The 144,179-nt window shown below is 44.8% G+C and overlaps 1 protein-coding gene across 1 annotated transcript; it reads right to left on the reverse strand.

The window, feature by feature from the left end:
• Nucleotides 1–23,634: 23,634 nt before the first annotated feature.
• LOC144754601 (chymotrypsin-like elastase family member 3B) lies at nucleotides 23,635–56,326 on the reverse strand. The gene is made up of 8 exons (XM_078642608.1): nucleotides 56,251–56,326; nucleotides 51,955–52,040; nucleotides 44,531–44,628; nucleotides 43,637–43,765; nucleotides 39,189–39,325; nucleotides 32,894–33,036; nucleotides 30,481–30,633; nucleotides 23,635–23,906 (listed from the first exon to the last, which is right to left on the reverse strand). Exons 1-8 carry the CDS (start codon nucleotides 56,288–56,290, stop codon nucleotides 23,889–23,891), a joined length of 804 nt encoding a protein of 267 aa, XP_078498734.1. The 5' UTR covers nucleotides 56,291–56,326; the 3' UTR covers nucleotides 23,635–23,888.
• Between the last annotated feature and the right edge of the window lie 87,853 nt (nucleotides 56,327–144,179).

The raw sequence follows: 144,179 nt of genomic DNA on the forward strand, positions 1-144,179 counted from the left end.
ACCTCACCACCCTTCTAGGCATCTATTGATCTCACTATATGGGGATGACATTACTACTAACGGCTATATTTATGTGCATGGAGATCTCTGCCACTGGGGCGGAATGTGATAAAGGTGGAGATCTCTGCTCGAAGAACTGTGAATTGCATTTTGGAGTATGTAAAGTGGTAATACTTGTGTAGAGGCTTAGACAAGTTTACAAGCCGGGTGATTGCTATTACAGTCAATAGAAAAAAACAATCTGTGCTAGAAAGCGATGTACAAAAAATGTTTTTGTTAATTAACCGAAGGACTCACTGCATATTGTGTCACAACTAAGAATTGCCTCCCTGAAATCTGTTTCCCAGCTGAACCCATGCCAACCCTTGGAGGCTGATGTGTTCTACTAATAGCGGTTGCTCATCCAACATGTTAATCAACACACTACATAGCAGAGAATGCCTGATTGACACACTGGAATTGCTCATGAAAGTGACGCTCCTCCAGCACTGCACCACAACAGATATGTGAGTCCCATTCACAAAGCCCTGCGTCATTCCTTACGCCAGGTCTTAGCAGGCGCAGGGTTTTTGACGCAGTGAAGGCGTAGAGCCGTGGTACTCATAGTATGGACCGCAGGCCGCCAGCGGTCCGGCAGACCTTCGTTGGCGGCCCACGGACCTTGCAGGTAATGTACCCATTGCCCTCCATAGAGAGTGGAGAGAGAGAGAGAGAGGAGAGAGTAGAGAGGAGAGAGAGTGGAGAGGGAGAGAGTGGAGGGAGAGAGTGAGTGGAGAGAGTGAGTGGAGAGAGTGAGAGAGTGGAGAGAGAGTGGAGAGAGGCAGTGGAGAGAGAGAGAGAGTGGAGAGAGGCAGTGGAGAGAGGCAGTGGAGTGGAGAGAGAGTTGAAAGAGAGTAGGGAGAGAGACTGACTGACTGAGCGACTGAGATACTGACTGACTGAGAGAGAGACTGAGAGAGAGAGAAATTGACTGAGGGAGAGAGAGAGAGAGAGACGGACTGACTGAGAGAGAGAGTGAGAAACCGACTGACAGAGAGAGACTGACTGAGAGAGAGAGAGAGAGAGAGAGAGAGAGAGACTGACTGACTAAGGGAGAGACTGACTGACTGACTAACTAAGAGAGAGAGACTGAGAGAGAAAGACTGACAGAGAGACCGACTGACTGGGGAGAGAGACTGACAGAGAGAGAGACTGGCAGAGAGAGACTGACTGAGAGAGAGAGAGACTGACTGGCTGAGACTGACTGAGAGAGACTGACTGACAGAAAGAGAGTGACTGACTAAGAGACTGAGTGAGAGAGAGATTGACTGACTGAAAGAGATAGAGAGTGACAGTGAGAGAGAGACTGACTGACAGAGAGAGTGACAGAGTGAGACTGACTGGGAGAGAGACTGACTTACTGAGAGAGAGAGAGATAGGCTGGCTCACTTACTGAGAGAGACACTAACTGACTAAGAGAGACACTGACTGACTGACAGAGAGAGAGAGAGAGAGAGAGAGAGAGAGAGAGACTGACTGAGAGAGAGAGACTGTGAAGGAATTGGGGTCAAAGTGTGTATGAAGCTATGCAATGCCTCTTAAGGATGCTACTGTCTGCTAATAAAAATGTATTATCAAAATGTTCTCTTTGTAGTTACATCTGCTTTTAAAATACAACATTGTCGCATTGCCTAATGTTTTGAAACAGGTTTATTTTTTTTACTGTAGCCCCAACCCCGAACTGACCCCACCCCTCAGCCACAAACCACACTGTAATTTTGGCCCCTGACAGAAAGTTTGTGAGTACCCATGGCGTAGAATGACACAGAGAAATGTAAATTTCACTGCATCAGTTCTACATAGCTTTTTGCGTGGGAATGCCCACCCTGCATACATTATAATTAACGCACGTATAATGTGGCCTAGGGCTTTACAACGTGACCTATCTACCTAGATGCGTCACGTTGTAAATGGGCCGCAACTTGGCCCAATGCTTAGACTGACTTTACACCATTTTCTACTTTGTATGTGTACAGTGCAGCCCACATTCAAAGTCGGAAAAGAAAGAAATAATTTAAGCATTTTTCCTTTTAATGCCTGCTTTTAAGGGGTGCTAATTTTTGGCTCAAAACCGTCATACAAAAACATGGGTGGTAGCACAGGGACCCCTTTGTACTACTCATGGAATGCCCCCTTGACACAGAGTAGGGCAAAGTTGCATTCTTTTTTCTTACAAACTAACACAAATATCAATTTGAGTTGGTTTTATACCCAAAAAGATTTTTAGGCATATTTACAAGGTCTTAACGGGACAGGAACATCACATTTTGTGATGCTCCTGTAGTCTTTTGTCACATTTACTAGATGGAGTTAAGCCACTTAACGTGGCTTAACGCCGCCTTGCAAATAAGGTACCCTTTCACGCTACACCCATTGATTTTGGCGCCTCCCTCTATTTACAAGGCTGGTGTAAATAGGAGGCAACGCCAACATTAAGACCAGGGAAAACCTGGAGTTAACGAGTAGAAATTATTAATTTCTTCTCGTTTCTGCTGTTTCTAAGTGTGCTGCATTATGCAGCACACATAGAAACAGCATATCGCTATGAATGATTGTGTATGTGCAGGAAGGTGTCCTTTCATGCACATAAACAATCATTCAAAAAATACAATGTGCAACTTCTGTGTGTGCTGCACAATTCAGCACACATAGGAGTTGCAAATCGCCCTTCTGGAATGTTTATGTGCAGGAAGGGACACCTTCTGCACATACACAATCATTCCACCCAACGCTGACACCCTTGCACTATGGTGCATGGGTGCCTGTGTTGGCGCTACGCAGCTAGATTTAGCACAAGCACTAGGTGAAACGCATGTGTGTGCCACATTCTTGTGAATACGGCACATCCCTGCATTTTAAGAATGGTGGAGCGCGGTGTGAGCAATTTTTGATTAACGACACGCGTCGCCATTCTGTTGTAAATATGCCCCTTTGTATCAACATGGATATGGGACCCCCTCTATATATATTTTTAGGTCAGGGAAAGAGAGGAACAACAAATATAGCATATAGAAATATTCCCTCACGACCTGCACAATTCTAGAATTGACAACTTCTAAGTTTTGACAAGTATTATTTAACACAGGGTGACGACATTTAGTTTTTTTATATTTGTAATTTTTATTATTTTTTTTATGTACAAAATCTCATTCATCTTTTTCTTCTTTTTACTTACAAATTGTCGCAATTCATTTAATAAAACATACAATATTTCATTAGAATAATAAAAAGCATAACCATACCATGCAGAAAAAACCAACAAACCTAAACAAATCTTACAATTTCCTGAAACAAACTATCTCATTCACACTACATTCACTCCTTATTCTGCGTCTGAGGGATCGCAGATTGTGATGCGAAATTATTACGCAAGGTCGACGCGTTTCGGTGGGTTAAGACCACCTTCCTCAGGACCTTTAAGCAGAATAATCAAATATTCATAAACGAATACCACCTCTTCAGTTATAGGTTCATGTCAATAGTATGTGTCACTTTGAAATATTCCATGAACATGATCTACCTTTTCATCAAACGGTCATAAACACGAGGATTATCTGGAGCTGTGAACCCTCAGCCGGGGGATATTGGTTTCCTTTTTAACTCACTGAAAATACCCAAAATTCTTCTTTCATCTGTGTAACATTAGTTTTCACGCCTCAGATTATTCAGGTTGGGTCTTTTGTCTGATGGCAGTTAGTTGTATTATGTGCAAAGCACGTCTTGTCACGTTCCTTCCGGCACCCTCGTATCGTCCCGTAGGCTAGAATATGCCCCTTTGTGTCAGGTCTGCCTTAAAAACTTAACACAAACTCAACGTCAATCATTTGTAAATATGGGCTTCAGAATTATGCATAATCTGCGTTATTTAAAAGTCTTAATGCCAACTGATCTGTAAAGGGGACTTTTTGTATATCAAACATTGCCACTCTTGTTTGTGGGGTTTTAGATTGACAGGTCGAGAATTCACTTTTCCATTGGAGTATGCTCATACGAGTCTTTCTTCTACTGAAGCGTATTTTTCCATGATTAAATGGAGAATACCTTGTTATTCTTTTTCATTAGCAGTATTGGATATATTTAATTTGGGAGCTGTGTTTCAGTTATTTTGAAAAACAAATGTCTTGGAATGAGCTCTGTCGCACATGCATTTGTAGCATCTTCTCCTATCTATTTATTATCTCGGTGGTACGTCTGTACTCCAATGACTTGATGGCTCTTCTTGTTTTTGAACACTGGTAACTTTATGAAGATCTGTTTTAAACACTGTAGAGCCTGATTTATTCATTTTTTACTTCAAGCTTGGAAGCTGGTTAGTTTGTTTATTCAGATTTTCTGACAACTTTAAGTGTGTTTGCCTTCTTGTCCATGAATTACTTTTCGGTCTGTATTGTCTCTGCAGAGTCAAGGGATTGGTGACCTAGGGGCATATGTATGAAGCCCATTTCCCGTTCGCAAATGGGATGATTCTCAGAATCGGCCCGTCTGTGAATGGGAAAAAAGCCTTTTGGGATGTATCTTCCCAAAAGGTCCCCGCAAAATAGGGAATCGCAAAATTTGCGATTCCTTATTTTGCTAAAGCATTTAAGGAACCGCAAATTGCGATATCTTTAATGCAATGTAAAAACCAACCCATGTTGTGCTATTTCTCCTTAAGAAATCGCAAATTACCACCAACTTCAAGTTGGTGGTAATTTGCGATTTCTTTGAAAAATGCACTTTTTTGCATGCCCCCATAGGGCATGTATGTGTGCCACATGTGCACACATGCACATTTCAGGGGTGCAACAGGGTGTCCTTTTGACACCCTGGCAGCCTTAAAAATTGCATTCTCAATTTGCGATTCTCTAATCGAGAATCGCAAATTGAGAATGCCTTCCCATTCATTCCTTTGGGCCTCTAGGCCCATAGGAATGAATGGGGAGGTATTCCTTAATTGGGGAGGTATTCCCTAATTCCGAATCGCAATTTTCGATTTGCAATTAAGGAATATGTTGGATTCGCAAAATTATTTACAAATCCTACATACATAGCGTTTTGCGATTCTCAAATAGCGATTCTCTAAAAATCGCTATTTGAGAATCACAAATGTATCCTATAATACATATGCCCCCTACTCCCTCAAATGTATGAAGTAAGTAACACCTATTTACACTTTCTAGTAAGATGCTATTAAGTGGGGATGCAATTATGGAGCTTTTAAGAAGGCTTTAAGTACTTTTGTCTCATTGTCCATTGACTGCCTTTTTTTCAATATTGTCTCTGTCGAGTCAATTTATTGGCTATCCCATCTTGCACTTATGAAATATATGATGCTTGCATACATTGTTTGGTAAGCCATAATTTATTGGTCATGCAAATATGAGAGATATTTTGTACCATATCTGTGCCATAACAGTGTCCACTCATTCTCTGGTTCTTTTTTATTGATCTAGTCTGAGACAGCGAATGCTTTATCGCTAGCAAGACATTTTCTTCATTGACAGAGAACTTTGAGCCCACCCATTCATTACCATTGGTCAATTCATTGTCACCCTCATTTCCTTGCTTCTTTTTGGTCAGCATATACAGGCTTCACTTCCTCTTTGTATGTTCCCAGGAGCATTGTCCAATTATTGCTTTCCTGCCCAGTGTCCTTCCCCTATTCACACTTTTCGAGCTACTTTTTAAGGTCAAGCCTGCGTGAGTCATGTCTTAGCACATGCGCTCTCTCTTGCGAGACACTATTGTTTTCAATAATAGGATTGCAGTTCTCTCATTGCTAACCATTTGTTGGCTTCAGTTTCATTCCTCTTTGCTGCCTCCTTATTGGCCAGAGCAGGCCAAACAACACTTCCGTTAGTCTCTGTGGAGCATGGACCAAGCACAGATTGATTCAACTTAATTATCGACCATCCACAGCTCCCGACGTGATTGAGATACTGTTTCTTCAACCCCCTCCCACTACCTCATACTCCATCCTCCCCCGCAACTCACTCATTTTGATTACCCTATGCAATAAAAAACAAGCTACATGGCTTTAAAAAAACTGTCTGGCTTGCTGTCCTCGTCATAGCGCTTTTTTTCACTTTTAGCCTTGTTGCGTGTTCTTTCTTGTACCCATGCTTATTTTTCTTTGTTGGTACTCGTTTTATTAATTTTGTTACTCCTTGTTGTTGCCGTCCTTTGTTCCCATGACATAACTTCTGATGGTTACTCATTCGTTGTGCTTGTCAGCTTCAGGACATCATTTCTGTCAACCCAGGGAAAGTTTGGTCTTTTGTTCCACCCAGTTTTTATTAATACAAACTCTGGAGCTCTCAGATTGCATTCTCTCTCGATTTGGGTATTATGTGAGTGTAAGAAATTGTATTGCTGGTTGACTGGGATGTGAGCTCTGGTCAAGCAGCAACCAGAATCCTAGTCAGGGAAAGACACAAGCAGACCCCAAATTAACCTGTGCTCAACACCCTGGCGGCTTTGAACAGAGCACTCAGGCTTAACATTGAGAATATGTGTAATGTATTTGTGCAGCACTTCAAACAGTAAAACACACACAAAAAGACCCCACATCAAGTTAGACAACTAGAGCAAAATGTAATAAATAAAAGCAGAGCAAAACAACAAAAATCAAATCGGTAGAACCAGAGTTACAGTGCGATATAATGCCTAAAAGCATAAAGTGACAACCAGGGAAATTCTGGACCTAGAGTTAAGTACACCCATGACAGGTACTGTAGTTGTGGAAGAGGAGGCGGGCGTTACCAAGTCGATGAGTGAGCTGTGGATGGAAAACTCTCACTGTTGGAAATGGCCCTTTCTGCATGGTCATCCCCAAACATTTGCTTTCCTCCTCCACTTTTTGCTGAATTTGTGTTTGTTAGCTCTAGGACGCTGTGCAATTTACCACTGTTAACCAGTTCTAAAGTGCTTGTGCTCTCTGCTCAAAACATGGTAGTATTGTCTTATATGTAATTGACATATTTTATTTACTTATAAGTCTCTAGTCAAGTGCACTACATGTGCCCAGGGTCTGTAAATTAACTGCTACCAGTGGGCCTGCAGCACTGATTGTGCCACTCACTTAAGTAGACCTTTAACCGTATCTCAGGCCTGCCATTGCAGAGCCTGTGTGTGCAGTTTTAACATACCATTTCGACCTGCCAAAATAAACCTGTTGCCACGCCCAAGCTTTCCATTTTTATACATATAAGTCACCTTTAGGGTCGGCCCTGGACAGCGGAGAGGGCAGGATATAGTGTATTTAAATGGTAGGATATGTACTTTTAAGTTTAACATATCTTGGTAGTGAAAAGATCTTAAAACTCATTTTTCACTACTACAAAGCCTATCTCTCCCATAGGATAACATTGGAGTGCCTTATTGCATTTTATAAGTGTAATTTCCAAATGAGAAGAGACGACTGGTTGATGTTTGGTGTCTCTGAATCCTAATTTAAAATGCTACTTTATGGTGAAGTTGGGTTTTAAATCACAATTCTGAAAATGCCACCTTTAGAAAGTTAAATTATTTAAAAAAGCAGCAGATGGAATGTTTGAATTAATCTCAACTATTGGTAATTACTCGGGCCGCATCCCAATCCATTGTCAACTCAGTTTGGACCCAGCTATATGAAAATCAGTCTTGCTCTGGTCCAATCGGAACAGTACAGCCCGAGCGCCAAGCCAGATCCTGCCTGAACTGAAACACAAGCATACCAGAACAGGTTTCACCCTAGATATGGGCTCATCAGTGGGTGCAGCTTGGTTCCAGTGACACAGTGTGCACAAGACCCATTTCTGGGCATACCTGTCCAACTTAGGGGCACACACTAAAGTATACAAAAAAGTGATGGATGGAATGCTTGAATTAATCTTAACTGCCAGTCATTACTCGGGCCGCATTCCAATCCACCGTTATTTTGCACACCATGTCACCTCAGTTTGGACCTAGCTATATGCAAATCAGTCTTTACCCTGCTCCAAACAGAACAGTCCAGCCCGATCTTCCCAGACAAGTTTCCCCTGAACCTGAACACAAGCAACCCAGAAACAGTTTCAGCCTAGTTATGGGCTCATTAGCCAAGTGCTTAACCATGTGCCAGAAGCACAGAGCTTATCTGCTGATATTGAAGTTGCAATACTCTTTAAGGAAATACAGGCTTTACAGTGAGCTATATTATATATATATAATTGTGAGTATATAGCTCTCACTACTCCTGATGAGGCATTGATGTTCTCAAGTCAAGTATATTCTCTATTTTATCAGATTCATTTGGTACATTTAATTTGTTAATCTGACTACATTTGGGATTCTAAGTGTTGGGTTTCAAGTTTCCTGAAGAATCATGCTACTGTGTTTATAAACCAAATTTTGCCATTTTTTACTGGCATGTAAGGTTCACAGATGACTCCATGCCATCACTGACACCGTTTTCGAATCATGGGTGTCTCTGAAAAACACTATTATTTACAATAAAGGTCATGGAGCCCGCCCATTGCTTACCATTAGTTGGCTTCAGTGTCACTCTTTTGTGTAGTCTCCTAATTGGCCAGCGCAAGCCAAATGTCACTACTGTTCTTTTGTGTGGAGCATTCGACCAAACACAGATTGATTCAACTTGATATGCCACTGCTGCCAAAGTAAGTGATGTACTATTTATTCTTCCCTTTCCCACTTCATGTGTCCCCATCAGGTACTCCCTCCCTCATTACTCATTTGGTTTTCCCCATACCCCTGCTTTTTTTAAACATATTGCACAGCAGTCAGTTCAGGGTGCTGTGCAACATGGTTTTTTTTTTTTTTTTTTTTTTTAATTTTTTTTATTTGGCAGACAAGTCACATTTGAAAAGCAATATAGCAAAGAAAAAAAAAATAGAAACTAACATATCATAATCTAGAGTGATATCAGGGATAACATCAATATACAAATTAAACCAGTATTCTTTAGATATTACAACTTCAGCCTAACAGCGAGACTTTTACACAAACAATGTTCATCTTATAACACTTAGCTTTTATACAAAATTAGCCCAAATCCTTTCCGTTCTATCTACAGATTTACAGCTCCTATTCTTAGCGAGAGCTTTTTCCATAGTGTATATCTCATGTAATAATACTAGCCACTCAGTCTTCTGAGGTGGGTTCGGCGATATCCACGCTCTAGCTATTACCAATCTAGCACATGAAATTGCTATGTAAAGCCAATTTAGATTATTTTTGCTGCTCTCATGTATAGAAAGAAAAACCATAGATAAATTAAGTGGAGAACTGATCAGTTGTTTTTGAGATAAAGTAATTTCTATTTCTTGCCAAAACAATTTCAGTGCTGGACAGGAATAGATCATATGAATGAGATCTGCTGCCACCAAGTCACACTTGGGACATTTGGTGCGTTCAATATCTTGTGACCATTTAGCAATAACCTGGGGCGTATGATACAACTGGCTGACCGTCCTGTATAGCTGAAGCTTTAAGCTTGAGGAATAGACAGTTTTATTGAGAATTGTTAGAGCATTTGAAATATTCTGTGGTGTCACATTGATTCCTAAATCAAGCGTCCACTTTTGGGACAGTCGAGGGCAGTCATCCAAGTTATGCTGGATTAGATGTTTGTAACCAGTGCTAATTAGTGATTTATTTTTAGAACTATACAAGACTTCCCAAATGTCCGAGCTAGTAATCTTTTTCAGGTTCATTTTCCGTAAAAAATAATCCCTTACTTGCAAATATTTAAGTATCATTTCACTTGGTAGCGAGTATATTACTTGTAAAGTCGAGAACTGTAGAAAGCCATCGGTGCCATATAGGTCTCCTAATCTCTTAATCCCATAGTTAGCCCATTCTCTCCCGACTTTATCATTAAAGATACCAGGTAGCCCTGGATTGTCCCACAATGGTAAGGCTGAGTGAAAAAAAGTAGTATCACAAAATTTCATGACTAATTTAAAAATCGCTACCACGTCCCTTGCGGTCTTAAATTTGACACGTTTGAAAAAATTTGGGTCCTGTATTCTTGTTAAAAATTGTAATGCATTAGTGCCTAACATAAATTGGTGGAAGAACAAATTAGTATTCCTATTTAATAAGCTCCTGAAGCGTCCTATAAAAGATGCAAAAAAATAAGACTTAAAGTCCGGAAAATCTAATCCGCCCTTCTCTAGGGGTAGCTTTAGTATCGCCATAGACCTCCTGGGTTTTTTATAGCTCCAAATATAGCTGCTACATATTCCTTCTAATTTCTTAAAAAATATATTATTAACTCGAAGGGGAATAGAGCGAAAAAAATATAAGAATTTGGGCAAAATGTTCATTTTTATCAGATTAATTCTCCCCAAAATATTCAATGGGATTTTGTGCCATTTTTTAAGCGTTAATGTAACCTGCTTAAGTAAAGGTTCATAGTTCAGTTTAATTATTTCATTTATTTTAGAAGATAAAGTCACTCCTAAATAAACAGCCGACTTACATAGCCCAGTGACTGGTTGGTTAGTTTGATAGTTCATAATAGTTTGGGTCTTATTAAAGTTTAATTTATATCCGGAAATGTCACCGAATTTTTCAGCTTCTTCTGTAATTCCTGATAGAGCATCTATCACATTAGTGGTAAATATAGCTAAATCATCTGCATATGCAGTAATTTTAAGAGTTTTATGTTCGTGCTCTACCGGCGTTATCTTCTCTTGGTTCTGTAGGGCATTTATAAACGGCTCCATAGAGAGGGCAAACAACAGGGGTGAGAGTGGACACCCCTGTCGAGTCCCCCTTAAAATTGTAAAGGTTGATGAAAGTACCCCTGCATAGCTGATTTTAGCATTAGGCTCCCTGTATATGGCCTGTATACCTCTAAGGAAGCGTTCTCCAAACCCATACTGCAATAATACCTTCCACAGATAATCCCACCCCACTCGGTCGAACGCTTTTTCTGCGTCAAGTAAAATCATACCGAGTGGGGTGTGATTAGCTGCCGCTACGTCGAATGCCGTAATCGCCATATTAACATGGGCAGTAGTATCCCTACCAGCTATGAAACCGTGCTGTTGTTCATTAACAAGCTGCGGCATAAGAGATGCCAATCGCATTGATATCAGTTTAGAATAGGCCTTAGCATCCGTATTTATTAAAGAGATAGGCCGATATGACCCACATTCCATTGGCGGTTTGTGTTTTTTCAGGAAGAACATAATTTTCGCCGTTTTCCAAGAATCCGGCGCTTTGCCTAATGTGCCTATTGAGTTTACAACTGAACAGAAAAGAGGAAGTAATTCTTCGGCACAGATTTTATATAATTCGATAGGAATCGTATCCTCCCCAGCCGCTTTATTAGAAGGGAGTGAGAACACTGCTATGCGCAACTCTTCTATTGTATAGTTCTGTTCCAGATTATCTAAAAGCTCCTGAGCTACAAAGTGTCTTACAGGAAGGTTTTCATTTAGGTAAGATTGGATCTGCTCTGGGGTAGCCCTAGTCTCTGGAGTGTACAATTTTTCATAATAAGAAACAAATTGCTCCCTTATCTCTACCGGCTGTGTATATATGGTGCCATTAGGGCCCCTTATAGATTTAATTAATGACGATGCCCGTTCTTCCGCTACCTTATATGCCAGAAGTTTTCCTATTCGGTCCCCCGATTCGTATTCTGAAATTTTGTATTTAAGTATCTTACACCTGCTATTTTCCCTGAAGGAGCTTTTCATATCTGTGCGTATACTCATAAGTTTGTTTTCCAGAGATGATATATCTAAGCTATTCCGATTGTCCTCCTTAAGTCTGTCGGCCAATAATTTTTCAATATGTAAGATATTATCTGTCATTACCTTTGTTTCTTTTTTCCTTATTGCATTTTGTTTAAATATATATTGTTGCGCAGTCCCTCTTATAAAGGCCTTACAGGCATCCCAAACCGAAAGTATCCCAGCTGTATCTTGGTTAAATATAATAAACTCCTTTATCTGTGTTTTGAGCAGAGTTACAAAAACCGCATCCGAAAATAAGTATCTTGGGAAAGTAAAAGAGCGCCCTTCTTTTATACCTGAGGCTAGGTCAAATGTGAATATTATGGGGTTATGATCCGATGAGATTTTTGGCATGACCTTCATATCTCCCCTACTCATTAATTTATCTGAAGCCCAGGCAAGATCTATCCTAGAGCAGAGTTTATGGGGAGATGAGTAATATGTATATCCAGGTAAACCTGGATATAGGCTGCGCCAAATATCTTTTATATTATGTATTTTAGCTAGTTCTAGTATAGCAGCCCTAGTTTTACGCATACGCAGTCCTACTACCTTCTTAGTTGTATCCTGCTGATAATTTAATACACAGTTAAAGTCTCCCATTAGAATGAGCTCTCCTGACCAAGATAATAATTCCATATTTAACCAATCAAATAATCGTGGCTCATCTTTGTTAGGACCATACACCGAGCAAAAGACATATAGTGTACCCTTCAGTCGTATTTGCATTATTGCCCACCGCCCAGCCTTGTCTGCCGCCGTTTTAATAACTTCCCCTTGCCAATACTTTTTCTTTAAGATAGCCACCCCTCTTATTGGTGCATTTAAAGTCGTGCAGATTACCATTTCGTACCCCAATTGACTCAGCAATTTTTTGTCCTTAAAACATATATGAGTTTCTGTAAGCATTACTATCTGCGCATCATACATTTTTAATTCTTGGTAAACTAAGTTTCTTTTAGTCTTGTTGTTTAGGCCAGATACATTCCAAGCAAGACAGCTACAGTGCGTCATTTTATATACATTAAATCCCAAACCGATTCCCCCTTCTTATCACTCCTTTGAACTCTCCTTCTTGTAGATATCATTATGTCTTCACAGTGACTTGTCATGCCTGTCTTATTTTCATTTTTCCCCCCCCACCTACTCCTCCTCCTGTGCCCCCCCCCCCGTACCATGAAAAAACACCCCCCCTTTATACCTGCTGCCTTTGATAGGGCAGCCTCTCAAAGGTGCAGCCACTCACCAGATTCCACCACCCTCAATAAGTATAACATATTTGCTTATGTTGCCTTCTATCCTTTGTCGTTAAATTATCATCCCATTAGGTTATCCCATTAATCTGATCTTTTCCACTAGCACTAGCACTAGCACTCCCCCTGGGATTAATATAATATAGCTTATACTTTAGTAAATTTATCTAGCACAATTTCCGCCTCCTTGGCCTGATTGAAATAATACGTATGCCCAGCTTTTATGACTTTTAAACATGCTGGGCATACCTGTCCAACTTAGGGGCACACACTAAAGTATACAAAAAAGTGATGGATGGAATGCTTGAATTAATCTTAACTGCCAGTCATTACTCGGGCCGCATTCCAATCCACCGTTATTTTGCACACCATGTCACCTCAGTTTGGACCTAGCTATATGCAAATCAGTCTTTACCCTGCTCCAAACAGAACAGTCCAGCCCGATCTTCCCAGACAAGTTTCCCCTGAACCTGAACACAAGCAACCCAGAAACAGTTTCAGCCTAGTTATGGGCTCATTAGCCAAGTGCTTAACCATGTGCCAGAAGCACAGAGCTTATCTGCTGATATTGAAGTTGCAATACTCTTTAAGGAAATACAGGCTTTACAGTGAGCTATATTATATATATATAATTGTGAGTATATAGCTCTCACTACTCCTGATGAGGCATTGATGTTCTCAAGTCAAGTATATTCTCTATTTTATCAGATTCATTTGGTACATTTAATTTGTTAATCTGACTACATTTGGGATTCTAAGTGTTGGGTTTCAAGTTTCCTGAAGAATCATGCTACTGTGTTTATAAACCAAATTTTGCCATTTTTTACTGGCATGTAAGGTTCACAGATGACTCCATGCCATCACTGACACCGTTTTCGAATCATGGGTGTCTCTGAAAAACACTATTATTTACAATAAAGGTCATGGAGCCCGCCCATTGCTTACCATTAGTTGGCTTCAGTGTCACTCTTTTGTGTAGTCTCCTAATTGGCCAGCGCAAGCCAAATGTCACTACTGTTCTTTTGTGTGGAGCATTCGACCAAACACAGATTGATTCAACTTGATATGCCACTGCTGCCAAAGTAAGTGATGTACTATTTATTCTTCCCTTTCCCACTTCATGTGTCCCCATCAGGTACTCCCTCCCTCATTACTCATTTGGTTTTCCCCATACCCCTGCTTTTTTTAAACATATTGCACAGCAGTCAGTTCAGGGTGCTGTGCAACATGGTTAAAAAAACAGCAGTAAGACTGGGTCAACGCTGGCCGAGTCATAGTTGTGCTGCTGCGAAACAAGTCTTAAAAATATTTACAATGCTTTGCCATGCTTGTTTCTTTCAGTTGCAGCACTCCAGAAGAGTGCATGTGTTTGCAGACCATTTCCCCACTTGTGTTGTTGCTTGAAACCCCTCCCTACTGAGCTGATGCTGGCCCTGTCATTTTCTTTTTCCCTATGCTTCTCGCTGTTTCTTGCCCTGTCCCTTGCACACCCTCCCTTGTTGTTGCTTGCCGGGTCCTTCTCGCTCCCTCTCGTGCTGTTGATTGTCCCGTCACTCCCACAACCTCCTATGTTGTTTGCCCCGTCGTTAGTTGCTCCATCCCTCCTGCCCCCTCCCATGTTGTTGCTTGCTCCATCCTTCTCCATCATTGTAGCTTGCCCCGCCTCACCCTTATTATTGCTTGGCCTGTCCCTTTCCCATATTGTTGCCTGACCTGTCCCTCCCGCTCTGTTGCTTGGCCAGTCCTCCCACCCCTTCCCACATTGTTGTTTGACCCATCCCCCAACCCCCACCCACATTGTAGCTTGATCTGTCCCCCAATATGCTCCAGTGTTGTTGCTTGCACCGTCTCTCCCGCATTGCTCCCTCGTTGTTCCTTGCCCAGTTGTTGTTGCTTTCCTCCCTTCTCTCCCACCCGTCCCATTTTGTTGCTTGCCTAGTCCTTGTTGCTTGCTCTGATCCCTCTCCACCATTGTTGCCTGCCCCGGCCACCCATATTTTTGCTTGGCCGGAACCTCTCCCATATTGTTGCTTGCCTGTCCCTCCCGCATTTTTGCTAGTCCAATCCTCCCACCCCCTACCACGTTGTTGCTTGACCTATCCCCTAGCCCCCACCCACTTTGTTGCCTTCCGTGCCCCCTCTCACATGCTCCTGTGTTGACGTTTGCCCTGTCCATCCACACCCTTCCACGCCATTGTATGCCCCATGATGAGTTGTTTTTTGCCCCCACACTGTTGCTTGTCCCCTCCCATGCCCCCACTTGTTGCCTGCTCCCTCTCTTGTGTTGTTGCTTGCCCGCTCCCATCAGTAAAAAGTGCTACGATGCTGCCAGCATCATAGCACCTTTTCTTTTCTTTTTTTGTTTACTTTTAGCCACGCGGCACTGCTGTACAAAATGGTTAAAAGACATTGACAAAGACAAATACTCTAGAAAACCTACTGGCTTTGCCAATGGCTGTTTTAATTTAAGTCATGTTGTTTTGAATCCTACTAGGTGAGTAGTATAGATTTTTTACATTTTCATTCATATTTTGATTCGCTGTGCCTATGGGACTAACTGCTACCCAGATACTATTATTCAGGGGGCATAATATTGCATCATATTGTCGAAATATTGTTGCAATTCATACTTTGGAATTGAAGAAATAAAATTGCGAGATGGACACGAATCCTAACAATTAATGGGTCTATGTTTAATATTTATTGCTCCAGCCAAATATTCTAAATAAGCTGTTTTTAAATGGTATTATTACTGCTTTCACAAATCATATCACTTATTTGGGACACCATTTCTTATATATTTATGCTTAACATTCGTATGCTGATGCAGTTTGGATATATTCCTAGAAGTGAGTTTGAGCAGTTGTTTTCAATGTATGATTTATTCCACTAAATATACAATAATGTATATGTGGAAGTTGTTAATTGTGTACTGAATGATGCCAAAGGAATCATATTTGCTTATAACATACTATTTACCCTGGTTTCTAGGACCAGAGGGTGCCCCATGTTGCTTCGTAACCCACACAATGATGTAAAAAGATTGGTGAAGGGAAGGATACTCAAGAGATAGCGGTCAATCTTTCCAGTGAATTACCACAGCAAGGTAGACTGCCCTAGTCAAGATAATGAAACAATGCTTTGCTTGAAAAATACAGTCACAGGGGACTGATAGAGTGGTGCACCTGTAAACAGATGAAGGAGGCATTTTGACCCAAAAGCTCTCTGATTCATTCACATTTAGGCTTTCAAGCACTTTATTTAAAGTGCGGCTACCTTCAGAACAATTGACAAAAGATACTTTTGATTGAGTATGCCATCTTAGCATACTGCTTTATTAAGTGAACTGCATTATGCATTTAACTTGCATTGCAGAGGTCCCTCATCTCTGGTACTTGAAACTGGTCTGAAGCACAGTCCCTGAGTTGTGTGGGAAATTAATGAAATTAATAGAAGGAATATACAAGAGTGTGTACTTGCTAAATTGAGTCTCTCAATGGTCTAACCCAAAGGATGTTAACACACAAAAAGTATGCAGTTCCTAAAATTATTTCAGTGAGGGACACTACCAGTGCATTTCCATGAAAAGGTGGTCGGTGGAATATGAATATTCAGGAGCAAGAGCTCTGACCCACCCAAATGGGTGGCGTGCTTTATCATCAGACAGCTACTCTTTGGGCCGGTGCTGCAATGCCCAGCGGGCCCCGTAATGGCATAGCAAGGCCAGGTGGTACCCGGTGCTGAAAATTTCTTGTCACCCCCCGCCCACATTGAAATTATTAAAATAAGGGGAAAAAAGATAGTTACACATATTTATGCCATTTTGTCACCCCCGTTAGTGCCCTTTTGTGACCCACCCCCCTCAGTGATGACACCTGGGGCGGCCCGCACCCACCGCACCCCCTTCCTACGCCACTGGGGGCCCGCGAGGGGGCTCTTTGGCAGAGATCTTTTGAATTAATTCATCGTAGCAAGCTTTTAGTGAGGGTACTGGTCCTTCTCAAGATTAAAAACCATTTTGAAACTAGACAGGAAATAATATTCCTTCTTGTTTATATCAAAGATGGAGTTAATTATGGGTAAACATGTTTCTTGCCATAAATGGAGTTAAAAATAATCTATGGCAATTCATCAGGACCTTATAATATCCTAATCTACAGAGAATTGGGGCAGAAGACCAATTGGTGACGTGCCCAATCTGTAAAGTGAGGAAAAACAAATATATTTTACTGAAAATATCATGAAGAGACAGGAAAAAGGAGAAATTCCGACCATAACGGAGAGATACTCAGGCCCCTTAGGTATTGCAGGGACCAGATGCAGTGAGCGCTCTGGACTCGTGCGCGGCCACTGCCAGATAACCTATCCCATTGGGCAGTGACCGCACACAAAGGCAATACAGTAAGGCCATCTCCGACATCATTACTGCTATTCTCTCCAGAAATCAGTGCTCCTCATACTAAAAGTTTCTGGTCACACCTAATCTCCAACATGCAGCTTCTGCTTTGTGACCTCTTCATCTGCTAGGCCCCCAACACGAAAGTGCCCTCCCTTCAGACACCCATGCCTGCCAAGGACTTGATGATCTTAAAACCAGTCTAAACATGTTGTGTAACTGTAGATTAAGAATACATACAGGCACACATTACATCCAAGAGACAACGACTCCACCATGGGGATGTACCATGTAACCTTGTCTGTTTGTTGTTTTGTTTTGCTGATAATCTCTCACACATCAGCATTGATGTACAAATGCTTCAATCGACTTCTCCATTTTATGTTCCCTGCCATAAATACAGCTCATGCTGTGGACTGTTTCTGCTCTTATGTATGGCATTTCTGTTCAAAATGACAACATGGCCATTCCAAATAAATACATCATTGGACAGAGTATGATACGTTCCAGCAGGCATACGGGCCTCATTTATGAAAAGTGACGCATCGCTGCATGAAAACAGCGATGCGTCACTTTTCACTGCGCTCTCCCTGCGACATGATTGATGCGCCATATTTATAATATGACGCATCATGTCGCAAGGAGTTACAGATACGTCAGTATTTCTGACGTATCTGTACGCGCAAAAGTGACGCATTGCTGGAGTGTGTCACAAAAGTGACGCAACTCCAGCAATGCTTCCTTTCACATGGGGAAAGCCCCATGTGAAAGGGCTTGCGTCAGTCTTACGCCTGCTGTGAGGCAGGCGCAAGATTTTGACGCAACAGCGTCCGAAAAGTGACGCAGTGAAATCTCATAGATTTCACTGCGTCACTATTACGAGGCTTTTTGCAGGTGAACGTCCCCTCTGCATACATTATACCTGACGCAGGTATAATGTAGAGCAGGGGTTTACAAAGTGACGCATCTGCTTAGATGCGTCACTTTGTAAATAGTGCGCATCAGGAGGCATGTTTTACGCCGCCGATGTGTCACAAAAAGTGACGCATCGGAAGCGCAAAACTTACGCAAGGCCTCATAAATGAGGCCCACGGTCTTTAAAGTGACTGGAAAGGAGTGCTACTGGTAATGTCTAATAAGCAAGATAAATGTTTTTTCAGAGGTAGTCAAACTAACGAAACACTTGGGATCCTTAGTAATTGTACTTTTGGGGTTTTTTCCTCTCTAGTAGGGAATGGATCTTTCCTGACTGCAAAGACTACTTTACATTGCTTGCTTTAGAATAAGAATAGTTACTGAAACACTGTTGCCAAGCAACTCACTTCAGCAGTACTTAGGTAACTGGAAATACCTTCTGTGCGAGAAGTGGCCTACTGGTTGCAAGGGCATAAGGCAGCTGTCCCCATGACAAGATGTGTGAGTAGTCCAGGGCCGGCTGTAGCGCTAGTGGCGCCCTGTGGAACAATCTTTTTAGCGCCCCCCCCATCCATGTCCTCCTCCTCAGATTCCCTCACCACCCCCCGGCAAAAGGGCCCCTCATCGCTCCATAGCCCCTCTATCGCATACATTTCATTTGTTTTAGAGCACTGGTAACAGCTGGCGTTACTAATCCACTCAGCTATCCACTTTAAATACAGATCTGTTGTTTGCACCAGGCATATTAACCCTCTGTGCTACTTTATGGCGAGTCAAAGCTGCCACTAGACAAAATTCCGAGCCAGCTGTCTAGCAGGAACATTAATCGCAAGAGTTATCTTAACATTTTGATTGCTGCCTGAAATCTGGACAAAGGAGGAACTCTGCATCAGCTGCTTTTAAATCATAAGTTATTGCTAAACACAGCGCCCCACCTGCGGTCAGCGCCCATTGTGGCCACACCCTTTGCGCTGCCCTAAAGCCGACCCTCGAGTAGTCTATTGTAGCATGGTGCCCTAGTGGGCTCGCTCATCGACAGGTGTGGAATGGGGGAAGGCAGTGATGGAGAGATCTGGGACATCATCCTGGGGTAGGAGTCTAGATCAAAAGCACCCAAGTTGCTATGGTTTCCTCGCATCATTACTATCTACTACTAGAGATGGTTAGCAGGAGTGTTTGGAGGTGTGTTTTTAAGAGGCTGTGAGCAGTACACACTAGTTTACTTCTTTACTCGTAGAGTAGATCGTTCTATGTAAAGATTCTAACCCAGGCTGGGCAACCAGAATGTGGAACAAGGAAATCATTTTAAGATCTGCCAATATGCATGTATGTGGAGATAATAGTCTTTGTTTAAACTTAAGGTCAGGATGGGAATTCTGAAGTTCTTTTGAAGCAAGCCATGTTGGAATCAAGGGAAAGACGATGTGGTAGCACACCAAGCCTGTTTTAACGAGGGCATGTGCCCAGAAAGAGTAGCTTGGAATAGCTTGGAATAGGCTGGGATATAGATTGTGAGATGTCCACCATGTCACATTTGGGCCCTGACAGCAATGCAGATGTCTTTTGTGCCTTCAAGCTGTAACGTGGTTGCCTCTGCAGCAGGGTAGCACCAAGAAGCATGCAGTGTGCTGACCCCTCTCCTGGGATCCTCCAGAGCAGTGTAGCAGAGGTTTTGCACTCCCTGCATGGATATCCGAGGGCTGTTTACCCTCTCATGTTGGTTCAATGGGATGTCTTGTAGATAAATGATTTGCACCCTATTGCATGAGAGTTGAGGATGCTGAGGTGGGCTTGAGGGAATGTTGGAAGACAGAGATAGAGTACTAAATATGCAAAGAACAGGCACTGGGAGGGAAGTTATTTATTATTAACACACATAACCCACAGCCAGCACCAATGAATGATGAAGGCATGCCTTAACGAGAGGATGGATGTTCCCTGTGAATTCAATCTGTTTCTATTTCTAGCTATGAATATCTGGTTTGCTGAGTCTTACTTTATCACTTCTTCTCACACAAAACTATGCCTCTGATGTACACATTCTCTCTCCATTTCTCAAAATATAATACACCCTCACTGCTTTATTCTGAGTTACATTGACCCTTGGCGAGGACAAAGACAAGAGGACAGATGGGCAGGGGTCAGACAGGCACTGGCTGGAGCCACCAATGGGATCGTCCTGTCATAGGATCCCTGGAGGCGCGAAATTGACCAGAGAAGGAATGGTAATAGATGAGGACAGGCTTATGCTGCTCTCTTGTGCATTGCCGTGCACTGGAGGGCTATTGTGGGTTTTTCGTGAGTGCTGTTTTCTGATGGTATCGGTGATGGAGACGAATGACTGGGGAGTGTGGGGTAATATCACAAGGTAGAGTTCATAGGTAAAGCTGTGCAGAATACCCTCTGCATCGATTGACCGCCTGTGGACTTGTAGTGCCATCCTGGATAGAACTAACCATATATTCAGTGGTGATATACGTCGCTCTTTTCCCTATAGGTGCTGTGTTTCTATATGCATCACATCATAAATCTTGCTTCCTCTAAAAACCTGGTACAGTCTTAAGCCGCTTTAAAGTTATCAAATTTGGTTGAACCTGCCACGGGATTTTTAGCTTTAAACTTATGAAGATGCGTTTTGTCTCAGATATCTCGTGGTGCACCGTGCATCAAGCTTTTTAAAAAGTATATAATGCTCTTCAAATTCCCGGAGTTATCGATCACTCCAGGGCATTTCTTTGAAATTCCTCCTCTCTGTGCTCTTACTACAGATAGCATTGTAACCAGCACTTGAACTTTTACTCAAATTGGGCTTTGGGTCCGTCCGGATAGCTTGCTTGTCTAGTTTAATTACCTGCTCCTGGTTCGATGGCTTTCCCACCAATCTTGTCTGTCTCTCGTCCTTGGAGCATGATGCTGATGTCAGACAACTCTTTTTTTCTTTATTTTTTTAGCACTTGTGATTTAGCACTCCTTGGGAGTCAATGCCCTACTCCTTCTCTCTATATCATTCTAGTGTGAACTTTTTCCTCAGCCACTTTGTCCCCTGACCCTCCCCACTTCTTGAAGATTCCTAACTTTTTAACACTCCATTAATAAGCACTGCTGCAGCTCGGTGTGCCTCTCTCACTTTCCTCGTCTCGCTCTACTCGCCACTATTGGCTTTGCCAATGCTTGTAAAGCTGAACCAGCATTGGCAAAGTCAGTAGCAGTTCGAGGCTATCTTGGAATGGCATTTTCTACATTTTCAAGACAGCCTTGAAGAAAACAATGGGGCATATTAGCAAGAACCTCGTTAAAATTATCGCCGTGTGTATCGTGTGTAGGACATCTAACCTGGGTTTCTATTAGAATTCTAGAACGCATATTAGCAAGCCCATTATCGCCATTTTAGCGGCCTAAAACGGCGATCATTTTAATGAGGCTCTTGCTAATATCCCCCAATGTTTGGACCTCTTCATGTCATTTTGGTATTTCCAAGATGGCCCCACATTGCGCTAACATGCAACACGACAGCCATCTTGGAACTATCAAATGAATGACTGCAGAATGTTATTTTCTATGATTCGAAGATGGCCACCACGTTACAGCTAAACGTGACAGCCATCATGGAGGTATAGAAAATACCATTCCAAGACAGGTAACTGCTGCTACTGTCTTTACCAATGCTGGAAGCAATTGTACATGTATAGGAAGCCAATAATGGCAAACAGCAAGTAGTGGCAAAGCAAGACTGACTAGCTTTGCCAATGCATGGTTTTATAAGCGTGTTTCAGTAACTAGAATGCTGTCACCTATCAGTCTGTAAGTTCTGAGCCCACTTTATCACGCGCTCTGTACATCACCAAACTATCTGGGAAGCATCTTTGGACAGAGGCATCACATATATCGGGGCAAATTTACAAACCCCTTGCAGCTCCTTTGCACCGCCGTTGCGTCACTTTTGTGAAGCAGCAGTGGCGCAAAAGATGCGCCATGGTGTGGGGTATTTACAACGTGACGCATCTAGGGAGATGTGTCACGTTGTAAAGCCCTGCGCCAGAAGGAGGCGTTCCTGCGTAGGGGGGGAGGGGGGGTCGGGGCGTTCCGGCGCAGAAACACCTCCGAAAAGTGGCTGAGTGAAATCTACAAGATTTCGCTCAGTCACTTTTGAGCCCATGCTGCGTCAAAACCCTGCGCCTGCTTGAAGCAGGCGTAAGGATTGACGTAGCATTAGCCAAATAGGGTCCCCCAGAGCATTGCTGGAGCTGCGTTGCAATTGCGACACAACTCCAGCAATGCGCCGCCTTTACGACACAGATGCGTCACGCATCAGTGCCGTTTTTGCCCCATGGTGCGCCGCATTGTAAATGCGGCGCACCAATGGTGGCGGAGCTGCGGCGCACAATAAGTGGCGCATCCCTGCTGATATGCAGAGATGCGTCACTTATTGTAAATCTGCCCCGAAGTTTCTCACTGCTTGGCTGCAAGAAGACGCACGCACATCTAACCTCAATCCGACACAACATCAGTCAGAATAGGAACAGGCAATTAATGGACACTGGAATGCACAGCACATCCCACCCCAACCATAAACATGAAACTAGAGAAGCCCCACTGTAGGACACCAACAAGCATTGACGACTGACCGCAAGACCTCCCCGCTAACGAGAACGCTGACCCATAACTACTGCCAGATGTTAGCCATCAAGGGTACGGGTAACACATGAACTGTGAGATCAAAAAATATGACTACTAATGAACCCTCAGATGAAGGCAGCAAGAAATACACACGAGATAACCCTTCTCAGCACCAGTCAGTGCAGCTTCACAAGGGGTACGAACACAGTGACATGGGTTAATGCTGAGGGTCATGAAAGCCAGTCACCCAGCGGTGCACCATCCATTCTGGAATAACCCATCACCAGACTAGCAATACTCAACAGAACAAAGGGGCCATAGAAAAGGATTGTGCTATTAAAACAAACAAAAAAACAATAAGGTAACATAACATAACATGACACTAGCTCCACATTAAGGCACTTCAAGCCTTCGCTGTGAAATGGCATTGAAGGCTTTTCTCGGTTGGCCGTAAGTTTAATCTATTATTTATTTATACGTTGCTTTTGACTTCTGATCCCCGCATCTGCTGGCCAATGGACTTCGACCTCCACCCCTGATCCAAGTCAAGCCAAAGAGCAAGCATGAGACAGGAAGAGTAGCAGATGCACGAGGACATGGACACAAGCTGCCAGAGAGGCACAGACTAAACAAAACAACAAAAAGAACAGCAATGCCCTCATAACATTCATGTGCTCAATAAATCAATAGCAACGCAGACAAATAAAGTTATAGCTTTATTTTTGTGTCGTCGGGGTATGATGACACAAGTTGCAGTTAGGCTACACATCTGCAAGCAGTAGGTACATTGTTCCATCCTGTTTTTTAAAATCTTTGTTCACCACTGAATGCTGGGAGTTGTAGTCTGCTTTATTCATTGCACATTGCGGTGTAGGATATGCAAACAGCTTTCAGCAGGCAGAAGAGAACAGTTTGGAGACACTTGGAATGCTTCTCCTCTGGTTGCACATCGCCTCTTTAGTAGGTAGCAATGGTCTGAAAGTAAGGAGAGACAGGGATTTATCGGCACCTATATATGTAAACAGTTCGAACTCCAGGTTACATTGTACTCATAAGCATGGAAACTAAAATTATGTGGCAGGGCCTGACCTAAATATTTGCAAGGTTAGCAAATAATATGGCGCATTTTGAGATAGTATTACTTCATAATTTTGTAACTTTTTCACATGTTATCACTGGGTACAGGTCACCTCATTAGTACCACTTTAACATCCAAATACAGTGTAGGTAACTGAAAGATCAGCAGTCAATCTTTGCATAGAACCTACCATAGTATGGCACGATGGGCAGCCGTGATTTTAGTAACTGATTGGTTTGAGCTACAAACATATTTTGTTAAAATCTACAGATTATTGAGCAGATGATGGATTATGTGGCAAATGTGACAAATCCATAATTATGCATTAAATGCTGCAGGATCGCTTAATTCCAGTGGCCCTGCCCATAAATAACACTGGGGCATATTACTAAGGGCCTTATCGCCGCTTTAGCGGGAATTTTTCCCGCTAAAGCGGCGATAATTTTATCGCCCTATTACCTAGCTGTCGCTAACACCAGTTAGCGACAGCTAATAGGCGATAGCGGGCATTTAAGGGCCCTCTTTGCATGTCAGCGATAATTATCGCTAATGACATGCAAAGTGGGCGTGCCAAGATGTTAGCGACTGGAAACAGTCGCTAACATCGCTATCCCCTATTACCAACTTTTGGAAATAATCGCGCTAAGCACGATTATCTCCAAAAGCTAACGCCTGCCCAGAGCAGTTCTTAGCCATGTTATCCAATGGTAGGTGGATAACATGGCTAAGAGCATTTGCTCGGTAATGCATGAATATCGCTGACTTTTCAGCGATATTCATGCATTTCGGCCGATTTTTATCACTTAGGAGATAAACCTTGATAATATCAAGGCTCCTAAGCAATAAAAATAGGCGAAGCTCGGCGATATAGTTTTGGCCGGTAACCAAGCTTAGCGATAATTATCGCTATAGCTTGGTAATATGCCCCACTGTTCTCCTCCAACTCTCTGAAACCCACTGCACTTATTGAAGGCTGTAGTTGGAGCCCCCGTGTGGCCTGGTTACCAGGAGTTAGACATTTAGTTTTAGAATGAATGGTAGGGTAGTGTTCTGTCTTCACACAGGCGTTTTACTTTCCTTGTTGCACACTGGGACAATGAGACCATTGTATCATATAATAAGACAGGAAGAGCCTGATATACACTTAAATATATAGCGGGAAACAACCTTTACAACGCAACTTTTACAACGCACTACCATTACAACGAAACTTTTACAATGCAACATCCATTACAACGCATGTCATTACAACGCAACCATTACAACGCATGACACTACAACGCACACCACTACAACGCATGTCTTTACAACGCAGTCATTACAATGCATACCATTACAACGCATAACATTACTATCCAACACTTACCCTACTGTTGCACCCCCTGGAGTTAGAATAATAATTTTTACCCCTACACTATCCAACACTTACCCTACTGTTGCACCCCCTGGAGTTAGAATAGTAATTTTTACCCCTACACTATCCAACACTTACCCTACTGTTGCACCCACTGGAGTTAGAATAGTAAATGTTACCCCTACACTATCCAATACTTACCAAACATGCAATGTAATGTTATGCGTTGTAATGGTATGTGTTGTAAAGGTATTATGCGTTGTAATGGAATGCGTTGTAAATGTAGTTTTTTAATTTTCGTTGTAATGGCATGCGTTGTAATGGAATGCGTTGTAATGGATGTTGCGTTGTAAAAAATGCGTTGTAAAGGTATGTGTTGTAAAAGTGTGCGTTGTAGTGACATATATCCATATATAGCAGGTCTTGGCAGCTATATAATAGTGGCCCACATTGGTGAATCATGACATTTGATAGAATTTTGCATGGGTATAACTTGAGAGGCTAGTGGTGCTGAAGGGGGATGTGCCGGGTAGTCGAAGAAGGTAAGAGTGACAACGGCCCCTCGCGGCGGGATGCCTGACTTTCACCTTGTGGATACCCTGCTATCTCACAGGGGAATACCAGGAAGGGTTCCCTAAGCAAGCGCCGGGAAACCCACTGCGGGTAGCTGTGCGCTATATAAGCTCAACTACATTTACATTTACAATTGGATACACAGCATGACTGAAGATGTGCAAAGCAGAGTTGAGGGTGTGCATAGGAGGAGTGAACGCGGATGGAGATTTAGGGGAAGACTTACTACTGGCTTGTGTTTCATGGTGACTCAATGACAATGCAAGCCCTCAACTGGGATTTACTAAGCCACACAAAGCCAACTTGCATGGCTCTGCGTGGTTTAGTAAATCTAAAGTAATGCATGGCAGCACATGACGCTGTCTTGTGGAAGGGAGGCGATCCAAGGGGGGAGTATGGGTGTTCCTATGCATCCATCCATGTTTTTTCACGTATTCCCACATTTACAAAGAGTTGGAAACCTGGGGATGCGTCTAAATGGTACGCCTTCCAGATGCAGGTGCACCAGGGAGAAATATCTTTATTTCTCCTCGTTACTTCCTGTGTGATGCATTTAGGTGTCCCTTACTTAACAAAAACTATCCAGCTTGTAATGCAGACACCCTTGTACCATTGTGCACGGATGTACATTGTTACAACGCATGCTTTTACCACGCATGCTGTTACAATGCAGTTTTTACAACGCATGCTGTTACAACGCATAGCGCTTTGGGGTGCTGGATAGTGAATAGTTTAATTTACTATTCCAACTCCAGTCCCCGTGGATAGTAGGGAAGGTGTTGGATAGTACATTAAACTATTACTTATCCTAGAGCGCCCCCCAGTGCAATGCGTTGTAATGGTTTTCGTTGTAAAACCTGCGTTGTAAAAGCACTGCGTGGTAAAAGTTGCGTGGTAAAGGATGTTTCCCTTGTGCACGGGTGCTTGTGCTGGCACTATGCACTACACAGTGCCCCAGCACAAGGAGTCATCAGAAATGCTCCATATCTTTGTAAATATGGCATCTTCTGATGTTTCCATTTGACACAATGCAGCACAGCAAGTTCCCTTGCTGTGGTGCACTGCAGGAAATGTTAGTACATTGGCTCCTCAGTCTGGCTCAGGGAGCTTATCACAATTCGAAACTATAGTTGAAAAAGTGTTATATCTCATGGTTTGATAAATGATTTATGAACTATAAACCTTTATACAGTGAGTGTGCCCAGAATTTCATATTTGTCAGGTACACAGGGACTACATATCTTCTTAGAAGTAAACAACTCAGCTCACAGGGCAACCACCGTCCGAGGTCACTAGGCCAACCAGCCCACTAGCACTTGTTTTTACCCTCTGGATGAGAGTCCTTGGCCAACCTGTCTTCTCAGTAAAGGCCACCGTCAAATGGTCTAGGTACCCATGGCTGCAAGTTTTTATTTATTTATTTATTAGTGTTTTGTAGAGCGCATGGTTACACTAGCAAGTGTGTCCCCACACTGAGAGATTGCTAAAGGTGGTTTTCGGATTCCACGCTCCTTTAAGATCTTAGTCCTTGGGGAAGAGGATTGTTTTTAACTCTTTTCTAAAGTGTGACTCAAATTGTTCTGTGCGCAGTTTGTCTGGCAGTTGGTTCCATGTCCTGGCCGTCTTGATTCTAAAAGATTTACCTCCCATCCTGGCTGTTTTGACCTTCGGGACTTGTACTTGCCCTGTGCCGCAAGATCTCAGTTGGCGGGTGGGTTCATACCATTCAGAAGGCCATGCAGGTATTTAGGGCCTTTACCATGCAGGATGCGGTGTCCTACACACAGGGCTTTAAAGGTCACCCATTCCCTGATCGGGAGCCAGTGAAGGGTTTTGAGAGCTTTCCTTGAGGATGCTCTTCTGGGAAGTTGTAGGATCAGGTGTGCCGCTGCGTTCTGTGTACGTTGTAATCTAGAAAGGCTTTTTTCGCTGGCCCCTAAAAACAGAACGTTTCCATAGTCCAGCCTGGATGTTATCAGGCTATGGACTATGGTCTGTCGTACTGATATGGGCATAAGGTCCAGCGTTTTTCTAAGGACACGCAGTATCCCAAAACAGGTGCCTGCCACTTGTTTGGTTTGATGGTCAAACGTTAAGTTTTTGTCTAGCCAGACCCCTAGATTTTTTACTACGTTGCTTGGTGTGGGCAGCTCACCCAGTTCTTCCGGCCACCAGCCTGAGGTCCATACTGATGGGGATTTACCTATAATCAGTACCTCTGTCTTATTTCCGTTCAGGCGTAGACAATTGTCTGCCATCCACAGGGCCACCTTCTGCATACAGGCCACGAAGTTGTTGGCGCTTTGTTTCTCTGGTTGCGTTAAGGTCACAATCAGTTGCGTATCGTCCGCATACGATACTATCTCAACCCCGTACGTGTCTGTGATTCTTCCAACCGGGGCCACATATAGGTTAAAAAGGGTGGGGCTGAGACTTGAGCCCTGTGGCACTCCCTGATTTAGTTTTCTTTCGTTGGACCTGAACTGTCCCTGGGCAACCAGAAATGTTCGGTCCGTTAGGAATGATTGAAGCCATTCCCAAGCTTTTCCTCTCACTCCTCCCTTTTCAAGACACTGTAGCAGTGTGTGGTGGGCTACAGTGTCAAAAGCGGCACTGAGATCAAGGAGAATCAGTGCCGCCGCCTGTCCCTCATCTACATATCTTCGTAGAGCTTCAGTTGAAGACAATAGGGCCATCTCGGTCGAGTGAAGAGCTCAAAATCCCGACTGTGAGGGGTGGAGCAGTCCATTAGTTTCAGCAAATGCTGAAAGCTGTTTATTCACTGCTTTCTCAGCAATTTTTGCAAAGTAGGGGAGGAGGGAGACAGGTCGGAGGTTAACAAACTAAAGTCCCCTAGGCTGGGGAGAATGGAGGGAGGGGAAAGGTTCAGGGCGAGCACTGAACTGTTCATATGAAATCTGTTATTATGAGTCATCTACTGGGAATCATCACTGTCTGCAATCATTTGACATTCGTGATTAAAATTGATTATCTCAGAAAGTTTATGCCAAGGGTGATTAGCTGTTGCTGTGGTGTTAGGCCCCAAATGTATAATATCAAGCCATCCTGTCAGACCAGGAAACATGTCAGTTTGCCAAAGGCATACACTATACAGAAACCTTGAAGGGACTAGAGAGTGAGCCTTCCCTCGCTCTCCCAACCAGACGCTTGGACTCACTAAACGAGAAGGACTAAAATGGAACCCTGCTTTTAGGGTAGAAAACCAGGAACAAAGAAAGTACAGGAGGAAAACTTTCTTGAAAACTCATAGGGTTATTAAAATTGCCCTCACCCACTAAATAGTGAGGCGCATATCTTTTCAGAAATAATTTCTCTATAAGAGGGATCCTCATTGTAGAATTAAAAGGTTTACAACTTTCTAAGTAGGAGGAGCAATATCTCCATTAACTTGCCTGCATGTACCGATATGTTTCGGCCTATTCCAATCGCCCTCTGGGTCACTGGCATTCCTCAGGATACAGATCCTTTATCATTTTGCAGATCCCTCCTAGTTCAATGACTATGTGGTAGGGATAAGTATATGGCAATATTTGCCTTTAGTAGACACTCAGAAGGCGTACCCGAGAATCATCATTAATTCTCCAAATCCGAGGCCAGAGTGGGAATGTCGGCCTATAGTCACACTTTCATCAAGGAGCGGTTCTCTGTTGTGACTACTGCGCCCCCTCCGACGGTCCAAAGGCATATGCCACATCATTGGGCCGGTCCCAATCTCTGTCTCATTGTCACCCAGTGGATTGGGGTAATTGCCCAAACTGTCCTTCCACTGCAGGCTTTTCCATCAGCACACAGTACTGATTTGTCAGCTTTGTTTCCTTCTGGTGGTATTCATACTACTGCTGCATGCTCTCTGTTGGTGCAGGGACCACCACAGTCTCATCTCTTCCTTACTCTGCAGAGTGGTATCATCCCTTTATGATCATCAACATGCTATGAGGAGAGCACCATCACACATCGACAAGCCTTCGCATTTTGCCTGTTTTGACTGTTTTCTTTAGATGGTCTTATTTAAAATGGTCTATAGTAGATTGGGTCAAATTACACATTAATTACCAGGCAAGATCAAAGTGCAAATATATATGTATGTACCTTAATGAGTGTTTGTTGTTTACATTCCACTTCTAGCAGTGTTTATTCTCAACAGTTGCTATTATATCATTGCTAAATTGGGATTACGTAGTGTGCAATGTATGATGGTCAAGTGTTGTGTTTCTTCTTGCAGATTGCTTGCCAAGAGATGTGTCCAATGGCCCAAAAGCTTCATTCTTACAGTGGAACCTTTAACCACCAAGTGGGACATGCCTCTCTATTTAGGAACAACAGATGGTGGGGCTTCATATTCCCATATCTTCCCTGGGAGCACCTATTTTTCCAATCTCAAGCTTAGCAGGCCATCCACCCTCTACACTATCACAACCATGCGTCACTGCTGCTCATGGGGAAGGCCCCTTCCCTTTCGTGTGGGTGATTTTTCACTTTAAAATGAAAGCTGTGTCCTGTGTGATCATTAAGGCAAGACTTACATCAGTGATCCACTTGTTGTAGTTGGAGACTCGGCTGAAGACGGTGGGCTTCTTCAAGGCATTGCACCCAGCGGAGGACACAAAACTGGTCACACCATGGACGTACCACACTCCATCTGAGCCCTGGCAATTCAGGGGTCCACCAGAGTCACCCTGAAACAGTTCGAGAAGTGTGTTAGTGAAAGACAGGATCTGGGTGGAATTCTTAATGTGAAATTAATTTCGACCCAATTACACACCAAGACCCCATAACCTTTTGGGAGGCAGGCAGAATACATAACAGATTCACATCCACCAGCAGAGAGCAGACACAGCCAATAATTCAAACATTGCACAATGTCACAGGCAACACAAACTCACCATGCTCAGTAGTACACACATACAAATCCACCCTTAGCATACCGTACACATGCACACAAAAAAGTGTTGAGGAGCTCATTCAAGCAACAACGCGCCTTCCATTATAGACACTTATGCACCACAAGAGGGAGAAAACAAGAAAATATGAACAAGCACTGGCAAAACCAACACAACTGGCTTGCATGAATGCATGCGAGGAACTCCACTTTCTAACCTAGAGGTCTTCAAACTGGGGTTTGCCACCCCTGGGGATGCCTGAATTGATCACAGCAAAAAGCGCAAGGCTCTGGCCAAGAAGAACATTTATCAGGCCTCTAGGATACAGAGGCAAACATGATGCTTAAACACTACTGCATTTTTAGTCAAAGAAAGCAGTGTCCCTAAACCCCTCTATAATTGCCCACCAGTATGTTTTTCAATCCCTCCCTACCTGGAAGTAGATGTAAAAATGGGGTGGGAGAGGATTGGAGGGCACCAAATAACCACAGAGTACCTGTCCCTTTTCTTATAAAGGATCATACTGTGGATACTTTTACCGTTTTAGGAAGTCCCTTGCATGTTGGCAATCATGCAATTTTTTGTATTTTCAAAAGGGATAACTGGAAATAACTTCAGTGTTTAAATTACTAAATATGCTTAGAGCTGACAATGTTATAGATTATGAGAAAATATTTTTGCCATTCGAGGGGGCCCGATGAATTTTCATTACAGAGGGGAGGGGTGGCATTAAAATGTTTGAAAGACACTGAGGGCCATATTATCAAGAAAGGGGGATACATTATGGCCGCTTTTATCGACAGGAAACTGTCGCTAAAGCGGCGATAAAGGGCATAATATGCCCTTGTGAATTCCCATAGAAGCCCAGGTTAACACCAGAACCTGGGCTTCTATGGGAATTCACAAGGGCATATTATCAAGCCCATTATTGCCGCTTTAGCTGCAGTTTCCTGCAGATAAAAGCGGCGATAATGTATCGCCCTTTCTTGATACTATGGCCCTGAATTCTAGACTATGTTACAAAACAAAGACAAAATGGGAATTCAATTGTAAAAGAGTAACAAACCATACTATGCCTAGTGTCTGTCGCCGTGTGCTTGAGGTTAGTTTACATTGGAAGGAAGATTATATCTGCTTAAAAGCTAATGCACTACACCAGTGATACTAAAAGCAAGCCACAGGGGCAACTTGCTGTCCCCTGGCATCTATATATGCCTTCTGGTCAAAAGCAGCCCTGGGCTGCTGTATACTTGACTGAGCACTAATATTCAGAGTACTATTAAATTAAAGGGTACGCATTTATTTATAGGTTAACTGAATTTAAAGAAATGAAGTAACTAAGGTGTCCTGCACCACTTAACTTGAGGATTACCTTCATTTTTAAAGAAATCTTGGAGAAGTGAAAAGTTTCAAACACGAATTTAAAAACATCCATGCTTCCCCGCCCCAACAACAATGCCAATAGTGAACTAAGAGGCAAGTCATTTGTTATGTGCACCCTCTGGGTGGCCTTTGTTGCCATTATACATGGACATCATTCTGGTTTATTAAATAAAGTATAAGAGAATGTTTTTTAAAACATAAATCCTGAAGTCCTGTATTTCCTGGTCCTCTTATATGATGTATACTTGTTAATAAAGAAAAATGGAGGAAAAGTGAAATAAGACAATTGTCTAGGATCACAAAATTTGGTCAAGTGGGGAAGCCGGGATTGATCACGCATTTACTGGTTTCACATTGTGCAATTCAGCCTCTAGATATACAGGCTTCGCTTTCCCTATGCCCACGCTACAACCTCCCTGGCTGCCACCCTTCTATCATCAATCCAGCCCTCGCTCACACTACAGACCAAGCTTTTTGGCCCCAGGGAAAGTTAGACTATCCATGCACTACACCAGCTTTGTCCTCATTTTGTCAGTGATATAAAAGAAATCATTGCCAGAATATTACAGAACTTCTCATTAGACAGGCTTGATGATAAGGCCTCACATTTAGTTCACATGCACACAATGCACACCTGAAGGCATGCTTTCACAATCTTTGCATAAGAACTTACGTTGCAACCGGCTTTGATATCACCACCAGCGCACACCATGTTGGTCTTGACAGTGCTGCCCCACCAATCCCGCTGAGTGCAGTGAGCATGGTCGACTGCGGGCAGCAGTGCCTGTTGCAGCGTGCCAGGGAGAGGTCCACCAGCTGCAATAAAAAAAGAGAGAGCTTGAGTCCCAGTGTTATGTGATTGGCCAGACTGAGCATGCAAAGATATCATGATATATTCCTGAAGGCAAGGCAGATCAGAAACCTACCAGCAACCGGTCAGCATGACGCAATATTACCGCCACTGAGAATCACAGTAAACTTGAGTTTTATGAATTCCAATTTGGAACTGTAGTTTGCACATGTTACTATGTTTGGGACAAGATCTGACCGGTCAAGAATGTGACTGTTTTTCTGCTAAGGCACCGACTCGTGCGCAGAAATCCAACACCAATCCTTTGTTCAGCCAGCATCTTCTTATGAGACAAACCATCATGATCTGGTGGGAGAGTGAGAGACCCTTTAGCAGCAATATTTTCTGATCCTGGGTCTGGCTGCTTGCACTCAGTGGTGGAGACACCATGGCTCAAGTCACATCCTGAGATTCGTCCTGGCCTGTTAACTGTATTTTGTGGGCTTTGCTGACGTGGGCTGGATACTTCTTTGATGGGATCTTGCAGGTATAACGGAGTCACTGACGCAGAGTGAGGGTCATGGTGTGCAGTGACTCTCAGGGATGTGAGTCTTCTCTTCTGATGAGGTAAACTTTGGCACTGAATGGCTCTGCTGCAATCGAGTCAGCAGTGGATCCAGGAGGCTCTTGCAGTCGACATGTGCCAAACCAGTGACTTGCAGTGGGTATAAGCAGAGCGCGGTGAATCCTGCATAAGAAATATTAACCAGGGCCTCATGGCCTGACTGAGGAGTTGGTCCAGGAGAACCAATTTGGACCGCAGGTCCACGAGTGCCGCACCTCTTTCCTCTCACATCGCCCCCCATATTTCCTCCCTCCCGCAAGTAAAACGAGACTACGAATGGAGAGCGTGCGAGGTCCCTGAAGGGTGACGGAGGCCTCAGGGTTGGAACTAAACTGTCATAGTGGGGGGGTAGTGTGTGTGCAAAGTCCACCTTGCCTGAAAGACCAAAAAAAAAAATGCACATACTATATCAGTGGAGTAGGAGCCCTACTGACCCCCATTGCTGCCTAAGCTCCCCTTCTACCTGTGAGTGGAGAGAACAGACGTTGCAGAGTAGTTGAGCAGGTGGACGCAGTGACCCAACGTAATGAGTCAACGCCTGCCCAACTCCTGTCCTGATAAAAGAGACTCCTGGATTAACTCCACTTGATCCTCCACACTATAATTAGGAGACATATATGACTAGAAGATAGCAAAAAGCAAGGCTGGTCCATGTCCAACCAGGGTAAATTGGCAGGCTTGCCAGGCCAACTGCAAGATCGGTGGTGATGGTTGCATAGCCAGTACGGGCAGCACTCTTTCTCAACAGAAGATATTTTATAAGGTCATCTGACGTTGAGAGCTGCAGTAGATGTATAAAATGAAGAGTGGGGGAATGTTGCACTGCTGTGACATGATCTTCAAAATGGAGTGGAAAGAGTGACAGGGGCAAAAGAAGGAATAGCAGCATTTGAAGATATATTGAAGCAGCTGTATATGGCATCTCCCATCTCTCTGGGTCTCCAGACATTGGAGGAGGGGCAGAAGATGCAGTGGGCTGGCCGAGGCACAATCATTTCCGCTTTGTGGGGTTCCCGGAGGGAGCAGAGGGGGCACATTTGGAAACATTTTTGGAGGATTGGCTGTGCTCCTGGGTCTCAACAAAATCTGCTTGTATTTCATAATAGAGAGAGCACATCAGGCTTTCACTCAAAGACTCACCCAGATCTCCACACTTCTCAACTTCAAAGATCACACTGTTATCCTTAGAACATCATGACAGAAGACCCAAAATGAGTATGAATCAAACCTCATTCTACTATCCCCTGAATACACTTGCATGGTCCAAAAACAATGGAAGACGTCTAAAGAACTGAATCAGAAACTTCATGCCATGAACATATCTTACATGCTGCTGTTCTCTCCTCCATAACTCAACGTTTTTTTCTGCAAAATACCCTAAAAGGTCTGGAACTCGATGGCCTACAAAAAAAAACACACCTAGAGACCCCGTCTAGTCCTGTAATTTGAGAAGATGGAGTGGTCTGCCCCAAGGCAGGCTCCTGGGCAGATGGCACAGAAACAGGAATGGCAGTGATATGTCCCTCCATCGCTAAGCACTGAGAGCATTGATGGCCCGGTGGAGGACACAGATGCAGTACCGAAGTCTCTGACATGAAGCACTGTCTTAATGTACGAAGTGAAAGGGACTAAGACATTGCAGTAGAGTGGCCCCACATGGTGAATGCGGTCCTTCTTTTGTCAGCTCAGTTCTATGTGATCTAGGTGCAGAACTTTCTTGAGAAACTCGCCCTATAGTATCTATTAATAGAGCCTGCCGTCATGTTGATAATCCAATGTGATGAAAGCCTTTCATAGTTTCTTGTTTTTGTTTTTCAAACAGATTGCATAGATCCTCATTTCTCTCAGCCTTTCGGGGGCATCCCTGAACTTTGCTGTTTTGTCTACGCCTTCCCATTGCATATCCATCCGTCCAGAGCTCTACGTTCTGCATCATTGGCGCTGGCTACGGTCCCGGTAATCAAGCGTGCTCCCATTGGGGGTCGCTCCTTTAGTCATCTGGCACCCCTATCTTGGAACCCACTGCCTTTGTCTTTGAGGAAGACAGATAATTTGTTGTCATTTAGAAAGGATCTCAAAACATGGCTGTTTGGCCAATGATTCCACCGATTACCGTGCTCTTTGCTGTGCTGGGTCTTGAATAGCGCCGGGACACTCTGTTTGAGTAGCTGACCGCTCTACAAAACACTGGGTAACATAACATAACATATCCTCAAGTATTCTCCCTCTTTCTGACCTCCTTCCTTTTGCTTCTCCTCATCTCTTCTTAGGTCTGGTTTGACAGCACAACTGCCTGTAAGATGTATTGATACCAATTCTTTAAAATATACATAGAGTGGCCATGGATCTTACATTTCACATCATGCTATTGGCTATATGATGTAAAATTCCACCTTTAACAAATCGCTTCCATTGGAATTCATGGGAGATTATTTTACATCTGAAAAGTACACTTAGTTATCATACCTTTTATCCCGTCTGTTTTCTATATAGAAAGCAATCTGATTTTAGCTTCTTTTCCTAGCATGGGGAAAGCCAATAGGGTATGTTTTAATGTGACTAAGAGCAAGTGTGTTTGCATTGCATCTAAATGGCACTTTGCAATCCGGGGTAGCATGCTACTCACCGAAAAGCGCTTCAACACCTCATTAGTGTTAATAAGCGCTATATAAATACAAATACAATTTGTGAATGCTTGTGTTTACATGTGTTGGCACACACAGACCTACTAACTTTGCAAATACTTCTTCTCACTGAATGTAGGTGGTCATAATGTACCACTACTTCCCTATCTTCTCCCTTGCCCTATTTCTCATCCCTCCTTACTTCTGTCTTTCCTGCCCTTTGTCTGTCTGCTGCTTGTAGTCCTATGTTCCTGCTTCCTATTTGGAATTGCGGAAGAAATAGAAACCCAACAACTCCATTCCAAACTTCTTTGGTTTATTTTTTCACATTTTCGTTGTACACCGTTCCAATCCCGCGTTTATTTTGGAAATTTCAGAAGTTTTTTGCATTTGTATGATCAGTCTCTTTTGCAGATCTGCGAGTGGGACACACGGTCCGTGATTTCCTATTTCCCTCATGTCATCAAATGAAATTGACCTCTCATCAGGTGTGACTTTCATTTCATTCAATCCATTGGTTTCACCAAGTGTTTTTTCGTCGGGTATACCGCTCCTTCAGCTAGCCCAGGACACCTCAACCCCTATCAGTAGCCGCCAATGCCACTCGGTTCTAGGGGGCGCAAACAAGATACGACCAATGCAAGCCAACGATGGTGAGGATATTTTTTATGCTATCTAAATTGGTTTATATTTAATTTGTTAGTTTATTGTTATTACTTCTAATACTGCTTTACCTAAAATATTTATTTATTCTCATTTTTATACGCTATTTCCTGTCACCCTCTCATCGTTCCTTTTTCTTTTTCATTGTTCTTTTTTTAATTCTTGTTATATTTTCCCCTTAGTGTTTACGGCCTAACTGTTCTCACCCCCCTCTACCATCCCCATTTTTGTTTTGTTTTTCCTTACTGGAAGAACACCCGTACCCACATCTTCTCTCTCCCTTCCTTTCGGTCCTGCTCCCTCACCTTTCCAGAGGCTGTCCCGCTGTTTTTCCAGTCAATGCTTATTCTTTAATTGTTATGAATATTTTAGAAATTGTGCTATTTCCAAGTAATGACTACTTTGATTTTTTTTAGAACTGAAGAAGTGTAGCATTTGAAGTGACACATTTGTAATGTTGAGGTAATGCTATTGACGACTTGCAAGTACTTTCCCCCGTAAAATTCTGGTGCTTTATATGTTACTATTCACCACCCTGCTTGGCACAAGACCTGGGCGATCTCACAGAAGAGAGACAGTCAACCAAAATTTCTCCCACCGTGACCCTGTCAAAATGTCCTTTCTGGACCAATGTCTCTGCAGCCCTCCATGCCACTCCTTTCAGACCCTACATAATCTCCTTCCAGTCAGTGACCACCACAACTACACGTTTCGGCACCCCTTCGACTGCATCTCCATGGCCCTCCTGCAGGCCGCACGTCTCTAACTTTATCACCTCCGTTGCACCTCTACTCTACGACCCTATCTATTCTTGCCTCATGTCTGTACACCTTTCAGTCCCTGTCCACCCCTTCTCATCACCAGGGCATCCCTCATCGAATGCTTGTGGACCTTGTCACGCTACTTTGCCAATCAACACCAAACCTGATTCAATAATGTGGTTTTAGAATTTTACACACTGCTACGTCCAGGCAGAGCTACACCATACCAAGCCAATTTTGTGACCCGGAATCTCTACCAAAGCACCTCATCTTGAACTTCAGCTCACCCTTTTCGCTAAGAGTCCCCGTCCAGTGAGTTTCCGAGATGAGATGGGACTCCTCTGCTAAACTTGTAACAGACCAAATGCCCACCCTCACAGGCACCTGCTTTGGGATCCTGAGAATGATTTGAAAGATTTTAGGGCTTATTCCTGACTCTGCAAAAAGAACGGCAGTCCAGGCTCTCGTGGTATCAGAGCTGGATTATTGGAACGTTCTTTAATGGGGGGCCTCTAAGAGCAGTATTCAAATGCTCCAGAGGGTACAAAAGGTGGTAGCTCGTATGCTGCTGAATATTCCCAGACGTGCGCCTACGGGGTCAGCCCTGGTAAAACTCCACTGGCTCCCCATTGAGGAGAGGATGTCCTTCAAAGCCATGTGCTTTGTCCATAAGATAGTCCAGGGAAAAGGCCCTGGTTACTCCTTCCATTGATTCTACCCTACCTTCCCAATCGTTGTCTTGTATCAGCTGGAATAGGTATGTCCAGTGTTCATACATTTTGCAGAAAGAGCCTTGGTGGCAGCTCTTTCAGGTTCCTCACAGCTAAATAATAGAACCAACGACAGCTGCATCTCAGATTAGAGCCTTCAAAAGTTTATTTTCGGATGCACTTACAAACTTGGCTTTTCAGGAAGATCCTTACCCAATAAAAAGGGAAAAAAGGGAGGGATGTTTGTTGCCTGTTTGGTCAATCTGAATTCAGTGCAGGTACTCTCTGAATTGGAGTAACCAGGTGCTCTATAAAATGCTAACATTACATTACATAAGAGAGGGTAGCCAACGTTTTTCTTAGGAACCCACCACTAGCACTGCTTAATGCTGGCTTGCTGAATACCAAGGGAGTCTGGTCTCGATTCCACCTCTCAACTCTTTCTTCCATCAACCTACACTTCCTGACTCTTTATCTCACCTGTTGGTTCTTTTTCATAGCAGTTAGCGCCTTCTTTTTGATTTTCTCCCTGTTTCCCATATGGGTGTTCTTCCTCTGTCACTCTTTGACTATTTCCTCATCCTCCTTGTTTTGCTCTCATAATCTGTGACAAAGTCCGTTAATGAAAAACATAAGCCCAGTCCCCAAAAAGGAGAGCCCACTGACAACCACCAGTCTAAAACAAGCACCATGAATGCCTTTATCACTGTTCCAGCTGCTGATATCAACATGCAACTCAATACCACATCACTACCCCAAGCAGCAGCAACATCAAGTCACAGAGAAGCTACTCACTGTACAGGCGCCCCCAGCCGCTGATGTAGCAGGGTTGATTGTTGGAGAGGAGCTCTCCTGCTGGAGCCAGGCACCCGAGCACCACCTTGTCGTTCAGAACAGCGTTTTTGGACAACTTCATCATGGCGAGGTCATTGCTAGAAGAGGAATGAACAAACCTCCAATCACTGGTGCGATCTGAGAGCAGGAAAGAGCTGATTGGCTCCGTTCCCACCCTATGTCCTGAGCAGTTTATGGAAACGATAATTAAAAATGGCGGTATTTCCCCATTCTGTGTACCAACAGAAAATGAGTGAGGTGGAAGATTTTCATTCGATAGGAGATTGTAGAGGATCATGTAAAAAGGAGCAATAAAAAAATTAATTTAAAAAGAGAGACATTCAGTATCAGAAATTAGTTCCCAGATACATTTCCTCTTTCGGATTTTCAGATACAGGTGTTAAGCAGGAGGAAACACTTTTGTATTTTCCTCCATCATCGTTCTTTAGCTCAATTCGCCACCCCAGTTCAGACAAAGCTATATGCAAATTAGTCTTGACCCTGTGCCTCATGGGAAAAGTCCAGCCCAAACTGCCAAGCCATGTCCTCTCTGGACCGGAAACAAGAATCCAGGGATCGGTTTCGGGCTAACAGCCCTCATCAGCCAGGCTAGCTTGAATCCAGTGCCAAAGTGAGCAAGGGACCCATGTCTGGACATACCCTGCCGACTTAGGGAGAACAAAGCAAACACAAGGAGATGATGGACGGAGCGCTGAAACTTTTTAAACACTCACCCGTAGTCATAGAGCTGGGTTCAATCCATCATTGTTCTTTAGCTCACTTCGTCACTCCAGTTCAAACACAGCTATATGCAAATCAGTCTTGACCCTGTGCCTCATGGGAACAGTGCAGCCCGAACTGCCAAGCCATGTCTTCCCTGGACTAGAATCAAGCATCCTGAGACCGGTTTCGAGCCAAGACTGATTTGCACATAGTCTGAACTAGGGTGGCGAAGTGAGCTAAAGAATGATGATGGATTCATCCCAGATCTGTGACTGGGGGTGAGTGTCTGAAAAGTTTCAGTGCTCCATCCATCATCTCCTTGTGTTTGCTCTGCACTGATATAGAGCCTTTTACTCCTGACGAAGAACATTGTCTGAGGGGAAGGACCGTGCCTTGTGGGATGGGCTTGGTTGGAAGAGTGCTGAATTACAACACTGCCTTTTTGGGGGAGCTTTTGTGTTTTGTGTAGTATGCAGGATCTTTTGACTCAACATGGGACTCCCTTTGTCTCCTTGTGCCACGTCATTTGGTTGTATGTCAGAATATCATTAGCAAAAAAGTTGTCTCACAGACAGACACATCATGTCCTAAATATGGATCAGAAAAATATTGCCCTACTGGTGTAGATTTCTATTCTTAACTCAAATATTTAGGCTACAGTAATTCTGTCAGATGATATTTTGGTTACAATGTTCCAGTAAAATTTCCTCCAAGATAAGGTGGTCCACTACATTTTTTTTACAGTACCATTAGCTTAAGAATGGCGAACAGGTCTACAATACTTTGGGGTCTATTTATGACCCAGTTTGCGTCACTCTGGTGCAAAGAGCAACGCAAGCCATAAGTCAGAATTATGAAGTCACACAAAGCCACTTTGCGTGGCTCTGAGTGTCTTCAAAAAGCTTGAGTAACGCAATGCAGCACAAATAGCTGTGTTGCGTTACTCTGCCCTGGGAAGGCGTTCCATGGACGTTACGTGGGTGTTCCTCACACAACTCTCATGGATTTTGACGCATTCCCAGATTTACAAGAACTTTTAAAACTGGAAATGTGCCAAAATCTTACACTTTCCCAGGGGAGGCTTCCTATGTGTACTGCATTTTGCAGCACACGTTGAAAGAGGAATATGCCTTCCAAGATTGTTTTTGTGCAGGAAGATTCCCCTTACTGCACAAAAATAATGCAACACAGGCCCCCTTTCCCCATGGTGCAAAGGGGCCTATGTTGGTGCTAGGCTGCCAAAAGGGTGCCAGTGCAAAGGAAAGGACATGAATGTGCCGTATTGCCTGAAATAGGGTGCATTTTTGCCCTTGACCAGCCATGCAGTGCAGCACAGCCAGGTGATTTGCTGTGCTGCACTGCGTCACAATCTCATAAATGAGCCCCTTTGTTTTCATATAGCACTAAAATATCATATGGTACTACTATCCAGTTTACGGTCCTCAACTTTCTGCCATAGGACGGATGGAAGGCTCAGTCTGTCTTGCAGTGATTGTAAGTCATGGCCTCCTGAACACCACATTTATGTAAGCACCCGGTGTCCACCTTAGTGAGCTATCCTTCTGGTTTAATTACATCTCGGATGCACATTGGCCTCATTGGGACCTCTCCAGTCCTCGTCTCCTCATGAAGATGCTGGGCCAATAGATTGCAACAGAAAGAAAGGGGCCTCCTGAAGCCGAGGAAGTAGAGATCCTGCTCTTCTACTAGACAACAACTAAAGAAAGATTAGAAAGAAGCACAAAACAGAAAATGCAGTGCCTACTCAAGGCAAGTGATGCCAACTAGAAGTACTAGAAACTAAGTGAGAAAAGTACTACTTGTAGAAGGCACAGCAGTTCCGCTTAACCCTTTGGGAGAGTCGGACGGCCGCAGGCCATTCGACATCACGGTGGGTGTGTGCGGAGGATGGCCCCCGGCCATCCGAACCACGCCCAGTCATAAATCACGCGGAATTTGCGCCGCGGTCAATGGGTTAAAGGGAGCAGAAACTTTGAGTGCGAGCAATAACCCTCAGGCGCAAAGCTAACTACCTACAGGATGATCAGCAACTTCCTCTAGGAGGAACCACATTTACCTATACGAGGACAGCAACTATCGATAAGAGTCAGAAACTATACAGAAGGCAGGGGGCTACTACCTAAAGGTAAGGAGTGGGAAGCAGCTACTCACTGAAGGGGTGACGCAAACCCGTAGGAAAGCAAATACTCTAATGAGAGGGAGACTTAGCAACTACAAAACAGAAACAACAACAAGCATAGAAGTGCAATTAACTGGCACAAAGACTACCAAAAAGAGAGGTAGCAAACACCCAAAGAAGATGTAGCCTCTACTTTCAGAAATAGCAGCAGCTAAACCTAAGAGGACTAGAAATTACCCATTAAATTGCAGCACTTACCTACATGAAAGCACAGCAAAAACCCAGAAGAGAAGCATCTACAACCCAATACAAAGACAGTAACTCACAAGAGGAGAAACAGAAACGATTTGGAGGAGGGGTTGCAAATACCAATAGACGAGGCAGCAATATCACTTATGAGAGGAAGCAAATTACAACACGAGAAGTAAAGACAAACACAAATATCACTGCCAAGAAAGGCATATATAGGTGATGCAGCAGGCATCTAATCAAAGGAGAGGAAAAGGCACCAACTATCTGTAGTACAGGTAATAACAACCCATAGGTAAGCAGGACCTACACAGAACAGAGACAGCAACTACCCTTAGGAGATGCAGCAATTAGTCAAAGAAGAGTCAGCAACTACCCATAGGAGATGCAGCAATTAGTCAAAGAAGAGTCAGCAACTACCCATTCGAAATGCAGCAACTACCCAGAAAAAAGGCAGCAAATGCCCAAAGCATAGGCAGTAATTGTCCATAGGTGGTGCAACTTGAGCTTAGGAGGCAGAATATATGGAGGGGATAGGCAGTAACTATTCACAGAAGACTCGGCAACCTCTTTGTAGAGTGGGAGCAACTATCCAAGGCACAGACAGCACTGGAAGGGAGAGATAAGCCCCTCTCTAGAAGGAAACAGTACCAAAAGTGAACATCTGTTCAGAAGAGACAGCAACTTCCAATGTAAAATGCACCTTAAACCAGATAAAGAGGCATATACTACTGAGAGAGGAACCAATTTCCCAAACAAAAGGCAACAACTAATGCCCAAAGAGTAGGTGGCATTAACGGAAAAGACCCATAAAAAAGGTTGCAAACTCCCACCTGAATAATCAACCAATACCCCCAAAGAAGGCATTAGCCCCACCAAAGTACATAGAACTATTGCAAATGAAGCAACCCCTGGTTTAGCGATGGCTTCAAACCCCAGCTGCCGACCCCCTACACCTGTGGAACTGACAAAACCCTCACAAGACACAACGCCATTGTAGGTCAAACAGACCCTGTTAGTATATTATGACATAACATTTACCACAGCACTGGCAGCTCCCCCACAAGAAGAAAAGTCTCAAAGAAAGTGGAGCACATCCTGTTAAGATAGTATAACTTAACATTTACCACAGCACTGACATCATCTTCACAAGGAGAGGGTTTCACTGAAGGCGGAGCCAAACCTCTTCTGGTGACTGCGCACAACCGCAGCATCACACCCTTGCCCCTGCAGTACCTTCATCACCCTTCCAGCCCCACGGCTGGTGAAGGAGACCCTCCCAGTCAGACACACTTACCCACAAGAGAGGCAGTTGGAGTTCCATTGAGGGTGAACAACAATCTTGCTGACGGCAATGCGCTGCTCAGGGCCTTCCTCCACATCCCGGTTGTGCTCCCCGACCACTACCTGGTACGTACGCCCGGACCTGAGAGAGAGATTCATTCAGAATTACAATAGCCTAAAAATGACCTACTGCTGGCCACATGTCAAGCCAATGACTTGGTGTACAAAATATTTGTTGAGTAACCCCTGACCTTTTCCCCCAGTGCTTCCATGGACAGACCTGAGCTGGGACTAAGATCTAAGATGGAGCTGTTCTGAGACTGCCCAGATGACAAACAGATTTCACTCTTCCATTGTGGGAAGTAGCTATTGGCCATTCTCAATAACTATTTGGAAATTCTGTACAGGACCAAGAAGTAGATGAACCTCATGTCATGTGTCTGCTACGGCAGTTCAACCTACACGAAGTACAGTAGAAGCGCGACATGATAATTGGTCAGGCCATGCCCAATCCATGCTTTAATGACATCTACATAGAAAAGCTATGGGCCATTTCTTTCACCAAAGTACTCTTTTCCAGCTTTGCATGCTAGTGGGTATCTCGATTACTGAAGGAGACACCCAATCCAGTCTCTTCCTGAAGGCAAACAGCGCGTGACTATCACTTCAAATTTCCTTCTAAGAGGCCCACACATCCTTGAAGGGAGATTAAAAACTGCAGCACCCACCTTCAGAAAAAAATTCAGAAAATGCTAATCTGACCTCAGAAGAATAGCCCATCAAACAGATAAAGAAGTATCAAATATACTATTAGGATTAGGGAGGCCGGTCTGCTACACATGAACTTTGCATGAACCAAGCATTATGTACCTATATTAAGCTATACATAGGTGCATTATGAACTTACGAGACACAGTGTCCAGCTGTCAAGATCCAGTTGGGTGCAACAAGGGTCCCTCCACAAGTGTGATGGTAGGCACCACCACTCAGATACTGCAGGGAAATCTGTAAGGATGAAAACCAAGAAAGTTTAGGTATTAAATCAACATGCAGTCGAAAACACTGAGCTACAGAATGACTGCCCAAAACAAACTATGAGCAGTTCAATATATGACCTGATCCCAAGATGAAGCAACTTTAGTTTGGAAGTGCCCTCTCTACAGAGCAGGGTTCTGTTCAAATTAACTGTTTGATATGACAGACAATCAACATTATGGCAGGTAAATAAATTTGGCGGGCAAATCAGGTATCAATCGGTGAGTTATAATTTCTTGTGTGCTTCACAATCTCCATATTTAATGCAGCTTTCTCTCAAGCCCCTTATAAAGCAGCTTCAAACCAAGTTCATCTCTAAACTGCATGATAGATATTTTAAGACACGTGTTGGCCCAGGCTAAGAGTGCTTCTGAAAAACCTGAGTCAGATTAGATCTGGGAATAATTTGGTGGAGAATTAAGTGTCCAGAGAGAACTTGCTGAGATGAGAAGCATTGATAGCCATGGCATTTCAAAAGACCTAGTAGAATCACGCACACTAAGGGTCCCAAACGATCGCCCCAGATTTCTCCATGTTAGGTCTGCCCCTGGGGTTGCCAATACCCGGGGCAAACGGAATTCTCGGTGAAGGTTAAATTAACCAGGATTACACAGTAAACTCCCTAGAAACGGTGAATTGGCAGGTGAATCGATCATTGAAGGTCTTATTCACATGGTAATTCCTCATTTCTTGGCACAGTTTAACTAAAACATTTTGTTTGCTGAGATTTTGACTTCCTCCAGCAGCCTGTGGGTGAAACAAGATGTGCACTGTTCCTGTGGATCTTCTAATTCCAATAGAGACAGGAACTTTTGAAACTATCCCCATCAAAATGACAGGAGAACTTGAAATCAGTTCCTAAGTAACAGAGAAAACAGATAACTCAATGTCCTAAAGCCAGGAGAGCAGCTAGGCTGAATGACATTTTGTATTATATTATTAAGAACAAATGTTGTGCTGGCCGTTATTTAGGTACATTACTCCTAATTGTAAGATTGCGGAATCCTGGTTATGATCAATTGTAAGAGCAATCGCGATAAGAGAAGTCAAGCTTCCTTTTCATGGAGTTCCTTATCTATTTCCTAAGCGGGAAAAATATTTTCAACATTAAATATGAATTATCTGTACCTGTGTTTCAAACAGCAAGATCTTCTGCCTTTTAACCAGGTGAGCGTCTAACAAGCGATGCGTAGTAGATAACATATTTTGTACTGATGTACTTAGCCTGAAGTTCCATGAGTAGAGAAAGCGAGCAAATCCTGCTGCCCTGTGGATGTAGGGGCTGCTTTTGGTAAAGCGGATGATCAGTATTTTGGTATAAGGAAAAATCGGAACATTGATCTTGGGGTATTGTCATTAGTGAAATTATTGCTTTGTGTTGGACAGATCACTCATCTAAAATGGATCACCTAATGGTTTCATTCAGGGCTACTTTCCTGATCCACCAGCAGCCTTGCTAGGGGCGATTACATTTAATCTGAAAATCATTAATCTGACCACACATTAATTAATGGATGTTTACAATTGAGTATTGATGGATAGGATTGTCATAAGTTTTAAGGTGAAATTCATCAATTTCGAGTAATGTTGTGACATTACATGTTTTGTACTATGATTAATAATAGCCGTGCCTCCATTTTGATCTTGGGCCACAGTAGGATTAGAAAGTCATTTGGGTTTAAGGATGTAAAAGAAGTTGTAGTATCACAAAGTTGCCATGTTATCTGGACCTTAGACACTGTAGGACTTCGGGCTAGGTTTCTCATTTTGGAAATCTTAAAACAAATTTGAAAGCGCTGACCAGGGAACTAGTTGCTTTAACCGGAAACATGGTAAGCATTCTAATCTGCCATGCCATAGAGCCTTCCTCAGAAGGTTAGTCCCAACTGTATTCCATGGCTTACCGGTGTTGGCAACAAAGGTCCTTACAGTGCATACCAGACTGGAGGAATTTTTCTGGAGGCGGGCTTTAATGATACCGACTGTGATTCCAATGAACAGGACTCTTTCTCTATTGTAATTGGTGGGACTAATACCATAAGTGTAAGTCACATTGTTCAAATATTGGCCTTAAAAACAGCTCCTCCAGAGCCCACTGGAAGTATTCCTTGCTAATTATGTGGACAATGAAAATGTTCCTATTACTAATCCTCTCTGCAGCAAGAAAAATTAGACAGGTATTTATTTATTTATCTAGAATATTTTTATTGTGCCTAACTAGCCACATGGGCAGTGGAGACTTTTACAAATAACATCAAATATGATGACAGTTGGGTGGAAAATATTAATGTGACGTATTGATAGCCGCCAAATACATTGTCCATTGCAAAGATCAAAATAGAGGTTTTAGCGCACACCTTTCTTAAAGCAAAAAGGGCACATTAGGTGTATTGGACTTCACCTTCGTAGAGTCCAAAAATCTTTTTTGCTCTGAATTAAATAAATGACTAATGGGTTTGCTGTATAATCTACTGCCTGAGCATTGACACAGCGGAAATGAAGATGTGAGCACTCCCGTTTAGACAGAATGGAGCGTATAATGGCCAATCTTCATAGATTTTATAAAGAAGTTCCTTCACAAAAAATAAATTGTGATGAAAATAAAAAAAATGCATTGTAGACGTTTAGAAGATAATCATTTATTGATATTGTAAAATGAATGTGATGATTTAGTATGCATGGAACGTATTTAAAATAATTCTAATCGACCTAGGTCTTAAGTAATGATGAACTCTATTATTATTTTAGCAAGTTTAAAGTATTGTGAACATTGTGAATACTATGTAGCTATCCAATAATGATATACTTAATATTGAGACCTATGTTAATGGTATTACATTATGTGATGATGTTTTCAAATGATCACTTGTAGTGATCAAAAAGTATTGGTGTATTCAAAAGGTATTGCTTCAAAACTTTGAACATTACACTTCTAAAAATAGCATCTTTCAATTATTATTTCTAAAAATAAGTTCTTTGTAAAAAAGAAAAAAAATGACCTATTCACAAAATGTTTGTTCCCAAAATATATTGAACTAAGGACAGAGAAAGGGGTGAAGCAATTAAGACTTATGGTTTAAGGATGTAAAATATAAAGTAGTGTTTAAGAACATTGGATTAGGGATACTGGGTTAAGGGTATAAGATAAAGGGTTTAAGGAATGGGGTATAGAGTGTAGGAGTAAGATTAATGGTTAGGCGTTATGGGTCAAGGCTTCAGAGCTAAGAATCGAAGGTTGGAATTATACGGTAAAGGGTTGGGGTATAGGGTTACAGGTTGAGGTTGGGTGTATAGAGTTAAAAGCTTAAAGGTTAGGAGTAAAGGGTGTAAGGATTAAAGGGCACTGTTTTGGGATTTAGTATTTGGGGTGAAGAATTAGGATATTGGGTTACCATGTTTGGGATATATGGTTGAGGGAACTTAGTGGAGGGTTCATGGCATAGGACTATGGATACATAGTTAACAGTACAGGGTTTAGGTTATAAGATGATGGTTAATGGTTAAGAGTTAAAGGTAAAGGGTTAGAGATACAGGGTTGAGAGTCAAATGTTTGGGATTTTGTGTTCATGATGTTGGCTATTGGGTTAGCCCATGATTACATTTGTTTAGTGTTACCATTGGAAATGTGTTAAATTTAATATAAGTTGATTGTTAATTATTATGGGGCCATATGTATCAAGGTACCCATTTGCAATTCTGAAATATGTATTTTAAAAAAATCGCAGGGCATGTATGTGCGTCACATGGCACTTTGAAAAATGCAAAAATGTGCATTTTCCAAGGAATTCTCAAATTACCACCAACTTGAAGTTGGTGGTTATTTCCGATCCTGAAGAACAATTTGCAATTTTTTTCTGCTTCATACATTGCATTTAAGGAATCGCAAAATTTGCGATTCCTTAAATGCAATTGCAAAATAAGGAATCGCAAATTTTGCGATTCCTTATTTTGCACCAGACTTTCCTTTATACATACCATTTTGCAAATTCGCATTCGCAAACGCCGAAATTTCGGCGTTTGCGAATGCGAATTTGCTACATACGTATGGCCCTTAGTCTCTGTTTTGCTTTTCACAGAAAACTACACATCATTCATATCCGTGAAATACACTACAACCAAGAAGTGATAATTGAAAGTGTTAGAAACGAACTGAAGTTATTGGTTAGTAAAATAATTTGCATTAACAAGTTACACCAACCAAAAGCCTTTTTATGAAGCCACGAGGACTTTGTGTGATGTAGCTATGTCTTTTTTTATGCCCCTCGTATTTTGTGTCATTTTTACATAGCCCTGTGAGGTCAGAGAGGAACATGTCTTCAGTGCTATAGGGAAACATCTGGGGATGTTCTAGACAAAGTGGCCTGGGGCACCAGTACGTGTTTTCTCCTGTTTTTTTGTGTCACAGCAGAGCTTTAGAATTACAGAATGGGCCGCAAACACTTACTTGTGTGCCCCCTTATAAATTATGCTTGTGCAACGTGTGCACCGATGTGATCTTATGTGGGCCTTCCCTCATTTACATGGCCCATGCCCCCATACTAATGAGCGGATGTGTTTGCCAATGCACGCCTGTATTGTTTCATGGATGAGGGCACAATGGCAAAGAAGCCTATGGGAGGAGCACTCTTTTGGGGCCACATAGGAGAAGTGTGGCTCACTGGTTAGAGCTATTTTAGAGGAACAAGGGGACCCAAGGCGCAATAAGCTAAGGACCATGGGTAGGTACTATATTATCAAGAACAGTGGTCCTTAGAGCAACAAACCAATAAAGGAAAAAATAAATATAAACCAAATGGAAATATATTTTGGGGAAATGTCCAGCCGGACGATTTATTTCCCTGATACAAAAATAATACTATAACAAATATAACACTGGGTGTGATAGAAACGGGGCACCGTCCGGTGTCCGACTAACACACTGAAAGAACATACAACATACACAATAACAGGCAATAGCAAGACATCTGATTAGAGTAAGACATACACCAGATAATCTAAAATATACACATATGCAAGAAAAATTATATATACATTCGTTGCATTTAGTGTAATGTGTCGACGACGTTTCGAACCATACTTAATAAAGGTTCATCCTCAGGACAGAGGGTAATTGCCTTAAAGTTACACATTTGCGAATGTATCACAATAGTGTGGCACTCTGGAAGGAAAATTCCTTAAACTTGATAGTTTTGCTTAATTGCAGATGCCAAAATAAATCGTAAAAGGTGCAAGCAAGAACCCCCATTGAGGCCTTGCTTCCAGCTTTTCCAGACCATGGTACCGTGACCATCCTTTTCGGACCATAGTACCGAGGGCACTCTTTTACGATTTATTTTGGCATCTGCAATTAAGCAAAACTATCAAGTTTAAGGAATTTTCCTTCCAGAGTGCCACACTATTGTGATACATTCGCAAATGTGTAACTTTAAGGCAATTACCCTCTGTCCTGAGGATGAACCTTTATTAAGTATGGTTCGAAACGTCGCCGACACATTACACTAAATGCAACGAATGTATATATAATTTTTCTTGCATATGTGTATATTTTAGATTATCTGGTGTATGTCTTACTCTAATCAGATGTCTTGCTATTGCCTGTTATTGTGTATGTTGTATGTTCTTTCAGTGTGTTAGTCGGACACCGGACGGTGCCCCGTTTCTATCACACCCAGTGTTATATTTGTTATAGTATTATTTTTGTATCATGGAAATAAATCGTCCGGCTGGACATTTCCCCAAAATATATTTCCATTTGGTTTATATTTATTTTTTCCTTTATTGGTTTGTTGCTCACTGGTTAGAGCGGCAGACGCTGAAGCAGAGATCGGGCCCGGGACCAGGGTTCAAGTCCCGACGCAGCAGGGTCTTGAGCTCAATGTCCGCGGACTCATAATTCTCGCCTCAGGGCCTTCTCTAATCATGGGTCCCACGCTGCAACTCTGGGCAATAGCTTGCTTAATCTCCACAACGGCCCCTACAACACTGGGATGCCTGGTTTCACCTTGGGGGTGCCCAGGAGGGGCTTCTCACAGGGAGAGCCAGGAAGGGTTCCACAGCGTTATACAGCGCCGGGACGCCCCGTTGGGGCAGCTGTGCGCTTTACAAAATACACTACATAGGATGTGGTGTGGACTTAGTGCACCCACTGAGTTCAACTTTTAGGAGGGGGCATAGTGGTCTCAGGTTCACCCAGGCATCCACCCACTGGAAAGGACGGCCATCTCCAAGGATCACCTGTATAGGGGATCCCTACCCCACCAGCCTTGGCCGGGGCAGGTAAGAGCTGTGGGGCCGTGGGGCCCGGTGGGGGATTTCGACGGACGATGATGAGGTAAAAATAATTATTTATTTAATTTCCCCTCGTCATCGTCTGTCGACATCTCCCCCACCAACCCACCGCTCTTACCTGCACGGGCCGCGGCTGTATCTCACCATTCCAAACGAGGCCAGTTCAGAAGGCAGTGATAGACCCTGATGCGCTAGTGTAGGCACAACGGTGAGGCTGTGCATCACTTTTACGCCGCTGGTGCGTCACTTTTTGTGACGCACCAATGGCGTAAAAAATGCGCCTTGTTGCGCCATATTTACAAAGTGACGCATCTAGGTAGATGCGTCACTTTGTAAAACCCTGCGCCACATTATACCTGCCCCAGGTATAATGTATGCAAGGGGGGCGTATTGACGCAAGAAAGGTCGTAGCAGTGACGCAGTGAAATCTATGAGATTTGACTGCATCACTTCTTGGACGCCGTTGCGTCAAAATCTTGCGCCTGCATCACAGCAGGCGTAAGGCTGACGCAGGCCCTTTCACATGGGGCTTGCCCCATGTGAAAGGACTCATTGCTGGAGTTGCGTCACTTTTGTGACACACTCCAGCAATGCGTCACTTTTGCGCTTACAGATACGTCCGAAATACGGACGTATCTGTAAGTCCTTGCGCAATGATGCGTCATATTGTAAATATGAAGCATCATTGGTGTCGCAAGGAGGGCGCAATGAAAAGTGACGCATCGGTGTTTTCTCGCAGCGATGCGTCACTTTTCATAAATGAGGCCCAACCTGTTCAGGTCCATGCCTGCGCTAGGGAGAGTTCACTTTCATTTGGGTTTGGTCACACTGTTCTTGTCTGCACCTGGCACAAACAGCTGATAATGTACTGTCGTGGAAGGCGCACTCCCCTAATGGTGGTACAGTGCATGGTCCCATTCAAAACTGGATATTCAAGTCTTCAGGTGAAAGGAGCAGCATTGGTTTATAAACAGTACTTATCGCCGACCACCCGGCGCGGTCTCTTACCTGCCAGGGCCAGCTGTAGGGTCTGGCATTCTCGCCGTTCACCACCCTACTGTTCGGAGAGTATGTGGGCACGCCGCACCCGTAGGCTGTGGGGAAAAAGCACAGTTAACGTGTTGGGTGACGCCACTGAGAGCGTTTTGTTGACTTCATGAGAGTAGAGTTCTTTCCTACCTCAAATAAAATATTTTAAAGACACCAATAAGACCTTACAAAATACTGTCTTGAATTTTACAAAACAGAATGCTCTCTTTGCAAGACTAGAATAAACAGCATAACATAACGAGTCTAGAAACGGCAATTGCTTCAGAATAAGGAAATACTTAACCTAATTTTCTACCGAGTTATTATTATATACTTTATTAGAATTAAATTGTACTAATAAAAGTGCGATACCAAACAGTTAAATACATACAATAGAAATTTAAAATGTTAAAAACAAACTGTACGAAGACTGTGTTTCATTGACATTCCCCTCATGGTTTTCTTCTATTTTTTTTTTTCACAATTAAATTGCTTGCGGGATTTATTTGTTCTTCATTCAAATATGCCTCATGCACCAATGGATTTTGTTTCTATCACTCTATATTCTATTTAATTATTTGTTTTATTTCTTAAAATTTAATAAATTTATTGAACAAAAAAAAAACCAGATGAAAAACACCCAATGATAAAAAATTACACCCCTCCGTCAAAAATATATAAAACCCTGGATCCCAAACACGTTGGTTAAATATCAAGAAATCCCTCATCGTGCATTAGGGGAAACGTAGACACGCCGCTTTTAAGGTACGAATATCAGAACTGTCAAATCAAGCGTTAATGAAAAGAACCTCATTCACTCTTAAGGCAAGGGAGGGAGATTTCAAGAAGATCTGGGAGAAATATTTACAAACTTGCAATGAAACCTTATTACAAGAGCAGTGTTAGTCTCGATGTAGATGAAGACAGGTGGGATTACATGTGGTGCACTGACCTAGCGTTCTTTACCCCTCACAAAATACACCAGAAAAAAGAATTAAATTTCTGTAGGAAAAATGCAATATTCTGTGTTTTGCACGTCAGAATGGGCAGAAACCTGAAATATTACTGCCTTATTTCGACCTGCAGAACCCAGAATGACACTGTTATACGTCAGCGGGGAAAATTAAAATAAATAATGTATAGGAATAATAATAACATAGGCTTTGGATCCTGTTGAGAACAGATAAAGCAAGTTAGACATTGTGCCATAATCAGGGCCACTAGAATTATGCGGCAGAGGAGGACTAAATTATGCAACAAGGTTGACTAAATCATGCTGCAAGAAGAGGCTAATTTTGCGACATAATGCGGCACATTTTGCGATACTATTATTATTTTATTTTGTCATTTTTATACCTGGTATCCATATGTGGGAAAAGAGTTCACCTTATTATTTCCAATTGAACACCCAAATACAGCAATAAACAACTGAAAGATGACCAGTCAACCTTTGTGAAAAGCCTTCAGGTGTGCAGGAACCCAAGTCCCCATATTTTCGGTAACTTTGATCAGTTTGAGCTAGAAACAGTTTTTTGGGGTGCAATCTGCATATTATGCAGCAGATGATAGATTAAATGGAAATTTCAGCAAATTCTCAATTATGTGAAAATAGCCACAGCTGCAGAATCTCATCATTCCAGTAGCCCTGAACATAATCCATATTTCATATTTTAAAAAAATTGGGAAAGGTTAAGGGATGGATGCAGAAAGTAGACCACCAGACCGTAGAACAGGTAATCAAACAGCCGAAACACAGCCCACACTGGAATTTAAACACGCACAGGAAGCAGTGATGTGCAACTAACTTTCTGACCTATCAATAGGCAAAAGGCAATATGAGAGGGCATTTCTTTGTCTGAGTTTTCTCTTGTACAGTATGGCAGCCAGTGACATGGAAACCCCCTACTTAAGCAGCTTAAATACGTGCTGCCACTGAGCCCCATGGGCTGATGAACTTGATCCCACTAAACATTAATTATCTGTTTATGGGCTACTACTCTCAGCAGATCTACAGACAAAGTGCTCACAAATACCACCACCCTACCAATACTATCTTACTCTTTGTTTTTCACTCCTACTTTGTCTCTGTTTTTCTTTCTTTCTCTTTCACTGGCGTTGTTATTTTTCTGTGTTTCTCTCTCTCGCTCTAGTCTGAAAAAATTTGTTCTGGTGCTCTCCACGAGCCATGACCTGTGTAAAACATAGGAGCCGATTTCTGAGCCGGTTTGCATCGTTCTTGCACCACAAACCGTACATGTGATCAATGAAGCCACGCAAGGCCACTTTGAGTGTCCTTGAGTGGCTCCATAAATCTGGAGTTAGGCAACGCAGCACAAATTGCTGCATTGCCTTACTCTATCTAGTCTAGAAGACGTTCCATGTATGTTGCATGAGTGTTCCCACGCAACTCCCATGGTTTCAGTGCATTCCCAGATTTACCAGAAATGGTAGACCTGGGAATGCTTCAAAAAGATACCATGGGCCTCATTTATGAGGCCTTGCGTCAGTTTTGCGCTTCCGATGCGTCACTTTTTGTGACGAATCGGCGGCGTAAAATATGCCTCCTGTTGCGCACTATTTACAAAGTGACGCATCTAAGCAGATGCGTCACTTTGTAAACCCCTGCGCTACATTATACCCGCGTCAGGTATAATGTATGCAGAGGGGACATTCCCCCCGCAAAAAGCCTCGTAATAGTGACGCAGTGAAATCTATGAGATTTCACTTCGTCACTTTTAGGACACTGCTGCATCAAAATCTTGCGCCTGCCTCACAGCAGGCGTAAGACTGACGCAAGCCCTTTCACATGGGGCTTTCCCCATGTGAAAGGACACATTGCTGGAGTTGCGTCACTTTTGTGACACACCCCAGCAATGCGTGACTTTTGCGCTTACAGATACGTCAGAAATACTGACGTATCTGTAACTCCTTGCAACATGATGCGTCATACTGTAAATATGACGCATCAATCATGTCGCAAGGAGTGCGCACTGAGAAGTGACGCATCGCTGCTTTCACGCAGCGATGCGTCACTTTTCATAAATGAGGCCCCATCTTCTCAGGTCAGGCACAACGAGGAGAAATATCTTAATTTCTCCCTTTGTTTCTCCTTGTTACCTTCTCTTTCAATGTCTGCTGCATTTAGCAGCAGACATAGAAAGAGGAATATGCCTCTCAGGATACTTTTTGTATAGGAAGGTGTCACTTCCTGCTCAAAAACTATCCTGTGTGACATCCTTGGTGCAAGGGGGTCTGCGTTGACGCTACGCTGCCAAAAGGGCACCAGCGCAGGGGAAAAGGAATGCGCCGTATTGCTCTTGGTTTCCAGGAATGGCCCCCTGCCCTACCTGAAAATCCACAAAACTGTTGCAATGTCCCTTTGATTAAATCATAACGCATTTTGTGCATATTTTAGTATAACTGCCACTTAACAATTCAGGGGCTCGTGTACAAAGGTGTTTTGAAGTTGCAGATCCTGTAAGTAGCAAAAATAGAGGGCATATAACCAAACAAACCTTTATACAATGTATCATAGGATTTTTGTGAATCAGATAATTCTTTATAACTTGTAAAAGTTGAGATCCACTGAAATTGCAAATAAGGAGGTCATGAAAAGGTCTCCTCTTCTGTTTGTGATCTGAAATGAGAAGTAGCAATGCTTTGTGACCGCAAATGAAATTGCAAACCCTTGATCAATTACTGACCTTTGGATGGTAACTGATTACAAAGGGGAAAACGGTGCACAGGGACAGCTTCCTCTTTGGGAATCGTGTGGCCGCCTCAGGCTCACCTGTGCCTGCTCCTCTGAATGTGTTTTCACATTTTTCTTTAAAGCAGTGCCTGGCCCTCAGATTAACAAAGGCTGCTTTCAAAAAAGGCTTCCAATTTAATAATGTATATTGCGGGATGAACGTCTCCTGTCCCATGCAGCCAATGATAGAGGATCAGAAATTACAATCTGCATATTAAACATTCATTAAGCAGGTCATTGGTGCCTGCCTCAAAATGGACAACTTGCAAAGTGATAAGTAGGTCACATCACAAATTGCATTCCCATTCTCAAATCAGTCAGTGTGCAAATTTCACATCCCTGTTTTGCAAATGTAAATAGTACTTTGGGCCCTTTGTTTAGTAAAAATGAGATTTAAATTCACAGTGGATCCATTTGATCCATTTACGAGACCATGTATTTTACTCATTATGAGAAAGTTCAAGCGGGAAACAACTGGATTCACACAGTAGGGTTCCTAAACTCCGTCAGTCTGATACACTCACCGCTTGCGGCCAGAAGAACCGTAATCAGAAGCTGCATCATGTCTCCAGAAGTGTTCTAGTGACTGATTCGTAGACCCTTAAATACTACCCGCAATCACCAGTGCTGGAAGCGATCCAAACACTGTAAGTAACAGGTGTGGGAATACACGACCATATCAGGGACCAGGAGCCAAGGACACAGTGGCTTGGGTGTACCTCCACCGACCGTCTGTGATAGAAGGCTTTCACAACAGCCCTCCCTTTCCATCCATATTTCTGTACCATGCTCACACGGATAAGAACTACCCACCAGTGTAGAAGTAGCAGCGGGGGACTGCATCAATTTCCGCCAAATTCTAAGATTGCTGCATTCTCTTTCATGAGAAAGGGGTTACATTGGTATCACTTCACTTTTCTTCAATACAAGCTGATTAAAAATTATAGGGGAGCCCCAGCTGCAAGAGACTTTGGGAACCACATGGACTGAACATTTGATTGATGGCTACGGGGACCTGGAACAAGAGGGAGGTGGGAGGGATAAGGGTTTGGGGTCGTGGGGATGTTGCTTGATGCGGACATGCTTGTTATATATGGCTTTTTCTTTGTTGCAAAACAGTAAAAATGTTTTAAAAAAATATTATAGGGGAGAAGCTTTTTGTTATGGAAGATCAGTTAAAATAAACAGGGCAATTGTTACGGTGAAATGTGTTGGATTCCTGAGACTACGGCCCGGATTTACAAAGATTTTGTGTTGGGTTTGTGTCAGTTTTTGATGCAGTCTCAACATTTATTTTGGTGTTTAAAAACCACACAAATGTCGATTGGTGTTACTTTGTAAAAAAAGGAATGCAAGGCAGTGCATTGTGCTGCCTTGCGTTACTTTGCGTCAAGAAGGCATTCCATGGTTGGTGCTTGGGCATTCCTATGCATCCACCATTGAATTTGATGCAAATCCATATTTAAAAGAGTTGTAGATATGGGTTTGTGCCAAAATGATGCACCTGCCTGAGGCTGGTATAACGAGGTGACATATTTTATTTCTCCTCGTCATTTCCTCTTTCCATGTTTGCTGCATTATACAGTACACATACAAAGAGGAAATAGCCCCAAAGTGTACTTTTTTTGCAGAAAGGAACAACTTGCTGCAGAAAACCTATCTTGACTTTAATGTAGACATCCCTGCACTATGATGCAAGGGTACCTGTGTGGAAGCTAGGCAGCCACAAATGTGCCAGCCCGTAAAGAGTGCATAACTGTGCCATTTCATTGAAAATATGGCACAGTTCTGCTCTCTCTCATGATTCAGTGCAGCAGCAACTTACTTTGCTGCTTTGTGCCATTTCATTGTAAATCTGCCCCTACGTTCTGCCAACACCTAAACAGAGCTTAGAAAATTCTGATATATATATATATATATATATATATATATATATATACATATATTGTTTGTTGTCTGGTTAGAATGCAATGGAAGTTTGAGTGAGTGTATTTATGTCTGCAGACCTTATCAAAAGGACCATATGGAACATTTCTCAGAAGAACAAGAATTGGAACCTGTGAAGAAATGGATGAAATATATGTCATATAAAGATTTTGGTTAGGTGAGAATTAACAAAACAGACGAACCAATATAAATGTACTCATTGTAAATATGTTCTGAAGAAATTTAGGGTCTCTGTACTTGTTTATTTGTAGACAAAATTATTATTGGTAAGAAGAAGAACACAGGAATAACAAGATTTTAGAAAAATTACAAGGTAGTTAACAACTAGGAAAATAAATGGAAATTGGAATTAAAATTGAGATATTTGTAACTGCCATCCAATGAGAATATACAGGGATAATGGACCAGGAAAGGAATAAATATTTTCAGATAGAGTCTTTTTAGACCAAATTCAGGCCATGTTCATGGGTCTACCAATTGATGAGGCAGGTTATATTTGTGTGAGAACATGAAAACAATGCACTCTCTGTAGCCTCAATAAATATGTATAACAGAGAATGTTATGGAAGCAAAGTGTGGATATAATCCACAAGTGTGTTGTTAAATAGACCAATGACATTGGCTATTAGTATATATAGTGTAGATTCTAGTTGTATTATTTTATGTTTGTAACAGCCCTGAAGAAGCGCAGTGGAGCGCGGAACATGTGTTGGCTTTTTTCTGACTGCTTAAGAAAAATAAACAACAACCAAAAGAAACTGAACAAGAAGATTTGGTTTTTATTGATGCGTGTGAATATCTCATTGAAGTTTGATGTTATAGAATTATAAAGACTACTGGTGGGGACTGGTATCTGAGATACTTTTGCGCCGGGCACAAATCTTGTCTCTCTCATCCACAATATATATATATATAAATATATATATATATATATATATATATATATATATATATATATATATATATATATATATATATATATATAACTAAACCTGCAACACGCCAACATTCCTCAGCACGACAAGAACAGGTACGGACCACTCGAGGGACTCAGTTGAAGTTTCTCAGTGCTTTATTAATTCAATAGATGGCATCCAGTCAGTCCTGGCCAGTGCCCCAGCATGACGTGTTTCGACAGACAAGGTCTGTATTGATCACCTGACACGCCACAAACCTTGTGATCCTTAAATAGTGCAACTATAGATGAAATGGGCAAATACAGTGCACCTGAGTCAACATTTGAATTAGCGATCACATGATCATAGACAATGAAAACATACTGCTCATGTTAATATAATGGTCTTTCACAGATAAGCTTCACAGAATTGGAGTTTAAACTTAAAGACATAAATAGGTAAATAAATAATGTAGATAAAAGCAATAATTATTAACTCCCACATAAATATTAAAAACAGAAGGACATCATAATAAATAGGGAATTTAAAAAACTTTCTAGTATAGTGTTAAATGACACTTGATAAAATCCTCATGTTTAAATATTTGCAAACGAAGCAAAATACCTGTCTGTAAACATATGTCACGTGCAAAAAGTTTATTCAATGATCCAAATAGATCAAACTCGGGTGCAAAATTTGCCCAGGATAAAAAAAGTGCTAAATTGCTATCTTCTAAAAAAAAGTGCAACGTGCAATACAAACATCTGTTCTATTCACAGACAAATATAGGGTATAGCAGCGGTGATAAATGTCTCCCGGAGCATATCCTTATTAAAATAAAAAAATGAGTGATTTAATAGCAGCAGTACCCCAATCATGAGTAGAGAAAACCATAATTGCAAAAAGGAGAATCAATGAAGTTAAGGTATATCGGGCCACTGCCCAAATACTGAAATCATTCGCCACATTGGGGGACTCTCTAAAAAGTCATATTAACGGAAATGGAGAATGAGGCGACTGGGAAAATATCTTTACAACAAAGGCTGTAAAGACTAGATGTTATATAAATACAGAAGAATATGTACATGTGTAGAATAGACAAGGGGAAGACAAATGGGCTGTTATTATAAAAAGTTATGCAGGTCCTCCCCCATATTGAGCCGGTTTGGCATTTTTGTATCGAGCTCTAGGATGAACCTACTTTCCAAGTGTCTGAGTTGGCGCTCACGGTTTCCTCCTAATATACTTTTAGGAACCGCCCCATCACAAAATAGTCTAGGTCTTTTAAATTGTTGCTGTGGGCTAACTTAAGATGCCTGGCCACAGAATAACTTGGATCCGAATTGACTACTGCCCTAAGGTGTTGTAGTATGCGGTTATAAACTTGCAATTTTGTGCTGCCAACATATCTTAAATTGCAAGTACAGCCGAATACATAAACCGCATAATCGGTATGACATGTAAAAAATCCCTCAATTTTAGTTGGGATGTCGCAAAATGGAGTCAAATATTCAGTAGTGCTGGTTCCAAATTTACAAGCCTGGCATGAATTGCATTTAACAAAGCCATTCTTGTGTGTCAGCCAAGAACTTGAAATCTTGACTTCTGGACTAGTTCTTACCAGACTGTCTCGCATGGCCCATGACTTTCTAAAAGTTGATACAGGTGCATTAGGGAATAACTGAGAAAGTGTTAAATCTGTTTATATAATGGGACAATTTTTCTGCATTATTCGTCTAATCTGTTTATGCTGTTTCGAATATGTCGTAATAAGCCTTACAGATTGTGTTTGTGTGTTAGTTGAATTACTAGTTTCAGCGGATGTCTCCGTGCATGGACTTATACTGTCTGAATTATTTTCGTAAAACGAGGCATTTGCTCTATCACATGCCTGAATGAGGTCGTTTTCATTGTAGCATCTACTCTGAAATCTTGCCAATGCCTCCTCTTGACAAACTGCAAGGTCAGAGTCATTGCTGCAAATGCAGCGAATCTGCAGAAATTCCCCATATGGGATACTGTGGATCAAATGTCTAGGATGGGAACTGGTTTCTTGAAGAACCAAGTTTCCGGCCATCTCCTTGCGATGTAGTTTAGTGTGCAGTGTTTCCTGATCAACATACACTGTGACACCTAAAAATTCATCCTGTCTAGCACTTATGGTGGCGGTAAATTTTAAGTTCAAATTATTATTGTTGATGATGTTAATAAAGTTCAAAGCAAATGCATTGGAACCTTTCCATATAAAACAAACATCATCAATATAACGCCACCAATGGCAAACATATTCATCAAACAAACTTCTGTGCTCACCCATGAGGACGTGCTTCTCCACCAGCCTACATGTAAACATGCAGAGCTGGGGGGAAAACACGCCCCCATGGCATCACCCCGAAGCTGCTGGTACACTTTTTTGTTGAATAAAAAAAAGTTATTAGTAAGGCAGATCTTAATCATGGCCAATAACATTTTGTTGTGTTCTATTTGTCCAATGCCACGTTGGCCCAAATAGGATGAAACCGCATTCATTCCATCATCATGATTTATGCTGGAATATAAGGACGTAATGTCCATAACTACAAGCAAATAGTCACTATTCTATTTTACAGTTTTCAATTTTTTGAGAAAGTCCCCAGTGTCCATACACATATATATCTATTCCTCCATCTTTGACCTAAGGATTGCCTTTTTGGCCAACTCTACTGGTCGAGACACCAGAAGAAGATACACAATCAAACTGTATGTCCAGGCATTCATGAGCAGGAGTACAAAGAATGGCACCACATGCAGAGAGCTGCTTCGAGGGGTGGGTAATATACACAAGGGATGGAGATGGTACATTGACCAAACAGGTGGAAAGGCAAATATCCCACTGTTATACTCCACAGAGCACGGTATCTCTGTTTCAGCGCCCACTGACACATGATCATGTTTGCAAGTCCTGTCATGATAAAGGGTGTATTTGTATACACATTGTGCCTCATTTGGCCAGCACTTTAAATGACTATTGATTTTCATAAATGGAACCCTAAGAAATAGTGACAAAAGACATATATAAGATTCATCATAAATAATGGGAATTCTTTCTTGAAAAATATCACCTGCAGACTTATCCATTTAGCAGTTAGGGGGACAGTGGCACACTGAAGCTTTCAAAAACTTCGGAACATTGGTCCTGATCTTCTTGCCTTGGAAATGTGAACAAGAAAATGCTTAATGTTCATTGACATACTACAGTTAGCCATGGTTTGTACATAGTCAAACCAATGGATGATCATTGTGTAACATTGTTTTGGATCCAGCTTGTGACTATGGAATTGTCAGTGGTTGAAAAATATAGCCCAGAAGGGAGGCAAGTGTAGTCACTTCGCATCAAAGTTGCCCTTTATGCTGGTTCTTGGGGTTCTGATAGACGGAGCCACTCTATAACGATGCTTTTATATTCTTTCAGCACTTCAGATGCTTTGCCCCACTCCTAGGTTTGGAGGAAGAAACACCATTCCATGCCTGCATGGTTCTTTGCCTGTATCACTATAGGTTGCTGTTGATCAATTGGATCAGATTTCAAATTGTAGGAACTGGGACAATCGAGCAAGCTTTTAGGCTCATGATGGTTTACTGGAAGGTTGTGGTCATAGGCAAGGGCAGTCTTTATCTCGCGTTCATCGATTTAAAGACTGCCTTTGACCTTGTACCTAGGGAGACCTTATGGAGCGTACTGGCCGATATGGGGTTACCGCACTACTTGCTTGTGTTGCTTGTTAGGTTGCACGAAAAGAGTTTTGCCCAGATTAGGTGGGGCCCAGGGGAGAAAAAAAAAAACAATAGGATCCCGGTAGAGAGAGGTGTACGCCAGGGATGCGTCCTGGCTCCCACCCTTTTCTCTCTTTATATCAATGGGGTGGTTGAGCATCTTCGGAAACACCCTTCAGATGAACCATCCCTGGCTGGCGAACGCATACCAACCCTCCTCTTCGCGGATGATACCCTTTTACTATCCAAAACCCCTATAGGTCTCCAAAGACTCCTAAATAACTTTCAATCTTTCTGTGCTAATCGTGGCCTGGTAATCAACACTAGTAAGACAAAATATCTTGTTCTGAATCCTCCCAAAAAACCAGTCCGCTCTCCTATTTTGAATACTGAACCGCTGGAAAGGGTCGAAGTTTTCGACTATCTTGGGATACGCATCTCACACAAAATGGATTGGTCACCACATATGGACAAAATGCTTTTAACTCATAAGAGAATAACAGGAGCTCTTCTGAAAGAACAACGCTCCTGTAAAACAAGACCTATAGCTACTGTCCTAGAGATCTACTCGGCCAAGGGTGTCAGCTCTGCCCTTTATGGGGCTGAACTCTGGGGGTCAGCCATTTCCGATGCTCTACCAAGATCTGAGACGAAATTTTGCCGAGCGATTATGTCTCTACCGCAGGGAACACCCACGGTCCTGCTAATGTTGGACCTAGGATGTCGCCCAATTGATGATCTCGCAAAATTTCGACCACTCTTGTTATGGGCGCAGCTGTGGCGTGTGGAGGAACTCAGCAAATACGCCCAAGGCCTTGCAGAAATCATGTCACTACCTGGGTGGCACAAAATTAAATGGTTAAGAGACATGAAGTTGCTGCTAGCCAATCTGGGCCTAAATGAGGCGTGGATAAATAGAACTTCTCCCCCGAAGTTAATGCTCAAGAAACTTTATTGGGACTGGATCTCCACAAAAAGAAATACTAGTACTACCATGGGCAGACTTACTGAGGATTTCCTGAAGTTTAAAGACCAACCTAAACGGGAACTGTATCTTGACACTATCGAAAAACCCTTTGATAGGGCTCTATATTTTAAATTTAGAGCAGGAACTCTTCCCCTTTATTCTTTTACTTCAAGTTGGAAATCACACGTTCAAACCACAGAGCTTTGTCCAGCGTGCTCATTTAAACTAGAGTCATTGGCGCATTTTATGTTTGAATGCACAGAGTATGCAATTCCAAGGAGGGTTTGGCTCAAAAATTTATGTCGGCAGTTAGGTACCAAGAGTCATGTGACTGCAATCAGGATCTTAATGTCTGATAGCCGTCCCACCTATGCTTGTGTTCTAGCTAAATTTTTATCATGGGCTTGGTCCATCCGTATCAAGAGGCTAAAATTAACTGTTTAATTCCTTTTTACTGTTTAAATGAACTGCTTATAAATTTGTAAAAATGTTTTATATATGCTCTATTATTTTATAAATTATTGTGTATTGTGTTTATGTGCTGCTTTTATGATAACTTTTTTATCGAAATAAAGCCTTTTTTGACTTTTTTTGACTTTGAAAATGCTTAATGTTCATTGACATACTACAGTTAGCCATGGTTTGTACATAGTCAAACCAATGGATGATCATCGTGTAACATTGTTTTGGATCCAGCTTGTGACTATGGAATTGTCAGTGGTTGAAAAATATAGCCCAGAAGGGAGGCAAGTGTAGTCACTTCGCATCAAAGTTGCCCTTTATGCTGGTTCTTGGGGTTCTGATAGACGGAGCCACTCTATAACGATGCTTTTATATTCTTTCAGCACTTCAGATGCTTTGCCCCACTCCTAGGTTTGGAGGAAGAAACACCATTCCATGCCTGCATGGTTTTTTGCCTGTATCACTGTAGGTTGCTGTTGATCAATTGGATCAGATTTCAAATTGTTAAGTTAGTTGTTTGGGCCCTTAGTTTCTTGTATCCTTGCAGGTGAAGCATAGGCTTTTAAAAATGAATCTCTCTGATTGTAGCTATTAAAAGACTTTTGCTGTTGGCTTTACATGTTTAGGATTAACATTAGCCCTTGCGCCACTTTTTATAGTTTCTCTTGGGAGCCTCTGAATACCCATTGTTGCAGTACTATAGTTGGGGATTGACTGCTCCCATGACGTTCTATTTTTAGTCAGTAGTGTGGGAGGGGTAGGAACATGATATGTGGTGATTGATCCACAGAAGTTCATATTAAAAGTTGGCTGTAAAACAGCCTGAAAAACTCCTCTGGCATCACTAATTCTGATAGCGGATATACTCTTGAATAGTTTTTGGGGGATAGAAATGAATATTTACACATCAATTTCAATGTGATTGATATATATAGGTGTAAGTTCTCAAGTTTGTTCTCATTTAGGTCCAGCAAGTTCACTCACAGTTTTGTCATCTGGTGAGAGCATTCAGTTTCTTCATTTCCAGGTTGCGTGTTTTTTTGATGAATTTAAAAATGTTATTCATCATTCCTTTAAATGTAAATTAATAATAGAGTCTATAGACCTGAAGCACTTTCGAATGGCAAGAGAAGGTTGCGCGAAGTCTTGGGGTTCCCCACAGATTTTCAAACCCTCCTTATTGATCTGCTAGCCCCCTTAAACCTATGTGGGATGTCAGGCGATCCAATACCACCATATGACCATCTGTATGGAAGATTGTCAATGGGTTTGGCAGAATCAAACTGGTAAATGTGTCTCAGGCACAGGTTTTTTAGGAGCTTCTCTGTCATTAGTGCCTCAGTCCATGCAAAGCTGCACTCAAGTTGCGATCCTCACTGTTTCCACACTATTTCCCACATCTTTTGCCAACTGTTTCACATTGGGATTTCACTTATGAAACACCACATCTTGCAATCCTGATGGGATTGGTAAATTTGGGTACCTGCTCCATTGGGATTAACTGGCCTAAGAACCGAAGAATTAATCTATTTTGTGGCTGCTATTTCTGAAATTCTTACATGTGAATTGATGGTTGAAAATAGATCAGTCTTTTGCTTGCATGATCCCACTGCCCTCACCCAATTTTATTGTTAGGATAGGAGTGACCACAACAAGTTTTTGCATAAGAGAACTTTTCTAGCTGAAGTGAGCCATTTGTGATAAGGCATTAGAAAGGGGGGTTGAGGTAAAATGATTACTGATCTGAAATCCTGTTTTAAATAGCTATTGCAGAAATTACTCTTGAAATTATGGATTAAATAGAGCTTCTTGTAAAAAATAGGGGTACTCCCTGTTTGAAATTTGAAAATACTTTTATAGTAGTGCCAAAAGCCAAACTACGTCGGACGATCACCTGCTCCTTAGAGACCGCCACCTTCCACGACGACTGGAAACACGCCGAAGTCAACCCCCTCCTGAAGAAACACTCCGCTGACCCGACAGACCTCAACAACTTCTGGCCCATCTCCCTGCTTCCATTTGCAGCCAAGGTCATCGAAAAGGCAGTCAACATCCAGCTAGCAAAGTTCATTGAAGCGAACAATGTCCTGTACATCTCCCAATCCGATTCTGAAGCAACCACAGCATTGAGACCGCCCTATGCGCTGCCACTGACTACATCCGATCCTTCCTCAACCAAGGCGAAACAGCAGCCCTCATCCTCCTGGATCTCTCGGCTGCATTTAACACCCTCTCCCCCGCACCCTAGCCACCATACTCCACGACGCCGGCATCTGCATCAAGGCCATCGACTGGATATGCTCCTTCCTCACCAGCTGAACTCAGCGGGTCAGACTCCCTCCCTACCTCTCGGAACCGACAGAAACCATCTGTGGAGTGCCCCAGGGCTCCTCCCTCAGGCCCGCCTTCTTCAATGTCTCCATGGCCACTCTTGCATCATTGTCAGGAACCACGGGCTCAACACCATCTCTTATGCCAACAACTCTCAGCTGATCCTCTCCCTCACCAACATCACCAAACACAACTTCCAAGAAGGGATGAAAGGCGTTGCCATATGGATGAAGTACAGCAGCCTGAAACTCAAATTCAGAAAAGACAGAAGTCCTCATCTTTGGCTCCATCCCCTCCACATGGGCCGACTCCTGGTGGTCCTCTACCCTCGGAAATCCCCCCACCCCGACAGACCATGCAAGAAAGCTAGACATCATATTTAACTCATCGCTCACAATGAACTGCCAAATTAACACCGTATCCTCAACCTACTTCAACACCTTCCGTTGAAAGACTTTCAGATGGATTCCAACCGAATCCAGAAATATTGTCACACAAGAAATCATCAGCAGCAGGCTGGACTATGGCAACACGCTCTACGCCGGAATCAACAAGAAACTACTTCTCAAACTCTAGACTGTTCAGAATGCTGCAGCCAGACTGATCGTCGACTTCCCCCATCACAGTCACATCACCCAATACCTCCGAGATCTCGACTGGCTTCCACAAACCCCAAATTTGACCAACATTGGAACAGAGCAGGTGCAAGAGTGGAGTCTCAGAAGGGTTTTAATAACCAATTATCTGCTAAAACAAGTTTGTTAATATTTGTGTATTTACAAATTTCTGATCCTTGAGTGACTGTAGTCTGTGCCTAGACACTTATTCTTGCAAAGCAGAAAAATAGAATGTCTGCCAATTTTACAAGGAAATTGAGATTTGGCACTAGTTCTGTGGGTTAGAATAGAATTTCCATATTTTTACCTGTTCGGGCCATCAGATACTCAATTTCCAGAACCTTCGCTAGTGTAACCTGTTCTGGTGTTTTGGGACGAAATGTCCTCTGGTGTTAAGGCCCATAAACTTCATATGTGCAGTATTGATGGACAAAACCTGCATTTGAAAAAAATCCAAATCCTAAATAAATGTTCATATTATTTTGGAGGCTTACTGAAGTTCTGGAGGCCAACAGTGACATATGTAAAAAGCAGAGTAAAGTCTTGCATCATCGATACAGCCTGCTAGAAATTCAACGACTCCATTTAATAGTGAGTGCAAAGGAGAGGGACGTGACCAAGGCCCTAATCAGACGCCTCTGTTGCCATGAAAAATGTTCTTGCTTTCACTCTCGCCTAATTATGAATATAAATATGCTAGCTGGTTACCCCAAAATCACACAGTACTTCCCAGAGGCTACAGCATAGGATGTTGCAACCAGGATGCTAATTTAAGGCACATCTTTACTAAAGTTTGGATGGGCGCTTGCACAATGCAATGCAATTTATTACTGCACAGACTTAAAAATGGTTTAAGTATATTGATGCCATGTTTTGTGTCGGTTTAGCTGAACTTCCAAGCAAAACTTCAGTAAATTAAACTATAAGAAAGATGAATGCAGCATAGAATGATTCTTGCTACCGGGATAAGTAAAGAAAACCAGAAAACCTGATCCACAATGCTGATTTCTTGAACCTAGGTTGCAGTTATTAAAATATGTTATTACTAAATACCCAGCCCCCTGAGAACATAACCAAAAGCATTTTAGAAATATTTTTCAATGCTCTCATTGACGTTGCCAAACCGATAATTGACTTGTTCTTCGGTACCAACTTTTTTAGGTCTAGCTTTCGCTAACAGTATATCTAGAATCGGTCCTTGGCCAAATCCTTTCAACCATTGGGTTTCTCTGAGCTGTCCGTTTTTGCTGTTGGCTTGAGGCTTTATCAATTATGCCTTGGCTCAGCCCAATGGATTATTTACTTCTCAAGTAATGCTGTTGGCTGTTTAAGTGTATCCTTCCACATCCACTCAAGCACTTGCATTGAATTGCATGAAGAACTAGTTTACAACTAAAGTCCTCATTGTCCGCTCCTGCGGTTCCCTTCTGTGTTTCTTGATCTCATCTGCTAACGCTGCCCTATGTTAGCACATTAACATAAGCCTATTACCCAAAGATAAAACTCCTGGTCCCGATGGTTTTACAGTTCACTTTTTTTTTTCATTTCAAATCTGTTTTACTTCCCTATCTACTCCAGTTACTCAATCACTTTTTCATCACCGGCGAGTCCAAAGGCTCTTTTACCCAAAACAGATAAAGATCCCTCCATGTGCAAGAATTATAGACCTATTTCATTAATCAACACTGATTGTAAGATCTTTGCAAAACTCTTAGCTCTTCGCATCAATTCCATTAATCCTGAACTGATTAATATCCACCAATCCGGTTTCATTAAAGGTAGATCCATCACCGATAACTCAAGAACCTTTCTCAATATTACTCAGCTCTCCGCTAAAATGAATACCCCACTTGCTGCAATTACTCTTGATGCTGAGAAGGCCTTTGATCGGGTTAATTGGGACTTCATGTTTGGTGCTTTGCGTTGGCATGGCTTTAGCCCTACTTTCCTTAAATATGCCCAACTCCTCTATTCTGCTCCATCTACCTCTATCTGGATCAACGGTATGCAGTCCAAATACTTTCCCCTTTATAGAGGTACCAGACAGGGATGTCCTCTTTCCCCTCTTCTTTTCATTTTGGCGTTGGAACCCTTCCTCGCAAAGATTCGTCAATCCTCTTCTTATTCTGGTTTTATTTTTAAGAATGTGGAAATTAAGTTCACCGCCTATGTGGATGATATTTTGCTCTACATTTCTAACCCTTCGGTCTCCCTTCCCGCTTTTTTTTCTCTACTACACGACTATTCCTCTGTTTCTGGATATAAATTGAACATCGACAAAACAGAAATTGTCCCTCTCAATAAATTTTGTCTCCCACACATGTTTCATGGTTCTGGTTTCCAATGGACCTCTAGCCATATCAAGTGTCTTGGTATTCTTTACGCTAACTCTATTAGAGAGACTGTTAGAATCAATCATTCTGATATTCTAAAAAAAACTCTCTTCACTTATTGATCGCTGGTCTCCTCTTTTTCTCTCTTGGTGGGGTCGTCTCTCTACTATTAAAATGATGCTCCTTCCCATTGTGAATTTCTATCTCTCTATGCTTCCCATTCCCCTTCCTCATTTCTTCTTTAAATCCATCAACAGTCTCTTCTCTAAATTTCTATGGAATAATCATAAAGCCAGAGTTGCCTTATCACGTCTTCAACAACCTAAACATCTCGGTGGAGTCAATTTTCCAAACATTTCACGTTTCCATTCTGCATTTTCCCTTAAACAAATCTGGCCTTCTTTACTTGACTCTCCTTCGCAACATATTACATCCTGGAGCTCTTTAGAATCAACACAAATCTCCCCTTTCTCCCTTCTCACCGCTTCTAACCTTACTCAGCCACCTTCAAAATTCTCTTCGCCTATTTTCAAACATTCGAAAGCCCTTGTAGTTGCTCTTTTCCGCTCCTTCTCCTCGTCCTCTACTCTTCACTTGAATACCCCATTGTGGTACAATAAATCTCTTAAATTTCGCAACCGTGCCCTTTTTTGGAAGGAATGGATTGATAAAGGAATCCTTACTTATAATCATCTTCTTCTTAATAATTCTCTAGCGACTTTTCAGATACTTCGTGACTCTTTTGGTATCTCCAATAAATTCTCTTCACAGTTTCTCACACTTACTCCTTCACTACACTCCAATATCATACAAGATGCACCCACTTCCTGCACTCCCCCTCTCTTATCCTCCCCTCCCAATTTTCACATTCCCCTCAAAGCCTCAGCCATTTATAAAATACTTTCTCCCTCACCTTTAGTGAGGCCCAAAACAAAACTTGAACTTTCTTGGGAATTAGACCTTGGCCAAACCTTCCTCGAGTCCACCTGGGATTCTATTTGGTCTAAACTCCATTCAACTTCCCGCTCCGCTAGTACCACACAGACCCTATACTATTTTTACAACAGATTGTTTTACACTCCTTGTGATCTTTTTAAATTTAAACTAATAAATTCCAAAAAATGTTGGTCCTGTTCCTGTATTACAAGTGATTTTAAACATATGTTCTTTCTATGCCCTAAAGTACAACTGTTATGGTCAGATATTTGGTCTTCCCTGAACAAAATTTTATCTAATAATATACCCTTTGATATTTCTCTAGTTTTTCTGGGCGGTTTAGCTCCAGTCTGGGAAGTTCCACCATTTACTCGCAAATTCATTGACTTATGTATTGCTATTGCTTTTCAAATCATTACTACCAATTGGAAAGATACCAAGAATGTCGAATATGCTGCGTGGTGGAATTTAATTTGTCATCACCATAGATTAGATCATGCATATGCCTCTTCTACCTCACTTCTAATTAAACGTGATTTATTATGGTCCCCTTTAACAGATTACCTATCCAAATGTGCCATTTAACTTCATATTCATTTGTCTGCTATAAGATATATATATATATATATATATTTTTCTTTTACATACTATTAATATAATTACATTATGTAATAGCTTTATTATTGCTCTATTATTGATGTTTCTTTCCCCTCCCTTTCCTCCCTCCCCTTTCTCTCTTTTCCTTCCTCTTCTTTCTGTTCCCCCCCCCCCCAAAATTCTAAAAAGTTATAAAAGTATTTTCCCTTGGTATATTCCTTACCTCTTTGAGGTTATTATTTATACACACAAAGCTTACTTTTGTTTCTTTTTATACTGTATTTTATCTTCCTGCAGTTGTACTGATGTTTTACATTGTCTTCATTTACTCAATAAAGCTTTTCAAACTTAAAAAAAAACATAAGCCTATTATCATTGCCAATGGCTATTGTACACAGGATTTAACCCACTCTCTAACCATGCAATGGAACTAAAGCCCTATGTGTAATGGCTCCAATCTGCATTTCAATATAAACGCCCCAAATAATCAGATCAGATTTGTACAGATCAAATGCACCATCTCAAGCCTAGGAGCTTGGCCAGATTCAGGCTTGTAATAATTTCGTCAGCTTCTTGCAAAGATCACCAGATAAAAGTGATCATGGGCATCTTCAGCTTTTAAAGCACCACATGGAGAAAGTATATAATTGCTTTCATTCCTCGCATTTTAGAGAGAATAACTGTTGTACCGAGGGGAAATACAAATATCAGGTTTTCGGGTATAGTCAGTTTCCAAGGTGCAATGATGCGACAAAATGATTGCGCATCTTCAGAGTTAGCCGCTTCCATCAGATTAACCCTTTGATTTTGTTCTCATTCTTAGTTCTTAAATGTTAGTGTTATCTCTTAAGGTTTGCATTCCCAAAAAATTTCATCCACATCATTAGTCTTAAGGGCCCGCAGGAACCTACAAGATGTGATTTGTCAAGGAAGAGGCCAAGGATTGTAAAAGCATTAACACATTTCTCCTCTCTGAAGCTCGAAGATGATATCCTCTTTAAAGAGGACAAGATTCATTGGAAAGTTGCCTCTCCTTAGTATCAAATATTGATTGATAAGCTCTCATGTGGATAAAGACCACATATTCAATTGGCCAGAGGCCGGTAGCACTCCCAGCGTTCACCATTACAATGAATACCAAAGACCCATGTCCTGTACCTAGACACTATTCACTTTCTAGCATATGGTATAAGCTTTTAACACACCATAATGCACACAAGCAGCGACTGTAGACTCCAAGCCAAAGCACTATTAACAAGATCATTTTTCTGTAAATTAATTTTAAAGGCCGATTCACAACGACCCTTCGAGAACGTCACCTGCGCTCTATCGGTAATTCACAGAATCCTATCATAATCTTGTCATAAGGTTCAAGCTTGGCAAGAAGGTCAAGTGCAATGTTTACACTTTGATAAAACTGTGGTAATTTTTAACAGGCACTTAAGGCTGTCCATAGGCTTGCCACAAGGCCAAGTTGATTGAGGGAAACAGGGCACCTGGCACATCTGTTCCAGCGGGTGGAGGCTGGGTCACCTTGCCACAGAGTTGGCTTAAGTCCACCAGGTGGAGGCTGGGTGTGGAAAACAACAGGTGGTACAAGAACTTTTGGAACAGCTCTAGGTTGGAAGAGAGAAAGGCACCTTTACAACAGGCCTATATCTCTTTTGTAAATCTTCTTACTTGAGAAAGTCTGCACAGTTTCTCAGATATAATTTGCAATTTTTATTAAATTAATGCTTAATTCAAGACATGTTGGCCTGTTTCCCCGTGTGTTGCGACACTACTACCTACATAGCCTTCGGCCACACCTTTGAATTAATGCTTAAATATGTATATATTCAGATGTACAGAGTGTAACATATAGGGAGGGGCCATTAAAAAAGAGAGGCGACATTCCATTGTCATATGAAATGTATGTTCATTACTAGTTAAAAATAACAAGGGACTAGGCAACAGTTATTGACTATATGGAGAGAGCTCTAGCATTTGAGGCAATTAGGTATTAAGACCATAGTAAATCGAAGTTCATTCAATCATTATTATTTCTTGATAGTTATATATTTTCTGGAGATGTTTCATTGGTAGTTCCAAATTAAAAAGCTTCAAGTTCCATCTTAATTTAATAAATTCTTCAGTGTACTCAGATTCCATCATAAAATAAGGCAAAAAGAACTTGTTTAAAAAATGATAAATGAAAGATAAGAGCATGGTGGAACGTTTTTCTTGGGAACCTGCCACAAAATTGACGAATATCAAGGGTTGCTTATATTTGTTTCCACCTATTGTCTCTTTTTTCCATCTCCCTATATTTCCTGTCTCTTTATCTCAACTTTAACTGTCCTTTTTCATCAGTGCTTTGTCCATTCTCACTGTTTTCCTATAGGTTTCGTCCTCCCCTCCTTTCTCCCTTTTCCATCTTTCTCTCTCCTGCTCTCGGTCAACCTCTATTGGTAAAAGTATGTCTCGGTCCTCGGGAATGCGCGATGTTACCCATCACCAGCTAACACCTGCACAACTTTAGCACTGCAGCGCAAAGTTACCGGTTGTGTCTTAGACACATTGCTTTACTTTTCACTTTTCTGGTATCCAAAATGGATAAACCTGGAATTTGATGAACCTTGATCACCAAGCTTAGAAAGTTAATCAGCATTGAAACAGCTGTTCACTGGTGGCAAATGCTTTGCCAGTTGCAGATCCTTATCTATGAGTGCATGGATCAGGAGCACCTTGGGTAAATTCTCATTATCAAAACCATCCTTAGAACTAGCGAATTTCAATACAATCACCAGAGAGGGAGAGCACTTGCACCCTTCCCAAGACATCTTGGGAAAGATCTACAAGGAAGTGCTGCAATGTGGCACCGCAAGCTCTTTAGCTACGCCACACCGCGACACTTCCGAAGCACAGGGATGCGACATATTTACAAGAATATATTGTATCTCTGCTTCCCCCTGCGTTGTCGCACAAACTGCAGCACTGCGCTGGCCTGCGTCATGGGGAGATTGATTTTGTGCAGGAAGGGGCACCTTCCTGCACCAAAACATTCACTACAAGCATTTCTTCTTTCAATGCGTGCTGTAGAATGCAGCACACATTGAATGAGGAAAAACAAGCATTGGCATTGCCAATAGGTCTCGCCTTTGGGACATTATAAGTGTTTAGCCATGCAACAGATGATGTTGTTGCACCAAGGATATTGTGCTGCATCACTAAATACTTATAAGAGCCCAAAAGTGAGACCTATTGGCTATGCTAATGCAGTCGGCCTCGCATTTGTTAAAGTTAGACCTGTTGGCATTGAAAATGGCAATGTTTATAGTTTTGTGTTTTTATTTGTAGTGGGAATAATTATATTTGCATAGCGCTATTGCCATTGGTATAAAAAAGCAAACGTAAAAAAAATTGTAATTTTCAATGTCAACAGCTCCAACTTTAACAAATTCGAGACCTATTGCATTGCAAATGCTTGCTGTTAATACAGTAGGAGGTTCATTGTAGAAAAATATTGCAAGGGACTAGACTACAAGCAGAGTTGCTAATAATCTGCAAAATGAATATTGCTATATATAAACAGTGGACTAGAAGGTGAATGCAATAAGTGCAGAACAAAGTGCATCACTGTAAGCGGTAAGGATGAGCAGTGATTTCTTCCATGATAAGTCATCCTTAAAGCATGTAGACAAACTTTCCAGACCAAGGATTCTGGTAATGAGTTACTACATAGATGTTTGAAAATGAGGCCTTGTTTAAAAAAATCTGTCGTTCAACATAGAATTGGTTAATGTTCTTTTCTCAGGTAGCTGCATCCAAGTGAATTTAGCACTGCTGTGGAAATCCTTCAGAGAAATAAAATATGCAAAGCATTCAAAAATCTAAATGTTATTTGCAGTTGTCTTTGGTTGACACATTGGTTCAAATATGGTGGATTTAAATGCAGATTCTTAACTTAGGATGCTATAAGTTAAACTAAATATAGATGAATTCTGGTTCAACTTATTTTGATTTTCTGAACATCAACACACTTCCAAAAAACAATCATTCTCTTAACAGAATTAGTATGTTAGCAAAATAGAGGAGCACTCTGTTACACCATTCTATCAACTCCTCCATATTAGATCACGTGGATGGTGTCATCCAAGCAAGATGAAAGAAATACTAAGGCCAGAAATAACAGCGTGTTGATGATGTACAAGGACAGTCATGAGCATAGAGAAGGAAGCAAGCATGAAGGGAAGTGCAGCAGCCAACCTGAATAAGAAGTGAGAAGACAGCAACTGGAGATAAAAGGGCTTAGCTCTGTCAAATACTGTGGACTCCCACTGTTTAGAAGACTATATTGAGAGCTTTTTAGTGGTCTGAGGAAGCTCGAGAGTCTGTGCTGATTACTCTTAAAACCTACTGAAAGAAAAGGCACAGAAGTGTGCATGTTGTGCCTTGGACAGTGGGGTACAAAGAGGGAGAATGCATATGACACAAGGCCCTATACATCCAGGAAATTAGCAGTGAATGACCCGTGAGAGGAAACATGCTGTATCATCAGCAAGCACTTGGGAATACATGCAAGTTATGACAATGGAAGGTAAAAAAAATTGTCCAAATGGAATCCAGTAGCCGTTATCTTCGGAGTGGAATAAAAGTAGTGTAGCTGAATACAAGACAGCACAAGAACTAAATGCTTCGCTTCCAAAAACATTCAATCTCAGGTGGGAGAAGTGCAGATCAACTCAAATGAGTGAGGGTAGCAGGAGAAAGGTACAATAAAAACCGGGAACATAGGCAGATGAGTAGCAAATGATAGGGTCCTGGTCGTGAGGCTACAGAAGACTGGAAGAGGACGGTACACCAATGTATAAGAGAGACAAAGAACACAAAGTAAACAAGCAAGCTTCTATCAAACTAGCCTCCATCAGAGAGGAGTAATACAAGTAACAACAAGCGTGCGCCTTGCGCTGAAAGTAAAAGAAAAAAAAAAAAGGCTTGCAGGCTGCAGCGGGGGAGAGAGGCGGAGGGGTGCAGCCGCAAGTGGTGCGCGCGCACTGGGGAGAGCAGTCTGCTCTTTTTCAAAGCACATACTCGTGCTTGTGGCGCACCGCTGAGCGCTCCCGCAAGGTGTATGCCGCCACAAGCACGAGTATGTGCTTTGAAAAAGAGCTGCACGATGGCTAAAGGTCTCCTATGCAGCACATGCGCGATGCGTAGGTGAGACCTAAAAAAAGAGGAGAAATTAAAACATTTCTCCTCATTGCGCCTCGCTACCCCACCTCTAGTGTGGCGTAGCATTCAGGCGCATTTCCAGATTAACAATTTCTTGTAAATCTGGAGATGTGTCTTGTTCCATGGGTGTTGTGTGGTAACACCCACAGCAACACCCATGGAACGATCCTTCAACGCAAAGTGCTGCATGTGAAGGGGCAGTATTTACAAGGAGAGGAAAAGTCACACAGGGTGGCTTTTCCTGTCATTGTAAATATGGAGGAGCTTCCTGGGCCACCAGTACGTCACGAAAACTGACGTAACGATGGCGCAGGGGGCTTGTAAATCAGTCCCCTTGTTTCTAAGATGGAGCAGTGCAAACAAGCGGGCCCGTTTTTCGTATTGGAGGGGATAATGGGCCCCTAGATTAAAATGAGGCTCAGGGACAATGCAAGCATGATCTCTATATGTAGAGATCTCATGAAGGTTTCTGAAGTCCTAAGCAACTTCTGCAAGTAGTGAAGATCACTAATTGTATTTTGCTACATCACTCAGCAAGATATTGATTCTGTAAGAATCTTTTTTATTAAAGTGTAAAACTTTGTTAACAGTTTCTCTGAAAACTTGCAGTATTTGTGGAGCTCCATCCAATTAGTCTGAGCAATCTGAATAAGAGCGCTGAAACCTTGTTTTCGGGTTGTTGTTGCTGTGGCCTGACAGGGTGTAGGGAGTTTCAGAACCTGAAACTGTTTTCAGAGCACAGTCAAGGGAGACTGAACTTCACTGGGAGATCAGTACCAACTCCATTTAGTTATTGTTGCGGTCTAGATGAAAAGTAGCCATCCAACTCTGTATAGACTCCATGGTCTTAGAGAGGTGAGAGATATCTTATGTAGACAAGATCTGGCGATATAATTGGGTATCGCCAGCATATTGATGACACAGGACCCCAGACTTACTAAAGCTGTCCCCAAGTGGTTCCACATATAGAGACGCAACAATGTAGGGGACAGTATGGTCCCGGAGCAACATCTGTTCGCAAGCGGATCAGACTGGACAAAGATCTCTGAATTTTAGCACCTGTTTGTGCAAGGAGTACACTTACAAGTGGTGCAGTGCTAGTCACACCCTGTAACAATTAGGTGCCCTTAACGATAGCACTCTTTGTTTAATTTCAGCAGGTCATGTGAATTTAAGAGGGAGACTAGTCCCAGTTTTTACTGGGATACGTGGTAAGCACTGAAATCCACAAGCTATTCCTCCATTAAGTGTTATAGATGATAATAATTAAATGTGATATATTCCAAACACATCGGAGTCACATTCTTATCAGGAGCAGCAATTATCAGCCTGCTTGTAATTAGGCCGTAAGAAGAGAAGTCTTGGTAGGCAGGAGTTACTAAGATTGCTAATGTCTGCAGAGGGTGAACAGATTAACCTCTGTGTCTTGAGAGTCAGTTAAAATCATGAATGAAAACCGTCGAATCTAAGATAATTACTTGATTTGCAACACAAACCATGAGTTCCTCCAAGGTGTTATCACCTAGAGGGTGGTAGATAATATTTAATGTGATTGTGGAAGAATTTGGTGAGAAATTTCCAGAAGCATGGACTGAAATGAAGAATACTTAAAGTACCATTTTGCACCAAACAGAGGGGCATATTATCAAGCGACCTAACGCCGCTTTTCCGGCACTTAGCGATTTTTTTAACTGACTATTAACAATGACTCGCAAACAAGCTGTAGCTTGTAGTTTCCTTGAGGTAGCTGCATTTTTTTTTCTACTTTGCATGTCAGCGATATATATCGCTAGTGACATGCAAAGTAGGCGGTCCTCACTGAATCCACATAGAATCCATTGGCAAAAGCAACATCGCCCTTTTAACAACGCGGGTCAAGCGATTAAAGAAGCTGCGCTAACCGCGTTTATCGCTGTAATCTAACGTCCGGTAAAATCCTGACTTAGCTATATTTTTAATGGGAGGTGGGTTGACAGAATAAGTCCACACTCCCATATTCACAAACTTTTCATTAGGATGTGAAATCATCGCTGGATTTCACACGCTAATGATGATTATCGCCGTGTATCGCTGGAATTGCCATTGCCTGTGAGCTAAGCGGTGTAAATACGCCACTAACATGGCGATGTAAACCAACGATAATCAAAAACGCTCTGAGCACGTTTAGCGATAATAATCGATTGTGCTTGTTAATATGCCCCTCAGTTCTTATGTAGAACCATAATTCCTTCAAAATATCCGCCAACACTATTTCATCTAACAATAGAGTATTGAGGAGATACAAAGAGGTCAGGATGTACTGTGATGTGTCATTCAGTTAGGTTAAAATAAAAAGAAGGATATCTAGATCATAGCTAACAGTGGCATCAGCCCTCGCCAATCTGTGCTTAGCAGCTGAGCAGCACCTATGCAGAAAACACCGGCATGAAGAGCTAACAGTTCTTCATGCCAGATCTTCTGTCGCTATGGATCAATGGGAATTAGGTTGTTGGGTTCAGCCTTCTTAGTCAACTGGATGAAGAACTGTCGCAATGGTGCTGGAATACCGTCTCCGCTAAAGTGAAGATCTGCCCAACTCATATTTTAAACTCTTTTTTTATTGATTTTAAGCAGAATAATCAAGTAAAAGTATACAGCCAACAGTAGCTACATGGGATCAAATCACACAGTGCACATTGAATCCTCCGGATCATGCCATTCAAAACATTAACTAAGAATCCAAAGCTTGGGAAAGAGACCACCACACCACCCTATATTTTCAGATATTTTTTGCGGGCATCCTCTATATTTATAGACGTACGCTTCTGCTTTGGTGCACCAGTCCGTACCTCAGTAGGGAAGGCCTGTCAGAGCGCCAGTGGGTGGCGATGTGCCTCTCGGCTACGGGCAGGCCTATAGCCACCAATTATATAGTTGCACGTGTGCCACTCCATTCATCCATCAAGCCTAAGAGCAAGATCTTTGGATCAGGTGTGATGGGCCTGCCCATAATATGAGATAGATTTGAATGTATTTGAAACCAGTATTGTTGAATCACCTTACATTCCCACATCGTGTGGTAGAATGTACCAAGTTCCTCCCTACATCTCAAACAATGGGGATCAAGGCTTCCCTTTATTCTGGCCAGTCTGGTTGGACTGTAATACATCTAGTGTAAATATTTCAGGTCGATCAACCTCATTCTCAAGGACACAGCGAGGGTCCTGGGGGCCATCCTAGTCTAAACCCAGTCCTCAACCATAAGCGGAGTACGGTCCAGTGACCATCTGTCTCGTAATTGTAGAAGAGGATTGGGGTAATGTGTACTAGTGTTCTGAGAGATTCCTTCCTTGTAAAGGGCATAATTGTAAACCATGCCTCCAAAGGAGTGAACTAAGGGTGGGGTTGAATTTATTTCATGTGTACATGTAGGGTGTGACGTAATTGGAGATACTTATAGAATTAAGACTTATACATTTCTGTGAAATTTGAGAATGGTCTGTTATGGGCTCAAGACCATCTAACATCAAGAGTTCAAATACCAATCTTGTCCCTGTCTTGGAAACCCGCTAGACCCAATACATGCTTCAACCAAGTACAGTATCATAGCAGCATTTCTGCCATCATGACTTTCACCCATTTAATCCATCACAATGCCTGGTAACAACATTGCAGTAATGTCTCTGAGGTTGGGGAAAGTCCCTGTTGTGGGAGGCTGCCATACAGTAGGTTGAGTACACTATATTTTTTGAGCCAATGTAACTCCAGGCAACTCCAGTGTCGTCGCAATCGTTTGTTTATAGGAAGTAGTTGGCAAGCCCAATAATATAGCTGGATGTCAGCCACACCAAGACCTCCATCGTAGGGGGTCAAAGCCAGCCGCAGTCCGTGCAGGTAAGAGCGGTGGCCCAGTGGTGGTGGGGGGGATTTCGACAGGCGATGATGAGGGAAGATTACTTATTTATTTAATTTTCCCTCGTCATCGTCCATTGAAATCCCTCCCCACCGCTCTTACCTAAATGGGCCGCGGCTGGTCTAAACACACATCTGTGTGCAATATGTGCTTGTCCACCCACCCAGAAGAACCCCGAGATGGCTTACTGGAAAGAACTGAAAAAAAGAGAGAGAGGGTGCGCAATGCTTCCATGTCACAATTCACACTGGAAATTTGAGGAGTAATGTTTAGATCCCAGGCCCTCGGTGTGCCTATGGAGATGTGCATCCTCTGGTCTTCTGGCGGTTCAGGGGCATATTGATATGGGTTTGATACCCCAGGATTTCTACTTGGGTAGATCTGGGCCAACTGACACTCAGACCAGATGTGCCCCCAAATATTCTTACCATTTAAATCATTCTGGGGATAGAAGTTTCCAGTTCATCAACAAAAAGGAGGACGTCGTCAGCAAGAAGTGATATCCTGTCCTCCCTATTAGTCGCCCAGTGAAGCCCTAGTAATTGTGCATCTCCCTGAACCCATTCTGGCAAGAATTCAATAGCAAGGGCAGAGAGAATGAATGTCAGGATATAACCTGTCTGGTTTCTTGTTGAATCGAGAAGGGAAAGGACATGACTTTGTTCACTGTCACTTGTGCCCAGCGATCCTTATACAGGATTTGAACATATCTCCGAAAGAGAGGTCTAATTTTCATTTGTTCGAGTAAGTGCATCATGAACAAATTTGAATGCCTTTTTAAAATCTAGTAAGAGCAGCGACCAACATTCTTCCACACCCTCTGAACATTCATGAGTGTTATTGAGCCACCAAATATGTGCTTCACGTAGGAACTAAGCTGTTTTCATCATTTTCAATCAAGTCTCTTATCACATTTGCCAGTCTGTTCACCAGAAGTTTAGCAAGTATTTTAGTTTCAAGGTTTGTTAAAGAGATTGGGCAGTAAGATCTGCAGTCACAAGGGGTCATGGCAGTTTTAAGGAGCACAAATAGTCACACCTCTCAAATCACTGGTAGGCCTCCTCATCCAAGTTCAGCAAGGGAGGGAGTAAGTGTGAACCATATTTTTAAAGGCATCTCAACCAATTTGTACCAGTGGATTTCCACCGGAGAAAGTGTGGAAATCCCTTCTGTGATCTCCTCTGCACTCAATGGGGCTTCTTATGCCTGGCTTGCTTCCACAGAAAGGTGAGATACCACCAAGTCCTCAACAATGGGTCAATGACGTTCAGCCTCTGGAGAGATTGCGGCTGAATATAAGGACTTAAAGTAACCGCAAATTCCTCTGTAATTTGGTGGGCATTTATGATAGTTTGCCCAGTGGCAGTAAGAAGGGTGGGCACTGATCAAATCAAGGATGGGCGAGGGCAGCGATATGCAGCAGTTTCTGATGTAACAAAAGTCACACCTAATCAAGGCGTGCACCAACGTTTTGTAGAAGGGGAAGATGTAAGTTCACGTTCTAACACCCAGATGTCGTTTTTGAGATCTCCGATCTCTTTCTTTCTATGTTTCTTGGCACCCGTTTGAAGGAGAAAGCTTGTCCCTTAAGGACTGCCCACCTCATTTTGAGTCGGGTGAAATTTGAGTATTTAAACGGTGGAGACTACTGGGCCTCCACCAACTACGAACACCTCAGACAGCCTGACAGATTAAATACCGTGGAAGGTTTGGCCATGTGCTCAGCTACCCTATTTAGAGTGGATGACGACATGGCCAGTTTTCACCATCCTTCACCAGCAGGTAAAACCTGGTGCAAAATGACAGTGAGAAATGCACAAAGACCCCCACGCCAGTGGAGAAGTGGAGAAGTGTGGCTCAATGGTTAGAGCGGCAGACCCTGATGCAGAGGTCTAGCCCGGGACCAGGGTTCAATTCCCCGCCTCTGCAGGTCTTGGGCTCAAAATTCCACGGACCTGATAATTGTCGCCTCAGTGCCTATTCCAATCATGGAGTCCCACTCTGCAACTCTGGGCAATAGCTTGCTTAATCTCCACAACAGCCCCCACAACGCTAAGGATGCCTGGCCTCCACCTTGGGGGTGCCCAGGAGTGGACACCTCACAAGGAAAGCCAGGATGGGTTCCACAGCGGTATACGTTCAAGCGCCTTGAGACCCTTGCGGGTGAGTAGTGCACTATACAAGTATCAATTTACAATTTACATAGGAGAAATCTTCCATGGTGTAGAGGGTAATTGTTTTTTTTTTAATATTCAAATCCCGCTTTGGACTTTTCTTTTTTTGGGGGGCAATATTGAAGATTTGATGGACGGCTCTGTCATGTTGACGGAGCTATCTGTCCAACTTTTAATGCATTTGAAAGAACTGCTGGGACAGGAGATGTCTCTAACTTTTCAGGTCAGAGTACTCTCACATCAGATACCACCACCCCCCACCCCTCACGCGGCTGGTCACACTTAATTGTCAGGGCGGTTTGCGTTCCCAGCCCGGCCCTGATGGCAAGAACATGCAGTGGGAATGACTTATGGAAAAGTTTTTTTTCCTCCACTGGACACGGCATGAGTCTTCCACTGCTTGATTGTGTAGAGCTTCGACTCGCGGGGGTGACATATTTCCATCGCACACTGTCAAGTAAAATATATATATTTTTTGTTAAATAATTTTTATTGAAAGAATGAACACATCAAGAATAAACAAAAATAGGAATAAGCATATATTGCTTAAGTACATTAAGAATGAATAAACAGCAAAGTCACGTTTGCAACTATTTTAAGAAAAGGGTATAATTACATAAAAGTAGGAATAAGAGTAGTATAACCTTATAATATCTTAATGAAAAAGTGTGTTCCAAAAGATAATGAGTTATAAAGGCTTTATACTTTTGTGATGGACAAAAGAAAGAAAAAAAAGAAGAGGAGAGAAGAAGAAGAGAGTGGAGAGGAAAGAATTAGAGAAGGAGAAAACAAGAAAAGGAGGAAGAGTAAATATTATGAGATAGATTAGTGTGAGGACAGGAATGTTGTAAAAGGTAACCATAATAAATCTAGCTTAATCTTTTGATAAATGGAACAGTGGGAGACTGATGCAATTCTGTGTTCGTCACAAATTAAATTCCACCAAAGCATAAAAGATATTTTAGAGTTGTCTTTCCAACACGTTAATATGACGTTAAATGCAACAGCAATAAAAAGGTCAAATAAAATAGTTTTTGATGGGATTTGGTCGAAATCAGGAGACATAGTACCTAAAAAGATATTATGAATAGCAAAAGGAGCATCACAGGAGAAAATTAAGCAACATTTCGACCAAATAGCTTTCCAAAAGTTAAAGACCGTAGATCAATAATAAAGCAAGTGCATCAGTGAACCCTCAGAAGAAAGACATGACCAACATAACGGTGGAATAGAATGGTCAATTTTATGAAGAAAAAGGGGAGTAATTACAACTCTATTAAAAATAAAATATAATGATTGTGTAATGTTAGAGCTTTAGATGTTTTGAAAATCTTTTGCCATAAACGATCCCATTGATGAATAGACAGTGATTGAGATAAGTCTAGTTCCCAGGATAATTCAATATGGAATTTACTGCGGGTAGTAGTGTGTGAGGATAGGGTTTTATATATAAAGAAAGCACTGGGAATTGGATCATGAGGAACATGAAATAATGGTGTATTAGAGGTAAACGAAATAGGGATGAGTACAGAGGTAAATCCTTGTAGACAGGTTTGAATATTAGGAGATAATTTATTCTATTGCTGAATACAAGAGTCAGGAAGATTGAATTTCTCTTGAGTTGGAGGAAATACATGATCAAATTATTAATTAGCAATTGGTGTACATAAAAAATGCAATTATTCTTCCAATGTTTGTAGTAAAAAGATGTGTGACGGAATTGAATGTGCTTATTAAACCATATGGACGAGGAAAGAAAAGCTTGATAAACATCAAAATCTTTGAAAAATAATGTGTATATTAGGTGGTGAGAGTATTGTAAAACATATCTGGAAATGAAAGTACAATTGGACATAAACATAATATCTTGAAAAGAAAAGTCCTGTAACAATGAACGTTCAACAACAACCCAAGTTGGTATCAGCAGATCTAGATAATCTTTGGACATAGCATAAAATTGACGAATTAAAAAAGCATTGTGATACATTTTAAAATCGGGAAATCTAACACCACCCACTGACTTAGGACAAATTAATTTAGAAAGAGCAATACAAGCTTGTTTATTGTTCCATAAAAATTTGGTGCAAATAGAATTAATCTGAGAAAAATAATAATTAGGAATTTTAAAAGGTAGCATTGAGAGTAAAAAAAGTATTTGGGGAACAATCATCATTTTAATTTTATCTAGACGGCCCCACCAAGATAGAAATAATGGGGACCAGGAAGAAAGCAAATTAGTAATCTTGGATTTTAATGCTGAGAAATTAGAAGTTAAAGTATCCAAAATATTTGGGGAAAACCATGTTCCTAAGTATTTCATGTTTTGGGACCACCAAGTAAAATTGGTGGTATCAAACATATTTTTATAACATATTGAATTTAAAGGTAAGATCTCAGTTTTAGAAAAATTAAGTCAATATCCAGAAACATTAGAAAATAAAGCAATCTCTTGTAAAAAAAAAGGAGGAAGAGATTTGCAATGATTGAACATATGAATAAGAACATCATCTGCATAAGCAGATAATTTAATTTGATGGGAATTAAGTTTGAAACCAGTAATATTAGGATTGTTTCTAATACGTTCAAGAAAAGGTTCCAAACAAATGAGAAAAAGTAATGGAGAGAGTGGACATCCCTGACGGGTACCTCGTTGCAAGTGGAAATAACGGGAGAAAAACCCATTAACAAAAACAAGAGCATGCGGAGCAGTATATAATAATTTAATATAAGAAATAAACCTTTGACCAAAGCCGAACCATTGAAGGGTATATAGCTTAAATTGCCAATTTTGTTCGGTCAAAGGCTTTTTCAGCATCAAGTGACAGGGCAGCTAAAGGAGAGGAGTACTTCCTACCAAGGGCCCGAATATTTGAAAACATTCTAGCATTGTCAGAGGCAAGTCTGCTTATAACAAAGCCAGAATGGTCTGGTTTGATAAGAAGTGGGATAATGTTATATAAGCGTGAAGCTAAATTTTTTGCAAGCATTTTACAATCATAATTAATGAAGGAAATGGGTCGAACATTTTTACAAAAGGAAGAATCCTTGGCTGGTTTGGGAATGACAATAATAAGGGCTTCTAAAAAAGAACCACATGCTTTAGAGTTTGAGAGGAATGAGTTAAAAAGGTTTAATAATATTGGCGCAAAAATTGAGGAGAAAGTTAAGAATAGCTCAATTGAAAAACCATCTGGCCTAGGTGCTTTGGCCTTTTTTAAAGATTTAAGAGCATTGGTTATTTCTTGAAGGGAAAGATCATTCTCAAGGGATAAAAAAGTTTCAGGAGGAGAATGAGGTTTGGGGATATCTTGAAAAAATGTTTCAAGGTCTTTTTCAGAAGGGTTAGTATCCTCTGTATATAGAAGTTCATAGTAGGATTGGAAGGTATCAATAATGTCAGAATCAGAATAAAGAAGTTTTTTTTTTTTCCGAGTGAATAGGACCAATATTCTTACGTTCTGGTTTAATTTTTAAATAGTTTGCTAACATTTTTCCTTATTTATTTTGGCCACCATGAAATTTAGATTTAATCTTAAGAAGGATATTACAAGCATCAACAGTGGCAATTTTTTTTAATGTAGATTTCGCTTTAATTAGTTGAAGACCGGAGGAGGATTAAGAGGAAAAGTAACTGTGTTCCAGGGTGTTAATTTATAAAAGAGTTTCCTGATATTTAGTTTTAAGTGATTTTTTTCTTTGCAGAATAAGCAATGGTAAATGCTCTAAATGAGGCTTTAAAGGCATCCCAATTATTATGAACTGAGGTGTCAGAAGGTTTATTGAATTGAAAAAATTCATTAATAAAAGAGGTCGCTTCTGACATAAAAATTGGATCTGAGAGTAGGTTATTGTTAAAACGCCAACGCCCTTGTTTGCAAGTGGTAAGTGATAAATCAAAAGAGGCAAAAATGGGGGTGTGATCAGAGATAAAAACAGAACCAATTTTAGAGGCATGGAGACAGGGAAGTAGTGATTTAGAGACCAAAATGTAATCAATACGGGACATAGTATGGTGAACAGGAGAAAAGAAGGTAAATTCAGAGGTATCAGGATTACATGTTTTACATACATCATAAAAAGGACGAGAGGTGATGGCAGATTGAAATGAATTATGAGTTTTGTCAGGCTTGAATTTACATTTAGATTTTCTATCAGAGAAGGGATCCAGCCAATTATTGAAGTTACCACCAACAATTATATTAGGATTAGAGATGGAAGAGAGTTTTAATTTAATACAGTTCGAAAATTGGGGGTCGGGTTTGAAGGGACCATAAATATTAAAGAATGTATTTACCAATTATAGCATCAACCATAACCCATCGTCCATTAGCGTCACATTATGTTGATACAATTTGTGCATTAATCAATTTATGAAATAAAAAAGCAACACCACCATGACGGCCAAGAGCAGGAGAGAAAACAATATGATTAACCCATTAAGAGATTCCACATCATTACAGTGAGTTTCTTGTAAAAAGGCAACATGGGTATTAAGGTTGGATAGGTGAGACAGTACCTTTTGACGCTTGACATGGTGACCTAACCCATGCACATTCCACGAGACCACATTAAACATGTTGGTGGGAAGGGAGGAACATATGGAAACAGGAATAATAAGCTGCAAGACCAATATAAAAGAAAAAGAAACAACACTTACCATATGAGAACAACAACACGCTCAAAAAAGTGAAAAAGATGGAGTAAGAAGAAACTATGGGAAGAAGTAAACAGAGAATAAAAAGAAAATGTAAGAAAGTTGAAGTAAGAAATATATAGACAGAAAGAGTAAACAGATCAAGGAAAAGAGTCCAGAACTGAAGAGAAAAAAGCAATCTGAATGAGAGGAGCATGGTGACGCCAAAGACAAGAAACGGTGGAAGGAGAGATTAGGTAAGAAGAGGTCTCCTAAAAGATCAAGAAATAAACAATAGAGAGTAAAAGTTGAGGAAAAATAGTAAAAAGAGCAGAGTAATATAAGAAATCAGAGTAATAAAAAGAGTTAAGGGTGGAGGCGTATTAGAAAGGTAAAGGAGATAAACAGATTAAGTTATACCTTTAGAACAATAGATATCAATTCATTACAGAAGAGATTAAACATTAGTGTTCATGTTATGAAAAGAGATGTTGTTTAGAAAGAGTCTGAGTTTCTCAGGATCGTCGAATGAGCGTGAGCTTCCTTCATGTGTAATTTTGCACAGGCAAGGGTGGAGAATGCCATTTTGTATGTTCAAGTGTCTCATCTGAGGACGTAGAGTCAGAAATTCTTTACGACGAGCATTTGCTGCTTTGGAGACGTCTTGGGAGATAAAGATATTGTGTCCTGACCAAGTAGGACGACGTTTAAGTTTTACAGCCTTCAGAACTTGCATAAATTCAGTGAATTCCAGGAAGAGCAATATAAATACCACATGGCTTGTTTTAAGTTGGATGGATGCGACCCAGACGATATGCACGTTGTATATTGAGATGTGAAGAGTATTGAAGACCTAAAAGTTCTGAAAGGAATTTCTGCATAAAAGATACCATGTCTGGGCCCTCAATATTTTCCGGAAGTCCATAAAGACATAGGTTATTCCTTCGATTACGATTTCATGATCTTCCGTCTGGAGGTTCAGCTTGTGGATCTCTTGTTCTAACAAAGGAATTTTAACAGAGATATCCTGAAGGTCTTCCACACGTTGCTCGAGTTCCAACACCTTCCTCTCCATAATAATCCATTTGTCCTCTATTTGTTTTAATTTTTCTTTGGTAGTGGACATAAAATGTTGAAGACCACGTACCTCATCTAAAATAGAGTCAAGAACTGGATTTTGTGAGGATAGAATAGGAGAAGGTGGATAATTTTTGTGTCTTTTTGACTTTGCACCTGTTGAGGCTGCTTTAGGATGATCAGTGGCCGTTTTAGGTTGCTGGATAAGAAACCGTTACCTCAAAGAGTATACTTTCCCAGCCACTATACACAAAGAAATTCACAAAACCAAGGGCTGTTCAGTACACAATGAAGTAGGGGCAGTTACTAAGATAGACATTCCAGCATAGCTCTGGTAACCAAAAATTATGTTAAATGACCAAAATCCATAATTAGCAGGTTATCCCATTCAACATACTTATATATGAGAGAACTTCTGAAGCAAAATACAATGCAATGGAAGTATTTTGTATTATACATGCTTGTATTATAAAGTATTCACATAGAAAGGAATGAAGAAGTCCACAAAGAACATGTTTTTCTCTTTTAGATCACCTGAAGCTGATATTAGATCCCAAAAGAGTAGATTATGCAATAATTATGAGGATGTAATTATGGAAACAGCAGAAAACTTTACCGAAGTAAGGAAACGGAGCGCAAACGCCGCAATACAAAATGGATTCAGTTCACGATTTTGTTTGTGGTGATAAGAACCGCCGCAGCTCGTGGGTTCAATTAACACGCTGAAGACCTGAAAGACCGCGTTATTTACTCAACGCCACTTCATCCCGGCGGGACTGCAGTCAAAGTTCAGTTAAATTGAAGAAAAGAGGCGCTACTTGAATGAAAATGCTCTGCGACCGAGCGGAGCTAAAACGGGACTGCCATCTTGTTTCGGCGTCCAAGCCACACCCCCTCTGGCAAGTAAAATATTGAATGAAAAATACTCAGACTAGAAGAGCAGAGCCCCAGATCTGTATCTGAAGGCATGGAAATAATGAAACGGACATCAATTCGCCTGGGCGGCCCAACCTTTCACTTCTTGAATGAAATGACGCTGGTGCGGAGCAACACAATGCCACATACTAGCATGCAGGAGTTCTGCTTTCTGAGTTTCCGGATCCAGTCTGCCGCCTAGAGGAATATTCACAAGGTGAGGAATCTGTGGTTAAAAGTATTCATCAGAAACTGGCTTCCGCATCCTTGATACAGTGCAAATGCCATAACTAAAAGTGAGTCTTATAATTATGTAGGGTCATTCCACAATCATTCGCTCATTTTTTCATTCTGTGTTAGTCAATACTTTTTTCTGAAGCTTTATTAGGCTAGCAAGGGATCAAGGGAGATGAAGAAAGGGTTTTGGTGAAGGAAGTAAGAAGAAAAGTTGTGCAGTAGGGGGAAGCAGCGAGATAAGGCACCAGGGGTAGGTCTTAAGTAAGAAACTGAGGTGGGTGCATTATTATCTGAGGGAATTAAATGAGAGTTGTCGGGTGCCAACACTAAAGAGATGGACAGCAGAAATAGAATCAGAGAAGACAGAAAGTGTAATCCAAGCTCAATCTCCATAGAGGTGTGGGTTTGGTACAAGCAGGCAAAATAGTGCTGTTGCTCTTCATAGAGGATTGGAGGATATTCCAGTATCCAACATCCATGAAAGAGTAGGGGCGATGTTCAGTGGAAAAGTAATGGAGTGTACATGATTAAACAGAAGAAGAAAAGGGATTGATTGACAATGAAAAGGAAATTTACCATGGAACATTAAAGAAACAGAGAAAAGACTGAAAAGCAAGATCAAATTGGGAGAGGCTTTGTTAGGTTGATTGAACCATGAAGTCATCCTTAATAACAATAGAAATGGAAAGATTACCCTTAAAAGGAGGTGAGATGAAACACCTGGTTTACATGTATATGCAACATTGGTTATACCAGAAACATGGAATTATTTGGAGAGTTCACACCCTATGGTTAATGTTGTGCAAGAAACTAGTTTTGATGCAGAACTGTCAAACACAGTGATATTGGTCTGCAATGAGCATTCTCAAGACCTCTCTCACAATCTTATGCTTATAGCATTTAGCAGCATACTTTGATAGATTGTGTGACAGTAATACGAAGAGGATTTTGAAGGAATTCAGTCTTACACATTGCTTAAAGAAAGGGATGAACAGAATGATCTATTGTTTAAGTAAGATTATCAGGAAAGTGAGTAAATGGCAATGAATGACAAGCAATCTTGGGGCTTGTGCAAAAGGGAAAGGCCAGATTTCGTCCTAGAGTATCATAGATTAATTAAATTTAAAATGAAAAACATAGAATAAAATTAGCGCGAAAACCGTATTCCAAATTATCCCAGTCAATCAATAGAGCAAAAGAGTGATTACAAAACCAGAGAAGATTTAGATGTAAAGAGCATGCTTAAAATTAAGAATATAAATGGACTTGATTAGCTAAAATATATAAGGGAATAGAAAAACGACATCACTGCCCATCAAAACTATAAGATCACACAAAAAGGACAAATAAACAAGGTACTTACTTTCAGTAACTTTCTAGCTGATGGATACTCTATCTAACCGTAGAGTCCTCACCTTGTGAATATTCCCCCAGGCAGAATACTGAATCCGGAATCTCAAAAGCTGTACTCCTGTGCGTTGGTAAGTGGTTTTGTGCAGCTCCGCACCAATGTCATTCCACTCAGGAACCTTGCAGGTGCATTGACGTCAGTTGCTTACCAAGGCTTGTCCGCACCATCAAATGCAGAGCCCATTTATAAATTGGCTTGACTAGTGTGCAGATCTCTAGGCTGCAACCTTTTTAAATGCGAAAAGAATCCATTCAACAGAACGGAATGGTGGGATGATATGTGAGGAATCTGCACTTTAAGTATCCACTAGAAAGAGTGTTACGGAAGTTAAGTAACTTGTTCTTCTGATGGATACTTATAACTGCAGATTCCTCATCTTGTGAATAGATACTAAAGGAGTACCTCCCCCACTGATCGGAGGACAATTGTTCATGCCCAGAAGTTCTGGGTACCATACCCTCCTGGCCAGATCGGGAGCCACCAGGATATCTTGGGACTGGTCAGTCTTAATTTTCTTCAGAATAGGGGTAGAGGTAGAAAAGCATATAGAAGTACCGAACTCGATTGGTGAGATTGCACGTGGCGAATAGATAGAGTCATGGTTCTCTCCAATGCTGGAAAACACCCTGCACCTGGGTGTAACTGCCATTCATAATCCGCTAGGTGTTGGCAACTGAGTTCATCTGCTCTGGCGTTTAAAGATCCCACCAGGCAGTTTACCGGCATGAAAATGCCCAGGCGAGTCATCCCCTTTCAGAGGTGCAGAGGTTCCTGGCACAAGAGCCAAGACCCCACTCTCTCTTCCTTGTTGCAGTACCACATGGTGGTAACCTTGTCTGTGGTACTAGCTGCCCCTGGATGGGTGGTCAGAATGTCTTCAACTCTGAGTGAATCACATGCAACTCTAGTAAATTGATGTAGAAATTAAATTGCTCAAGAGACTAGAATCCTTTTACCTCCACCTCTCCCACATGGCCTCCCAGCACTGTAGTGATGCAACCCCCATCAGCTCTAGGTGAGGTAAGGAGAGGAGACTGCCACTTGCCCAATCGTGGTCTATCATCCACCACTGCGGGTCTTTTGCAGCCTCCTCTGATACCTGGGTGGAATCGGATAGATTCCCATGGCACTGTACCCACTGTGACTTCAGTTCCTACTGCAAAGGCCACATGTGCCATTTGGAGTGGTTGCCTAGCTACATACAGGAGGCCAGTCGTCCCAGCAGCCTCATCACCATCCTCCCTGAGATCCAGGTCATAGGCTGAAATACCAGGATCACATCCCGAATGTCCTGGACTCTCTGCTCTGGGGAAAAAGGCATGAAACTTCACCATATCTAGGGTAGACCTGACGAACCGGAGAGTCTTTGAAGGAGTCAGATAGGACTTCGGCACATTGATAGTGAACCCCACCAATGTTAGGAGCTTTGCAATCGGCTGAAGGTTGTCTTTGACTGCCTAGGCAACCTGCCTTTAAAAGCCAGTCGTTGAGGTACAAAAAAGACCAATACACTTGACCCTGTTTCCTCCACCTAACTGTGCCCGTGTCTCTGCCCAGCTGCTTCTGCTGAGGGAGTTCAAAGCCCGCCACCACCCGCAGGCTACCACCTGCGACTCATCCCTGGTGGCCCGTGGTAGGCATTAGGTTTGCTTTTTTGCCTGCTTCAATTGTGCTCTGTAACTGCATTATTACACCTTGTTTGTGACCATTATTTTGTTTCAGTGCCAGTTTTTCCTGCCTTTGCCTGTGCTTGCTTTGCCTTCTCCCTGTGCCCGTCCACCTCCTGTCCACTCGCCGCTGTGTCCCCTGTGGCCCCGCCCGTCCGCTTAGGGCTGCTCTTCCCGCTTTTAATTGTACTCTGTGACTGTATTTTGGTATATTGCTTGTGACCGTCATTTTGTTTTTCAGAGCTTGTCTCCTGCCTTTCCCCGCACTTGTGCTTGTTCTTCCTTTCTCCTGTGTCCGTTCGCCGCTGCGTCCCTGCGGCCCGCCCCCTCGATCCCATTCATCCGTTCCCCCCTCCCAGCTGCTCCTCCCTCCCACCTCCCAACCTTATGGCAACCGCGGTGGGGTCGCGCCGCTGGTGTGCTTAAGGCAGGCCTAAGGCAAGCCCGTCTGCGCTCGGCCGTGCCTGGACCCCGCCCAGCACCAGAACCTGTGGTCCCCGCAGTCGCAAAGACATCCGACTGAGCTTTGATGCCAGCACCCTCCACGCACTCAACACCGGCCGAGAACACACCTGCTACCAGGCCACCCTGAAGCGCACCTAAGGACCCTTCACCTGCCGGAGCTGCAGCTTCACCAGCATCCGGCCAGCCAAACCGCCAACTAAGGTACCCAACTACCTCCACTGCATCCTCCTCAACACCTGCTCCGCCCGCAAACTCGCCGTCGAACTCTGGGACCTTCTCGACTCCACCACCCCAGACTTCGCCTTCCTGACAGAGACCTGGTTGAACCACGCCTCAGCACCAGATATCGCCATAGCCATCCCAGAAGGCTACAAGATCACCCGGAGGGACTGTACCAACGGAGTAGGAGGAGGAATCGGCATCGTCCACAGGGACACTCTTAGAGTCTCGACCAACACCGGCGACACCCTCAGCACCGCCGAACACATGCAGTTCCAGATCCACACCGACCCCAACACCACCCTCAGAGAAGCCCTCGTCTACAGACCCCCCGGACCCCGACCGCAGTTCAGCGACTCCATCGCCGACTTCATCAGCACGCACACCCTCGCCTCCACCTCCTACGAGACATGAACTTCCACCGCGAGAACAACAACACCACCCTGATCGCCAACCTCGCCAACCTCAGACTCAGACAGCTCGTGACAACACCCAGCCACACGCTCGACCCCATCTGCACCGCAAGCCCCCACGTCCCCTTCAACCACACCACCAAATCCCACTGGACCGACCACCACTGCATCCACTTCACCTTCAGAAAGCCCACCACGCAGCACCGCACTCAACAGAGGCCTTGATGCTGCTGGAGCAAAGTCACCGAAGACCAGCTAACCGCCACCCTCACCCAGAATCCGCCCGCCAACTCCACTGATCCCGAAACCGCCGCCCGCAGCCTCAGACAATGGATCGACGACTTCACCAACACCCTCGCCCCACTTAAGTCACCCTCCAACAGCCACACCAGCAAGAAAGCAACCTGGTTCACCGAAGACCTCCAGGCCTCCAAACGAACATGCCGAAAATTGAAGATGAACTGGCTCCGCGAACGATCACCAACAGCTACACAGAATGCCACCCGCAGACACCATCAACTCATCGGAGCCGCCAAGAGTGCCTCCTTCAAGTACCGCCTAGATAACAACGCACACAACATCAAAGAGCTCTTCAACATCGCGAAGGAACTCTCCAACCCCAGCTCAAACACCAACGACATCCCGCCTTGGCAAGACCTGTGCTACTCACTGGCCACCTTCGTCCACTGCAAGATCGCCAACATCTACGACAGCTTCAGCACCACGACCACCCCGACAACCACCACCCCATCGACCACCACCTGCACCAACCGCCTGCTCTCCTGGACCAGCGTCAATGACGAGGACACCAGCAAGATCATGAACACCATCCACTCTGGATCACCATTAGACCCATGCCCTCACCACATCTTCAACAAAGCCAGCACAGCCATCGCACCCCATCACTGGAGAGTAATCGACATCTCCTTCGAGACAGCAACCTTCCCGGAGAGCTGGAAGCACGCCAAGATCAACACCTTACTCAAGAAACCCAAGGCGAACCCCAAGGTCCTCAAGAACTTCCCACCCATCTCTCTGCTTCCGTTCCCGGCGAAGGTCACCGAGAAAATTGTCAACAAACAACTGACCCGCTACCTCGAGGAAAACAACATCCTGGACCAATCACAGTCCTGTTTCCGCAGCAACCACAGCACTGAAACCGCCCTCATCGCCGCCACCGATGACATCAGGACCCTGCTTGACAACGGAGAAACAGCGGCCCTCATCCTCCTGGACCTGTCAGCTGCCTTCGACACGGTCTGCCACAACACACTACGAACACACTTACACGACGCCGGAATACCCTGGACTGGGCCACATCATTCCTCTTCGGCAGAACTCAGAGAGTCCGCCTCCCCCCCCTGCCACTCCAAGGCCACCGAGGTCATCTGCGGCGTACCCCAGGGCTCATTCCTCAGCCCGACGCTGTTTAACATCTACATGGCACCCCTTGCCCAAGTCGCCCGACAGCAAAACCTCAACATCATCTCCTACGCCGACGACACCCAGCTGATCATCTCTCTCACTAAAGTCCCTCACACCGCCAAAACCATCCTCCACGAAGGAATGAAGGAGGTCGCCGAATGGATGAAGAACAGTCGACTGAAGCTGAACTCAGACAAGACGGAGGTCCTCATCCTCGGCCCCACCCCCTCAGCCTGGGAAGACTCCTGGTGGCTGACAACACTGGGAACAGCAACGACACCCACCGACCACGCACGCAACCTAGGGGTCATCCTCAACGCCACCCTCTCCATGACTAAGCAGGTCAACGCCGTCTCCTTATCCTGCTTCAACACCCTCCGAATGCTCCGCAGGATCTACAAGTGGATCCCCACCGAAACAAGAAAAACAGTCACCCAGGCCCTCGTCTGCAGCAGGCTGGACTATGGAAACGCCCTCTACGCAGGAACGTCGGCCAAGCTCCTGAGATGGCTGCAACGCATCCAGAACGCCTCGGCACGCCTGATCCTCAACTTCCCCCGCAGCAGCCACATCACACCCCTCCTGAGAGACCTGCACTGGCTCTCTGTCAACAAGAGGGTAACCTTCAAGCTCCTCCTCCATGCGCACAAAGCTATCCACAACACCGGCCCAGCATACCTTAACAGACGACTCAGCTTCTACACCCCCACCCGCCAGCTCCGCTCCACCGGCCTTGCCCTCGCCACAGTCCCTCACATCCGAAGAACAACCGTCGGCAGCAGATCCTTCTCCCACCTCGCCGCCAAGACCTGGAACACCCTCCCAGCCAACATACGGCAGACCCAAGACCTACTGGCCTTCAGAAGACTCCTCAAGACCTGGCTCTTCCATCAGTTGCAGCACCCCTCCCCCCAGCGCCTTGAGACCCTAATGGGTATGTAGTGCAGTTTATAAGTGTCTTGATTGATTGATTGACCTCCAGAGGTGCTCTGCCCACACTGTCATCGCTTTCTTGAACACCCGGAAAGCACAGGTAAGGAAGCATGCCAAGTATGCACAGCATGGCCTTCCTAAAGGCCTCTATCTTCTGCAACAGCACCGATGGACCCAGAAATTTGGGTTGCAAGGGGACAAAAAAACTCGTAATAGACTTCCCAGGAGTGAGACCGGGAGGAACACTGATTCCCTCGTGCCCTCTCTTGAGTGTGACAGTGGTGGGAAGGGGCCAATTCCCACATTGATTTCTTGTGCTTCTTTTTGGATTTAACCAAAGGCTTCGACTGCAAGAAGAACATGCCGCAACGAAGGTTGACTTCCTTGGGCTCTCACTTGAATGTGACAGTGGAGGGAATGGATGGAACGAATCCAACATCGATTTCTTGTGCTTCTTTTTCGATTTACCCAAAGACATTGACTGTGACATCGGAATAGGGCCTTTTCCCGGTGGGCCGGAAGGGGCGAGGACTGTTTTTTCCTGCAATATTGGCCCTCTTGACTAAAAGCAGCAGCAGTGTTTCACACCAGATATCACCATCACCCCCCCCCCCCCCACGCGCGCTCAGCCGGTCAGACTTAATTGGTAAGGCCGGTTTGCGTTCCCAGCCCGACCCTGGTGGCAAGAACATGCAGTGGGAACGACTTAGGATAAATTTACTTTTTCCTCGACTGGTCACGGCATGGAGCCTTCCACTGCTTGACTGTGTAGAGCTTCGACTCGCAAGGGTGACATATTTCCATCGCACACTGGCAAGTAAAATATTGAATGAAAAATACTCATAGACTAGAAGAGCAGAGCTCCGGATCTGTATCTGAAGGCATGGAAAGAATGAAACGGACGTCAACTCACCTGGACGGCCCAACGTTTCACTTCTTGAGTGAAATGACGCTGGCGCAGAGCAACACGATGCCACATACTAGTATGCAGGAGTGCTGCTTTCTGAGTTTCCGGATCCAGTCTGCCACCTAGAGGAATATTCACAAGGTGAGGAATCTGTGGTTAAAAGTATTCATCAGAAACTGGCTTCTGCATCCTTGATTCAGTGCAAATACCATACCTAAAAGTGAGTCTTATAATTATGTAGGGTCGGTCCACAATCATTTGCTCATTTCTTCATTCTGTGTTAGTCAATACTTTAAAATAGGTGATAGAATAGCTAATAATATAGGAGCGACCAGTGAAAACTATAGTAAACGAGGCAGAGAATAGAAATCACAAAACTAAAAATGTGAGACTGTGTATATAAAGAACTACAAAATCAAGGACACAATTCCTAGAACTTTCTTGTACTCCACCAAGTCAGGCACAGGGAAAGGGCAATTTTTATACACTTAAAATGATATCAGACAAAGTAAAATATCTACCTCCAGCAAAGCACACAGACAGTTTCACCTGTAAAGAAAACAATGGTTAATTTGGAGAGCATCGTAAAGGCCCAGATGAAAACCGAGCCTTTATTATATCCAACAATGCCGCCCAAGTTCAGCAGCTCAACTGGTATGAGCCTCACCTTCACAGCAAACAGGAGCACGAGTGGTCATCTGGGCCATGTTTGGTAATCCAAACAGGAGCCACTGGACCGTAAGACTGGAGTGACACTTCTGGCGGACTGCATGGCCAGAACACGGTATGTAACAGGAACCAGGATAAAGAGGGATGGTCCCAGCAATCATTGCCCTTAGCCCCCATACCATTCCTCTGGTCAGCAGGAAGATCGCTGCACTGTTCCCTGGCGAGGTTGGTTTCAACCAGTGCTTAATTTAAGCCGGTGGTTTCCAGTGCTTCCCATGGGCCTTTGTCAACACTGGCACTTATGCCAGCTGCCACATGGTGGCGCTGTTTGTGTAATTTAGAGATGAGAAGAACAAGTGTTTCTTAGTTCAATATAAATGAAAAACGACTAATACCTGCCATCCAAGCCCTTCTTAAAGTTTTGCGGGCTTGAAACCATCTGAATTGTCACACCTGTAGAAGTGTGATGGTTAGTATTTGTAAAGGCACTGTCGTTTGTGGAGCTGGCAGGGACAATGGGTGGTGCAAGCTGCTGTGGCCTCCTGACCAAGGACCTGGCACTTATTTGTTTACAAATTAAGCACTGGTTTCAACAACTGGTAAGGAACGAGCAGGAATTTCAGCTTGCAGGGCTGTAGTCGGTGGGTGCCATCTGCCTACAATGCTCACCTCATATCTGTCCATCGCTGTGGTTGTGCTCCAACTGGTGTCCAAGAGGCCCAGATCTTCAGCAGATCAAATCCCTTCCAAGGCATTCATGCTAGACGAAAGAAAGCTTCAGGCCCGACTTCAGGGGGCCAAAGGATCTTGGACCCCCTTGAAGAGGCCATGCTCCACTGGAAGAGAAGGTAAACATCCTTTACACTGACTGCGTTACAATGCATGCCATTATCCCGCATTTTTTACTCCTCGGCAACTGTTAAAATGCAGGGCTTTACACCACAAGCTAATACAACGCATTCCCCATTACAACGCCCCAGTGGAGTTAGAATAGTAAATTGCATTGTAAAAGTTGTTGCGGAGGGAAAAAAGCGGGGTAATGGCACGCATTGTAAAGCCATGCGGAGTAAAGTGTCATATTCGGAAAGGGAGACCCGCAGGCCAATTTTTGTCCTTTGACTTCTTCAGGTCACTCTGTGCGGTATGAATATAGGCTGAAACATATGAGAAAAGGCACAAAGAATGTGGTTTTTTTTCTAGAAAACCAGGACAGGCTCCCACATCCTGGGTCTGCATGCCCATAAAGGTAAACAATTGTATAGGCATACAGCTGCCACATTTTCAAAAAAAGAAACAAGAGAACTATATATTGGGACCCCCCAAGACCTATGTTTTGGGATGTCTGAAAAGAAGCACGAGAAATAGACATTCTTAAGTATATGCTAAACATTAATCTTATTCATTTTTAGGTCGAGTTTATCAGACAGCTCAAGCTCTCTGGTTGCGAAAGACGTATTGTGGGCATACCAAGAACATACAGGGGGGCTTGGAGTCTGCCCGTTACTTAACATTGGTTGGCTTTCCTATCACTTTTATTTGGCTGCTTCCTATTGGATGCCTTTTTTGTTACTCTTATGTTTGTTTCCCATGAACAATAGTTTTTTTAATTGGCTGGCTTCAATGTTTCCTCCGCTCGGTTTTAGGGAACTGCTTTGTACTTTGTGTTTATGTACTCAATGAGAGGTAATGTGTTTTCCAGCTAGTTCAATCGTGTGTTTTTTCTGCCCACCTACACTCGAGTCGCACTCTTTCGGCCCTTTGCTTCTGCCTCCTCACGCTCCATGTTTGTTTTTCTCTTGTGCTCTCTCCCTCTTGTAGTTTCTTACCCTGCCCACCGTGGTGCTTCACCCACGCAGCTTCACCCACGCCGCTTTCCCTACGTGTTCACCCATTCATTTTTTTAAACGCTTTTAATCGAAGTTTTAAAACAGAGCTTTCTCCATTTTTTATTTACCGATCGATCTCAGATCGACACAAATATATATTATTAAAAGTGTCTTATTATAGGTGTACGGATGCCTGTTGTAGCAATTTAGGGTAAATAAAGAGCTTTGCCTAGAAATTAAGGGATACAAAAGGGGGTGGTGATGGACGGAGCATCTGAATCAATCAAACACTCACACCCAGTCAAAAGATCTGGGTTTAATCCATCACCGTTCTTTAGCCCACTCTGCCACCCCAATTGAGACATGGCTATATGTAAATCAGTCTGACGCTGTGCCTCATGGGAACAGTCCAGTCCGAACTGCCAAGCTATGTCTTCCCTGGACCGGAAACAAGCTTCCGAGGACCGGTTTCTGGCATTCCAGCAGTCTTCAGCCCGGCTTGCTTGAATCCAGTGGCAAAGTGAGCAAGGGACCCAATCAAACCCATATCTTTTGACTGGGTGTGAGTGTTTGATTGGCTCAGATGCTCCGTCCATCACCACCCCCTTTTGTACCGCTTTTGGCCACCATAAGTGTGGCAGGGTATGAAGGGGGCGTGGCTGGGCTAGCAGCCGGCGAGGATGGTCGCAGCCTAACGAGGCTCTCGACACCCCCGCCCGCTAATCCGGAAATTACTCCTTCACCTGGCCTGGGAAATACATCGGTGCCTGTTCCGGTTTGTGAGGCGCGTCAGTGGCTACGCCGAGAGGAGTACTAATCAGCAGGGGAAACTCGAGAGACCGAGGCGCAAGAAGGCGGCACCCGCGAAGCCGGCACCGAAGGGATGGCTGCGACAACGGCCCTGACGCTAGACTGCGGCACATTAATTAGTGCCCGGGGGACCTGAGGAGAGCGAGACTGGCTGGAGCGGCCTCCGACCTCTATTATTGGCGGAACCGGGGCCGCCCTCCGTGCTCCAACGATCCTGGCGAGGCTCCTCCCTACCCGGGAGGCAAGAAATCGACCCCCCGGCTTCCCGAGGCCTACTGCAGCTGCGGGCGCCGAAGGGCGATCTGGGGACATTTCCAACGGTCCTGCCGGGCTGGGACTGCTACGACGGACCTCCGGCGGCGGGACCTGTGAAGTTCGGCGGCTCCGGAGCCCCTGTGGTCTGACTCCACTACAAGACGGCGACCCTGGGAGCGGCCATATTGCCTCTGCTGGCTGCTCGGGGGACATCCAAGCGCTAGGGCCTAGAGGGGCGAGAGGCCCGCTGGGCCCGCCGGCCTCTTGAGAAGCCTACTGCCACCCACCCCATCCGGGGGTAAGAGCGATCCTCCGCCGCGCTGGTGCTGGTGATTGGGGAAGCCCTAGGAGTCCGAACTGCCTACAATAACGCCAGCTACGCAGCGCAGGAGGGCCATCGAGAACGCTAGACGGAGCCATTCCCCCCCCCCCCCCCCCAAGTGTTGCCAAGCGGGACCCGAACTGCGGATGCAGCTGAGACCCGCAGTGCGGACGCGGGGATCCAGAGCTTCGGCCTGTGCTAGCCCCGACTGTTGATCGGCCATCGCAGCTACTGGTGATTGGGGCCTGGAAGTACTCTCCTGCGCGCTGGACCACTGCCGCAAACACCAGATTGGTGCCGGCTTGCGGACATACTGGTGGCGGGAATAAGAGGAAGACGTCCCAGCCAGAAATGCCAGAAACCGGTCCCCGGTAGCTTGTATCCTTCCTGGTGAAGAATTGGCTTGGTAGTTTGGTCTGCCCTGTTCCCATGATGCACTGGGACAGGAACAGACTAATTTGCATATAGCCAAGTTCTGAGCTGGGATGGTGCAGTGAGCTAAAAAACGGTGATGGATCAAGCCCTGATCTTTGGACTGAGTAAGAGTGGTCTGCTTAATTCAGGCACTCTGTTCATCACCACCCCCTTTTCTGAATCATTTTGTCCACCATAAGCGTGGAAGGGTATACTCAGATGTGAGTCCCTTGCTCATTGCACCATCAGGATTCAAGCAAGCCGGGCCGACGACGCCTGAAATGGCAGAAACCGGTCCCCGGAAGATTGTTTCCTTCCCAGTACAAGAATTGGCTTGGTAGTTTGGTTTGCCCTGTTCCCATCATGCACTGGGACAGGAACAGACTAATTTGCATATAGCCAAGTTCTGAGCTGGGATGGTGCAGTGAGCTAAAAAACGGTGATGGATCAAGCCCTGATCTTTGGACTGGCTAAGAGTGGTCTGCTTAATTCAGGCACTCTGTTCATCACCACCCCCTTTTCTGAATCATTTTGTCCACCATAAGCGTGGAAGGGTATACTCAGATGTGAGTCCCTTGCTCATTGCACCATCAGGATTCAAGCAAGCCGGGCCGACGACGCCTGAAATGGCAGAAACCGGTCCCCGAAAGCTTGTTTCCTTCCCAGTACAAGAATTGGCTTGGTAGTTTGGTTTGCCCTGTTCCCATCATGCACTGGGACAGGAACAGACTAATTTGCATATTGCCAAGTTCTGAGCTGGGATGGTGCAGTGAGCTAAAAAACGGTGATGGATCAAGCCCTGATCTTTGGACTGGGTAAGAGTGGTCTGCTTAATTCAGGCACTCTGTTCATCACCACCCCCTTTTCTGAATCATTTTGTCCACCATAAGCGTGGAAGGGTATACTCAGATGTGAGTCCCTTGCTCATTGCACCATCAGGATTCAAGCAAGCCGGGCCGACGACGCCTGAAATGGCAGAAACCGGTCCCCGGAAGCTTGTTTCCTTCCCAGTACAAGAATTGGCTTGGTAGTTTGGTTTGCCCTGTTCCCATCATGCACTGGGACAGGAACAGACTAATTTGCATATAGCCAAGTTCTGAGCTGGGATGGTGCAGTGAGCTAAAAAACGGTGATGGATCAAGCCCTGATCTTTGGACTGGGTAAGAGTGGTCTGCTTAATTCAGGCACTCTGTTCATCACCACCCCCTTTTCTGAATCATTTTGTCCACCATAAGCGTGGAAGGGTATACTCAGATGTGAGTCCCTTGCTCATTGCACCATCAGGATTCAAGCAAGCCGGGCCGACGACGCCTGAAATGGCAGAAACCGGTCCCCGGAAGCTTGTTTCCTTCCCAGTACAAGAATTGGCTTGGTAGTTTGGTTTGCCCTGTTCCCATCATGCACTGGGACAGGAACAGACTAATTTGCATATAGCCAAGTTCTGAGCTGGGATGGTGCAGTGAGCTAAAAAACGGTGATGGATCAAGCCCTGATCTTTGGACTGGGTAAGAGTGGTCTGCTTAATTCAGGCACTCTGTTCATCACCACCCCCTTTTCTGAATCACTACATCAGAAAATAGCACAGGTGGCAACGGGTCTGGGTCTACTGCGGGCAGACCATGGGAAATTATCGGACAGGGTCAATGCAACGGAGATCGCCCTGAAGGACCTGGTGCCTACACACAAATCCATGGAGGGTAGACTGACAGAGGCGCTGAACCGCATACAGTCCCTGGAGAGGCGGGCGGAGGATGCCGAAAACCGCAGCAGGCGCAACAACGAGCGCCTGGTGGGCCTTCCGGAAAAAAAAGAGGGCCCTGACATCGTGGAATATTTTACCAACTGGCTGAGAACAGAAGTGGCACTGGAGGGGTTTTCACCCTTCTTCACGCTCGAAAGAGCGCACCGCGTACCAGCCAGGCCGCCCAGTCCCGGACAGCCTCCTCGCCCAGTGGTAATTAAACTACTGCACTACAAGGATAGGGACTGGCTGCTGCAGAGAGCGAGAGAAGCGGGTCCCTTTCAAGTGGACAATAGCAGGGTGACGTTTCCGGATTATACCTTTGAGACGCAGAAGCTACAAGCCTCGTTCTTATCCATCAAAAGAGAACTGAGGACAGAAGGCATACAATACTCGCTCCTCTTTCCAGCCAGACTGCGGGTGATGGTAGATGAGAAATCGCTGTTCTTTCCTACTTCGGCGGAGGCGTGGGCCTGGTGGGACACTTATAAAGCAGGCACGGACGGAGCGTGGCTCAGGGCGGTGGAGGCACAACAACAACTGCCGGTGAGGAGGTCGCGGAGGGTCCGGAGACATACGCAGAAGGCCGGAAAACCAACGGTCTCCCAGACGGAAGATGAGCGGAGAGCCGCTCTACAGGCAGTAATTGACTTGTCGGGCACAGCTTTGATTCAATCGGGCGGGCCTCGGGCTCGGAGGATCAAGCAACGGGCTCTGAAACAGAACTATCGGAATTTGGCAGTACGAAGGGCCCGGAGGTCACGCCGCAAACATCGGGGGAGATTGTTGAAGTCTGAGAGTGGAACACTGCCCCTGTGCTGACTTTCGGCTGCTGGGACTTGCCGCGGCCGCGACCGGCGCAGGCAGCTATTGAACTGTCATATCGTGAGTTGCAAAGAGTATTGTGGGGCTGGGGGATGGGACTGTGGTTCAGGTCCTTGAAGCCAGATCACGCTCCTTAGGGCCCATAAGGCCTCCGTAGTGCACACTGCGGATTAGGTGGGTTGAAGAGCACGGTTGCTCACACACAGTTTGGATGGGAGCAGCTTTCATGAAGTTAGGTCCTGTTCTGGGGGGGGGCCTGAGGAAGTTGGGGTGACCCAAGGCACAGTAAAGGGTGGGGGGAAGGGGACAGTCATTGAGGGGAGGGGGAAATGTTTCACCACAAGCGCCTGGAGACGTATCTGGGCTGCAATGCACCGAACAGCATGGGACAATGGCTAATGCAGGAACGATAAAATGTGTGACTTGGAATGTGAGGGGGCTCCACACCATGGCAAGACGACACAAGATCCATGCGTATCTGGTTCGCAGAGGGGTCCATATTGCGCTGCTACAGGAAACACACTTGACGAAAAAGGAGGGAATAGCGCTACAGCGTAGATGGAGGGGACACTTGTTTAATACCACGTACTCGGCCTTCGCTAGGGGGGTATTAATCTGGATAAGAGCGGGTACACCTTTTCAGACAATCAGACAGATAGTGGATCCGGAGGGGAGATTTGTGGCAGTGGAGGGGAAACTCAGAGGTCGACACATAATGCTTTGCAGCGTATATGCACCTAATGTGGACCAAGCGGCATACTTTGCAAAGCTATCTGGGGAATTGGCTAGTTACCTCGCAGGTCCTATCTTGATGGGGGGGGACTTTAATTCGGTGGCAGATATCGAACTAGATAGATCACACCCACCACTACACACTTCCCCTGTGCGCAGACTAGCGAAATGCAGGTCAGACTGGCAGGCGCAGTGGGAACTAGCCGGTGCTTGGCGCACACAGCACCCAATAGAACGGGATTACTCGTTCCACTCCGGCCTCCATGACCTCCACGTCCGTATTGACGCCTTTCTGTGCTCACCGCTGGTGCTCCCTGCGGTGGCCCGCACCGAATACCTAGCGCGCACGCTATTAGACCATAACCCCCTACTATTGTCACTCGATTGGATGACCGAAATATCCCGAGTCCCGACATGGCAACTGAGGCCGGACACATTGGATGACCCACCATTCCGCGAGGCACTGGGGGAAAGAATTGGCCAATACTTTGCGGAGAACGAAGGCTCCACTGACTCCAGAGCCACGGAGTGGGACGCCTTCAATTAGTGGTAAGGGGTCACTGCATAGGCAAATACGCTGAGGCTCGTAGAACTTTGCTGGACGACCTGGACAGAGCGGAACGCGCGCTACGGGAGGCTGAGCTGGCGCGCCCTATTCGACCCGAGCTCCAGGAGAGCCTCTGCGAGGCGCGTGAGGCGGTGGCGGTGGAAATCGAGCGCCTCCGCAGTTATGATTACAAGACTTATCTAACGAAAACGCATGCTGAGGGTGATAAGGCTGGGACGCTACTGGCCTGGCTAGCCAACCCCGCCAGGCGCAGCCACCCGATCCTAACCATATTAGAGGAAGGGGGTCACACGAGTACCACGCAGCCGGAGATCCTTGATACCTTTAGATCCTACTATGAAAAGCTGTACAAAAGTGCGCTAGGCGACAGGGGAGAGGAAATAGATGCATTCTTGGATGACCTGCATTTACCACACTTGGAGCAGGTGGATGCCTTGGGCAATCAAATAGACCTAGCTGAAATCAGAGGAGCAGTGAAGCGCATGGCTCGCAATAAAACCCCAGGGCTAGATGGACTGCCAATAGAGTTCTATGGGCGGTACATAGAACAGCTGGCCCCGCGGCTCCAAACGGTCTACAACGAAGCCAAAGACAAGGGACGGCTGCCGCACTCTATGCGCGAAGCCCTGATGATCCCCCTATTGAAACCGCGAAGGGAGAGCACCAACACAGCGTCATACCGACCGCTATCAATGCTGACAACCGACTATAAGATTCTGAGCACAGTGCTAGAGTCCAGGTTACTACAACACATGCAGGAACTTGTCCACAAAGACCAATCTGGGTTCATACCCACGCGTAACACTACTCACAATATCCGAAGGTTAACCCGATTCGTGAATAATCCGCCACCGGAAGCTAGATCACCCCTAGTGCTGGCAGTTGATATAGAAAAGGCTTTCGATAGCTTGGAATGGGGGTACTTGTATAAGGTGTTGCGGCGCTTTGGTCTAGGGGAGGGCTACATAAAGTGGACGAGGGTATTGTACACGGCGGCGAAAGCAGGAGTGAGGGTGGGCACCCTAATATCAAACCAATACGAAGTGTGCCGCGGAACTAGGCAGGGATGCGCGCTGTCCCCGCTGCTATTTGCCCTAGCGGTGGAGCCTCTTGCGGCGATGGCTAGGAAGGGTGGCTACTACAGGGGTCTGGAACATAGAGGAAATCGCCACTTTATCTCGCTGTACGCGGACGATCTCGTCCTCTTTTTAGAGGATGCCGACGAAGCTGTGGAGGGGGCGGAAAGGCTCCTTGCGCGCTTCGGCGAGCTGTCCGGCCTGAGAGTCAACTGGGCCAAGACCTGCCTGTTCCCCCTAAGGAAGGGCGAGATACAGCCCTTCATCCGCCCGATGCTTAGGTGGGAGCCTGACTGTTTAGAATATCTGGGAGTATACGTGTACCATGATGCAGCAGACATGCTGGAGGGCAATGTGGGCCGCTGTCTCCGCACCCTAAAAAGCAATATGTCCTTCTGGGCTACTCTCCCGTTATCAGTGACAGGTCGCATTTCCCTACTAAAGATGATAGCCTTACCCAGATTGCTGTATTACTTCCGGACACTACCTATATGGGTGCCGGGTGCGATATTTCGGCAGTTGAAATCGACGATTATAACCTTTCTGTGGGGTACGGGCAGACGCAGAATAGCGCTGACCACGCTGACCCGCCCGAAGGATGAGGGAGGCCTGGTGGTACCTGATTTTGAAATCTACTACCTAGCGGCCCAGCTACAGACCTTTATGCAAGAAATTGTGAGGGTGTACCGCGGTCCGGAGCGGGAAAGGGACAGCGGCACCCCCCGACATGTGCTGGCCTATATTGCCCTACAACAAAGATTGGCACTCAGAGACCTATCCCTGGAGGAAAGAACTTTCCGTCTTTGCTGGAACCGATCACAAAGACGAGCGGGAGTCAAACACCCATACGCACCCAAGATCCCACTGGGCATGGTGACAGCGCTCCCACATGGTGGAGATTGGTCACACTTGCAATACTGGGAGGAGGCAGGGCTACAGGTGCTGGGGGACTTATACGACGATGGGGCACTGACCCCGTACCAAACGCTGCAAGAGCGCTACGGCCTGCCACGGGGGGGACTACCTACTGCACGCGGCGGTGGTTCGAGCCATTCAGGCACATTGGGGCGAGGGACTAGTGGAACCACCAACGACGCTGGCCAGCCAGTACACTATGATGTCTGCAGGTACCTACAAGGCGGTCACATGCCTCTACTCCAGACTACTGAATGAAACCTTGCAACCTTTGACCGGGCTGAAGGCCAAGTAGGAATTAGAGCTGTAGACGGAAATCCCAGACACCACGTGGGCGCACTTGGTGAGACGCGCTAGAAAGAGCACGAGGAACGCACGATTCCAGCTAATCCATTTTTATATTCTCCACAGGGCCTACCTTACCCCAAGCAAAATAAGGAAATACTTCGGGGCGGAGGAGGCAGCTTACCCACGCTGTAATAGAATAGGAGCGGATCTGACCCACATGCTCAGAGACTGCCCTCACCTACAGGATTACTGGGGGAGATTGGCGACACACTGAATGAAGTGGCAGGTAGGGACCTCCAATACGATACAGCTGTCAGCATTTTACACTGGTTCCCACACACGCCCAAAAATAAGATGTCAAGCAAATTCATTGACATGGGCCTCCTCTTAGCCAAAAGAGAAGTGACCAAGGGCTGGAAGTCGAAAACGGGCCCCACGCATCGGAGGTGGCTAAATGAGTTTCTGAAATGGGTGGCGAGCGAGAGCACAATCAGGTACCAATTGGCACGCCGAAGGGCGGACGAGAGAGCTCAGGAGGCGGGAATGGAGTGGGAAATTTTGGTGCAAGCCCTGCGAGATAGCTCGGTAGAGGAGGAGGAAGGAGAGGGGGAGGCACCAGACAACGCGACCGACACACCCATAGCAATAGCGCCCTCAACAAGCACACACATCCAGTAGACGATTATGATCTCCTGCTAGTCACTACACAGACACACATGCTAGGCGCAAGTGGGGACATTTGGGGGGGTGGGGGTAAAAGGGGGGTGGGGGGAATTCTAGATCTAGTAGTGCAGAAGAGACGACTATTTCATGAGACACCGGGGGGATGAAAATTTAAAAGCAGACAGCGGATCTCCTCATACGGCACACACAGCGACTGACGGATGTAAAGATTTTCTTGTTTATGAGTATTGCCGCCCGGCCTCCGGGATGTGGGCTGAATGGCTGTGTATAAAATGTGGATACACTGACAAGGGAGCGAGGACTCCGCGCTGATGACAATTTTCCTGATTGAGGTGCTATTCATTTGGCTCTGCAATAAAAACGGTTTAAAGAAAAATGAAGGAGGCGTGGCTGAGCACGCAGCTATGGCGGACGTGCTCTGTAAGAAGCTCCCCTACCACAGGCGATTTCTCTGGCACAGTTGCCCGAATTAGCCCTAAATTGACAGTGAGAGCGCCCACCACACCTGCCACATTGCTGCTGAATTTTGGTGACTTTCGCCCCAAGCGCGCCGCCTCGGCGCTGTTTGGCCCTGAGCGGCCAACCGACGTGTGCTTCCTGCCAGCGAGGGGTGGCAATTGAGGCCGGACTCTTCGCCGGCCGGACGGGCCCTTCGGAGGCGAGCGAGGACCTCTTGACACCATCGGGCCCCGCCCGCCCCTTCTACTGGAACCGGGGAGTGGTGGTGGACCAGTGGGGGCCGAGGTGACGGTGGCCCCCCCTCCCCCTCCGCTGCCTGCTGCGTGGGCGAAAAGCAGTCCTTGGGTCCTGAGCCTGAGATATGTCTGGACTCCATGTTAACTGGGCGAAATCGGGTGTATATTCCTTTGCTGCAGAGACCCCGGAGTGTGAGATCACTGTAATGGGAGAACGACTCCTTTGGTACCCGACAGTCTTTCGATACCTAGGAATACAGATCTACCGTACGCCTGCCGACATACTAGACGGTAACCTAACAAGGACAATATCGTCTCTTACGTCACAAGTCTCCTTTTGGCAAACACTTCCGCTTAATGTGCCCAGCCACATTGCACTAGCGAAGGCAGTCGCTCTCTCTCGGCTACTGTACTTCTATGCGAATTTGCCAGTGTATGTCCCGGCCCGCATCTTCCGTGAACTGGAAACCCTGACTAGGCGGTTGATCTGGAAAAGGGGGCGACCCAGGGTTGCGCTGAAAACCCTCTACGCTGCAGTGGAGAGCGGTGGGCTGTCGGTGCCTAATCACGAACTGTACTACCTGGCAGCGCAGTTACAATGGGTTGCCTACTGGTTGAGTGGGAGGAATTTGGGAGACACAGCTTTGGGAGATGCTGTAATGACAGTCCCACAGATACACGCTCTATTTCACCCCTTGTCTAGACTCCGCTCTCCGGACCAGCTACATCTAGCGGTGGCGAGAAAATGTTACACGAGAAGCTTAAAACTTACTGCTACAGTGAAACCCTATGCGCCCAATCTACCACTACTTGGCACGCCTTGGGAGTGAGGTACATTTGCGTCACCAATGCTAGATACTTGGGAGACAGCTGGTCTAGAGGGGCTGGGAGACCTCTTTGAGGACGGTGCACTACTCCCTTTTGCGGCACTGGCGGACAACACAGGACTGCCAGCCGGGCAATTCTTAACCAATGCGAAACTCCTACATACACTGACACAGGCCTGGGGCCCGCTAGCAGATGAGCCACCGACACACCTCCTCATTCAGTTTCTACATGTGATGGGAAATGGCTCTCACATAGTACACTGGCTCGCCCAAGCATTGCACACACATACTCAATTCTCCCCACAGCGGCTGCGAGACAAATGGGCAGCAGATAGGGGTCGGGACTGGACTGACAGGGAGTGGACACAAATACTGGCTGGGACAAGGAACATACCACGCAATGCACGCTTCAAGATCATACACTATTACATTGTACACCGGGCGTACCTGTCTCCTGATAAGATTAACCGGTACTTTGGACTTACCACAACAGCATGCCCCAGATGTGGACTTGTAGATGCGCAGTTCCTACATATCCTTTGGACATGCCCTTCATTGTGCACCTACTGGGCTGCGGTGGCAAGGATATTGGCGAAGGCAACGGGGGGCAGCTTGCCGTTTACATGGGAGGCTTGCCTACTGGGCTTATTTAAGAGGACGAAGCAGACGAAAGTTCAGGCGAGGTATTGGGATCTAGGGCTGATCACGGCGAAACGCCTCATTACTAAGCGCTGGAAACATGCTGTCCCCCCCCCCAGCCAATACACTGGCGTAACTCGTTGGATAACTGGGCAAGGGCTGAGAGTGTGGCTCTCCATAGAGAAGAGACAGCGGGACTCCGTAAGTTCCCAATAGCTCTAGACTGGGATAACATCTTGGCATCCTATCACCAAATATGCCAGCAGGACGGAATAGTGTGACCACTCACCCCCCCCCCTCCTCCCAGTGACGCCCATGCGCCTACCCCTACACTTTACACCCTCATAACCGATGAGAGGCAGTGTGGACCTACTCGTTGCCTACCCCATGACCATCACACACACACGAGCTTTTGTTATCAGACACTACCCACTATTTTGTTTCGAGAATTTGTTGGATTGTTCTCTATAGTTTATTGCTTTAAAAAACATCTTTGGATGTATGTTGAGCTATTTCTAGGCCCTTTTCCCTCTAGCGATGCTGTTTCAACACCATTTGCACGTCCGATGAACAAATCTGCAATGCCATGAGGAAACAGTTTCAACTTTCTCCGTCACCTAGTGCTGCAATTATAAAATGGTATTCTCTTGCATGTAAGCCAGACTTTATTGCCTTAACCATGCTGCTTCATTTCCACTGTCTTTATCCTGCTCCTTGCTATTGGGCTCTTTTATGTATAATGTTGTCGGCACAGAGCTAGGACGCACAATTTTCATAGCGGCACTGTATATACTTTAAGTTTACTTATGTGTAATGTTGTAAGACACCTGAAAATATGCAATAAACATATTGAAACAAACAAAAAAATAAGTGTGGCAGGGTATGCTCAGATGTGAGTCCCTTGAGCACTTTGCCACTGGATTCAAGCAAGCCGGGCTGAAGATGGCTGGAATGCCAGAAACCGGTCGCCAGTAGAAAGTGTCCAGGTGGATCAAAGGGTGGATACAAGGGTGGATCAAAGATCTGAAGAATCTGAAAGCAGAGGGGGCAGAGTCTGGGTCACTAGCCAGTGACCAGAAAGACGATGAGAATATGCCAACCGATGTGGGTGATTTCAGGTGAAGAAGGTGAAGCTTGACTCTTCAGCCACAAGGACCAGGAGGCATCGAAGATGACCAGGAGCTGGATTCAAGCTGTCCCATGAAGGATGTTGAGTGCTGCGGTGTCGGTTTCCATATTGGATCCAACAAGCCTTGGCAACAGCAATACCACGCAGAAAGCAGAGATTGGCTTCGGTGCAGACCAGCAAGGTCTGAGGGACTCACCCTTTGGAGGGGGTCAGGGCATGTCTGGAGCAACCAGGAAAGCCCAAGAAACAGAAGAGTTACCTTTGTGGGGACCCACCAGTCGACAGACCAGGGATCGCAAAGGAGTCTCAAGCGGAAATGCTAGAAGCAGGCCCACGGAACACTCGTGGAGTGTAGGCCCACAATCTTCAGTGCAAATGGTGCTCGGGCTTGGACTACAAATAGCCCAATGCACAACTTCGGGAAAGCTCAGGAAGTTGATGCACTAGAAAATGTGCACGATGTCCAGGGGTTCCGGTTCCACATCACTCGTTGGGGCTGCAGGTCTCAGCTTTGCTGGGATCTCGTGTCGGCCTCAGAGAAGTCTGAAAGTCTGGTTCCTGTGTCACAAATCCATCGGGATCCCGCTGGAGCCTTGGAAATGCAGATCGGCAAGATGCTTCTTTGGCGCCTGTTTGAACAGGGGAGTCACTCCTTGACCAGAAGGGAGATTCTTCCACCTTCTAGTCGAAATAGAATGTCGAAGTTCCAGGATATATTTTGCAGAGTTTAGTCCAGGGTAATCTAAAGTCCTAAGGACTGGGTTCCTATACTTATACTAAGTTTAGGGGATGGACTTACTCTAGGGACCCACCTATGGGAGGACCCAGGGTGGGGGTGGTTACACCCCTTTCCCTTTGTCCAGTTTCATGCCAGAGCAGGGACTGAGTGCTCCTGTAACCCGTTTGAACTGGGGTATGCACAGGGACACCAAGTTTGCCCCCAGCACTGTCTGAAAAGCATTCTCTGAATGCCCCACCCAGCCCCAATACACTAAAACCTGTCTGGGAGTTGGTTACACCTCCCTGTGACAGGAAACCTATTGTCCAGGCCTCCCCTGCTGGAGTTTCGTCCAGCAGCCGGAGGTCAGACTTGTGTCTGTGGCTGCAGCATCCATTTTGTGATGCTGAGGCTCTTTTAAACTATTACCGGTTAGGTAAGTGTGTACATGTCTTCTCCCTCAAGAAGGGTAAAATTCTACCCCCGCCGCCAGAACTGGCGGGGGTTAGGATTCCAAAGCGTTTGACACCAAACATGACATGTTTCCATGAAGCCATTTCAAAGTTAGCATCAACCGCGAGGTTATAATGCACTTAAGAGTATATGGTCTGGCAGCATCACAGAACAGCTACAGAGAAGTGATTCCGAGAGCTGCAGAGGGGTCCTGCTCATGCATAGGCACCCTCTCACACAAAACCAAGCACTCTGCCTTCAGGATTGATAAGGCCTGCCATAGGAGCAACTTATAGGTATATATGTGTCAGTGATATAAGGTAGATATAGGTAACATATATCTTAGTAAGGGGTGCATGCACCACCTTACCCAGGCTGCAGTAGCAGACCTGTAGTGCCATTTTGGAAGGCTTCCCAGGGGTGGCATAATACATGCTTCAACCCCTGGTAGGCCTCTGGGGTACCTATGCTCTTAGTACCTAAGGTACCATATACTAGGGACTCACAAGGGTAACCCAGTAACCAATCTGGAGTATACCTTATGTACATGCAACCAATTTAGAGAGGAAGCAGCTAGGCTGGGGCCCTGATTAGCAGGGATCCCAGTCAAACTAAGTCAAAAACCATCAAACCACCAGGAGAAAAATGGGGGCAACCATGCAGTAAGATTCCACCTATCTACACCAGCCCCTCAGTGGGCTACCCTGAACAGATATAATCAGCCTGAGCAGCAATCTCAGATAAGATGCAGGCCATACCCGTGCATGCATCCAGGGGGCTCCCTACGCCTTGGCGACCTGGTGATACTGAGAGGTACCAGAAGAGAAAAAAAAGTCTAATGTTACTGAGACAAAGAAATAGCCAAACTTAATACAAACCTCTTTTTTCGTCTCAAACAAAATAATTTACGGTAAAGTTGTGTCATTACTTAGCCTCTGGTCTTGCAATAGAATTGCCAGATGGTGGATCCTTTTGAGCTCATACTGTTATCAAGAGTGCCCCATTCACATTGTTAAAGGGCCTTTTTAGGTTTTGCCTGTCTGTGAGATCTATTGCATTTAAAATAAACCTTAAAAGCGGCTTACACCTCGTCCTTGTTTGTCATTGGTTCCTGTGCTCGCTACTTACTTTTCCTGTTTCTATTGGCTGTAGCATACTATTTCATGTTATTCCTGGTGTACTTTTCTTATCAGTGTCCTGACACCCAAGTACTGTTTTCATTTGCTTTTGTGGAACTGTTTTGAATGTTTTTTTAAATTTACCAACAAGCACTCAAGTGCATCTGCAAGTCATCTCTCTCCTCCTCGTTAGTCTTGTAGCCTCTTCCCGGCTCACACCGCTATGCTTCCCCCACGTGCTCATTCACTGTCCTCCTCCCCTGGCCAAGCACTTGAAAGGTATTTTTCATTTTATTAGCGTCACATTCCGAATTCCAGTTTGTGGCTTGCCCGTCCCTCCCACCACCTCACTCTCGTCGTTGATGGCCCTTATCTGCTTGCTCATCCGTTAATCCTGGAGACCAACAGTGCCTTCTTGCTTAGGGGTAACATGCAGCCCAGTGGGCTGGTGTGAGGTTCCTATCAAATGTGGTTGGTGCCCCTTAATTCACATTAATAAGCACAATTTCAGCAGAACTTAGAGAAATAATGGGGACGCAACAGGTAGCATGTTTATTTCCAATTGAAAACCTAGAAGCCAAATGCAACGAAAGTGCTTGCAGCATGCAGCGGGATCAGCTATTAGTCAGCAGTGTTTGCCACATAACTTGTTTGCACAGTTATTTAGGGATTCAAAAGCTATTCAATGTGAGGCGTGTTTTTTCGTTGGGGGATGCAGACTGGCACCCCAATATCCACATGGCATGCACCCATAATTATTTTGGTATATTACAGGGGTTGTAGCCAGTGGCAGCTGCCACACACAAAGGGTGTTGGGGTGGGTGGAGGGAAAGCAGGGGAGGGGACGCAGGGGGAGAAGCACAGGTGGGGTGTTAGTAACAATATATAAAACAAACAAAAACACGTACTTGAAGCTGCCTGCTGCCTCCCGCGTCGCGCCTCCTGCCCTCTTCCTTGTGAGAGAATCTGGGAATGAGCCACCATTAGATGACCTTCACAGCCGATTGCAAAGAGACGCAATGCAGTCCGTTTCTGTGCGAACTTTAAAGGAAGCAACTCATTTTACTGATTTGTGAAATTGGCAGGGGTGCAGCACTGTTCCAGCTATATGTTCAACCGACTGAGAGCTGAAAGGAATCATTAAAGAAAACATCGACGGCATGGCGAAAATCATCAAACCAGTACAACTAGGTTTCCTTTTAACCGACAGCAAGCATTCTTATACCCTTTGTAAAAGCATGGCCCGTCTGGTGCAAATCGTGCCATCCACCTTTTAACCTGCCTCTTCTCGCCTGCAATGTGCTAATTTATTTCTCTATCAATCAGATAAACCAGTCCACGCCCTGAAGAGAATCCCACAAATCACCTTGGGAATTGAAACACGTCTGCATTACATAACGCGGGGACTTTCACTTTTAATTGTTTTCCCCAGTAGAAATGTTATTTGAATTGTCTCACTACTGGGCCTAATGTTTCTCTTTTCCCTATGGATAGCAGCTCCTTGAATTTGTTATACAATGTGATGCTACAATGTGTCCTAATAGCTGCTCCGTTTGTGAACTAAGACTGGTGTTATTATGTTTAGATAAACGTATCACGCTTCATGTATTGTTTGTTATATCATATTGTTTCATCACAAAGTTTGTAAGTCTTTGTTTTATTTGTTGCCTTAATAGTTATACTTTATTCTTGATTGAAACATATCCGCACTTACCTGACCCATGATTAAATGTGGAGTAAAGTGCACAGAAGGAAGTAGCAAATAAATGCTTATAGTCCTTATCAATTGAATTGAGTACCTTTAGTCTGTTAAATTGGTTTAGCAGCATTTGAATGTGACAGCTAGGACAATCCCCCCTTTCTCTTAATTTACTACGGCCCTGCCCAGCAACCTAGGGCCAAACCCCTTGTTGCTATTGCTCTTCCTGGTCCCAGCAGCCAATGGGACAGACTCTCATCCAATCCCCGTGCATCAGAGCAGCGCAGGGATTGGCCTGAGTGGGCTGGAAAGACGCTGTGCTCAGACCAGGGAGTCTGGTTTTGTCAGCCCAGCTGTTGAATGCAGCCGAACTGGAGAAACATAAGCGTGCATGTATGTTTGGCCAGCCTGAGACGTTTGGCCAAACATGTATGCGCACTTAGGGAGTGCACATAGCACTCCTCCTCCTCCCATCCCATGCTTAGTCCCCGCCCCTCCCTACAGCGCTGGCTCAGACCCAGCAAATGAAAAATAAAATGATGCATGAAAATAGTTTGATTTTTAATTTACTGGCTCAGAGCCAGGCAGTGGGGTGACGCTCCTCGCCATTGCGGAGGAGCCGTTGTTTTAAGTAGTCTCATTTCTGTATCCGCCACAGGTTTTGCACTAGCCATGTTATAGAGGTTACATGGTAAAAACTGAACAATCTGCGGCGTTCCTGGGATTTAAGGCACTCTCTCTTTGTTGTTTTGTTTGGCCGGAGTTTGGGGGCAGGACGTTTTATAACAGTGCTGCCCTTTAAATAACCTGTGTTTCTGAAATGCCTGCTTCCTTCTATACTTAAGCCCCCGTGCCCGGCTCTTCACCGAGCAGGGCAATGTCCACTCTGGGTAGCGAAGTCTGGGTCCAACCCTGGCAGTGTCTGCTGTACGGTGCACTCATTCGCACACACCGACCCAGGAAAAGCATGCAGACCCAGACCACCAGACAAGGGGGCAGCCCCACAACTCATAGCTCCTTTACAACCCTGTCCTAAAAATAAACCTCTTCACACACCGTGCTAGTGGCGGTTTGCACACATGGGTGTAGGAAGTGTGGGGGACGTGGGGGACGTATCTCACCCAGATTTTGGAGTGGGGTTACCCGGGGGACAAGGGTGGGGGGACGAGGGGACAAAAGAATTTCCACTCTCCCTTCTGTTATTCTCGGGGCCATTAGCGCGCAAATATGCTACCTAATGGCCCTGTACTTGACCTGTGACCTCACCTGCCTGCAGTCAAAGAGGCCACCCGCCCTATGCCCTTTGTTATTCTGCAGAAAGGCTTGTTGGGTCTGGCAAGGGCAGAGAAGGAAAAAAAACTTGTCTCTTTTCCGTCATGCCCAGAGAAGGCAAGGACAGTGTCCACTTCTCCTGCTCTGCCTCTGGTAGCTTCCCTCCTCCCCGTCTCGCTCTCTCTTTATTCCTCCATCTCTTTCTCTGTCTGTCTCACTTATCCTTAGGTGCTGATTTCAAAAGACAGCGGTTACATACTCTCTCTTGCCCAGGGCAGGAGTGGGAACCACAACCGGCCCTGGCAAAGTGCTCGGCTGCCCCCCCCTCCCCACTCAGGGAGGGGGTGGGGGGGTTGGAGGTGCCGCTGAGCTCTTTGCCAGGGCTGTATTTCACCGATTACGGTTCAGGGCCGATTTTGCAACTAGGCTGCAAAACGGCCCTGTTCCAAAAACGGCCCACAGGGGTCCAAAAATGGCCCACAGGGGCCCTATACTGCCCCCCACCCGTGCGGTGCACCGGGGAATTGCCCGGTGCCCGCTATGGCCAGTCCAGCCCTGCTCTTGCCTCTCCTTTTCTTTATTTGTTACCCTGTGAAATGGATCCAAAAACAAGCAGAACACTTTGGGTGGAAATGTCCTCATTTTCTGACAGGGTTCTATTCCAAAGTACAACCTCGGGAAAGGAGAGAAAACAGTATCAAAATAAGAAAAATAATTAAATAACCAAATAAAGCAATACAGAGTGGTCAGCAGACAGGCCAGATTGTTATTTACACCCATGCATCTTAGCGCTGCGTCACAGAGTTTTCCAGTGAAGCGCTACTTTCTTTTTATCTTCTTTCTTTGATCAACATTGTTTTCCCAGGGTGGGGAAGTGCACCATTCATAAAGGGACTGCAATACCTGGTTGAGGGGTAGAGTTGAAAACGTTTAATATGAGCGTTTTCAACAGTTTTAATTATTTTAGCCTATAATATGTGTACCGCAGCTCTGTGTTGAGGGATTTGGTCTTTTTTAAACCAAACTACTTACATTTTGTAAGGATATAAGCAATGGACATTGAAACGGGTCCCTTCCTGGTCCTGTAGTCATGTCCTGAACTTTTCAGGCAAAATCACTTACTGATTTCTGAATAATGAATTTAAAACCGTTAAGGTAACCATGTTGTTCCTGCTTACATTTCACATGCTTTGCTCATCCTTGCATTCAGTGTTTGCTTTTTACAGGGTGTTGTTGCTTTTTTTCAGGCAGCATTTTACTCTTGTCCAATGCATAATTTTAATTGAGTTTCAGCACAATTGGGTTGTAGCTGAAGGCAGTGCCAGTTTCTCCCAGTGGGGCAGTATGGTATTCAGTAGGGGAGAGGATGTGGCACTCTGGCCAGAGCTGCCAAATTTGGAACTGGAGCACCATTTTCAGCCGTCATGACCAGTCCACCAGACCACACTCCTGACAGAGCTCATTCCGATGCTACACCTTAGAAGGCCCGATAGACCTTAGAAGCCCTGGTGTCTTAACACCAGCAGTTGGACCCTAACGGTGGCAAGTGTGAGTTAACCTTGAAGGCCTGTCCACCACAATCCATGCAGTTCACCTCCAGACTTGCGAGCAGGCATACAAAGAAGCACACACTAGAGCGACAGTGACTCTGTCACTGAGGTCACAAGACCCTTGAGGCCAGTCCACCTCGTCCATTGGTACCTCTATTGGACTTTTTCAGCACTTGTAGTGCAACTTACCTGGGGTTGGTAATGTTGGATTTGCATGCACATTAAACTTAGGGGGTGATTATAATGGTGGTGGGACTGCCACATCACCGCGTTGTTGACAGTCCCACCGCCATCGATGACTGCATTACTGCCCGCCATATTACAATGGCGGGCGGTTCCCTGGCAGTCAGTGAGACTGATCGCCACGCACACTTCTCCCTTCCATAGAGAAGGGAGATGGCTGGGATCCTTGTGTCTTGCAGAAAGCAGAGAAAAAGGTGTATCTGCTCTTCATATACAATGCAGAAAGGGCCAGAATAGCCACTCTGGCATTTCCATTGTGGGCTGCAAGCTAATGATGCTTAATTTAAGTTGGTGTCTGCAGGTGAGGTGTAACTGTATTCTTTGTTAGAGACCGGTACATTATTTAAACCATCAGACTGTAAAACCGAACAAGAGAATGGCATCAAGCGTTGTTGGCAGAAGGAGGAAGGGAAATATGGAAAACAGAGAAAAAGGAGAAAGCAAAGAGGAGAAAGAACCTGGAAGAGTGAGATAATGTGGAGGGAGAGTATGTTGGTGGATAAAGGAGGCAGGAGATGAAATCAGATAGACAGCCTTGGTATTCAACAACCCAGCTCCACCACAGATTCCCTCACTACCACCCTTTAATAGTGCTGCTTAAGTCTCCATAACCACTCTCTCAGATGCATTTATTAAGTTATATAGCCCCACTCATACCAGTGCAGGGTGTCAGCACTTTACATCATTCACACTACACACAGGCAGTCAATCATAGGTGTGTAAATCTGCGTATAGGAAATGTTAAATAAAACTACAGGGTGTATGAGTCACATCGCATCCATACTTGTAGACAGTATTGTTTAAGAGTGCTTGGTCTGGATGTTGGAAAGTGGGTTAATAGTAGGGGCAAATGTATATCTGTCCCCGGCAATAAGGACACTACCTCAATATTTAGCTCCGTACCGGTCTTCGAAAATTATTCTCATGCTCAACCCTTGGTAGCTTGGCTGCGAGCAGGTATGTAAAGCATTTAAAAACACCAATTCAGTAAATAATTAAGACACAATACACAATAAAAATCCAACACCAATTTATAAAAATTCTAAATATTTTTCTCTTTAAAATGAAAAAAATCCAATATAGGGAACCGGGAATAAGACTTTTTAAAATTTTAGCACGGTATAGCACATAGAAACTTATATCCCCTTTTGGTACATCTGATCATGCTGGACCTGCTCAAAGTCAAAGTTTCAGGCTGACCACGATGAAGCCCTGCGGGGCTACTCCTTGTGGTAGGTCTCGGTCAAAGTTTTTACCTTCTGACTTAGAAACTTTTCTGGAGCTTTTCTTCACGGGGTCCGTCGAAGCTCTCAGCCCGCCCTGATTCGGTGAGGGTTCGCCGGCTTGCCTTGCAATGAACTCCCGGTCAAACTTATGGAAGTCCAACCTCCGGAGCTTTCCAGCGGTAGGAGCTAGGGATGCAGGCTGGCACACAGTTGATGGTGGGTTGCTTGGCTCTCATGGTTGGCCCCGGTCACCTTTTCTAAGTTCGGAATTAGAAATGTTTGCAGAGCTTTTTCTTGCAGGGTCCCTCAATGCTTATCACTAGGCCGGATTCGGTGAGGGTTCGCCAGCTCGGGTTTCCGCAAACTCTGGAAGTCTGACCCCTAGAGCTTTTCAGCGGGAGGAACCTGGATGGCAGGCCAACTCATGGTTGATGGTTGTCGGCTTGGCTGGCCAGAGTGAGTCGGTCCACATATGGAGCTTTTTACCAAAGTTGCTCCAAACTTCTCCAAACCTCTGGAACTTCTTCCTGGAGTTTTCCAAAGGGTCTCAAAGTATCCAAAACCTACTCCAAGGGTCTGGAATTTCCAAGATGCTCCTTGAAATGGACTTCAGTTACCACAATCCACTTGGACAAAACCGTTCCAAATTCACTGGTAGTTCTCCAGGCTGGGGATTCTTGGTGGTCCATGAGTGCTCTGTTAACCTTCAGATTGCAGGGAGTCCACTCTTTAGTCCTTTTGAAGCAAGGTAGTCCACAGGGCTGTAGCTCCAGATTGTGCAACAGGCACAATCTTCAGTCCAGGGCCTGTTTGGTTCAAATCAAACTCCTCAGCAGGGACCTTTCTTCTCCCAAGTTTGAAGCAGCATCATCTGAGAGACTTTGTCCCTTTCAGATACTTATTCCTACTTCTCTGGGTCAAGAAGGAGGACACTCCTGTCCAATGAGGTGCAGGGCAATGCTCCAGGGTATGACCACATCCTCTAAAGCGTGGCAATATTTTCCCAAAGAGAGCACAATTTCTCAAAAATTCATCATGGCTGATTTTCCAGCAGAGGGAGCAGAACTAACTAAACCAGCCTACAGGATGGCTTCATCTACCTAGGTCCACTCCCCTTACATCTGGGAATTCCTCCTTAATCCTTCCATCCGGCTGTGTGAGAGGTGTAAATGAAAGTGATTTTTCCAGCTTGTCTCCTACTCTTGAAGAGCATTGTTTACTACCCCTCCCCCTGGCTTTGGCATTCCTATGCCTAGAAACCTCTACTCCCAGACAGGCCCCCTAACTCTAGGGGTCATTTATCACCTCTTCAAACAGCCAGTCCAATCCACTTATCTCTGACAAATCAAGGCAGGGCACTAGAGGGCTGAATTGTGGCTTGCAGACAAGAAAGTCTTAGAACTTCTTGTCTGTACATTTTAGAATACATTCAACAATACCACATTGTTGCATTCATCATTAACATTCTTCTGTGTCCTTTAATCCTAGTTGTATGGCTTTCCTTTCTCCATTTATTAATTAATAACCTCTTGCAATGTTAACCTATGGGCTGGGGATCTGCAATGGAAAAATTAACTGGCCAATTTCTCCAATACCAGGGCCTATATAGGATCCTCCTTATACCTACAGGACCCCCCACCCCTAGAATACATAGGAAAGACTTTAGGGGTTCTGGTTATATCAAAATATTGCAGATCCTCACTTCACAGTGCTCCTAGCACAAAAGCCGATTTGGGGAATCACTATACTACAATGTAGGCAGTGAAATGTGCAATTTCACTAAACCCAGGGCATATAACACTCATTTTATAAGGGTCCTCCTTGTAGATACCTGACCTCTAACCCCTGGGACACCTAGGGGAACCCCTGGGGATACCTAATATGCCCCAACATTGTAGTTTATCAATTTGTAAGTGCCCCAAACCCAAAAGTCAAGATTGGGCACAATTTGCATTTTAAAAGCAGTCCTCCAACACGGGCCTGCTTTTAAACTGACCTCAAGGCTACAGCAGTGCACACATGCAAGTGCAGGAAGGGCTCTAAACCACTATGCCCTAATATATACTAGGGACTTAAAGGTAGTTTCAATCCTCATGCCCTATTATGTACTAGGGCCGTATAGGAGAGGTCATGTCAATCATGGAGGTACCCTAACCCATAGTGCACCCTATTGTATGTAGGTGTTTTACTGTATTTGTAAGTATCTCTTTCAACATAGCCCTGGGCAGTCAGAGGCCAGGGTCAGTCAGAGTGAGGTACCACCAGTACAAGTCAGCAAAAAGTTGGGGAGTGCCAGGGCACAGATGGCTTTGCAACACTAGAGAAGAACAAACAGTGGCGGCTCCTCTATGGGGGCGTTTGGGCGCCGCCCCCCTGCTTTCTCGCCGTGCGAGAAGGCAGAAACAAATGGTAGTTATTGCCGTAATAACTACCATTTGTTTCTGCCTTCTCGCACGGCGAGAAAACAGAAGTTCCTGGTTGGGGGTGTGCGGAGTTGCTCAAGGGCAGGGCGGAGTGGCTTTCCCACTGTTGTTCATACTGACTGTTTGGGCAGCCTGAGGCCGCCCAAACAGTCACTGCCCTCGAGCAACACCGCCCACTCTCCCTGCAGCATACAGAGAGAAAATGATGCTGGTGGGGCAGGGGCCTCACCAATCACAGCGCTGCTGCGGTGGAGGGGAGGGAGGCTGCCTACCGCCTTCCTGATGACTTACACAGTGCTGCAGGAATTGAAAACCAAGACGGTGGGAGTCGGGAGTCTCCGGGACGGCAAAATTAACTTTATTTTATATCAACTTTTTTTCCTTAAACCCCTCCCGCCTCCCCCCCTCATCCCCTCCAGGGCGCGACCCCATTACCACCCCCCTCCCCACCCACCCGTAATGCCGGCCGCGACTGGCGTGGCCTAATAGTAGAGAGAATCAATTATCTCGAAACAAGGGTATTTCGTGACAATGACACTCGTACAAGACATATCTCACACTTTGGCATGCTGTTGCCATAGCAGGGGCGCGATAATGACGTCACGAGTACGTTCCTAAACTATTTTAATTTCGTACTCCTATGGTTCTTATCAGGTTTTAGATGCAATAACACATGTTGCGATTGAATCAATGCGTGGAGCATTACGTCAGTATCCATCTAGTGATTCATGTGTCTTCATTTTACCACCTGTGCATTTCATGCCCTAATGTCGAACGTGTGCCGTTTTTTATACTTACCTGATAGTACCGGCATAGTGTGCGCAATAATATTGTGTCATGATGTCTGAAGCATAGGCCTTTCTCTTTGCACCCGATGTGTCGTTAGGAGAAAGCTATGTAGCATTTTGAGAACACACTCAAAGTCCTGGCGCATGCTTTACATTGTCTGCACTTCCTTCGTATTCGACAAAAGGCGCAAAAGGAATGATGCCATGGATTATTTGAGGTAAACTACCTAGTGGGTCGTAAGGTCTCAGTCAACATCCTGTGATTCTGGAAAATGTTAATAATCTCCATGTGCCTTTCAAAAACTGGTGCACCATTGTGTGACTGCACACAGAAATGTTTCCGAAGGCAGTTGTTGGGCCCTGCTGGCGGCACGCACGTGCACCTCCGAGAAGCTTTGCAGCAGCCTCTCGGTGGGTGCCAGCAGGACCTAGCTTCAGAAGCATTTCTATCTACAATAAATGTTAAGTACTGAAGCTTTGGCCCTGCTGGCTGGCTGGCACGCACCGAGAAGCATACAAGCTGATGCAATGCTTCTCGGAAGTGCGTGCGAGCAGGGCTACAGCTTCGGAAACATAACATTTCTTGGAGATAGAAATGCTTCTGAAGCCAGGCCCTGCTGGTTGTGGCGTGCCGATATAGAATCAGCCACTACCTAAAAGAAGTGTTTGCAAGATAACTGGCATGGCAACATAAAACATAACCCAGACTAACCATTTCTTTCACGGTCCAATTGTTCAAACAGTCATGGCAAGTCCGAATTTACGACAGTTTTACTTGTCCTTGGCACAGAAGACCCTCCAAAAATGTCTGGTATTGCCTGTGGTAACCAAAAAGTGAGCAACCCAATATACCCTTGAGGGTTTGGGCAATATGTACGGTAGGGTAAAGATACCTTCAAGGGATTTTACTGATGTTCGATTTTAAACAAGATTTCAAAAATCAATTAGCGGCCTAAAGAGCTTGGTGCCAAAAGTGCAAAAAACTACAACAGTAAGCATTTGATAAATATACATAAGTCACCAAAGGTGATCTTAATGAGAATGAGAGCGAAGAGGAGGTGTATATGTAAATTTTTGTATTTAATACTTCACAAGAAAAAGGGTACAAAATAGATAGCAATGTTATAAGAAGTACATTTCATGCATGTCAATCAAAGGGGACTTCTATATAACAATTCTAGACACTTTTCTACCTATTTACAATTGTAAACTGTGTCCGGTCTTGTCGAGCTTGTATACAAATTATGCATTCTGTTGTAGGATATGAGAAATGGAGGTATCGTGATAGGCAGATCTTTAATTTTTTTTTTAAATGCTTAGGAGTGGGAGATTTTCCTATAAAAGCGTGTCACTTTTTAGGTCTGGTAGGTTCTATTTGCCTATTGTCAATGCCTATTCTGTACAATACCAATGCTTAGATTGGTTTAGGATGAGCCTGTTACATTTTAGTGGTTGCCTTTCTTGTCAATTTCATTTGCTGTAGGGTAGTTCTGGCTCACTAGCTACGCTCGCTTGCCGTGGTGCACTCCATCACAAATTGTGCACTCCATCACAACTTTTACGCATCACCACTTTCAAATGACACCAGCCGCTACCGAGCACAAACCCAGAATTTAAAACATAACACCATGGTTGGGGGTTCTCTTTAATAATTGAATTTAATTCCATCCTGATTAACCCATTTTCCAATTTTAGGATAGTGAAAGACTGTAAAAATCACAACGTTCTAATCTATACCTTGCAGTTTTCATGCAGCTCTTTGATGACGGTTAATAGCTCAATTAGGATTTTAACTTATAAACTGCAAATAGCAAAATAATCTCTCAGACAAAAGCAGTAACTCACTGACCTATTTACATTATATGCATTTTGTTATCCATGAGTCACAACTTCCAGTAGTCAGACCTCTGATCTCTCTCAATAAAGATAATTAATCACCGAAGTTATCTTCACATTTTTACTGTTGCCTGAAAATTGCTGAAGACCAGGAATGCAGCAGCAGGTACTTTTCAAACCGTAATGCACTTACAAACATGACGCCCTCACCCGAAGTCAGCGACCTTTTTTGCTTGGTGCATGAAGATGCAAGATTCATATACATGTTTTTTTAACATTTGGTCTGATTACTATGTGAATGTAAATAACAATAAAGCATACATGCAAACTGTGACTACATGCCTGCTTTTCTCAATATTTCACTTCAAAACTATGCGATTGTATTTGTTTAACGGGCGGTGATTTGTATAGGGTCAATGGAAAATCCACAAGGTTGTCCCTGTCCCCCCCAGAATTTTAGTGTCTCCAACGCCCCTGTTTGCACACCCATGCTCTGTCGAAACCACCAGCCAAAAACAAGGTTAGTTGTGACACCCCACTCTTTTAGAACTGTCGAAAAAATAGCCCCACTACTCCTTCGTACACAATATCAGAAAAGGAATGCCCAGTGCCACGCCTGAGGACCTGGCTACTTTAGAGAACTGCCACTTCCGCAGTCTCCCGCCATGAAGAGCCTCCAGATACGTCAATGTAAGACCCCCAACTCCTCCCCACATACGCACACTGTCCGATGGCTGAACCGGAGGTTGTTATGCCTGGGGACAGCTGCCATCATATAAGGGCTCACTTTGCTCTCCAGTGGTATGAGAAGGATTTCCAAGCCCCTGTAATCAGAAGGAATTTCTTTGATTTTAAGACTTTTTATGGCAGTAGGAGTATCTTGTTACGAAACCCATGAACGTCATAGAATTATTTCAAATGGTGTGTGTGTATCAGGTACGCTCAAATTAAATCTTGTTTTCTTGTGTACAGTATAAACGTTTGTGATTTGACATTTGTGTCAGCTGAGGGCACATATGAACAGATTTAGTTTTCTCCCTCGTAGACGTGTGCCTGTTATGCAGAAATTAATGTCAGTGTTTCTTTTCACACTTCTTGATGTGCGTCATGTATTGTATTGTATTGTTTGTAATTGCATTTATATAGTGCTTACTACCCCTGACGAGGCGTCAAAGCACTTTCTTGGCGAGTAGCAAGCTACTCTGGAACCCATAAGCATTAGTGGTGAATTAGTGTAGTGAAATATGAAAGTAATTTGAGTGGTGGATATTAATCAGTTGTTTGGATTGACAAGGATAGCGGAGGGATAGAAGAGGGAAAAGGTTTGCATTTATATAGCGCTTGTTACCCCTGATGGGGTGTTGAAGAGCTTCTTTTTATTGGCGAGTAGCACGCTAGTCCAGGAACTCATTAAAGGATTAATGTTGAATAAGTATAGTGAAATATGAAAGTAATTTGAATGGTGGATGTTAGTCAGTTGTTTGGATTGAGAAGGGTAGCAGAGGGATAGAAGAGGGACACGGGTTTGCATTTATATAGCGCTTGTTACCCCTAATGGGGTGTTAAAGTGCTTTTTCAGCGAGTCGCATGCTACTCCGGAACCCATAAAGGATTAGTGGTGAATTAGTATAGTGAAATATGAAATTTGAGATGTGGACATGTTAGTCTGTTATTTCTATTGACAAGGATAGTGGAAGGATAGAAGAGTGAAGGCTTTAGACTTTCTTTTTTTTTTAGAGGGCATAACAGTCGTGGGAGGGTTGGGTGAGTAAAAGGGGATGTGGAGGGGAAGAGTCAGCGGGAAGAGTTTAGAAAGGCTTGTTTTGGGGGATCAGTATAGTAAAAGAGGTGTCAGGTGGTGCAAGGCGGGGTAGAGTAGGGGAGAGTCTAGAAAGGGCTAGTTTGGGGATCATAGTAGTGGTATGGGGTTTGGGATGAATGAGAGTGTGGAGGTAGTGGATATATTGATAGAGGTTTGGGGTGAGAAATAGGCTAGTGCATTAGAAAGAGTAGTGCAGAGAGGTTTGAGATGAGTCAGAGAGTTGAGGTAGAAGATATATTGAGAGGGTATAGGGTGAAAATAGGGTAGTGCATGGGATATGCTGAATTAGAAGAAAGTCATAAATATATAGATCCATAAGTACATGGAACGTTTATAGATGCATAAAGGAAGTAAGTATATGTAGATTAAAGATATTGCTAGAGGTATAGGGTGAGAAATAGGGAGGTGCATATAATGTTCTTTTTGTAGGAAAGTAATAAATATATAGATCCAAGTACATGGAAGGTATATAGATGCATTAAGGAAGGAAGTATAAGTCGATAAAAGATGCATTAAATAAACTCTGGTTTTGAAGGGTTGTACTTAAATATGTAGTTATGTATTTATTTGTAAACAATTATTCTACATGTTAATACAAAGCAATACATATATATATATAGGTGCAAATCTATAGTACAAATAAATGCTTATATACAGAGGGATATGCTGTATATTTCGGTTTGTGTGTGGTGGGTATGAGGAAAAGGTTATTGAAAAGAGACAGATGGACATAGAAACAGAAAATAGTCTACAAGCTATGGCCCCACCCAGCGTGTCCCTACACAAAGGGCCTACCTAGCCTCCCATGCCCCCTAACGACCTTGGCTTGGGATTTACCCTCGCTCAATGAGCCATCTACCCCAGTCCATAGTCCTGCCACTGACTCTGCTCAGCCTATCGGCATTGCCCTGGCACAGACCCAGCGCTGCCAGTCCTGGCTCGCCTGCCAGACAGTGCTCGGATTACCCTACTAGTGACACACCTGGCACAGACTGTGCTCTGACTACCCTACTTTTATCACACCTCGCTGATATGGCACAGACCCTGCCCTCGCTCACCTTGCACAGGCCCTGCCAGGCCTACTCCTCACACACCTGGCACAGACCCTGCTCAGCCTGACCTACTCTTGCAATTCTTTCAGATAGAATTTAGGAAGACATTGAAAGTTTGGACACTGGAATGTGTTAAATTGCTGTATGATGGGCACTTCACATGGAGATTGCACACATGCGGTCTTTTAAAATTTACATTACACAAGGTCGCTTTCATTAAGTTTTACCTGAGAAAGCGCTGTGGGCGAAATATTTTATAAACAAAACAATAAAATGACAAGCAGGGGCAAAGCCAATAAGTTTCGACTATACAGATCGAATGGCTTTATCACTGTTTTCTAGACGTTGCACAGCAGCATGGGATGCTAAGCAACATGGCTTCGAGTAAACTTAAAAAATGCGCTTTGATGCGGTCGGCGCTGGCCACCACATAGCGCTATTTTTTTTTACTGTTAGGTATGTTGTACATCAACCCACGCTACGGTGCAACATATCTACAAAACATTGGCATCGCCAATAGATCTCGCATATCATCAGCAACACATTAAAAACTATTGAATTACCACAAACAATGCACACCTATTGTCCACGTAACTACGGTAGAAGAGAAAAGAAAAATAACCCCTCTGGCAAAGGCGAGTCCTGTTGGCTTTGCCAATGCTTGTTTTTTAGTTACCGATACAAGTCATACTGGTAACTTATGACAAAACTTACAAAAGCATTTATTTGTGACCTGGCGGGCAAGACTGAATAAGGATAGGTGGGTTCACAAAAACACAGGCGGAAGGTGGATAAAAGATGGAGAAGCACTTGGGTGAGCTCAACAGGGAAGGAGCGTGGGGAAACACAGACAGGCAGCAGTATGAAGGGGAGAGAACACAGGGGAGATGGCTCAAAAACACATGCAATCGGAGTGCTTAAAAAGAAAAGAAAATAGTTCCCCAACATCGAGCACAGATACCATGCATTCGGGCGCAGGCACACCCAGGAAAGTGGCAATACTCCATTGGGGGGACAAACAAGGTTGAGAAGTTGGCATATGAATTAGCAAGCAAATATAAGTAACAAGGGAAGACAACTAGTGGTAAAGCATGGACGGGTTCCAAACCCCTATGTTAATGGTAAGCCATGTTATTCCTTACAGAGAGTGCATGTGCTAACTAGTAGGCTCAACCTATTGACAATTAGTAAGAAAATCTGAGGGGAAAAATTTACAATTGTGGGAACTTTTACTTTTGTATGTGTTACCACGCTATATTATTGTTTTGCTCGGGGAACTACCATTAATCGTCAGTTGGTGGTTAAAAGTTGACGTGCAGTTTGCCCTTTGTTCTTAATGGGGACAAAAAAAAACATCTGCACCTATTTTTGAACCGACTTGCTAGTATAAATTACCCTAAAAAGAAGTCCCTATCAGAGGCATAAGTAACACTGCATATAAATGCCAACATTTATATATAGTGAGCCTCATGAAGAGGGGTCAAAGTTCTTTACATGCATGTTACAGTAGTGCGTGGTAGTTTCAAACTTTTTACCCCATTTATTATATTTTACGGTTCTGAACAATTAAGGACTTTGCATCCCAAAAGCAACATATAACATTTCTACACTCCAACAAAAGCCTTTAACAATGATCAGAACTGTTAAACTATGAGCACTCACACACAAAGCATCATTACTCTTTTCCACCAACTTATCTTGGACTGCGATAGAAAGAAAAGACACACTGGGGATGTAAATTCGCCTCTTAAACCAGATTCCTGTTGTGATTTAAGATGAAGGAACAATACCAAATTAGTACACCGCACATAGGGGATCGGTCCCTTTCCTAATCAAATCATACATTGTCTTAAATGTTTATAAATTGTGACCATGTCAAGAAAGGTCTACTGTCATTTCTGGCAGCCAGAGTGAGGAGAACGGTGTCTTAGTCAGTCAGGTTTGTCTTTTCACACCTTGGCATACCCGAGCATGTAGGACAGGGCTCTCAACCCATCTCACGAGTGCTGGTTCCAGTTGGGAATCGAAAACTTTCCACTGCATCGCTAAGCGGACACAAAAGCCAGATCGCTGGAGCTGCATTAACGGAGCTTCAGGGCTTGCCAATCAAGCGCCCCATCAGAAGTCAGAATAGAGAAATAAGGTGTACCTTGTTCCCTCCTACTCTATTCCGGCTTCTGATTCGGTGAAAGCTCGTGGGACTGCCTTTGTTGTGCTTTTATTAGAAGTTAGAAGAAGGAGGAGTCTGAAAAACCGGGCCTGCCCTGCAGGTCAGATAAAGCACCAGGTGCGTTTTGTGTTTCTCCGCCTCCAAATGTGTATGAGTGTGCGTTTGTCTGTATGCCAGGGGTGCACGTGTATGTCTGCGTGTAGGTCTTTGTATGTGTCTTTGTGTGTATGTATGCTTGTATGAGTGAGTGCATGTTTAAGTGTGAGTGCTAATTTATTCCCTGCCCCAGTATCAGCGTGTGTCTGCCCCTGTGTAAGTTTCTCACAGTTACGGTGCCAGCGTCACCCACTGTATGTGCCCCTTCCTGGTGTCTGATTATTCACTGTCCCACTGTGTTCAGTGAATTGCAGTGTACGTGTTTTCCTGCCCTCGGATCGTGATCTCCGAGAGGGCCTCCCTTCCTCGGTGTTAGTGTATTCTCTGTGTCACATTGTTAGTGTGCTCCTGTCCTGGCAATGGTCTACTCCCTGTCCAAATGCATTCCTTGTTCCAGGGTCACTGACTGTCCTACTGTGCACATACCTGTATTCCATGTCACAGGTCACAGTGAAGCACAGGCGTGTGTGAAAGACATTAAATTGTAACAGTATTGCATCTCATTAAGGGGCGCGGGCGTAGGCTGGTTTGTGAGATTATAGAGCTATTAAAAAGAAGTAAATACAGGTTTAAAGCCAGCATATAATGTAGACATATATGATTTTCAGAGCTCTCGCGTTGCTCCAGTGATAAATAGTTAATTCAGACATAACTGGCATGTCAGAGTAGTACGACACAGGGCATATGTGCCCAGAAGAGGTGTGGCGCCGCGGCTAGGGCGACTGACTCCGGAATCTGGGGATCACGGTTCGATCCCCGGCACCGGCGGCAGATTATCCCAGCACCATGTGACTCTGGGCAATAGCTTGCTTAATCTTCCCAACGGCCCCCAGCGCCAGAGACACACCTCAGTATAACCACCCTGTCTCATCTGCCAGTCTCACGTTGTGTATTTACTAGCCTTCTCGTTCTCTGTTCCTGCTTACGGTCACAGTTTCTTGATTTCAAAGTATTTTTATAAACAAGTTTCAATACTCTGACTTCTAAAGGGGAGCAGTGAATCAGGTCTCGGGAAAATATCAAGTAACAATACACTGTCCCAAAATGTATTTGCTGACAATGCGCAGGCTTCACTGACACAATTAAAAAGAAACTAATTGAACAATCCAACACTTCAGGTTGCATTATTTCTTCGAAGCAGCGTATCGGTCATTTGCTTCTATGAAAAAAATGAATGCTGTCTCTAATTAACTTTCCTGTCTCCCCCTTACTGCTGTGCTCACCTACTTATTTTCTTGTGGATGTGTAGTTAAAACTGTCAGCAGTCACAGGTAGGTGACTGATACATTGGTGAGATCGTAGCCCGTTCCTGTTTAGAGCACTTTTTGCTCTTGAATATATTACTTAATCTTCCTGCCCCTTTGAGGCTATACTCTAACCTTGGAAGTGGAGGACTTTGAAATGTTGAGAAGCAAAGTACACCGCCCTGACACACAGATAATTAGTGGTGGATGAGCCAACAAATTAACAGGGAGACCCGAGTCAAGCAGGGAGGCTGGCAGGGTACTAAGACCCATGACGTGAGCCCTGAAAAGGGGGTGGTGATGGACAGAGTATCCGAAGACGGCTGTAATGCCAGAAACCGGTCCCCGGAAGCTTGTTTCCTTTCCAGTAAAGAATTGGCTTGGTAGTTTGATCTGCCCTGTTCCCATGATGCACTGGGCCAGGGTCAGACTAATTTGCATGTAGCCAGGTTCTGAACTGGGATGGTGCAGTGAGCTAAAAAACGGTGATGGATCAAGCCCTGATCTTTTGACTGGGTAGGAGTGTTCTGCTTAATTCAGATACTCTGTCCATCACCACCCCCTTTTGAATCGTTTTGGCCACCACAAGTGTGGAAGGGTATGCTCAGATGTGAGTCCCTTGCTCACTGCACCATCAGGATTCAAGCAAGCCGGGCCGAAGACGGCTGTAATGCCAGAAACCGGTCCCCGGAAGCTTGTTTCCTTTCCAGTAAAGAATTGGCTTGGTAGTTTGGTCTGCCCTGTTCCCATGATGCACTGGGCCAGGGTCAGACTAATTTGCATGTAGCCAGGTTCTGAACTGGGATGGTGCAGTGAGCTAAAAAACGGTGATGGATCAAGCCCTGATCTTTTGACTGGGTAGGAGTGTTCTGCTTAATTCAGATACTCTGTCCATCACCACCCCCTTTTGAATCGTTTTGGCCACCACAAGTGTGGAAGGGTATGCTCAGATGTGAGTCCCTTGCTCACTGCACCATCAGGATTCAAGCAAGCCGAGCCGGTGACGGCCATAATGCCAGAAACCGGTTCCCGGAAGCTTGTTTCCTTTCCAGTAAAGAATTGGCTTGGTAGTTTGGTCTGCCCTGTTCCCATGATGCACTGGGCCAGGGTCAGACTAATTTGCATGTAGCCAGGTTCTGAACTGGGATGGTGCAGTGAGCTAAAAAACGGTGATGGATCAAGCCCTGATCTTTTGACTGGGTAGGAGTGTTCTGCTTAATTCAGATACTCTGTCCATCACCACCCCCTTTTGAATCGTTTTGGCCACCACAAGTGTGGAAGGGTATGCTCAGATGTGAGTCCCTTGCTCACTGCACCATCAGGATTCAAGCAAGCCGGGCCGAAGACGGCTGTAATGCCAGAAACCGGTCCCCGGAAACTTGTTTCCTTTCCAGTAAAGAATTGGCTTGGTAGTTTGGTCTGCCCTGTTCCCATGATGCACTGGGCCAGGGTCAGACTAATTTGCATGTAGCCAGGTTCTGAACTGGGATGGTGCAGTGAGCTAAAAAACGGTGATGGATCAAGCCCTGATCTTTTGACTGGGTAGGAGTGTTCTGCTTAATTCAGATACTCTGTCCATCACCACCCCCTTTTGAATCGTTTTGGCCACCACAAGTGAGGAAGGGTATGCTCAGATGTGAGTCCCTTGCTCACTGCACCATCAGGATTCAAGCAAGCCGGGCCGAAGACGGCTGTAATGCCAGAAACCGGTCCCCGGAAGCTTATTTCCTTTCCAGTAAAGAATTGGCTTGGTAGTTTGGTCTGCCCTGTTCCCATGATGCACTGGGCCAGGGTCAGACTAATTTGCATGTAGCCAGGTTCTGAACTGGGATGGTGCAGTGAGCTAAAAAACGGTGATGGATCAAGCCCTGATCTTTTGACTGGGTAGGAGTGTTCTGCTTAATTCAGATACTCTGTCCATCACCACCCCCTTTTGAATTGTTTTGGCCACCACAAGTGTGGAAGGGTATGCTCAGATGTGAGTCCCTTGCTCACTGCACCATCAGGATTCAAGCAAGCCGGGCCGAAGACGGCTGTAATGCCAGAAACCGGTCCCCGGAAGCTTGTTTCCTTTCCAGTAAAGAATTGGCTTGGTAGTTTGGTCTGCCCTGTTCCCATGATGCACTGGGCCAGGGTCAGACTAATTTGCATGTAGCCAGGTTCTGAACTGGGATGGTGCAGTGAGCTAAAAAACGGTGATGGATCAAGCCCTGATCTTTTGACTGGGTAGGAGTGTTCTGCTTAATTCAGATACTCTGTCCATCACCACCCCCTTTTGAATCGTTTTGGCCACCACAAGTGTGGAAGGGTATGCTCAGATGTGAGTCCCTTGCTCACTGCACCATCAGGATTCAAGCAAGCCGGGCCGAAGACGGCTGTAATGCCAGAAACCGGTCCCCGGAAGCTTGTTTCCTTTCCAGTAAAGAATTGGCTTGGTAGTTTGGTCTGCCCTGTTCCCATGATGCACTGGGCCAGGGTCAGACTAATTTGCATGTAGCCAGGTTCTGAACTGGGATGGTGCAGTGAGCTAAAAAACGGTGATGGATCAAGCCCTGATCTTTTGACTGGGTAGGAGTGTTCTGCTTAATTCAGATACTCTGTCCATCACCACCCCCTTTTGAATCGTTTTGGCCACCACAAGTGAGGAAGGGTATGCTCAGATGTGAGTCCCTTGCTCACTGCACCATCAGGATTCAAGCAAGCCGGGCCGAAGACGGCTGTAATGCCAGAAACCGGTCCCCGGAAGCTTGTTTCCTTTCCAGTAAAGAATTGGCTTGGTAGTTTGGTCTGCCCTGTTCCCATGATGCACTGGGCCAGGGTCAGACTAATTTGCATGTAGCCAGGTTCTGAACTGGGATGGTGCAGTGAGCTAAAAAACGGTGATGGATCAAGCCCTGATCTTTTGACTGGGTAGGAGTGTTCTGCTTAATTCAGATACTCTGTCCATCACCACCCCCTTTTGAATCGTTTTGGCCACCACAAGTGTGGAAGGGTATGCTCAGATGTGAGTCCCTTGCTCACTGCACCATCAGGATTCAAGCAAGCCGAGCCGGTGACGGCTATAATGCCAGAAACCGGTTCCCGGAAGCTTGTTTCCTTTCCAGTAAAGAATTGGCTTGGTAGTTTGGTCTGCCCTGTTCCCATGATGCACTGGGCCAGGGTCAGACTAATTTGCATGTAGCCAGGTTCTGAACTGGGATGGTGCAGTGAGCTAAAAAACGGTGATGGATCAAGCCCTGATCTTTTGACTGGGTAGGAGTGTTCTGCTTAATTCAGATACTCTGTCCATCACCACCCCCTTTGAATCGTTTTGGCCACCACAAGTGTGGAAGGGTATGCTCAGATGTGAGTCCCTTGCTCACTGCACCATCAGGATTCAAGCAAGCCGGGCCGAAGACGGCTGTAATGCCAGAAACCGGTCCCCGGAAACTTGTTTCCTTTCCAGTAAAGAATTGGCTTGGTAGTTTGGTCTGCCCTGTTCCCATGATGCACTGGGCCAGGGTCAGACTAATTTGCATGTAGCCAGGTTCTGAACTGGGATGGTGCAGTGAGCTAAAAAACGGTGATGGATCAAGCCCTGATCTTTTGACTGGGTAGGAGTGTTCTGCTTAATTCAGATACTCTGTCCATCACCACCCCCTTTTGAATCGTTTTGGCCACCACAAGTGTGGAAGGGTATGCTCAGATGTGAGTCCCTTGCTCACTGCACCATCAGGATTCAAGCAAGCCGGGCCGAAGACGGCTGTAGTGCCAGAAACCGGTCCCCGGAAGCTTGTTTCCTTTCCAGTAAAGAATTGGCTTGGTAGTTTGGTCTGCCCTGTTCCCATGATGCACTGAGATAGTGTTAGCGAACGCGTCCCTCCCTGTTTGTTCAGGTAGTGCATCGTCGTGGTGTTGTTGGTCCTGACGAGCACAAGGGAGTTCTTGATTCTTGGCAAGAAGGACTGCAAGGCTAGGAAGACTGCCTTTAGCTCCAGCAGGTTGATATGGAGCTGCGTTTCCGGTTCTGACCATCTGCCGCTGATTCGCAATTCCTGCAGGACTGCTCCCCAACCCTCCAGGGAGGCGTCTGTTGTAATGACATGAGGAGCTGCTGGAAGCAAGAACGGCAATCCTTGCGAGAGGTTTTCGAATGACCTCCACCACTGCAATGCCTTGGCTATTTGCATCGTGATCTGTATGCGGTCTTCGAATGACCCCGTGCATTGCGTCCACTGTTTGGACAAAGCCTCTTGGAGCGGACGCATCCGGAGGCGACAGTGCGGTATGAGCAGAATGCACGAGGACATCATTCCGAAGAGGGATTTGAAGGTACGGACTGGTAAAGTTTTCTTTGAAGCCACTGATGAGGCCAAAGAGACGAGTCTGCATTTTCTCTCCAGAGATGGGAATGCCTTTGCAGCTTTGGTATCCAGTGTTGCTCCGAGGAAGGTAATGACTCGATAGGGATGTAAAGTCGATTTTTCTTGATTGAGTGTAAGACCTAAGTGCTTGAAGAGATTCAGACAGGCGTTGGAGGATTTGGTTGCGCCTGTCACGGATGGTGCCTTCACCAGCCAGTCATCTAAATACAGGAAGACTTGATGGCCATGCTGCCTGAGGAATGCAGCCACCGGGGAGACACACTTGGTGAAGATCCGGGGCGCAGACTTGAGGCCAAAAGGGAGGACATAGAACTGATAGTGCCGCCCCGCCACTGCAAATCTTAGAAATGTCCTGTGATTTTTGTGGACTGAGACGTGAAAGTATGCGTCCTGCAGATCTAAGGACGTCATGTAATCTCCCTCCTCTAAGAGACCCAAGATCTCCTGAATCGTGACCATGCGGAACGATTGTTTTTTTAAGAATGCATTGAGTGCCCTGAGGTCTAGAATGGGCCTCCATTTCTTTTCCTTCTTTTGAATGAGGAAGAAGCAGGAGTAAAATCCTCTCCCCTTGTGAGCTGTTGGTACTCGCTCTATTGCTCCTTTTTGTAGCATAATTGAGATTTCTTGAAGAAGCAATCGCAGGTTTTTGTGGAGCATTGGGCGAGGAGGGGTTGTAGGAGGGATATTTTCGAATTCTATAGAATGTCCGAATTGTATTAACTGGAGAACCCATTGGTTCATTGTTATTCTCCTCCAATTGCTGAGGAATTGGGCCAATTTTCCTCCAATTTTCAAAGAAGGAGATGAGGGATGGACTGGCTGTAGGAATAGGTCATTGGCGTCCGCCAGTGGCCTTCCGTTGGTTCTTTCCCCTAAAGTTGGACTTTCAAAAGGAGGACTGTCTGCCCTGCTGTTGTTGTCGAGGTTGGTATTGTGACTTGCCTTGGCTGTAATAATACGAGAATCTATTTTGATAATTGCCTCTGTAAGAGGTTTGTCCTCTGCCTCTGTTCCCTCGAAAGGACTGGTTCCTAAATTGTAGCGTGCCGAGTGCTCTCGCTGTGTCCGTGTCCTTTTTTATTGTTTGAAGCGCTTCATCGATCTTGGCTCCAAACAGGTGTTGTCCATCGTATGGCATGTCCAGGATTTTAGATTGTACCTCCTGTCGAAATGAGGTAGATTTGAGCCACCCTTGCCTTCGCAGGACAGCTGCCCCTGCTAGCTGTCTGAATCCCGTCATTGCCACATCCAGAGCACAGTCGATCAATTCAGAGGCCGAAGATTGACCCTCTAGGAGTAGGGATTGAACTTCCTCCTTCGTGGCGTCTGGCAGCTGAGATAAATACGGAGCAATGTCGGCCCACAATTGCCTATTATACCTTCTTAGCAGCGTAATGGAATTTGCCGCTTTAACTGTCATTGCCGAGGTGGTGGAAAAATGCTTTCCGATATTGTCCAGTTTCCTGCCCTCCTTATTTGGTGGAGCTGTTAGCGGAGAGGAAGGATTCCTGGAATTTTTCTGCGCTGCCTGTGTAACCACAGAGTCTGGCTTGGGATGCCCTGTAAGGCAGGCTGGTGCTGATGTTGGGGCCTTGTATTTCTTGTCCAGCCGTGGAACCAGTGCTGAAACTGAGGCTGGAGTCTGCATCAACTGCAGGCCCTCCTTCCATATATAGTCAATTATGGAAATTGATCTGGTTGTTCTCCGAAGTGGCTCCTTAAAATCGTAAAGGAAGCAGTCAGTTTCTTGAGACTCCATCGTCATGTGGAACCTTTTGGCTGCTCTCTCCATCAGATTGTGGAACCCTCCGATGTCCGCTGGAGGTGAACCTGAGGTAGCGGGCTCCGGAGATGCAGGAGAAGAAATGATGCAATCATCCCAGTCATCATGATTGGAAGGGTCATCTTGGATCCCCCCCTCCTCCTGTTGTCCTTCCTCATCGTCCGATGATGGAGGATCTTGTATCTGTTCCCTTTCCTGATGGAGTACCAATGGCGGTGGTCTGGACCGTGGAGACGGAGCCGTCCCCGTTGCTGGAGGAGGCTGTCTAGCTGCCGGAGCTGAGGAATCGCTGTTTGTAATCCTGTATCAAAAATCGCAAATCAGACACTATAGACGCTGGTAGACATACCATGGGCGTAATTTGCGTCTGAACCTGTGGCTGAACATCATGTTCCTGTGTAATGTCAACATTATCAACATCCTCATCCGTGCTTTGGCATTTGACCACAAGATAGGTTGGACTAGTAGCCGGTGTGCTTTCCTCCTCATCCGACTCCTCATCCTGTAGGAGACAAGTTGGTGGCAATCCTTGCACCCTACTTGGGGACGTTAACTCTGGCGTAATCGCCTTTTTTGAGCTCTTTATCGTGGCAGAGCTCGTCGACAGCAGGATCCTGGATGACCCATCGTCTGTTGCTTGCCTCGTCGACGGCGGAACCGTCGGCGATTGTTTCCATTGAGGCGTCGACGATGTCTTCGTCGACGGTGTGGCCGACGACAGTAGCTCTATCGGCGGTGCCTTCGTCAACGATGCCTTCGTCGACGATGCCACTGTCGACAGTGCCTTCTTCGTCGTCAAATCCTTCGTCGACGGTACACTTGTCGATGATGATGACCTCGTCGACGGCGCTGGTTTCGTCGTCAACACGGGTGCCGGCGCTGATGCCGTCGACAACTTCTTTATGAGAATAATCGACAACAAAGGCTTACCCGCCGACGATGAAGGTGTAGTCGTCGTCGATGAAGAAAACGTCGACTATGCTGTCGTCGTTAAGACTGTCGTCGTCGACGTGGAAACGTAGACAGGAGACACAGCTTTCTTTTGCGCCAATGAGGGCGTCGACGAGGTCGTCGATGTTAGAAGCGGCTGTCTCTAGTTGGCAGAGGTATACACTTCTGACAAATAGGGACACACCTTTTCTAGTCAGGGCAAGGAGATCACACACTTAGATAACCCCTGCTCACCCCCTTGGTAGCTTGGCAAAGCAGACAGGCTTATCTCAGAGGCAGTGCGTTAAGCATTTATGACTACATACAGTAATAAAGTGAATACACTACAAATGGACACGACACAGTAGTATTATAAAACTAAGTATTTTTATATAAGGCTTAGCACAAGACCAAATAACGACAAAAATATACCACAGTCTCAATAAATACTCTTGGAAGGAAAAATAATAGTTCAAGCACGGTTTCTTCTTAGCACAAAAGTCTTTAGTATCAAAAGCAACTCTTCTTCTCTAAAACACAGTTCTTGGCAACAATGTAACCCACACGGGAGTCACACGACGTCGAGGCAAAGTTAATCCAAAGGTTCGGCGTCGACCGCGAGGAGCGCTACGTCGAGCCCGGAGTCGCACAGACCCCAACAACACAGTACCTTGGAAAAGTGAAGCACTCGATGATCAGCGGCGTCGAGATGTCCGGCGTCGCGTCTTCGGCGTCGATCGGGCCTCGGAGTCGGGGCGATCTGCAGCGGCGTCGACCGAAGTCAGGCGGGAGCAGCGCTCACGGGATGAAGCAGGATACGGCGTCGTCGATGTCGATGTTGCAAGAGTGAGCAGCGCTCACGGCGTCGAGAGGGCTCGAAGTCGATGCGATCAGCAGCGGTGCAGACACGGGGTCACTTGGAGCTGGAGCCGAACTCACTACTCACTGGCGTTGCTGCTGGCGTCGATCGGGCCCGGCGGCCGGCGTCGAGGAAGCGGGACACTGGAGCCGTTACTCACGATGTCGAGCTGGATTCGGCGGCGTCCGTCGGCGTCGAGATTGCTGGATTCTTTCAAAGGTGCTGGATTCACAAACTCCAGCAAATAGCACTTTAAGCAGATGAAGTCCTTTAGCCCTGTGACTTCAACAGGAGACTGGCACTCTTCCAGCCCTTGGAGATTTTCTCAGCAAAGAGTGAGAGTACACACACAGTTCCTCTCTCCTGGTTCCTTGGCAAAAATAAAGAAGCAATGCAGGATTCCCCCAACAAACAGCACTCTGGCAGAAGGGGTAGGCAGTCCTTAGATCAGCAGGCTTCTTGTCCTTGGTTCAGGTTTCCTTGTCAGAAGTGATCTGATTTCTTGGTTCAGGGGTCCTTCTCTTATACCCCTTTTTGGCTTTGATCCCTTTGTCCATGCAGGGGAATTTCCCCCCATCCTGGGTTTGTTGTGGGTGTTGCCAGGCCAGAGCACCTGGCCTATTCACTGGGCAGGGCAGAGTCCTCAGCCGCTCAGCAGGAGCGGAGCCAGCATTGTCACTGGCAGGGGCAGGGCCATCAGCTGCCCGGCAGGAGGCGGGCCAGGGAAGTCCCAGGCAAGCACAGAGTCATCAGTCGCCTGGCAGGGGGGCGGAGCCAACATTGTATCAGGCAGGGCAGGCTATCAAGAGCTACTCTCCCCTACTCTCAATGCAAATGCCCCACTCATCCCACACTGACTCATTCAGACTCTCTGGAGCCACCCAGCTCCTGTCACACGCACACCAGAACCAGCAGAGACCGGTAGACAGTTAGACAAGAAAATAGCTACTTTCTAAAAGTGCTATTTTCAAACACAGAGTCCAAAAACCATCCATACAAACGGATGCGTTATTAAACCCTGAGTTCAGGGATACCAAACTCGACATTGCACCATGCTCCCCGAGCCCGCTAGGATTATAGCATTAATAATCCTGGCAGCCCATTCTAACTGATGGAGAGCAGGCTACCTTACAATAGTGAAAAACGACTATGGATGTAATTCACTATTAGGACATGCCAACCTTGTCAGGCTTGTCCTACCTTATGCTTACAATGCACCCTGCCCGCGGGCCTACCATAGGGGTGACTAACATGAAGTTAAGGGAAGGTTTAGGGACTGGCAAGTAGGTGTACTTGCGCAGTCTTCGTGACAGTCAGACTGCACGTGGTCTGGCAATGGCAGACCTTCAGACATACTTTTACTAGGCCGCTCTTGTGGGTGGCACAACATGTGCTGCAAGCCCACTAGCAGCATTTGTCTTTACAAGCCCTGGCACTCCTGGTGCACTCGACTAGGGACTGATAGTAAACCAAATAAGCCAAACATGGAAGTAAATCAATACAGCAATTTCACATAGGGAGCACTTGCACTGTGGCACTGATCAGCAGTGGCACAGTGCCCAAGCATATACCAGCAAAAACATCGTAAACAGAAGAGGCAAACAGAAAAAATGGAGGAGAGACTCATGCCAATGATGCCAGGTCTAACACGTGTCCCCTCCAGCTGAAATGTGGGGAGAACTACCCTTACCCTAGGGAGTCCTCATCACTAAGGCGGAAAAATCGGGACAGACCATCAGAATTGGCGTGATCTGTGCCAGGGCGGTGTTCCACCGTGAAGTCCATCCCCTGTAGGGAAATGGACCACCTCAACAGCTTTGGATTCTCACCCCTCATCTGCATCAACCATCTGAGGGGCCTGTGGTCTGTCTGCACCCGGAAGTGAGTCCCAAACAGGTAGGGTCTCAGCTTTTTCAGTGCCCAGACCACAGCAAATGCTTCTCTTTCTATCGCACTCCACCTCTGTTCCCTGGGAAGTAACCTCCTGCTGATGAAGGCTACAGGTAAGTCTCGGCCCTCTTCATTCACCTGAGCTAGAACAGCCCCCACGCCATGCTCTGAAGCGTCCGTCTGGACAACAAATTCTTTCGAAAAGTCGGGTGCCTGGAGTATGGGTGCTGTGCACATTGCAGTTTTCAGGGTGTCAAAGGCCGTCTGACAGGCGTCAGTCCAGTTCACAAGTCGTGGCTGCTTCCTGGAAGTCAGCGAAGTCAAGGGGTGCACAATGTTACCATAATCCTTGACAAACCTCCTGTAGTAACCCGTGAGACCCAGGAAGGCTCTCACCTGAGTCTGGGTTTTGGGTGGTGCCCATGCCAGGATGGTATCAATCTTGGGTTGCAGGGGGGCCACCTTGCCGCTCCCTACTTGGTGCCCCAAGTACACCACGGAACCCTGCCCAATCTGGCACTTACTGGCTTTGATTGTGAGGCCTGCTCTGCGCAGGGCCAACAACACTTCCTGGAGGTGGCACAAGTGTTCCTCCCAGCTGGCGCTGAACACTGCGATGTCGTCTAGGTAGGCGGCACTGAAATCCTCCAGTCCAGCCAAGACCTGGTTGACCAACCTCTGGAAGGTGGCAGGGGCATTCTTCATCCCAAAGGGCATAACCCGGAACTGGTAGTGCCCATCTGGTGTGGAGAATGCTGACCTCTCTTTTGCCCCATCGGTCAAGGCGATCTGCCAGTACCCAGACGTTAGATCAAACGTACTAAGGTACTGGGCAGCCCCTAACCGATCGATGAGCTCATCAGCTCTGGGGATGGGGTGCGCGTCAGTCTTGGTGACTGAATTGAGTCCTCGGTAATCCACACAGAACCGAAGTTCCGGTGAAGCACCAGGCGCTGCAGCCTTTGGAACCAAGACCACGGGGCTGGCCCAAGGACTGCTAGAGGACTCAACCACCCCTAGGGCAAACATCTTGGAGAGCTCCTCCTTGATGTATGCTCTGACCTTGTCAGTCACTCTGTAAGCCTTGTGCTTGACAGGAGTGCTGTCCCCGGTGTCTACATCATGGACACACCACTGAGTAACACCAGGAATCAAGGAAAACAGATCAGGGAATTGCCCCAACAAATGGCGACAATCCTGCTGCTGTTCAGGGGTCAGTGTGTCAGAGAGGACAACACCATCCACTGACCCATCTTGCTCTTTTGCATACAGGAGGTCAGGAAGAGGCTCACTCTCCTCCTCCATTCCAGCATCTGTAGCTAGGAGCATGCCCACTTCGGACCTTTCTAAGTGGGGCTTCAAACGGTTGACATGCAGGACCCGCAAGGGGTTCCTGGGAGACTTTAAATCCACCAGGTAGGTGACATCGCTCTTCTTCTCCACAACCTCGAATGGTCCAGTCCACCTGTCCTTGAGCGCACAAGGTTCCACAGGGGACATGACCCAAACTTTCTGTCCAGGCTGAAGCTCTACCAGAGTGGCCCTCTGGTCGTACCACCGCTTCATCTCCTCCTGGCTGGCCTCCAGATTTGCCTGAGCAAGATCCCTGAAGCGCCTAGTCTGGTTCCTAAAGGCCAGCATGTAACTGTATACATCCTGGGGAGGTTTCCTGGGAGATTGCTCCCAGCCTTCTTTGACCAGACTTAAAGGTCCTCTTACCGGGTGACCATACAAAAGCTCAAAGGGGCTGAACCCTAGAGACTTCTGTGGCACCTCACGGTAAGCAAACAACAGGCATGGCAAGAGGACGTCCCATTTACGCCTCATTGGTTCTTCAAGACCCATGATCATGCCTTTAAGGGTACGGTTGAATCTTTCAACCAACCCATTACCTTGAGGGTGGTAAGGAGTGGTGAACTTATAAGTTACCCCACACTCCTTCCACAGAGACTTCATATAGTTGGAAATGAAGTTGGTGCCCCGGTCTGACACCACCTCTCTGGGGAACCCCATTCGGGAGAAAACACCCATCAGCGCCCGTCCCACCACGGGGGCAGTCACTGTTCTGAGAGGGATGGCTTCCGGGTATCGTGTGGCATGGTCCACCAAGACCAGGATGAACCTGTTGCCCAGGGCTGTCTTGGGGTCCAGTGGCCCAACAATGTCAATCCCCACCCGGTCAAAGGGGGTACTGACCACGGGAAAAGGTTGGAGGGGAGCCTTCTGCTTCCGCCCGCTCTTCCCACTTGCCTGGCAAGTCTGACAGGTCTTGCACTGGATGTCTACATCCCTTCGCATCTGAGGCCAATAGAAATGGGTGACAAGCCTGTCATAGGTCTTGTCCTGCCCCAGATGTCCAGCTAAAGGAACGTCATGAGCCAAACCCAGTAGGAAGGCTCTGAAGCGCTGGGGTACCACCAGCACACGGGCTGACCCAGGCTCAGCAGCCTTAGGCTCGCTATACAGGAGGTCGTTCTCCCAGTACACAAAATGTGACCCTGACTGATCACCTGAGGTTTGGGCTGAGGCCTGCTGCCTCATACCCACAAGAGAAGGGCACACTTTCTGTTCTGCACAGAATTCCTCCCTGGAGGGACCACCATCCTGCTGCCAATGGGTCAGCTCGGGCAGGTCTCCCAGTTCGGCAACTTGTTCACCTGTGGGTTCCAGGGCATCCCCCTCGAGGTCTGCCTCCTCCTGGACCACGGGAACTACGGGGGACGGTTTCCCGCGCCCCCTGCCTCTTCTCTTCACAGCTGGGTCCTGGGCCATACTTTCAGGCTCCAGAACCCCATCAACACCCTTACTTGCTGTCATGGATCGAGTGGTTGCACACACCCACTCTGGCACACCCAACATTTTCAAATGTGTCTCCCTCTCCACCTTAGCCCAAGGGGAGTCTTCCAAATCATTGCCCAGGAGACAATCAACAGGCATGGCGGGCCTCACAGCAACCTGAAGAGTACCTGAAACTCCCCCCCATTCAAAGGAAACTTGAGCTACCTCACACTCTTTCTGGGAGTTGTCAGCAGCTATCACAGGGTAGAATGCATGGGGAACAACCTGCTCTCTGGACACCAAGTGACACTTGACAGCTGTCCCACTCGCTCCGGTGTCTCTGAGAGCTTCCACTCTATGGCCATTAATGGTCACCCACTGCCTATATTTCTTAGTGTTACTAGGCAGAGGGGGTGGAGGGACCAATTCCATGTCTCCTAGAGAGACCAGGGACATCTCTGCGGGACCCTCCCCACCATGGGCAACCATCTCCTCCCCTCCCAGAGCTACACTAGCCAACTGACGGGGTGGTGCACTGGGTAGTGCACCAGAATTCTTCAAGGGACACTGAGGGTCATAAAAACGGTGTCCCACCTGCTTACAAACGAAGCAGGTCAGTGGGCCCCTACGACCAGGTTTACCTGGCGGGGCCTCTGATTTCTTCACAGGGGGAGGCTGGGAACCCTTCCCTGGGTTCCCTTGGGAGTTACTTTGGGGCCCTTTCTGGAACTCCCCCTGTTTACCCTTGTCCCCCCCACTCTTCTGCTGGGGACCCTGCCCACCTTTGGCTGAGTCTCCCACTGGACCCTTGTGGACCCTGGTACTGACCCAGCGGTCCGCCTCTTCAGCAAGTTTTCTAGGGTTAGATATCTTGCTATCAATAAGGTGCTGGCGCAGCTCTGGAAAACAGTTATTAGACAAGTGCTCCCAAGCAAACAAATCATAAAGAGCATCATAACTTTCCACTTTGCTGCCCTTTACCCAACCATCCATGGCTCTGCAAAAATATGACACATACTCCACCCACGTGGTACCAGGCAACTTCTTACATTCTCTAAAGGCCTGTCTGTACTTTTCTGGGGTTAGGCCATACCTTAACATTAAAGCATCTTTCATATGAGCATAAGACGTCCTATCCTCAACAGGCATGTCTAACAGGGTATCTCTTCCCTCATTCACAAAGCGGCCCCACAACCCCGCTCCCCAATCCTTCTCAGGGACCCGGTGGGCCAACAATGCT

Source organism: Lissotriton helveticus, chromosome 5_1 (assembly GCF_964261635.1).
Source record: "Lissotriton helveticus chromosome 5_1, aLisHel1.1, whole genome shotgun sequence".
Taxonomy (NCBI): Eukaryota; Metazoa; Chordata; class Amphibia; order Caudata; family Salamandridae; genus Lissotriton; species Lissotriton helveticus.

Excerpts from the sequence above, each read along its gene's own strand:
- LOC144754601 (XM_078642608.1), bottom strand. The coding sequence starts at position 56,290 with ATGATGCAGCTTCTGATTACGGTTCTTCTGGCCGCAAGCG. Across the intron at positions 52,041-56,250 it reads GGTTCTTCTGGCCGCAAGCG|CCTACGGGTGCGGCGTGCCC; the intron begins GTGAGTGTATCA and ends TTTTCCCCACAG. Across the intron at positions 43,766-44,530 it reads ACAGCTGGACACTGTGTCTC|GTCCGGGCGTACGTACCAGG; the intron begins GTAAGTTCATAA and ends TCTCTCTCTCAG.